The sequence below is a fragment of the Heterocephalus glaber genome, unplaced genomic scaffold (genome assembly GCF_053883595.1).
Source record: "Heterocephalus glaber isolate CG9 unplaced genomic scaffold, H.glaber_assembly_v1.0 deba00000470, whole genome shotgun sequence".
In the NCBI taxonomy this organism is placed as follows: Eukaryota; Metazoa; Chordata; class Mammalia; order Rodentia; family Bathyergidae; genus Heterocephalus; species Heterocephalus glaber.
Window position 1 is genome coordinate 27,138,162 of NW_028258145.1, and position 144,179 is coordinate 27,282,340.

Sequence of the window (144,179 nt, forward strand, 5' to 3'; positions counted from 1 at the left end):
AAAGAGGGATCTTTAGGAAGTGATTGTGTTCTAAAGGTTCTATTCTCATGAATGCATTAACCTATTCATGAATTAATGGATTATCACAAAAGTGGCTTTGTTTAAAAGCCCCATTTTGTTGTGTTTCTCCATACAATGCCCTTCTCCTTTGCATGCCCAGTAGGAAGTCCCTCACTAGGTGCTGAGGAGATGCCAGTCCCATACTCTGGGCCATTCCAGATTCCAGAACTGTGAGATAAACATGCTATTACTTATAAATTACCCAGTCTGGAATTTAGTGACTATAAGAGAAAATGGAAAAGGCAGAAAGTGCTCCTAAAGTGGAGCATTTCAATAAAGATCCCTGACAACACAGAAGTAGCTTCAATGGGCAGAGGTTGGAAGAGAAAAAAAAATCAAGGTGTGACCCAGAGATCATTTGCTAAAGAGCTTGGCTGGGATAAAAAGTGGTCAGGGAAAGGGGACCCCAGGGCATCCCACAGATCTTTGGAGCAGTCTTTCTCAATAAAACAGGTAGGGACCATTGCAGTAGAACAGTAGGAGGATAGAAGGCTGGCCAGACAGAATAAACTCCTGGGCATAATAAAATATTATCAATCCCTCCCGCCGCTCCCGGCCCAGAGGTAGGGGCCTCTGAGCCGCCATCCCAGTGCTCCTGGTCCATAGGAAGGGGCTTCCCGGCAACCATCCCTCCCGCTGCTCCCAGCCCAGAGGAAAGGGCTTTTGGGCTGCCTTCTGTCCCGAAGCTCCCGGCCCTGAAGAAGGGGCTTCTGGGCCACCATCCCTACCACCGCTCTCGGCCCCTGTCCCACGACTCCCAGCTCAGAGGAGGTGAGCTGCGCAGGTGCCAACAGCACCCCTCCCCAGTCGAAATGAGAAAACATGTAAATAAGTCTCAAAACCAGACTTCCAGATCACCTACAGCAACCTCAAAGGGAAATGAGATGGAACACTCTGATACTCAACCACCTGGACCCACTGAACTGGCAACAAAAGGGGATCTGGGAAAAATGAAATCAGAAATAATTTCTCACACAACAGGAGAAATTGTGCTCCTAGTGCAAGACATGATTAATAAATCTAGAGAGGAGCTGAGGAACATGATGGAATACCAACATAGGAAAAAAATGGAATCCATAAAATAGATGGAAATAGATTTCCAGGAGATGAAAAACTCCGTTGAAAGTCTACACAGCAGAATGAGCCAGTGTGAGGACAGAATTTCAGATATAGAAGATAAGATTGCAATTACTGACCAGGAAAAGAAAAATTGCTTCAAAATTATAAGGGAACATGAGAAATCAATCCAGCAGCTGCTAGACGATGCAAAGGAGAATAACATAAGACTGACTGGAGTCAATGAAGAAACAGGAGAGAGTGCAGATGACATAAAAAAAACTCTTAGCAGAAATAATGGCAGAAAACTTCCCAAGCTGGGGGAAAGAAATTAACATACAGATAAGTGAGGCATATAGGATGCCAAATAGCCTTGATCAAAAAAACTACACTTAGGCATATAATTGCTAAGATTCCAGAAACTAAACAGAAGAACAAAGTTCTACAAGCAGTTAGAGAAAAGAAACAAATCACATACAAAGGAAAGCACATCAGAATCACAGCAGACTTCTCAACACAAACCATCAAGACAAGAACAGCTTGGAGTGACATATTCCAAGCCCTAAAAGAAGACAGCCTCCAACCCAGATTGATGTACCCTGCAAAACTATCTTTCAAAATGGATGGAGAAATAAGACACTTTCATGACACAGAGCACCTTAGGAACTTTGTGAATACCAAACCAGCACTCAAAAAAATTTTAGACAATATCCTAGGAACAGACATTGAGTACCAAAGCCCCAGGAAGCAAAGCAGAATGAACCCATCTGGCACAACAAAAAATTAAATGTAAAGGGGGAGAACCCAACAAAAAGAAAATGTCATGGCAATGATAAGTCAATACGTTTCAGTTATAAATATCAATGTTAATGGTCTCAATTCACCAATCAAAAGAAATAGACTGACAGAATGGGTCAAGAAGTAAAATTCAACAATATGCTGCATACAACAAACACACTTAATTCAAAATGAAACTCATAGACTGAAAGTTAAAGGGTGGAAAACAATACTCCATGTGATGGGAACCCAAAAAAAAGCAGGAGTAGCTATCCTCTTTGCAGATCAAGTAGATTTCCAACCAACACTGATTAAGAGAGATGAAGAAGGACACTAGATCCTTGTAAAGGGAAGAATCCAAGAGGAAGAGATGACAATCATAAATATCTATGCACCAAACACTGGTGTGCCCAACTATATAAAACAAATACTAAAGGACATGAAAAGTCATATATGCACTAATACAATTGTAGTGGGGGACCTCAACACCTCACTGTCACAAAGAGATCAACTAGACAAAATATAAGTAATGAAATACTAGAACTCAATCGAACTCTTGAACAAATGAACTTAACAGATGTTTACAGAGTCTTCCATGTCACAAAATCAGAATACACATTCTTCTCAGCTGCACATGGGTCATTCTCCAAAATAGACCACATACTCACACATAGAACATGTTTAAGTAAGTGCAAAGGAATTGAAGTTATCCCCTGTATATTATCAGACCATAGTGCGATGAAATTGGAGATCCATAGCAAAAGAAACTCAAAAAATTTCATAAACATGTGGAAATTGAACAACACACTTCTGAATAACCAAAGAGTCACAGAGGAAATTAAAGAAGAAATCAGACAGTTCCTTCAATTAAATGACAATGACAATACAACATATCGGAATCTATGGAACACAATGAAAGTAGTCTTATGAGGGAAATTCATAGCAGTGAATACACATATTAGGAAAACAGAATGAGCCCAATTAAACAGCCTGATGCTGAACCTCAACCTTCTAGAAAAAGAAGAGCAGGAAAAATGCAAAACTCATACAAGGGAGGAAATTATAAAGATCAGAGCAGAAATCAATGCAATGGAGACTAAGAGAATGATACAAAAAAATCAATGAAGCCAAGAGTTGGTTCTTCGAAAGAATCAACAAAATTAACAAACCCTTAGCCAACCTTATCAGAAAAAGCAAAGAAAAGGCCCAAATCCATGCAATTAGGAATGAAAAGGTGAAATTACAACAGACCAGCAGAAATCCAGAGGACCATCAATGCCTACTTTCAGAACCTATATGCCAATAAGATGGACAACACAGAAGAAATGGACAGATTCCTAGATACATATGAATTACCAAAATTGAACAAAGAAGACCTAAAAATTCTGAACAACCCAGTATCAACCAATGAAATTGAAAACCTAATTAGAAACTTATCAACTAAGAAAAGCCTGTGCCCTGATGGCTTCACTGCTGAATTCTACAAGACATTTAGAGAGAAACTGCTGCCACTACTGTTTAAACTCTTCAGTGAAATTGAAAGGGAAGCAATACTCCCAAATTCATTCCTGGAAGCAAGCATCACCTTGATCTCCAAAGCAGAGATAGGCCAATTTCACTAATGAACATAGATGCAAAAATCGATAATGCAAAATAGGAAGAAAAAGTCCAAAGGGGTAGGAGTAGTGGGAGGGGCAGAGGAAAGGAAAGAAGGGAAAGGAAAAATGACGAGAAATGGAAAAAATGGAAATTCAGTCTTTGTAAGTACGGAAGGGTGGAGGGAGTGAAGGGAGGGTTAGGAATGGGGAAAAAATAAGAACCAAGATGCATCATGAAAAGGTACAAGTTCCCAATGAGAAATGTAATTGTGTTGTATACCTAAAATGTACCAATAAAAGAATTTAACAAAAAAAATATTATCACTTTAGGATGGCATGTTTCAACGCACCAGTTATGAGACCCTGACAATACCACAGAAGCAGAATGTTTGTATAAAATGAGAAATCATTACCAAAAAAAAAAAAAACTTAAATAAGCCTTCTAACCTCACTCTCTCTTAGGCAATTTAGAAATCAGTAATTGTGGCTGTCACGCAACTGGGCAATACATTATTTGTTCCCACTCGCTTGGCTGGAGATAGTACCTCTGATGTGTGGGTTACAGTAACATTTCCTGGATTACTTCAAAGGGACCTGAAGGCCACTTTTGCTGAGAACATTGACTCCTGAACTCACAGATATCTGACAGATGACTAAAATGGGTTAAAAGGCTTGATATCTCTGTCTGCATACTATGTCTGTCCCTTTTGCTGGCTTAACCCTTGTGTCAGATTCTACTCAGTGCTGCATGTAGACATCCTGGTCAATTAAGAAATGTTTTATCTAACCGCATGGTACTGGCAAAGAAACAGACTTGAGGACCAGTGGAACAGATTAGAAGATGCAGAAACAACTCCGGAGACACTCAGCCACCTCATCTTGACAAAGCAGACAAACACCCTCACTGGAGGAAAGATAGCCTCTTTAATAAATTGTGCTGGAAAAATTGGGTTTCAACTTGCCAAACACTAAAACTAGACCTATATGTCTCACCATGCACTAAACTAAAATCTAAATGGATTAAAGATCTAAATATTAAAACAGAAACACTAAACTGTCTGGAATAGAGTTTAGGAAGAACTCTTGAAGACACTGATGTAGGAAAAGATTTTATGAACAAAACCTCAGTTGCCCATGAACTAGCACAAACAATCAACAAGTTGGATCTCTCCCTACTAAAAAGTTTTTGCACAGCAAGAGAAACCACTAACAATGTGAACAGATGACCCACAATGTGGGAAAAAATTTTCACCAGCTGTCCCTCAGACAAAGGTCTACTCTCTAGAATCTATAATGAACTTGAAAAAATCAGACCTCCCAAATTTAAAGACCCAATCTGAAAATGGGCATCTGAGGCATCTGAAATGAACACACATTTCCCAGACAAAGAAGTAGAAATAGCAAATAAACATATGAAAAAATGTTCAGCATCACTGGTCATTCGAGAGATGCAAATGAAAACAATGCTGAGATTCCACCTCATCCCAGAAAGAATGGCTGCTATCAAGAAATCAATCAATAACAAGTGCTGGTGGGGCTGTGGGGAAAGAGGAACCCTGCTCCACTGCTGGTGGGAGTGTAGACTGGTGCAGCCACTGTGGAGATACCTCAAAGAACTAGGACTGGAAGTCCCATTTGACCCAGCTATTTCCCTGCTGAGTATCTTCCCCAAAGAATTAAAAGAATCAAACCACAGTGATATATGTGCGCCCATGTTCATAACAGCGCAGTTTGTAATAGCTAAAACTTGGAAACAGCCCAAATGCCCATCAACTGGAGACTGGATAAAGAAAATGTGTTTATTTTTATAAAATGGTGTACTACTTAGCCATAAAAAATGAGAAATTAGAGACATTTATAGCTAAATGGATTCACATTGAGGAGATCCTTTTAAGTGAAATAAATAGGACACCCATGTGTAAATACTGAATAGTTTCCCTAGTGTGAGAAACTGAAAGTATAAATAAGAACTGGAAGGTATAACAGATAATGTGAAATAGGAAGGGGTAAAAGGGGAAGTGGTAGAGGAAAGGAAAGAAGGGAATGGAATTAATATGAGAAAATGAAAAAAATGGAAACAAAGTCTTTGTAAATAGGGAGGGATGGAGGGGTTGAAGGGAGGGCAGGGGAAGGGGGAAAAAATAAGAACCAAGAGAGATTATGTAAAGAGGCAAATTTCCAATGATGAATGTCATTATATTATATACCTAAAATGTACCAATAAAATAAAATTTTTTAAAAAAGAAATGTTTTATCCAAATGTTTTGGCCTATTCCCTGTTGGAGCTGATACGTGTTTCTTCTACCCCACCCTTGTGCTTTTTTAGCAACTCAAGCACTAACAGTCCTTCAGCCCTATCATAAAACCAGGATGTTTATGCAGAATGTGGACACCAGCTATAAGGGTAACTCAGCAGTTCCTGAGGCAAAGTGACTGCTTTTCAACCCACCAAGTACAAGGCTGAAATGTTTGTCCCAAGATGATGGTACTAGATACACAAAGTTTGATCATTGTCTTCTAAAACAGATTGACCATGACCACCCAGTGATCCAAGTCTGTCATAAGAAGAAATATATTTTAGAACCATAACCCTGGCCAAAGGAACTTACTAGGCTTTAGCCTACCCAGCAAATCAATAAAAACCTTCTGCTTTTTTTGTTTTGTGAGCAGCAGCTTGGTCACTCCCTGAACCTACTGCTCACTCCCCAATTTGCTGAAGATCTTTTTTCTCTCTCCCTAATAAAGCTTTGCTGCGCATGGTGTATTGTCTTGAGATATTCGGCCCCAGCTTATTTCTTCCATTTCTGGAAGAAATAGGTTCAGAATATTAGGATTATTGTGTGTGTGTGTGTGTGTGTGTGTGTGTGTGTGTGTGTGGTACTTGGGATTGTACCATGACACATTCAGAATGTTAGGATTTTTTTTGTGTGTGATACTTGGGATCAAACCCAGGAGCACTATTCCTCTGAGCTACACAGTTAGCCCTATAAAAACTTTATTTATTTATGGCAGTACAGTAATAAAGATTGCACATAGGCCTTTTGCACTGAGCTACATCTCCAACCCTTTCTTTAACTTTTTATTTTGAGGCAGAGTCTGGTTAAGTTGCCCAGACTTGTGACTCTCCTGCTTCAGCCTCCCAGAGTGTGGAAATTACAGGTGTGTGCCACCACACCCAGATTTCTTTAAAAATAATTGTTTTATACTAAGGCAATGTCTTGCTAAGTTGCCCATGCTGGCCTTTAGATCCTCCTGTTTTAGCCTCCCTTCCAAGTGGCTAGGATTATGAGCATATATCACGATGCCCAGCTAGAACATCAGGGTCTTGAGGGTAGAAAGGTCTCACTTCCCTAATCTGCCTTGAATATCTGCTTCCCAAATTCAGTAGAGGCTGAAGTGGGGCCTTGTGCAGCTCAATCCACTGCTCTGGAAAGTACATGCTATAAACTTGGGCAATACTACACCAAGACCCACATAAGTCCAGATGTGGCTTATGACTCTCCTCCGCAGGACATAAGCAGTAGCCTCAACAGTGTCCACATGCTACCAATTCTGCAAGCATGCAGAATGGTTGGACTATGGGGTCCCGGAAGCTTCCACTGAGATTTCAAAGTTGTACTGAGCAACCTAGGAGCTACAGAAGCAAAGCCACTACAGCCACCCTCTACTAGGGCAAAGCCAAGTAGAAAAGTGTGGCCCAAGTTGCTACAGGGAGTCCCCAGCTGGGCAGTGCGTAGTGGAGCCCCAAGAGTAGGACAATCACTGAGACTCCATAACTGTAGAGCTAAGTACCAGCTGGGAGAGGTGCAGTCATGAGACTCCAAACCAACAGAGCTGAAATGTGGGCTGAGCCCAACAAAGCCATGTGGTGGGGCTGCCCAAGGCTGTGGCGACCGAACCCACTTACCACTGTGCCCAAGAAGTGAAACATACAGTCAAGGAAGATTATTCTGGAGCTTTAAGGTTAACGTGGCTTTTGCTGTTGGGTTTTGAATATATGTGCAGACTATCACTTCTTTCTTTTTGCTTATTTCTTCTTTCTGGAACAGAAGGGTTTATCAAATAAAATTTAGAAGTAAATAACTTGTTTGATTTCACAGTCTCATTGGTTGGAGTAAATTTACCACAGGCATTCTGTATTTCTCACCCAAATCTAATTCAGATGAGACTCTGAACTTTGGAGTTGGTGCTGGAACATGTTAAGACTTTGAGGCTACTGACATACAGTAGAATGAATATATTTTGCAGGTCAGAAGGACACGAAATTCATGGGCCAGGAATAGAATGCTATCATTTCAATATGTTCCCCAAATTCAGGGATTAGAAACTTAATCCTCAAAAGCAAATGTTGTTGGTATTTTGAAGAGGGATCTCTGGAAGTGATTGGGTTATTCCAGCTCTGCCTTTATGCCTGAAGCAATTCATTAATGAACTAATAAGTTAATGAGTTTTCTGGAAAAGGCTTTTTTTACAAAAGACACTGTGGCTCTGTCTTGCTCTGTGATGCCCTTCACCATGCCCTGGCTGTTCTTTATAAATTATCTGGTCTGGTATGAAGTTACAGCAACAGAAAGTGGACTAAGACACTGGCACAGTATCACTTCTACTACATTATTCTTGTCACAAAGTCTCTGAGCAAGCCCAGATTCAAGAATAGAAGCACATTCTACCTCCCAATGAGAGGAATGACAAAGAATTTTGCCAAGATCTTTAACTCATCCAGTTTTCTAACTTCCTTTCCAGAAATGGCCCAAAGTCCCCTAAGGGGATCCTATGAAACCTAGATAAGTCTCTTGACTTTGCCAAAATATGCCTAACTGTAGCTTGCCTCATTGTCCAGAACAAGTCCAATCCTTTCCATAAAGCTTTTTCCTTAGCACTCCGCTCTGGGAGATCCCTAGAACTGACTGTCAGGAGTGGCAATTGGTCACTGTCTCATATGCAGTTTTATGGCATCATGTGTGCTTATTATTTGACTCTCTTCCAGGCTTGAATCTTCATTTTGAATGTTGTTTGCCATTAGGTAGATTTTATACTTCTTGGATTCCTATGTAAGCCCAGTACAAGTTTTTCCATTAATCAGTGTCCAGTATTTTCTGATTTGAATAATATGCTGTGGGAAACAGTGGTGGAGGGGAATTAACATTTACTGAACACTTAGGGTCAAGCATAATGCTGTGTTTATATTTCCATCATCTCATATATTCCTTATGACTGTCCTATAAATCAGCATCATTGTTCCCAGGTGGCAGTTGAGGAAGTCAAGTACTTCACTTGCCTTACTCAGAACAACTAGTAAGTTGGAGAACCAAGATTGAATGCAAGTCTGATGCCAAGACCCTTATATTTTTCCTAGTCATTGCCTGCTTACAACTCTCTTGAAATGAAGCTCTCTGGGAAAGGAATAGGAAACTTTGTAACTGGGGCCTGTGGTTTCCAGAGCACTTGAACCATAAACTTCCCCTGGTGAGAGCATGCTCTCCTTAGCCTTGCTGTGTGCAGGGATGTGCTCCGCCTGAGACCAAAGCTAAACATTAACCTACTCGAGCTTTGCCTTTTCTTTCTCATTTTCTAACTCCCATGACTCCCGATGGCTTTGGTCAAATAGACCCTATCCATTATTATTCTCTTTTAAACAGCTTCTGGGCACCATGACAGCATGTTTGGAAACACTGTGGCATGTCTGTGGTGATTAAAATTCACTGAAACATCTGGATTCCCAGCTTCCACAGGCCTGGTGGCTCCAGCCCCACCAGCCCCCACTTCTGCCTTCATGTGAGAAATCTACAGCGAGTGCTTGTGGCTCCTTTTCCCCAGCTTCAGAGAGGAGGAAAATCGCTGGTCAGGCATTTCCAGAGGGTTTCGAGGGGATCAAAGAGAGAAGAGCAAACAGTGAGGAAAAATGTGCTATTTATTCTTGGAACAAAGTTCCATTGGCAGCGTTCTCCTCTCCAGTAATACTTGTTTTCCTGAAAGGATTACCCTCGAGTTTGCTTCCTCCCACAGGATTTAACTGCCACTCAACTGATGACCTGTAACTTCTATCTCCCGCCTTCCCAACCATGCTTTCAGTTTTCTTATAGGCTGGGGAAAAATTAAATAGATTAAAATCATCCATGAGAGAAAGTGGGTTAGTGCAGCTGCTGCAAATGCCCTGCGTCAGCAACCCAAGTCAGCAGCTCACATAAACTCAGCCATGTGAGCAGTGTTCCTGGGCCACAGACTGATGACCCCAGGAGCTTCAGGCCTCTCTTTTTTGGAGAAAGAATGAGAAAGAGGACTGGGCTGAGAAAGGAAGGCTAACGGGTGGAGGTGTCTTTCTGTGGGAGAGCAGTTCCAGGCATGTATTTCAGGGACTTTTCTGCTCTTAAGCAACTAAACAAATTCATGGATGGTTATACAGCGGAATAGTTTATTGAGATAGTCACTTGTGTCTTGTTCTCTTGCCTGCAGTTTTTCTGTTTCAAGAAGATAGCCGGAACTTTGGGTGCCCTTGCTTTTGAGAGCTTTTTCAGTGCAGGGCTGAACACTTTCCAGGAGAAGAAGCCTTTTCCTATTTTGGGTTCAGCTGTCCACTGAGCTCAGTGCTGGGGCAGGAGTGGCGGCCTTGCATTTCTAAGGACCCACAGCCTGATTGGAAGCTAGGGGCATCCCTGAAAGTGAGTGGGGTGTTCATGAAGTGTGACCCCCTTGGACTCTGCTTTCCCACGACACTAATCACAGGGAGTCAGAGGGAGAGGAGAAATCAGAGTGGGGTAGAAATGCCTAAAGGGCTGTGTCCTCAAGAACCCACAGGGAAAAATTATCCAGTCTCAATCCTCAGGTGAAACTCCTTCCGGGTCCACCTTGTGGTGCAGGCTTGGACAATAAGCTGGACGTGATGACCATGTAGATAGGATCCAGAGAGTCCTCTTTGCATGTTCTGTATCCTACAGATCACCAGGGCTCTCCACCTGACCCTGGGGAGGGGACATGGCCCAGTAATAACTGAAACTACATTTCCCCATGGAATGAATTGAGAGCTCAGGGCTAATTAAAAACTCAGTTTATTGAAATAGAATTGTGACATTTCTTGCACCCTACTCATGTAGTAAGTTTTGTGCCAAACTCTGGCAACAGAAAGACGAACAAGTGCTTATTGCTCTCAGAGAGCTTGGATGAGGGGGACATGCACAGAGCAGAGCTGTACAATGAAGATATGTCACAGATGCCAGGGACCCAGGAGGGATCACTGCCTCTATTTGAGGGCAGAAAAACCTTTTCAGAATTGTTTGCCTTTGTTCTGAGTCTTAAAAGGCAAGCTGGAATTCCTCAGAGGAAGACGGGGGTGGAGTCAAGAACATTCTGTACAAAGGTACAGAGAGTGACATGTTTGGGAAGCTGTAAAGAGGTTGACAGGACTGAAGCCTGAGACAGGCTTGTTACTGGGTAGGTGAGAGAGGCAGGTAGGGGCCAACCCTGAAGGGCTTTCCATCCTGCACTAAGCAGTCTCATCTTGACTCTGGCATTATTTTCGTGTTATGAACAGATGCATTTGTTCTGAAGCAAAGCCAGTGCAGGAAGGTTGCAGAGAAGGAATCATGACAAAGGTAGGAGGGAGTCTCAGAAGTGAGGAAGTGTCGAAGCAAAGAAGGAAAGTGTGAAGGAAGATGTAGGCCATGACAGTGGCCAATACTGCAAAGAGATGAATACTTAAGCACAGAAGAGCCACTGGTGATGTTGATGGGGTAGTTCCAGTGGGACAGGAAGTGGACTACTGTGAGCTGAGGACTGAGTGAGGATTAAGAAAGTGAAGACAGTGAAGACATCCATGTGTCTGAGAACTATGATTATGAAAAAGAAGATGATAGAAAAATATCTAGAAATAGATTCAGAACATGGAAAGGCTAATAAAGGTTTATTAACATAATTTAATTTGTTTATTTTTAATTTTATTATAAATTGACAATTTATAATTATACATACAGGATATTTATGGGATACAAACAGATGTCATGGCTTATGTTATGAACATAATATGGTATAATTAAATCAAACTAACACATTCACACTTCAAATACCATCCTTTTGGTGGTAAAAACATTTTAAATTTACTCTTTTAGAAATTTTAAAGGAATAATACTTTATTAACCATATTCACTCTACTGTGCAACAGAAGAGAAAAATGAATGTCCAATATTCTTCCTACCTGAGATTTCTGTACTTTTTGACCATCATCTCAGCATTCTCCCCTCCTCACAGACTTTGTAACAACCATTCTACTATTTGCCTTTGTGAGCTTGATTGTTTTAGATTCCACATGTAAATAAGAACATGCACTGTTTGTCTTCATGTGCCTGGGTTATTTCACTTAGCATAATATTACCTAATTCCATCCATATTGTTGGTGATAATAGAATTTCATTTTTGAGGTTGACTAGTACTCTGTTGTATATGTATAGCCCTTTTTCTGTATCCATCCATTTGTTGGTAGAGACTTAGGTCAATTCCATGACTTGACTTTTGTGAATAGTACTGTAATGAACATAGGAGTGCAGACATTTTTTGACAAACTGATTTTAAATCTTTTGGGTAAATACCCAGAAGGGGGATTGCTGGATCATGGTAATTTTATTTTTAGTTCTCTAAGGAACTTCCATACAGTTTTCCGTAATGGTTGTAATGTGTTTTAAATGATGGTGATGGTCCAGGCATGTTCAAAGCTGAAGGGAAAGAGACAGAGAAATGATTAAAGACAGAGAAGGGGAAGTGAAACTGAGGAAGAAAGGTCTGGCAAGCAGGGACTTGAAGCACAGTGAAGACCCCCTCCTCCCAGCCAAATCCCCATGTGCCCAGGGGCTTTGAAGTCACTCGTCTGTGTAGAAACTGTTACCCTGCATGTCTCATTACAAGTAAACCTTATGCTTCTGGGAAACAGAGCAAACCATTACAAATAAATCAAGTTGTTCCTTGTATAACATATTACAAATATATTAATCAAACTTGCTAATTTAAAGGATGCTAGCCTGTAGTCTTTGGAGAAGCAAGTAAATTAGCCTTATTTTTTTTTTTTTTATCTTGTCTTCTCTTAGGATCAAAATCTTAGTCTTTGTTCATGTCTATAGTAGATCCTGATCCCAGACTTAAGGGTACACAAGAGGAGGCTGACCAGTTTCTGGCTGCAGATGCCAGCTTAGGAATGCAAATCACCCTAATTTGGGCTCTCCAGGTCATAAACACACTTCTATCCAGTTAGTCTGATTAGATCTAGCACACCTGTACATAAGAGCACTGTGTTCTAAACTGGCTACTGTGAAATTTATGAATGAGAAAGCTGATTAAATGTATGCACAGTGGGGATTTGTTTGGGGCCCCTCAGTCATCTATTTTGGTTAGCACACACTCGATCATTTGTTTGCCCATTTATCTTTCAGACCAAATTACTCTATTAATTTCTCAAGCTCACACCTTTCACAGAGTTACAGGAAACAAGACTTTGAGGAATTTGGAAGAGCAGCAGTCTGTCTTGTAATGGAATGCTGTCATAGGCTCAGTGTTCAGTTCAGTTATGCTGTTAAGTTGAAAGAGCTCCTTTACATCAAATTTAAACTTCAATTCAAACTCCAGGGTTTCCTTTTGTCGCCTAAATGCATAGTTTTCTACATGAAACTATGAAGGGTGCTTTTAATAGGTCATGGAACTAAAGTGTACAATAATAGGACTCTCGTTTCGTAATGAGAGTCAGTGATATTTTCAAATAGACATAGATATTTTTCCTACTGACAACTGTATGAGGCCATGTATATTATAGCTAGGGATATAATTTACATTTTATTAAAGAACAAGTATTAGCTTTTCCTCAAGGCATGTTTGATAGTTCCATTGTCTCATTTTATATAATTGAAACCTCTTAGTTTTATAGTGGCTTTTTGCTGGTTAGAAGGAGACTGCTTTATATGGATGACTTATTAAAGTTCTGTTTATGCTTATTTAACCTTGCTAGGCAAAATGAAAAGCATAGAGGAAGTGTTAGTCTGGACAGGAGAATTTCCCTATAGAAAACATGGAGAGAAAAGAGAAGAAAAATTTATATTAAGCTATGTTTATGGTTTAACTGTTGATATGTTTTGATTTAAAACCTATTATTAATCATAAGTAATGTATTGGGTGGCAGCAACTGGCTAGAGAAATATTTTGATTTCTACTCTATTACTCAAAGCAAGATGAAGTGGTTGAACCAAGAGTATTCAGATCTCTACCTTTTTGACTGGAAAATAACTCAATAAGATAAGCTTGCACTCTGAAATAGAACAGATAAAGAAGATGCTTAATTGATGCTTTTTCCTCACTATTTCAGTCTTGAGGGTACATTACTTTTAAAGAAAGGCATGAGATATGATTAGAACATTGTGGGGACTTAGGTGATTTATAGTTCCCAGAGTTTTTAGTTCTACTAAATGTTCTTTTAGACAACTGGGTGGTGTTCCTGACATTCCTTCATATTCCTTTGTGTGGGTAAAACTTCATTTCCTGGAAAGAAATGCAAAGCCTGGAGAAAATGAATTTTTTGTTTTGTTTTGTGTTTTTTTGAGACAGGCTCATTCCATAGTTCAGAATGGCCTTCAACTCTTGAACTCACTATGTAGCCCAGGCTGGCCTGGAACTCACTATGATCTTCCTGTTTCAGCCTCACAAGCCTGAGACTGCAGGTGTTATTCCCAATCACACTTGGCAAGAGTATGAATTTTTGTAATTTGGCTACGTCTGGAAACTAGAACCGGAGCATGTGTAACTGTCAATGTTGATTTATCTGGTGACTTCCTTAGACCTTATGAGTAAAGTCGGTGGAAGGTTGGACTGTAAATAAGTGGTGTTATATTTTTCAACCTTTCCTGTAAAGGAGGTGTTAGTAACTAAGAGTATAAAATACCTAGCTTTATTTCAGGGGGCTGTCATCAAATAAATGAATTTAAACGTCACCTGGTTAATGACTAGCCATCTATGGGCCCTCACAGAAATCCCAGTACTTTGCTGTGGGTGGAATGTGATGACAAAATGAGACAGTGGGTTAAAAAATGAATGGGGGGGAGGTCCTTCTTTCCCCAAAGTACCATTTTAAACAAGTGTACATTTTCCTTTCAAGCTCACTTTTGCAAAGATGAGTAGATACAATATGACTGTATTTTAATGGAAAAGCATTAAAAAATTCTAGGCCTCCTGGTTTTCCTGAAGTGACATCATTAATGGTGACACATTGGTGTCTCTGTCTGCACATCCATTAGCCTCTCACTGGGCCATGAGGCAATTTCCTTTGTCTTTCATTTTTCAGTTTACATGACTGCCTTGCTCCAGCACTCCTGGAGATCATTTAGTACTTCTGGAATTAATAAGAGCTGGAAGTTTGAAGACTTCTTGTAAATAGCAGTGCCATAGTAGAAGCAGGCACAAATTCTGGTTTCAATCAGTTGTACTTTCTCAGAACAGAACCAGATTCCCTACCCTTGACTGTATGGATATGGCTTCATCCAGTCAAAGCAGATGTAAATTCAAGGGTTTTTGTTCATTTAGCATTGTCTTAATATGCCTTGGAGAGGAGAATAATTTTGATGTTTTTCTTTTTTTGACAACTTTTTGAGATCATTCACAACTATACTGAGTTCCTTTCATACTGTTTTGTAAATTTCTAATCTGTGAGGACCTAGATTATATCTTTGTATTTCCTAGAAAAGTGGTTTTAAACCCTGACTGCTTGTATTAATTACCTGCAAGGTTTTTTTTTAAGCAAATTTCTATCAATGGAGATACTGAGTCCACTGGTCTTGTCTGGTGCTCACCTTGCAATATGAAAGCATTCTCCTGGTAAAAGCTGAGTGTACTATGAAGCAAGGTTGCCTACAGTGCCTAGGATAATTTTCTGTGAAGGGCAGGCAGTACCCAGGAAATGCTAGAGAAGTTGAACTACATTAATGAAAGGAGTCAGGTGATTTTGAGTGAGAACATTTCTGAACATATCTCACTCAGGCATCTCGAAGTCCCTTCAGCACATCATGATTTTGGGTAAACCATTTTGATCTAAAGTCTCACTCTAGTTCTGCTATTAGTTCAGCTTTGCTTTGTTGTCCATGTTTAGGTTTTATGTCATAAGTTACTCATCAGTAAAAGGAGCATAATCAAAGTCTGAAGTTGTATTTTTGTTTGAGGCAAAAACTGTTAAAAAAAAAACTTGGCACAATGATCTTTGTATAAAATCCTCAAACTGCTGCCATGTAAGCATAGATGGAATTGTGGAGGCAGAAGCAGCAAAAATGCAGCTCAAGTTTGTCTAACAATATAGTTGGTCAGTGGGGCTCAGCAATGACATGGACATAGCAATCATCTATCAGATCTTGTTACATGACATCTGTTCCACTGAGGGAATGCCACAGCTTCTACTCATTGAATATTAAGCCGTCATGTCTCCTCTCTACTAACTAAAGGCGGTCAGGCATCTCAGTTTGCTCACTGAATTGGATATGCTGTTGGCCAGGACCTTGGTGTGAGGAATGATGGTTCCCTGTTGTGACTGTGAGAACCTTGGGAGCCCTATGAACTCTGCAGGAAAGCCTTGTCTCCTGGCATCACCTGCCTACATCAGAAAGGCTGCTCACACTGAAAGCCCTAAGCCTGGATCCAGGCATGGAATGACTACTGCAGATCTTGAGCTGTAGATCCTGATTTCCTGGGTTGAACACTTTTCTTCTTCTAATTCCCACCTCTAGTTAGAACTAGAACCATACACTATGTACATGGACTCCCTTCTCCTCTGGCCTGTCTGCCTCATTCTGTGTAGATTAACCCCATCTTGTGTTCCCTATCTTCAATCTTTTTTTTTTTTGTCTATCTTCAATCTTAAGGGCAGCCCATGTTATGATTTGTGTCTAGATGTCTCCCCAAAGCCTCATACAGTCATAGGTCGGGCTTTTCAGAGGCAGCTGAATCTAGAGTGTGTGATTGATTCATGATGCAACTGCTAAGATTAGGAGGGCTAAGATTAAGGGTGAGTGATTACTAAATCAGGCCACTGATTGATTTGGCACCACCCTAATCCCAGTAGCCTAGATAGAATATAAAAGGAACAGAAAAAAAGATGTTAAGCTCCATTGCTTCCTTTTCTTCTTCTGCATGACATGAACCATTTCTCCTCTGAGATGCCTATCTGCCATGCCACCCTGCCTTGGAGCCAGCTGATTATGGACTGACACCTCTACAAACTTTGAGCTAAATAAACCTTTCCTTCTTTAACTTTGGGTATCAGGCATTTTGTCTCAACAATGAGGAAAATAACTAAGTCCAGAAGAGCCTACATAGCCAGGCTGAGCAGCATTCTGAAGTAGCCACTGAGTGAGTGTCTGCCCTTGTATAGCACAGGCATTTACTGGCCCTTCCTTACATCAGATCTGAAGTCTAATTGGTACTTCATGCTGTACTTTAATACTATACCTCTACAGAGGTATAATAGTGGTTCTATTCTATTATTGCAGACCTTCTCTTCTTGGGATAAATCATCCCAGTGTTTTCAGTTTTTTCCTAACAGTCTGAGGGTTATCTCCCCTCCTGTGCTTCCATGCTATGGAGCATCAAGCCACAGAGCCACCATGGAACCTTAATAAAAGGGCAATCCAGGGCTACTTATTTTTGCAGGTGAGAAAAAGAGGCACAGAGAATTCCAATGACTTGTAACTATAACAAGAGAGGGGAACTTGAATGAGAATTCTCCTTCCATGGCAGGAGGTTGGCAGGGATGGTGGAACACAAGGACAATGGTAGCAACAGAGAGAATGATATAGGAAACTTGGCCTTCAGGATCAAACAGATCTTTAGTTTTCTTATTTATAAAATGAGAGAACTCTTGTTATTGATGGTTATTTAATCCATCAAGATGTTGTAAGGACTAAAAGAAATATATGTGAAAAGGACAGTGTATTAGTCACTTTCTTGTCACTGGGATGACATGAAACTTAAAGAAGAGGTTTATTTGGCTCACAGTTTCTAGTGGATTCAGTCTAAAACCAACTGGCTCCAAGGCAGAAATTCCATGGAGGAAGTGGCTGCCAGAGGACAACTACTCATCAAATGGCAGGGAGGAAGTAGAGAGATAAAGGAAGAACCAGGAATAAGAATATACCCTTCCAGGTCATGCCCCCAGTGACCCACCTCCAACCAGGCCCCACCTCCAAAGAGCACATTCAGCCACTGAACTCATCAATGGAAGAATCCACTGATGAGTATAGCACCCCTGTATTCCAATCATTTTCAATACATATGAGACTTTTGGGGACATTTTAAATTTAAACATAAATAGACTGATACAAATAGACTGCTCCTTAATAGGCTCTCCTTAATGGCAAGTCAAACATGCACAGGGTTATGATGCATAATGAGAGGCAGAGGTTACCTTAGATGGCAATTCTAGTCCCTCCATATCTGTTCTCGTGGTTTAGATCTAAAATGGTCCCAAAGCCTCATGTGTTTGGAAGGTGTTATGGCTTGTATGCAGTTGTCCTCCCCAAAGCCTCATGTGCTCATAGGTGGGATTTCTCAGAGATGGCTGTATCCAGGGTGTAAATATAGATTAAGGGTGTGTGACAATTAAATTAGTCCACTGATTGTTTTAGCATATTTCTGGGTGTAGATAATGGGAAGGCCCATCCTGGGTTTGGGTGGCACCAGGCAATAGGCTTGTAGCCTGAATTAAGTAAGAGTAAAAGGGAGGCTCACTATCTTGCTGCTGCCTGCCTTGCCATAGGCTGTTTCTGTTCTGCAATGCCCCTCAGTCATGCCACCCGGTCTTCGAACCAGCTAAGTATTGACTGAAACCTCTACTGAGTGTGAGCTAAAATAAACCTTTCCTCTTAACTTGTGGGTGTTGGATATTTTGATCCAGCAACAAGGAAGTAGCTAAGGAAGTAGTGATTGGATTATGGGGGCACTACAGTGTGGGAGACATCCCTGCCCAGTACTGGGGGGCTAAGAGTGGCACGTACTTCTTGCCTTCTCTAATTCAGCTATATTGTTTTATATCAGGAGTCAGACTGAAGCCCTGCGTGACTCAAACAGGCATGTCAGCTAGCAGAGTTGGGCTACTATTGCTCCTTTGCTAACGGCTGTCACCGAGGCCTAAGTCCTGGTCAGTGAAGTGGTAGGGCCCTGCCAAGTTATGTGCAGCTAAGGTCAGCATGACCCCAATTAAAATCTTTTCCCCTGCATTATTGCTTCTCACTGACCTTGTGGGTTGGTTGCTAATTGTACCTGGTCCCAGTACCAGTTTCTTCTATCCTAGCAAGATGAGAAGTGCCTACTCCCTGACAGCCCTGCCTGGTGCCATTATGCCAGGAGTTTGGCAATAATTCACTAGACGACTTCAAAGCTCCCTGGCTCCCTATTCCTTCTCATGATTGTATTTAATAAATACTGGATATGCTTGGGGGCTTTTGTCTTTGTTGCCTAGAGGAGCGTTGATCAGGACCCAAGACTCAGATTCACTATAAGTTTTGTTTCTATTTAACCTTTTGCCCATGCTGTGGTGGCTCACAGAAGGCTGGGACCTACTGTTGGGGTTTCCAGTGACGTCCACTTCCCCTGACCCTTACACTATAGCTCAGTTGCTGTTAGGAGTGGGGCATAGTCAGAAGAGGTGGGTCACTGAGGGAGTGACTTGTAAGAGTGTATCTCCCTTTCTGGTTCCTCTTTTAACTCTCTCTGCTTTCTGAATGCTATGAGATAGGCAGTTTTTCCTCTGCCATAACCCTCTGCCATGCTGCCCTGCCTTGAAGCCAGACAACTATGGACTAAAACATGAACCAAAATAAACCTCTCCACCTTTAAGTTGTGGGTGTCAGATATTGTGTCTTAGTAACAGGAAAGTGACTCAGACAGGTTTTGGCCCCAGAGAAGTGGGGCTGTCACTGTGAATTTACTTGATCATGTGGTTTAGATACTTTTTTAACTGGTTTGTGGGAGGAGTTTGGAAATGTTTGGAGATGAAGTAGCCCTAGAATGCTGTCAGCCAAGTTTGGTGGGAGATTATGGTCAGATCTCAAAAGATCAGAATGTTGATTGAAATTCAGACTATAAAGACCAGGCTCAAGAAATTTCACTTGTAAACAAGGACTCTATTTGCAGCTGTGGCAGAAAATTTGTTTACATTTTGCTTATATCCTGAGACTTTGTGAGAGAATGAGATTAAGGGCAGTGGATTAATCCCATAGAAGAAATTATAAGGCAGCCCAATGTTGAGACTGTGGTATGAATACTGTTGGGGATTTTTAGCCAGGTTTAAACTGAAAATCAAGAGCAAAAAGTCCATTAAAAAAGTTTCCAGTTTAGTCAGAAAGGAAATACCTGTGAAGTAGAAGCTTAGTTGCTGAAAAAATTAGCATTAAAAGGAAGCCAAGTTAAAATAAATAAATAAATAAATAAATAAATAAAAGGAAGCCAAGTACTTTGGAATAGGACAATAAGAAAAATGGCTTGAGGGCATGACAGCAACAAGCAAGGCTCCACCTTTTGCAGGCTCAAAGTTGCAAAAGTCAGGCTTTCCTTTGAGAAGGCAGCCTCACGGTACTGTGCTTCAGAAAGGTTGCCTAAAGGAAATGTCTGAGGAAAACCTTAAGAAGTGAGCAAACCTGGCTCAATAGAAAAGTCATGTGGGCTACAACCACCAGCAATGACAAAGGAGCAGGGCTGTACAAGCCTTTGGGAGTTTACATCTCCTCACAGCTTGCTCTGGGTGCTGGGCATGGACCCCCAAGATTTAATGTTTGCCCTGTAGGATTTGGATCTTGCTTTGATCCCACTCCTTTCTAATCTGTATTTCCTTTTGGAATAGAAATATTTATACTGTGTCCTTGCACTTTGGAAATGTTTAAGTTTGTTTTTTTTTTCTTCACTTTTACAGGTCTCATAGCTAAGAGTTAGCTTTAAGTTGTCAGAGGAGATTTTGGACTTGAACTTTTCAGCAATGCTGGAATTGTTAAGACTTTGGAGACTCTTGGAAATGCTCATGAGTCTTTTGGTGATTTAGGGAGAAGGATGCTATGGTTTAGATCTAAAATGACCCCCAATGGTCATATATCAGAAGGTGATTGGATTATGGGGGTACTATGGCTGACATGCTGTTAGGAGGTGGGGTCTGGTCAGAAGAGTTAAGTCACTGAGGGAGTGACCTAAAAGGGTCCTTTCCTATCTCCTCCCTTGATTCTCTCTGGTTCCTGGCTGCCATGAGGTAAGCAGTTTTTCCTCCACCACACCTCTCTGCCATGCCATCCTGTCTTGAGCCAGCCGACTATGGGCTAAAACATGAGTCAAAATAAACCTCTCCTCCTTTAAATTGTGGGTATCAGGTATTACATTTTAGAGATGGGAAAGTGACTGAGACACCTGTGATTCCTAAAAGCTGTTAAAATCAGAGGGCCCACCGTATCTGCTCATTTTAATGAAACAAGGCACTGTTTATAAGTAAAAGACTTAGCTTAATGATTGGTGGGTGCTAAGTATTCAGCATATATCAGCAGTTGGTAGAAATCATCATAGTGTTATATCCAAAGCTAGGTCAGAGTGCTTCATGTCTTCATTTCTCTAGTCTGGGGGTGGTAGGGTTGGGTGGGAGATGAATAGTCACTAGGAAGTATTCTAGAGCCAAATGGTTTCATACAAGTCTATGCTTACCTATTGGCAGCTACACTATTCATTCATTCACTTACTCATCATCCAACATACACTTATTCAGCACCAGTGGCCCTGTGCTCAGCACGCAAACCTCTGATATCTGGAATTCATGCATGCTGTGTCCTGGGCTGGCATACAGAGCATTACATCAGGAAATCTGCTTCCCAATACACCTCTCCATCTGCCTGCTGGTGGAGTTGGTGAGTTAGAGGGAGCTTGGATGATGGCATCTTGCATGCCAGAGTGTGGAATTTGAAATCTAGTGTGTATTTTTTTCAGATAAGGAATCTGAAATCTGAGAGAGGAGTATTTACTCAAGTTTAGAAAGTAATTCAGTGACTGAGGCTACAACCTGGTTGATTAATTTGGGAAACAAAGGCTCTTTCCATTAGATCAATTCCTTCAGAGCAGAGTGAGTGTGTTTTCATCTACACATGGGTGTTGCTTTCCTTTATGAAGAGCTGCATTTCAAGGTTAAATGAAGTAGCACTTGAATAAGTGTAGGACAGTGGTTCTCAATTCTGGTTGTATTATTAGGTCATCTGGAGAGCATTTTAAAAATTCTGATGTGGGGGCCCCACCCCAGACCAATTAAGTCAGTATATATGAGGGTGGAACAGGAGCCTCCTACAGGTTTTTAAAGCTCCCCAGGTGTTTTTAATAGCCAGTCAGAGCTCTGCAGTCTCATATATAGTCGTCTAACCTACAGTTGGTGGGCTAGAGAGCAACACTTCCAAATGTAATGCGCATTTGAATCATCTAGGGATTTTGTTAGAATGCAAATTCTAAACCAGCAGGTCAAGGTGACCCTGAGCATCTCCATTTCTAATAAGTTGCCACATGCAGTTAATACCAACAGACCTGGACCACACTTTCAGCAGTAGCTCCAGGAGGTGCTCTGGGATTCTGGTCACCTACTTGGCCACTGGATGCTCCAGTCAGAGCTTGGGAGTTACCTCTCTTCTTCAACCTCTCTTCACCTCCATACTTTGCACACTAGGCCATCAGATCTTGTCTATTCCCTGCAGCTCCTATCCTTCCTTGATGCATTGGCACAGCATTCTCCTTCCTGTGCCCCACCAGCACTGGCCTGACTCTGTGCTTTGCTAGAGTGTCTCCTGACGGAGCTTTCTCTTTCCCTCTTGTCACTGCCAGGTCTGTCTTCACTCTGTAGAAGTAGAAAGCTCTTCCTTGACACAGGTCTTAAGAGAGCACGGCATTCCCGGGCCTCTTCTCTCCCTAATCACCTGTGAATGTCTAGGAACTGGATGTCCTTCTGCTCCCAGTATTTCCAGCACTCAGCTCAGCGCCCATCAGACTGTCAATAAATACTTATTGAATTTAACAAACAAAACCTGAAACTCCAGTAAGCAAGGCCAAACAAAAGCTTTGGCTGTTCTCTTTCCGATAAAAAATGAACATTCCTTTGAGATTATGCATCAGGCTTTAAACTCTCCACGGGGCAGGAGGGGGGCGCAAATTTAACAAAAGTAAGTGGTTATTTCCTGTCTGGGTTGTGTGTTTTAATACAGGCTCAAAGCAGGCGACGGGGCAGGAACTAGAGATGGATGCCGGCAGAGACTTGGAGGTCTGCTTTCAAATTTGGGCTCCTCGCTGCAAGGAGAAAGGCTGGAGGTTTGGGCCAGGGTGGAGCCAGAGAGTCCCCGCCGGCGCGGGGAGGCGGGCAGGAGTCTAAAGCGTGAATTAACTTGGCGCGGAGGAGGCGCCGCGAGCCGCAGCGTACGGGTTTCCCGTCTTGCCAGAGCCCACAGGGGCCGCTGGCCTGGGGAAGGGGGAGGGAGAGAGGGAGGGCAGGTCCCGAGCAGAAAGGGTGGAGGAGGGGGGAAAGTGAAGGAAATGAGACAACCTTTTCCTCCCACTTACTCGGGCTTCTCCAGCGTTTGCGGGGCTAGGCTCGGCAACTCGTGAGCGCGGAGGCCAGGACCCCGCGTCCCCAGCTCAGCCCAGACTCCGACGGGCAGCCAGATTTCTCTCCGAGGCGCGGGTGGCAGCCCAAGCCCGGAGCAGTACTTTGTCGCGTTCTCCCCTCACTGATCGGCTCTGGGTCTCACCGCTCTGCTCCGGAGCTCCCGGAGCGCAGTCCCCGGAAGTGCGCGCCGGCGGTCCCGGCGAAGGTAAGCGGCACCCCAGAGCGCTCCTAGGGTGCAGGGGCGCCGGGCATTCCCACGGGCCCTGGCTTCTCCCCAGAGGCCCCTCTTCGCCAACACCTCGAGCTCTTCTGACCTGAAGCCTTTGCTTTGTTCCCCAACCCCTGCCCAGGTGCTGCAGGCTGGGTGCCCCAGGGAACTCTTGCTTCCCGGCGCTTTCTTTTTTTTTGTCTCCTCTTCCTCCTATCTCCCTGTCGCTTTCCCCGCTCCATACTTTTCCTTTTCTGGATCTAACAACTCTCAGCTTTCCGTCTCTGCAGTCTGGCTTTGGAGAACAGGTCCTTTCCAAATCTGGGCGCCTCTCTCCTCCTCCGCCTCCGGGAGCTGGGCTGAGCGGGTTGACCCGCGGCGGTAACTGGGTGTGATCTAGGCCTGCCGGGGGCTGACCTGCTTGAGATTTTCGTGGCTTAGGCTGAACTATTTACCTGGCTCGTTTCGGAGACACTCAGTTCCCCGCGCGCTTTTAGCGACCCTCAGGATCCCGAAGTCAGAGTGGATGGCGTAACGAAAAGGCTGGGGGCGCCCCCTAAAACCTTAGTGGGACGTTCTGCTGGTCGAGAGAGGCTCAGTCTGCCCCAAGCCCTCACCTGAGGGGGTCCCTATGACTGGGTGGAGTGCACTCAATTGGAGCCCACGGGATTTCGAAGTAATGAGAAGTTTAGGCAGAAGAGGAGGACAGACCACATTGAGCACTAGGTTGCGGTTTCGCTCTTAGTAACTGCCTGAGCTCACGTGCGTATCAAGTCTGTGAGTAGTGACTCTTATCTCCATTTTACAGAGGAGCAAAATGAAATGCGGAGAGATTAAATAACAGCCTAGGGGGCCACACCAATTAGAAAGGGTCCAGCCAGGATTTGGATCTCGGATGTCTATACCACACATCCCAAGTCCAGCCCTACAATGTTCTCCTCCCTTCAGTCAAAGCAAAAACCTACCATCACCTCCTTGCTCATGCTACAGGGAACCAAGCTTTTTCCTTTCTGAGCAAATATATCTTGATTCTATTCAAACCCAAAGTATTTATTTAGTACTTAGTATCTTTGCATCTCAATGGCAAGTACGGAGCTGTCACTTTGTTTTTTGGTGGGTTTTTTTTTTTTCCGGAGACAAGGTCTTGCTAAGTCTCTGAGTTGCCCAGGTTAGGCTCGAACTTAAAATCCTCCTTCCTTAGCCTCCCAGAGGGATGGGATTCCAGGCTGTGCTACCACATTGCCCAAGTGTTTCACCTTTGAACCTCAGTCTTTCATCCCTACCTGTCATCCTGTCTGCCACCAAATACACAGTTCTGCCTCAGAAGGCTGGATTAATCTCTCCTCTTTGAAAGGCAGTTAAGTACAATGGCTAGGATTAGTCTCTCTTCCCTGAAAGGCAGTTAAGTACAATGGCTAGGAGGCCAAGCCCTACAGCCAGACCACCAAAGTTTGAGTCCTGGCTGAAGCCTTTCCGTACCCTTCTATGGCTGGATTTCCTCATCTGTAAAGTAGGGATGGTAGAATTTAAAGTGATGGTTCTCAACTGTGGTTTGACTTTGCCTCCAAGAGACATCTGGAGTTGTTTTTGGCTGTTCCCATGTGAGTGGGGGAGGATGCTATTCATCAGGTGGTGGAAGCTAGGGATGCTGCTAAATATCCAGTGTTGCACAGGACAGCCCTTCCTCCAATGCAGAATTAACTAGGCCAAAGTGTTAATAGTACTGAGGTTGAGAAACCCTGGCTTAGTGTATCTGTACATAAAAGTCACCATTATTTCTAACTCTCATCCTTATCTGCTGCTATTTGGCTGATTATACCAGCCTCTGTCCTCATGTCTTTATTCATTCCAATGCCAGTATTATGTTGCTAAATCCACAGTAGGACTTATTATGATACTGCATCATACCTTTGTTGGTCCTCCTTTGCTAACAGAAGGGACAGGGATCTGCAGATGTTTTACATCCATTAAAGGTAACTCTTCTATGTGTTTAAGTTTGAGAATCATTGGATATACGGAATAAAATCTAATCTTGCACACATAACAAGTGGCCCCAACTTACCTTCACAGACTCACCTTATGCCACCTTCTCTGTGCTCCTGCCATCCCTCTCAGCTCCCTCTTCTTTTGGTGTTCTGAGTCCTGACTTTTTGGAATGTCCTCCTCCTCCTTTGATTGGCAAGTTCCTCACCATCCTTTGAGACTCATCTCTAGTGCACTTCTGGATAAAGCATTCTTTACTTCCTGAGACCTGTTGCTTCCTGCTGCCCCAGTGCATTGCCCTTTTTGTTCTTTCAGTATCTCTCTTACAGTATGTACCTCACCATGTAGTGATCCCTGGGAATCTCTCCACTGTTCTTTGCCTACCCAGAACCTGACACAGTGTCATCGTGTTCACAGTGGTGGCTGAGCTTTTCCAGGCTTTGAGGTTCTGCTGCCTGTGTTCATATCCCAGCTCTGTCACCTGTTAATTCTATGACCTTTGACAAGGAGACTCAGTCTCTCAAAGCCTTATTGGTAAAAAAATGAAGAGTCTCCACCTTCCCTGCAAACTAGTGTGACTGAGTGCCTACTCTGTGCCAGGATATGGTTCAAATTTGGTGTTTTAAAGAGTTTTTACTCACTTAACCCTTGTAATGTCTCCTTAAAGTTAGTATTGGTGTTGTCCTATGTTCCTAACAAAGAAATGGAGGCACAAGGAGGCTAAGCACTTTGTCCGGCATTATACTCACTAGAGGTGGGGTTATGATTCACACAGACATCTGGATTACAGAGCATATACTCTTCATACTGTGTAAATTTAAGCTGAGTTTAGTTCAGTGCATGAATGAAATCCTGTGAGAGCCTCTGGGTTCTTCACCTGCACCATACTTGTGATCTAAAACTATGCCACAATTTTAAAATTCCTGTGCTTCCCTCCTTGCCTTGCTGCAGTCACAGAGGAGCAGGACTTTGGAGTAGTCTTCTGTTACAGCATCAGTCTGGTACCACTAGCTCAGATGCTGAATGGAGCCTATGTGTGCCCACTCAGGGATAGAGCTCTTTGGGGATGTGAGTGGAGTTCACACTCTTGCCTGGACAAGAGAGATACAGACGTAAGGTCAGGAGCTTCACGACTCCAGCTTTGTCTTTAGTAAGCATGTGCCCTTTTGCAGTGAGCATCTAAAAATAGTGTTGCAACCAATCAATGAATGGGTAGGGGTAAATGTCACCAACTGGTTCTCCTCCCTCTTTATACCCAGTCAAATGCAGAATATGCCTTCTCTCCAAGTATTATGAGGAATATCTACGTATTAAAGGTAAAACTTGTTAAGGGAAATTAATGACCCATATGGAGTATTGGATAACCAGATTTGGAAGCAGTTGATGTCGTCTGTGTGAGTCATGTATGATATAGGATACTAGGTTACAGCTGATCACTTTACCATCATGGAATCTTACTTCTTCAAAAGCAGCATTGGCTTTGAAGTTGAGCCCCCTCCTTGTTGGTCCTTAGGCCACTTGTTCTGTGGGCCAGACTGTCTCGCACAAATACCTGCCCATTTGTGGACTCTGGCTTCCTCCACAGCTGTCCTGCACAGCTGTAAGCCCCCTGCATTTGCCTGTTTTGGCAGATTATCCCCCAGAGTGTAGTAGGATGAGGCCACTTGGCCTGTGCAAGTGCTTGCCATTTGTTGAGGGGCTGCAGAAACACTCCAGTAAGGGCTGCTTTTGAGAGTAGAGCATCACAGAGGTCAACAGAATGTGGAGCAGGGCAAGAACATGCCTGTCCACGGACATATCTCAGACGCTGCAGATGCCCTGTAGCACTGCCTTTCCCTGTAGGCCCCAGACTTTAGCCATTTCTTGGCATTGTACCCTTTCTTGGGATACCAGGCGCTGATCTGAGAAACACTTTCCTCCAGGATGTCAGTGACTGGAGTAAAAGACCTAGAACCTTTGGGCATTATTTGTATTTACACTGAGGCTTTAATCGCCTGTCCTGGAAGAACAACTAGTCATGGTGGTGGGTAGAGTGGGGATGTCAGATTTGGTGCCCCATCTTCAGGTCTCTGATGTCACACTTTATTGGCCCCATCTTTGGGGAAGCTCCTTTTAACTGACAGGCAAGTACATTTCTAATGAAGCTGGCTCTTAGTTCTAGGGAGGCACACTTTGCCCCGTTGAGGTTTTGGGCTGTGAAATGTACTCTGCTGTTTGACTCTATGTGAAATCCTGTTTAAGAACCATTTGGGTCTGGAACTGGAGGGGCATCTTGAGATGTTATCATGGACTTGGAGTGCAGGTGTGATGAGTAGTTCAGTGCTGGCTGCCAGAGACAGGGAGGTGAACAAGACATGGGCCGTATCATCCAGGTCACAGTCCATGACATAAAGTGGAGATGTGAAGAGGTCATCAGAATGTGTTCAGGAGAATAAGGGACACCTGAGTAGAGAACTATAGGAAATCAAAGAAACCAGCCACCATTTGGCTAGAGTCAGGAAAAGCATCTGAGGAGGATGTTTGAGCTGGGCCTTAACACACAAGTGGGAGTCTCCTAGGTTTTTGAGGGGAGTGGAGCTGGTGATCAAAGGGCATTATTATTAGGAAACAGTATGCATAAGGTAGAAAGGCAAGAAAAGGGCTGGCAGATGCATAGGTATAGGGTGGAGACTAGAGGCCTAGAAATGGCTGACTTTTTAACAGTCCAGTCCCTGTACTGTTGGGAGACAACGGAGTGTCTCAGGTGTGCCAAGCTCTCTCTCCTGCCCCTCCTGCCCTTCTCTCTCTGAATGATGGCTCTCCTTCCTGCCTCTGCTGGCATTGTTTCCTCTTGGGGCAGTGGGAACAGAGCCCAGGGGTCAGGCAGGGACACCGTCTCCACTAAGCAAAGAAACACAGTCAAAACAAAGCTGAGCTTGGTGCTTCTGGGTGGTTTGGTTTTGTTTTGCTTTTCAAAGCCATGGCTGATAAACTGTAAGGATGGCTCCTCCATAGTCTGGGCTTTGAGAAAATATTACAGCATGCAAAAGTTTCTATGATTTCCTAATTGCTATGTTTCTCCAGACTTAGGGTGAAAAAGACAGAAGGGAAAGGGAAAGAAATAGACAAAGAGGGAGAGGTTTAAGGTCCTCAGACTTCCTTTACTCTTTATTCACCACTTAATGACCCCTGGACAGAGAGGAGGCACTTAGTGATAGATGAGTAAATGCTCTAACATAGAAGTCACATACTCCACTTTCAAGATACTCACAGCCTGAATGGAGAGATAGATAAGAAAACAGCACAGCACAGTGGACTGGTACCATGAAGACAACATGCCAGTGGGTGCAGAGGAAGACCCAGGCCAGCTAGGGATCAGGGAATGGACACAGGGAGAAGGATGCTGTCTTCTGGGGTCTGTCCATTCTCTAGAGAAAGTAGCCCCATGAGTTGTTACAAGTGGTCAATTATAATAGCACTTGAAGTGAAGTCCAGGTCTGTGCTATGGGATTTAGAAGCCTCTGTCTCACTGATCCTCACAAATCCCCTAAAGTTGGTATTACAGGAGAAAATGGGGCTACACTCATACCTAAAAGGCAGACCTGTGACCAGATCTAGGCCACTGACTGAGCTCTGTACCTCGAGATGATCTCAGGGTACACCATGATCATCAAAGATGCTTTTAGCAAATCTGTTTTCAGAAAAGAAAGTACAAGAGTTTAGGCTGCTTGATTGGGGCAGGAATGACCATTTCCTCCCTTTCTGTCACTTTGTCTCACCCTGCCTAATGCTGAAGCTGAACCTGGGTGGTTAGAGGCTCACTGCTCTGGAGTTGAGTGATGCTGTTCCTCATGTTACCACTCTTTGATCACAAAGGCAGCCTGTACTTTGTCCTTCACAGGGACAGGAGGTAGAGAAGGCACCATAAACTTTCGAGGAAAACAAGGCTTCCTGCAGAACACCTGCTCTATGTGAAGCCTCTCCCCTTTGCCCTAGACCCTTCTGCCTGTCACTCAGAAGGGCAGTAGCTTTGGGCAACAGACTCCAGAAGATCTTGTTCCTGCTTGGGACTGGGAGATTACAAGGGCTGCCTAATCTCCATCCCCAACTCACCCCAGGCATCTACACAAATAGCTTTCTATCCTTTTGCTGACTCATCCTGTCCAGACAAGACAGGCCAACCCATGGGAAGGGTCAGGTAGGGTCTTTTATTGGAAAACACGCATTACTTTCCTGAGACCCTCTGCCCTTTGTGCACCTTGGTTGAGTGACCTTGGACAGCAGCTCCTTTGTTGCTCTGAGATGCCAGGGTGAACAGGAGGGTGGGTGGAAGTAGGGAGTAAGTGCTGCTTTTTGCCCGTGAGAACTTGGCCCGTTTATCCCTCAGTGAGTCTGTCTCATGGGGCAGGATGGTTAGCTTGAACATTCTGCAGCGTTATATCCTGAGAATGCTGTTGACATTCAGAGAACAATGACTTGACATTTAGTCTGGAAAAGACCCAAGAAAGTGAGAAGTGTCCCAGGAGGGGGACCTTTGTGCTCACAAAGATAGCTTGGTAGCCTTGATGTGTCTGCTCAGCTCAACCTATCATTATTCACGGACACCTTCATGTACCACATGTAGTTCCAGGCTCTGGGGACACAGAGATGAACAAGATACTGCTTTTTTTTTTTTTTTTTTTTGTACCAGGGATTGAACTCGGGTCCTTGCGCTTGTGCAGCAGGCAGTGAAACCACTGAGCTAAATCCCCGGCCCCCAAGATACTGCTTTTGTCCAGGGAGCCCAGCAATCCAGTGCAGAGACAGAGAAGGGAATCTGAGATGATACTGTAATGTTTGCCGATCATCTCTCTCATTAAGATAACTTCTCTAGAAGCAGGACATACACCTTGTTGATTCCAAGGGCCCAATGCAAACTCTGGCATACAGTAGGTACTCAATAAATGTTGCCTTAGTCCATTTTCTGTTGCTATAGCAGAGTGCTAAAGATTTGGTATTTTATAAAGAAAAGAGGTTTATTTAGTCCATGGTGTGGAAATCTTGCTTGGCACCTGATGGTGATCTTGCCACTGGCTCATGCCTTGGTGAAGGGCATCATATGGCCAGACAGAGTAAGGGTGCTAGGACAGGTCTCTGCTTCTTCTTATAAAACCATTAATGCAATTATCAGAGTCCTACCCCCATGAGCTCATCTATTCCTAATTATCTCCCAAAAGACCCACATGCAAATACCATTAGTGTATGACCTTGGGGATTAAGTTTACAACCCAGGAATTATGGATGACACACCCAAACCTTGAAGTTGTACTGCCCTAGAGGCAATCCCAAATGCTACTGAAGAGGACAGCTCAACTCAGCTCCACAGCAGGTAGGTCCAAGAGCATATGCATTGAGAAGGCTGAAACAGTGACATCCAGAGTTAAGGGGGGTGGGGTGGGGGAGAGGGGATAGAGATTGAGAACATAGGTAGAGGGGCTGGCGAGAAATGTAGGCCAGGTGAGCAGACCTACCTGCAAGAAGGTGTGGCTGGAGAGCAGGGAGGTGAATTTGTAAAGGAGTGAAATAGCCACATCAGGAAGGACCTGGCTAATGAATCTGGGTTTTACTTTGAAGGTACTGGAGAGCTACTGTGAGATTCATATGAAGGAAAAATAGGATCAGAGTAATGATAGACCTCTCTGGCAGCAGAAGAGACATTGATGAAAAACAGGAAGACCAATAAGGATGCCATTGCAGTTCAGGGGGGTAGAAAACTGCTGGGTGGGGTCAAGAGTCAGAAACATCTCAGTGTACTTTCCAGCCTTGCAACATCTCCGTGTAGCTTGCTATATAGTAATTGTCTCTGAGCCTCTGTCTTCTCTGGAAATAGGGACCCTAGTTTCTTCCATATGGGTGGTATGGCATTTGGCATATGGGGTTGTGCATGATGAATTACGTGAAATGTCTACTACAGTGATCTATCCATAATTGCCATATGATAATATTGGCCAGTATTATTTAAAATACTGTTATTTATATTCATCCAAGTGAGAAATAATGAGGTTCTAACTAAGACACTGGCAATCAGGGTGGAGAATTGGTCATGGAGTCAAGAAGTATTTTAGCAGAAAAGTCAACACAATTTGGTGACTGATTGGTTGGAGGAGTAAGGGAGGGGCAGGAGTCTAAGATGACTGGGACATTTTGGCCAGAGCAACCAACAGGGAAGATAGTGGGGCTATTCATAGGAGAGGTGATGGAGGAGGAGGAAGAGGGAGCAGTGTTTGCAGGAGAGCACAATGAGCTCAGTTTCAAACATGCTGACTTTGAAGCAGCAAGCAGCCAGAGAGATGTCTGTAGGCAGATGTTTTTGTAGGTTTGACCTTCAGGAGAGAGATCTTAGAGAAGATTCATGAGCAAATTTAACAAGAAATAATGAAGTCATGGTGAGGATCAACTGGTCACAGAGAGTTGTGGAATGTGGGAAGAAAATTTATGATGGCTAAATCTTATTGAATATGTGTGGGGTGTTCTAAACTCTATGTGTAGTTCCTTTCAACAACCACTGCCAGGGGAGAGGACATACAGAGAAGCAGAAAGAAATGTTAGATTGGAGTGTGGAAGAGGAGAGTTTTCAAGAGCGAGGGATAGGGATCAGCAGCATCAGATCACATAGAAGTCCACATGAACTGAAATGTCCACAGATTTGGGAACTAGGAAACTATTCATGATGTAGTGAGGGGAGTCTGAGAGATGAGCAGGTTGTTGAATAAATGTAAAGAAAGGAAGTGGAAATATTAAGCACAGGCAATTACTTCCAGAGCTTGGCTACAGAAGCTGGAATTGAAAGGACGATAGCTACAGGTATTAGGCAGAGGCACTGCTTTAGAGAAGAAAACCACACATGGAGAGAGATGAGCCCAAGGGGGCCCTGCCAAGCAGCCACAAATGCATTGTGCACACTGGAAAACTATCTCTGTGTTCACTGTCTGTTTCCACAAAAATCTTTACTATTTCTACCTGTACTCTGGCTGGCATCCATGTTGTCAGTTGAGCATCATTACGAAGTCCTGGAGAGATGTTTCAGGTCTTCAGCCTTTAATAAGTAGAGCAGAGGGCCGGGGATTTAGTTCAGTGGTTTCACCGCCTGCTGCACAAGCGCAAGGACTGAAGTTTGATCCCCGGTACCAAGAAAACCCCTAAAAAACAAAATAAGTAGAGCAGAAAAACTTTCTTTCTCAGTGCCCGGTGGTGAGTCATCACTCATTGAATCCAGACACTCAGATTTATGTACAGTATATGAATTTGCCTGTAAATTCTATGAAATGGCATAAAATGCTAGGCACCACATCTTCACATGGGGAATCAGTGTCTGCTCTGTAAAGACTGGGGAGGTGAAAATGCAGGTGGCATGAGGTGCTGAGCAAGAAGGAAGGAGATGTAGATCATGGTCAGGCCGTGGGAAAGGAACAACAGGTTTGGACTGGACAGAAGACACTTGATCTTCTGAGCAAATATGTGAAAGGAACAGAGGGAGCCTCGTGCCTTATAGGAAATGGAGACACAAAGATATTTACTGGGGTTACAGTTGTCTGCTTGGAATGACCTTGGATGATTTGTCTACTGCCTGTTAAGTTCTTAGTAATGGAAAAGACTAACTGGGCATGGTGGCACATCCCTGCAATCCCAGCACTTTGGGAAGTGAGGCAGGAAGGTCACAGGTTCAAGCCCAGCCTTTAGAACTTAGTGACTTAAGGAGGCCCTGTCTCAGAATAAAATGTTTTAAAAGGGCTGAAGTTGTAGCTCAGTGTGAAAGCCCTGGCTTCAGACCCCAGTACACACGCGCATACACACAAACCTCCTCCCACACACACACACACTCACACACTCACACAAGAAAAAGACTGACATTTCCCAGCCTTAGAGAACAAGGGTCCTCCAGACTCTGAGATGATGTATTTTTCTAGGGGCAAAGGCAATCTTTGTGTTTTAATACCTAGAATTATTTTATTCAGGCCACAGGCAGGTGCCACAGAGGCATAAAACCTTGACTTAAACTAGAAATTCAGCTTTGCCTTGGTTCATGGCACTGACATCCCTGAGGCTCAGGGATAGATTTGGCTGCCAACTTCATAAATTTGCCTTGGATGAAATGGCATCTTTGCTCTCTTTGGAAACATCTCAATGAAGTGTACACACCTTCACAGAGGGCCTTTATGGATGGGGCTTCCCCAGAGAAATACTTTCCTGAATCAGAAAGGCCACACAGGAAATTGCCTCAGGATATTTTTGTGGGTTTATTTTTCCACATGAAGCAAACAACTCACAAAAATTATTTGCTTGACCTTAAGCCTTTGGGTATCAGGAAAAGTGAAGAGGGCATCTTTCAAGAATCACATTCAAGCTCGGATGTTCCTTTGGTCCCAGAGGACACTGAGAAGCAAAGAAGGACACTTCACCTTAGTCCCCTGGACACTCCTGTCCTGGCCAGGTTGTTTCTCACTTGGATTTACTCTTGCCTTTGGCGAGTTGTGGGTTGATGCACAGACAAGCACCTCTTCCTAGCAACAGAGGTAAGGAGCTGTAGGTGTCTTGCTTCACCTTTCTTCAGTAGCCAAGGAATGGAGGACATCCTTCTCCAGGAAGGTGTGGCTGGAGTATCCTGGCTTTACTACAGTTCTCTTGGTTATCAGTTTACTGTCTTGTGGAAGACATATGCACATGCTCCCCCACTGATTCTAAGAATAAGTGCAAAGGGCTGTATACATCATCCAGGCTCTCAGTGGTGCTCATTCCAATTGCCAACTGTGGGATGTCAGAAGGGTCTAGGAGGGAGTATCTGGTGTGCTCAGATAATAAATGCTTAGATTCTTTCACTTGCATTTGACTCATTAGAAAAAGTTTTATTTACATTGAGCCAGTCATTTATTCATTCAACAGTGTGTACAACTGCTATGAGGCTAGTTCCAGCTGCGTGATATTAAAATGGTGGTGATTCCCATAGCCTTAGTTCTTGCTTCCTTGGAGATCACAGTTGTTAAGGGATGGAACTTAGAGAAATAAATACACAGATAAATATAGGATAAAAAGATACTACGGTGAATGCTGTGTCAGAAAAAGAATTGGGTGACCTAGGAGGGAATGAGAAAGAAGTCGGTCTAGATTGGAGGGGTCTAGGGAAGAAGATACATAGATTCCTATGTAGAAAGATATGTAGACTCTATACACCATGCTATTTATTGGAAAGATAGAAAGTAGATGGTGCTAAGACAGCTCCAAGGAGGAGGTGCCTGACCTTTGGATAAGACTAAGAGAGGAGTTCTGGAAGCTTCAACAGGAAGGGATATTTAAGAAGAATCTTGAACAATAGTTCAGAGCTTCTAGATGAAAAGGGAACAGTGGTTCTTATTGGAGGGAAGATGGTGTGTTTGAGAGGAGTCTTATCCAGTAAGGACAGAGTTTATGCCACACATCAGGGAATGGCAAGAGATGAGCCAGGCCAGCTAACATGGTTAATAGTTTTCGGATGCAAGTCACCGGAGGGAGTGACAAGCTACCAACAAAACTTTTTCTGTAAAGGAAATTTTGTGGGCTGCACAGTTTTTGTCACACCTGTTCAGCTCTGTCACTATAGTGCATAATTAGCTGAAGACAGTATGTAAATGAATGAATCTGGCTTTGTTACAGTAAAACTTTATGTATAAAAATGGGCACGGGACTGGATTTACTCATGAGCTGTCATTGGCTACCACCTGCTCTAGAATGATAATTCTGGTAGCTTGGTAAAAGTTGGTTAGAAGACAAAGAGGGAATGGAGGCAGGGAGGCCAGAAGAACTTGAGCTTTAATTCAGAGCACCTTATGAAGGAACAATGGGGAAAAATGATTTGTGACATGTTCCAAGGTAAAAATGCCAAGATTCCATGACCAGTTTGATGAGAACATGTCTATTTGTTTCTTTAATGCTCAATGGACTGATTCTCCCAGTGGAGAAAAAAAAATAACCACAGGCCTTTTGGGCATGTGACTCAGAATCACACACACACACATCCTAGAGATCACCTGCTGGTCAGCAGACATTGTGCTTAGTGCATTGGATAGACTACTGCATTGTTTAGGCATAATTCCTGAGAATTCTTAAGACTATTCAGTACTGTTTTCTTTTTCCAAGCTGTAGTATAGAACTGATAAATTGTGGAAAGTCACATAACTGGTACATGGTGGAACTGAGATCTAACCCGAACCTTATAACAAAGCCTAGACCATTCTTGTGAGTCAGGTTCTTTTTCCTCCATGGTGTAGCATGGAGCCCCATCTATAAGCTTATGAAACTCTTTCCTCTCCCTTCTTCCTTTAGTCCTTTTTAAGATCTGTCCAGCCTTTAAGGTTCTTAGCCTCTGGTGGTTTTATTTGCAAAATTGCAGGTGAGAGGTTTTTCTTCCGTTTGTAAGGACAGACAGCAAAACTCAGGCCCAGACTCACATTTCTAACCTCATAATGTGTGCATATTACCATATGCATATGGAGAAGAGAGGTTGGTAATAAGTTATAGGCTATGGAATCACTGCTTTAAGTTCCATCTTCAAAGACTCTGCCTCCACGCAAGGTCACATATGGAGGTCCTGGGGATGATAACTTTACCATAACTGTTTTTGAGGGGGAGATAAAATTCCACCCACCACATAACCCTTTCCTAAAAATTCAGGAGCTTCTTCAGATCAAGGTGCCTGAGTGAGTCTCAGGCTAGTTCCTACACCAAGGTATCTTCATATGTGATCATTTTTCTGTCCCCTGCTATATGTGCTGCTTGGGATATGGAGATTCTGTCTGAGCTCATAGTTTCATTCTTACTTTTCAGAGAGTTTCCTGCCCTACCTTCTCAGCCTTTGCAATCACTGGTATGCTGCAGGCCACACTCACTACATCTGCTTCCCAGCTTCTCCTTTCCCTTCTTGCACTTTGACCATTCATTTAGTAGTTTATACCACAATAGCTTTTGAGTTCCTTTTACATTCCAGGCATTATGCTAAGCTTCAAAGATATAAAAGTGAAATTTTTAAAAGTTCCTGTTCTTGCAGAGTTCTCATGGATGACCACAGGAGCAAACAGTGTGAAGAAACTAAATAGGGAAGTGTGTGCTTGCAGGTGCTTATTGTGCTACTCTCAGCTTAGCATCCTTGGTGGCTTGCTGAGTCCAATATCCCTGGAAGAGCTCAACAAGGCTCCTGTGACTTGGCCCCAACCCCTCAAAGGTGTTTTCTTTTCTTTTTTTTCCCTCTTTTCTTTTCTCTTTACTCATTTGATCTATGTACTTGATGTTCCCCTACTATACATTTCTCTCTCAGACAGAGAGAATCTTTTTGGTCCTCATGAATGCTCTCTCAACTGGGACGTATTGCCCTGGCCATGCCCTTAACTATTGACTTGATGAACACAGCCTTTCTTCTCTGAGACTTATCACTGGTGCCACCATTTCCAGGAAGCCAACCATGGCCCCTCTCCCTTGCCTTCCTCTCAGCTCCCTGTGCTCCCCTTATGTAACAAGCTCACCTCCTGCAGGGACACTGATGGAGGCTCATTGTCATTGTTGCCCCAGACCTAGTGTGATGTCTGTACCATCAGTGCCTCCTGGATGAATGCATGGGCGAATGAGTCCTACGCTTCTGGCTCTGCCTCTGCTCTCCAGGCTGAACTTTTCCTTGAATCTCCTTCCCCCACAATCTCATGTCTGGTCACCACTTTTTCTTGGCCCCCAGTCCAGAGACCTTGCTGCTCATGACATTCTTTGTATTGCTGATGCCACAGCTATGCTGGCCCCAATGGTCAGTCCTCACATTGTCTATCCTTGACTATCATCTCTTTGATCTGCTTGCTTGTCTATAGGAATATGGTTCTCCAGGGAAGACATAACTTCCTTCATGGTCTTCCTTATTTCTTTGTTTCCAAAGTTTCTCTGTCTGCCAACTCCAGGAACAAAGGGTACACAATTTCTGCTTCACTGATGAATTCAATAAGCATCATTTTGAGTTTTGAGTTTATACCTGGGGCTTTGTTAAAAGCACACTAACTCTTATCTGGTTTCCGCCATCTTACCCAAAAAGATCTGTTTCTCTTATCTTTTCCTGCTTAATATATTTGGCTTCTCCCAGGTACTAAATGATACCATGATTTTCAGAAAGTTTTAGCATATATTGTATCAGTGAATAGATCCAAAGAAAGCAATATTTTGTTATACAAATATTATTTACTTGATAATTCTAGTTTATTATAGTTCATTAATGAGAACAATGAGAGTGCTAAGATGAAGATGAAAATTTGAAATTGAGGGTCTGGGGTGACAGTTGCAACTTCATTTTATGCTCACTATCAGATGTGTCCCTGTATTTAGTGTTGACTCTTTAGCTGGGCGGGTGGTGGGGAGGCTGTGACAACTAGATGTTGGGAGTGATAGCACTTTAAGCCGGCTACCTTGTAGATTTAGGCTATTCTGATGAAAACGATCTTGAAACTTGAAAGAGGAATATAGGGAAGGTTGGTTTTAATCTAGATTCACTAACACTGTAACAATGTTTGCATTCCTTATTTTTAAAAGATAAAACTGAAAGGAATAGTCGAACAGGTTCTTTCAACAATTTGTCTTTGTCAGAAAATACTACCCCAAGTTATATTGTGTCATTATGAAGTGTTAATTATGTTATTATATTTTTCCCCAGAAACTTCAATGCTTTATCTCTTTTGTAATCACTTAAAGTCTTTAATAGAGCATAAAATGCTTAATTTGGCATATTGAGCCCAAACTTCAGTTGTCAGTTCCATCACAGGAGACCTGATAGAGTGGGCCTGTCTTGCCGATTTGGTCTTGTTCAGATCTATAAAGTCTGCCAAACTGTGTAAGACTGAAACAAGCACTAAAGCTACCAATCTTACTTACAATGGTGCAGCATACTATACAGTCACTTATCATACAGTTTGCTGTTATATCTTGATAAGAGCATTATTACAGTGTGCATTCAGTGGAAGTCACTGAGCGGTGCCTAGCATTTTAATTGAACCTGATACACGGAATCCAGAGTGGTGATACTGTACTTGCTTGTACAGATTTACAGCATGAAAAGACTTGCAAGGATCTGAATTGTTGAAAGACCTTTTTGGAACTACGGGTTTCTTAATTAATAACACATCTGTGTTCAAACATATTCATGGTTTTGGCAGGAGAACCCTTACTCTTAAGTGGGTGTGAGTATATTAACGTGTGGCCTGTAAACCAATGAGGTTTGTGATTGTTCCTTTATTTATTCTTTTTCCAGTGTTAGGGATTGAAAAAGGCGTTGTGCATGCTAAGCACACAACTCAATCACTGAGCTACACTTCTAGCCCTTAATTGTTTATATTTGGTGTAACATACTTGAGTGTACATGTTTACAGTTAAAAGAATTTTTTAAAATGTAATTTGAATCAAATATTTGTAGAGCCTTTGAAAGAAATAGGTTGACTTTTATTGCATTGGAGTAAGACAATTGTGGTCTCACATGGGACTTTTAGCAGGGCTCATTTGGAAGGGCCTCCCTGTTGTGATCAGATAAATGTGTGCCCAGTTCAGGACTTTTCACCTTCCAGGTGTTCAGCAGGGTGTACTGAACTGAAGTGAATTGGCACAGAGCTGATCTTGCGTGACTGGGCTGTAGGATGAGCTCCCCCTGGTGAGAAATGATCGGGAAGGTCTCAGATCCAAGCTGTCCACCTTCCCAAAACCCACATAGCCAGCCTCCGCCTAGAACTTCCTTTCATCCAGCCCCCTGTGGGGCTGCCTGAGCTTCCAGACTTCCTGTAGTCAGGTTTTTTCAACCTCTTGTTGACTTCAGGATCTCTGTGTTTCTGCTCTGGTTCTAATCATTGAAATATCCTTATAAATTACTTCCCATTACTGTCAGCCCAACACAGAAAAGGTAACTAGGAATGTTCTTTGTTTCCATCTGCATGTTCTTGTCAAGCAGTTTTTCCAGAAGTTCTCTACAACTCCAAGATCATCAGGCATGCTGGGCTGGGGAGGCCAGGGGAGAAGATTGAAGACTTTGCTTGAGGTTAGGAATAAAATGGTGGCTTGAGGACCTCTTTTTTAATGTCTTGACTTAAGGATCCACATATCTGCCAGCATGTCCTACTCGAAATTCTAGAAGCAAAAAGCATGTAGAGTGTGGTTAGGATCATGCAGGCACATGTTGGTGTGGCTGAAATTCTTTTTATTTCCTATATGGTATGGATGTTGTGATTGTCTTCCATTCTGTACAATGATCTCCTGCCAGTCTCCACGATGGTCGCATTGTTCTCCAGCTGACACTTGCAGGCTGGTGTTTCTAAGGTCCTAGCTTTGTTTTTTGTTTTCCTTCACATTTGATATTCCTTCTTAGGTTACTTCATCTGGTCCATATCTTTGCTGATAAGTCCCAAATGCCTTTAACCATCACTCTGGGGTCACAATAAGATTCCAGTCTACTTTCCCAAAGTTATCCCCCAACTTCTTATATTTCTTACAAACTGACCAAGCTCAATGCTCTTGGGTCTCCCTGTACCTCCCTCATGCAGGAAAATTGGATGTCAGAACCAAAGAACTTCTAACCCAATGGAAACATTAAAAAGAATATAGTATATAGTTTCACTCAATGCCAAAGACCTGTCTTAGTTACTTTTCTTGTTGCTGAGACAAAATACCCAATACCCAATGTTAAAGGACTAAAGGTTTATTGTGGCTCAGTTTGTAGAGGTTTCAGTCCATAGTCAACTTGCTCCAAGGCAGACTGGCATGGTAGAGGGGCATTTCAGAGGAGAAATAGTCCATGGCCAGGCAGGCAGGAGACAATCATGCAAGCAGCAAGCAGCAAAACAGCAAAAGCAGCAACTGCAAGCCTGTCCCTCTTTTTATATTCCATCCTGGCTACACACCTTTTGAGTGGTGCACCCATACCCAGGGTGGGGCACCCTTAATCCTAGCATCACACTCTTAATCCATATTCACGCATCCTGATCCAGCCACCTTTGAAAATCCCCACCTATGACTGTATGAAGCCTTGAGGGACATCTAGAAACAAGCCATAATACACCATAAAAGCACAGACCTTTTTGCCTTTTGAAGTCCAAAAGAAGGTACAATTATGCATGCTGGGGAAGATCTGAGAATGTTCTTACCAAAGGTAATGTGAGATAGATCTTTACAACTCAGAAGTACTTTGATGCAGAGGAGTATGTTCCAAGCAAAGCAAAACCCAAAGTTAGAACATTCTTTTGGATTCTCATCCCTCTGTCCCTATGCTGGTTGTAGGGTTGTTGGTGGGAAGTGTACAGAGAAAAGTGGTCCCATCTGTCTGGACATTGGACTCTGTTGAAAAGGTAGATTAAAGAGAATTTATGAAGAGCTTTGATTTACAATATCATATTTGTATTTTACTTTAGGTGGTATAGATCCATTGATAGGTTTAGAACATAAGAGCAGCATTATTAGAACATCATTTTCTAAAGCTCAGATTGGCACCACTATATGAGATGGAGATGGGGAAGGGTAAGTAAAGGACAAATTCCTGAGATAGGGGAGTGATAGTGGGAATGGAGAGTTTAAAATGATATGAAGTTGGATTTTCTGGGAGAATAAGGGTCCATGATGATCTTCAGGTTTGGAGCTGGGTGTTTGGGACAGAGAGGATATTCAGAATACTGTCTAGAAAAGAAGAATGAAATGGGCAACACAAATGAACTTAGGACATGTTAAGCTGTAAAGATCTCTGAGAAATACAGGTGGATACTCCCACCCCCACCCTTCAGTGTTCTGGACTCCCTTTTAAGGTCAACAGAGTCCTTACTCTTCTTCTACTCCCCAGCTAAGACAGTCCCCCCTGGTGGCCAGACTTAACTGACTGGAGGCAGTAACTACGTGAGCTGGTCCAAGTAGTAGGCATAGATATTAGGGCACAAATCCTGGTGGGGTAACCTACAGCTGAAGATGTCTACCTATGTCTGACTTGTGTGCTGTAACTCACAGGACTAGCTTTTGATTGTTTCTGACAATTCTTGTCCCCCTTCTGAGATTCTGTTTGGTATAAGCATTCCTGAACAGAAACCTCTGCCGGGGCCGGGGATTTATCTCAGTGGTTCTGCCACCTGCCCTGCAAGCACAAGGGCCTGAGTTTGATCCCTGGTACCAAAAGAAAAAAAAAAGTTATTGAGACAATAGAAACCCCTGCCTCCATGTTGGTGCCAGGGCTCTGATACCCATGGACAGAATCTAGAGGCTGAAAGCATGTCCTTAAAGATAATTACCTGGGTTTTCATTTGTCTCATTAGCCTTGGAGACATCATGTAACTTTGGTTATTGATAATGTTTAAGTCCTATGAGGTTGGCTTACTCTTCTGTCTGCAAAGCTTAGTGCCCCGTGCTTATACTGCCCTCAGGGACAAGCTCTGGCCCTCTCCTCACTCCCAAGTGCTACTTAAACTTCCACCCACTCCTTTCTGGTGACTCTGGGAAGTGTGAAGAGTTCAGCAGTTGCACAACACACTCCACACCTTACATTCACATGGGGTCTTTGATAAAGCATCTTGCTTTCCTATACATATCCCTCTTATGTCTTTCTCTTGCCTGACTGTTCTGGCTTATGTTTCAAGTACCATATTGAACAGGAGTAGTAATAGTGGACATTCTTGTCTTGTTCTTGATTTTAGAGGGAAAGCTTTCAGTTTTCCCCCATTTAATATGATGTTGGCAGTAGGTTTTTCATAAATGGCTTTTATCAGGTTGATATTTGCAGATGACATGATTTTCTACATAGATGACCCCAAAGATTCTATGAAAAGACTCCTAGAATTAGTAATAAAATTCAGAAATGTAGCCGGATTCAAAATCAACACACAAAAAATCAATACCTTTCCTATAGACCAATAATGAACTCACAAAGGAAGAAATTAGGAAAACCATACCATTCAAAAGAGTACCAAGAAAAATTAAATACTGTGAACTAACCTAACCAAGGAAGTAAAAAACTTCTACGAAAAAAACTACAGTTCTCTGAGAAAGGAGATTGAAGAGGACACCAGAAAATGGAAAAATCGCCCCTGTTCCTGGACAAGCAGAATGAGTATAGTCAAAATGACCACACTTCCAAAACCTGCACACAGATTCAATGCAGTCTCAATCAAAATAGTAACAACATTTCTTACAGAACTAGAGAAAGCAACCCTAAAATTCATATAGAATAAGAAGAGACCCACAATAGCAAAAACTATCCTGGTCAAAAAGAACAAAGCAGAAGGCATCATAGTCTTAAACTTCAAGTTATATTACAAAGCTGTAGTGATTAAAGGAAAAACACAGCATGGTACTAGCACAAAAATAGTCATACAGATCAATGGAATGGAATAGAGAATGCAGAAACAAGTCCACACATAATGAGCTATCTGATCTTTGACAAAAATATACACTGGATAAAAAAATAGCTTGTTTAATAAATGGTTCTGGGAAAACCAGCTGTCCACATGCAGCAGATCAAGTCTAGATCCATATATGTCACCATGTACTAAACTAAGATCAAAATGGATTAAAGATCTAAATGTTGAAACAGAGACAATCTACTGGAAAGTAAAATGGATAAAACTCTTAAAGACATAGGTATAGATAAGAACTTTCTGAACAGAACCCCAGTAACAAGAAATAGGTCATAGAACCAACAAATGGGATCATATCAAATTATAAAGCTTCTGCACAACAAAGGATAAACAGAGTGAAGAGACAACCTACAGAATAGGAAAAAAATTGCCAGCTATTCCTTGGACAGAGGACTAATATCTAGACTATATAAAGAGCTCAAAAAATTAGAACTTCCCCAAAATAAAAGACCCAATCAAGAAATAGGAAACAAATAAATAGACACCTCTCAGAAGAAGTACAAATGGCCAATAAATATAGGAAAAATGTTAAATACTTCCAGCTATTAAAGAAATGCAAGTTAAGACAACTTCAAGATTCCATCTTATTCCAGAAAGTATAGTTAGCTATCACCAAAAAATCAAATAATAAGACTGTGGCGAGACTGTGGGGGAAAAGGAACCCTTCTGCATTATTAGTGGGAATGTAAACTAGTACAACCATTATGGAAATCGGTATGGAGATTCCTCAAAAAACTAAAAGTAGTCACCAGAGATTTAGTGGTTCCGCCGCCTCTGGCCTCACAAGTGCAAGGACCCGAGTTCTATCCCTGGTACCAAAAAACAAAACAAAACAAAACTAAAGGTAGAAATTCCTTTTGACTCAGCTATTTCTCTTCTAGGTATATTTCCAAAACAGTGAAAGACATTGTATATTGATACATGCATACTCATGTTTATAGCAGCACAATTCATAATAGCTAAATGTTGAAGTGGCCTATATGTCCATCAACAGATGAATGGATAAAGAAAATGTGGTATTTATGCACAGTGGATCTGCCATAAAGGATAAATTTGAGTCATTTGTAAGAAAATGGTTGTGCCTTGAGACCATATTGTGTGAAATAAATCAGACACATGAGTTTAAATAGCACAAGATTTCTCTAATATGAGAAACAAAATATAAATAAAGAACAAAATAAAAGATAGATTATAGGACAAAGAGAGAGCAAAAGAGAAGGGGACCAAGAGATTGATGGAGGGAAGAAGGGGAGGGGACGGGGATGAAAGAAAATTTTTTTTTGAGACAGGGTCTCGCTACGTAGATAAGACTGTCCTTGAACTCACTATGTAGCCCAGGCTAGCCTCGAACTCACAGTGATACTCCTGGTTCAGCCCCTGAGTGCTGAGATCAGATGCATGCACCACCATGTCTGGAAAAAAGAGAATTGAGATATTTTATGTACATATACCAACTCCCCACAAGGAATGTAATCATTATGTGCTGCAGACATGAAGTAATAAAAAAAAAAACTTTCATCCACCCTTTCAGGATTTGAATATTCCTATGGATTCTCACCTTTCTGTCCTTACCCTGGTTGACTGGACATTTGACCTCCATGCCACCCTGGAGGTCTTTGGGCTGCTGGCACTGGTGTGTCCTACCTTGGTTGCTTTTGCTGCTGGCTGCATCTTAGTTCCGACAGTGCCATCATTCAGTTCCATGTGAGCTTCCTTTGTGTTTATGATTCGGGAACTGCAGAAATAAACTCAAACTGGAGAGGGCTGGGAGCATCCAGAGCTTGTAGGACTGATTTAGTTAAACATCTTCAATCACTTCATTCTCATTCTGAAGTCTTCACATAATAAAAACCATTCCCAACCACACTAAATAAATTTTGCACATGCTGCTTGAATTACTGTGCAATCTTATCCCAATGTGGCTTTCTCAGAGATTAATATTTCACTAAACTATTCCTCTGGGTAGGCTGAAGCCAGCAGCTGTGGAAACTCAACATTTGCTTTGTACAGTGAAACACTAGGAGAGGGTTGCTTTTCACATATTTTGGACATGTTACTCATTTGGTCAAAGTAAGCACTCTTGGCAAGGTCCATGTGGCACAAGCCAGAGCTTGTGTTTTTATCTGTTCAGATACAAAATAATGAGAAAACGTGGTTCTAAATGGTATCATATACCATTGGCACATAGAAATTATAATTATTATTTATTGAGGACTGTTATAGTTTGGCTAAAATTTTTCCCCAAAGGTTTATGTATGGAGGCTTGGTCTCTAGTGTGGCTATGTGGGAGGCAATGGGGCAAAGTTTAGGGGAAGTGCCTTCGGCCATTAGGGACTGTCCTTGGAAGGGATTAAGGTGGTTCTCATGGTGGGGTGGGGGCAGGGGACGGACTAATTACTTCTCAGTCCCTCTTTGGCTTCCTGTCTGTCCAGCTGATTGCCCTCTCTTGCATGCATTTCCACCTTGCAGTGTCATCCTCCAGGAAGTGAAGGATTTAGAGATCCTCTGCAGAATCTATGGTACACTGTTTGGACTCCAGTCTCCAAAACTGAGCATCAATCAACGTGATTTTTCCTTTTTAGCCTCCTAATATAGCAGATTACATCATTAGTTTCTGAATATTGTATAAGCCTAATATCCTTGGAATAAGCTCCACAGAGGCATATCATAAAAAAATCATGAGAAAAATATCATTTTTGTAGATTACTGAATTCTATTTGTGGAGATTATGTTAAGAATTCTTTATGTCTTTGTCCTTGAGGATTTTGAGTTTTCTGGATTTTGTTTTTGTGATGGTATGGGTTGAACTCAGGGCCTTGTGCATGCTAGCAAGTGCTCTACCACTGATTTACAATTTCAGCTTAAGTTTTATGTTTTTGTTCTGTTTTTGTCCAGAATTGGTATCAGGGTCATGCTAGTTTCATGACATAAACTGGGAAGTATTCTCTCCCCTTTGCTTTTCTAAAAGAGATTGTGTAGAATGTATGGTAATTCTTCTTTAAACTCTTGATAAGATTTTTTAGTGAAACATTCTGGCTCTACAGACTTTGGGGGATGTTAGATTATGAAATGAACTTCTTAATAGCTATAGTGTTATTTAATTATCTCTCTCATGTTGGGTGAGTTCTGATACTTTGTGCTCTTCAAGGAATCAGTCCATTTTGTCTAAATTATAAAGTGTATGTGTGGTGTTGTTGCTAATATCCCTATATTATCCTTTTGTTTATAAGTGACATCTTCTGTTTTATTCCTGATATTGATAATTTGTGTCTTTTTACTTTTGTTAGTCTTGCTAGAGGTTTATGAATTACAAAGATTTTTTTCAAAAAATCTCTTGACCATTTTGTTGGCTTTGAAGTCTATTTTATCTGGTTGATATATTCTCTTTAAAAAAATTTTCCATGATATTAAATTTTATCCTCTTTCATTAAACTTGTTCATATTGTTATATTTGAAGTTAGCTTTATATAGACGTGTATTTGGGTTGTGTTTTAAAATTTATTTTTCCAATAGGTATTGGGATATTTTGATCATGTACATTTAATATAATTATCAATATATTCGGGCTTAAATCTGCCATTTTTGTTTTAGTCTTCTTTTTAATTTTAATGTGTTCTCTCTGTTTTCTATTTCTTGCCTTTCTTGGGCTACTTAAACATCTTTTACAAATCCATTTTTGATTTGTACATAATGTGTTTTTTATTTTTGTTGTTTTGTTTTGTGATACTGGGGATTAAACCCAGGGCCTTGCACAAGCTAGGCAAGTACTCTATCACTGAGCTACATCCTCAGCTCTTTTTATTTTTTATTTTGAGACAGGGTCTTGCTAAGTTTTCTAGATGGCATTGAACCTATGATCCTTGTGCTTTAGCCTCCTGGATAGCATGTGCCACCTGGCCCAACTGTTTGTAGTGGAGTTTTTGTTTTGCTTTTTGTTTTTGGGGGAGACAGTCTCACTATGTAGTTCAGGCTGGCCTTGAGCTCACTATTGTAGCTCAGACTAGCCTCGAACTCTCTGCAATCCTCCTGCCTCAGCCTCCTGAGTGCTGAGATTACAGCACTCAAAGTGTAACGTTTTTCAAAGTGTGTTTCAAAGTGTGCACTGTAGTGTTTTTTGTTTGTTTGTTTTGTTTTTGGTACCAGGGATCAAACTCAAGACCTTGTGCTTGCAAGGCAGGCGCGGTGCCACTAAGCTAAATCCTCGATCCCATGTAGTGTTTTTGAGTGTATCTCTTTGTTTAGTTTTCTTGGTGGTGGATCTGGTATTACGTTTTATATATATATGTGACTTAGCACAGTCTACTGGTGTCATTTCACCAGCCTGCATGAAATACAAGAAACCTTAACCTTACCCTGTTTGTGTCCCCTTTGGCCTCTTCTATTTATAATTATCTTAGGTATTTCCTTTGTATATATTTAGAACCATATCAAGAATTGTTAAAATGTTGCATCATCTGTGAAATAAAATTTAGGAAACTCATGAGGAAAAGGAAAAATTATTACATTTACTCATATTTTTGCTTTCTTCCTTCCTGATATTCCAGACTTGTTTTATCTTTTTCTTTCTGTTTAGAAGATTTCCTTAAGTCACTAGGACACATCCACTGGTGACATTTTCCTTAATTTGAGAAAGTCTTGATTTCAGTATCATTTCTGAAAGTTTTTTCCCCCGCTGGGTATGGATTTTACGTTGACAACTCTTTTCTTTCAGCACCTGAAATGTATTACCATTTAGTGCATTTGGTCTCTCTCGTGTATATATACTAAGAAATCGTCTGTCATTTGAATTGGCTTTTCCCTATAACTAAGAAGTCATTTTTCTCGGGCAACTTTTAAGATTTTTTTTGTCTTTAATTTTTAAAAGTTTAATGAAGATTTGTCTGGTATTGACTGGAGGTGGTGGTTTACCCTATTTGAGGTTCACTCAGATACCTATAGGCTTATGTTTCTTTCCTAATTTGTAAATTTTTAAGTGGTTACTGATTACTTTTTCAGCTCCTTCTGCTTTCTTATCTTTTTCTGGAGCTCTTATGACACACATTTAGAGCTTTTGTCCTAGTTTTATGTGTCACTAAGACTTCTTTTTTCAGTCTGTTTTCTTTCTGCTGCTGAATGAGTAATTTTTGTTATTCTATCTTCCAGATTACTGATTGTATCTTCTGTACCCTCCATTCTGATATTGAATTCATCTACTGGGGGTTTTATTTTTCTTATTTTATTTTGTAATTCTGTAATTTTTTTCTTTTTGACATCTTTATTGAGACTTTTCTTTTTGCTGAGACATTCAAGTTTCAACCATCTTCATAATAGCTTATTGAAGCATTTTTACCATGGATGATTAAAAATCTCTCTCAGATAATTCTGCCTTCTCTGTCCCCTTAGTGCTGGCGTACATTACCTGGCTCCTCCTTATTGTTGGATGAGAATGGAAGTCCTGAATCCCATGTGGTCTCCTCTGACATTGGGCCTGTAACCATTGGTAGCGATGAGAGTCCTGACTCTTCACAAGACCTCCTCTGATAGCCTAGCAGGGATGGGGAGAGGCACATAGGTAATTTTGGGTAGGGGTGTCCTGTGTTTGAGTGTATCCTCCAAAGTTCATGTGTTAGAAACTCCATCCCCAATGTGGCAGTATTGAAAGGAGGGGCCTAGTGAGATCACAAGGCTCTCCCTCACAAATTGGATTAATGTTGCTATTACAGGAGTGGGTGAGTTATTTGTTTTAAAAACAAGTTGACCCTACTTTTGTTCTTTTGTTTTCACCATGTTTTGCCCTTCTACCTTCTGCCATGGAATGACGCAGCACAAAGGCCCTCACCAGATGCTGGGACCTTGATATTGGACTTTCTAGCCTCAAAAACTATGAAATAAATAAATTTCTGTTCATTATAAATTACTCAGGCTGTGGTATTGTGTTATAGCACACAAAATGGACTTAACTCCCTGATATTGCCCGGGAATGTAGCTCATTACCAGCTGTCTGGGATGAAAGGCTCATGTCCTCTCTTGGCCTTCTTTGATATCAGTCTGACATGAACATTGAGGCTTCTTATTCTGCATCCTTGAAGGTGGAAGTTTCGGCTCTTGACTTAAGCTCTCCTGGTGTGGGTGTGGGTGAGGCCACCATTTTTTTTTTACTAGTGTAGAGTGGTTGTTTAAGAGTTTCGTACCTTGACCAAGAGATGAAGGGAGGGAGTAGACGGGGAAGTGAAAAGAATTAAAGTGTTAGGCACATGTACCGATTCCCCATGGTGAATGTAGTCATTATGTAATGCAAATGTGTACTAATTGAAAAAAGGAACAAAGACATCAAGAAAGAGAAAATGTCAATATCCAAAGTCTGGTCTAGATCTGTTTATTTTCTTTTTTCTATTTGACACCTGTTTTATAGTTCTATCTCATCAATGAGACCATTATGAAATGTAAAGAGAAGACAGAAGAATAAAGAATAAAAGGGTGTGGGAGTTTCCTGCCTTGCTAGATGCCTCTTTCCTGGTATTTTGACGGGAGAGAGCAGGCTTTTGTTGGGCTTCTGTGTTTCTTTGACTGCACCTGTGTTTCTAGGCTAATTTCTCTAGCCACTTCATCCCCTTAGTGTTTCATGCTTGTGATTCTATAGGACTACTTAGCCCCTAATGAACCTTGCAGACAATCTCTGGTTTCTTCAACCCATTCTCTATACTTCTGCAAGGGTTTTCTTTCTAGAAAGCAGAACTGGCCATGTTACTGTCCTACCGATATTATTTATTACCCATAAAAATCAAGTTCAGGCTCCATAAGGCAGTATAGATCCTCCAATTCCAATTTTGCAATTCCATCAGCAACTTTTGTTGAGTCCCTTTTTCTACTCCTTTGCTTCAGATATGCCATATGCTTTAGCTCATGTTCTTCCTTCTATCTTCAGTGTCTTTCTTTACTCTTGGAAAGAATAGTTTAGAAGTTAAGTCACTGGAGATGGGAGGCCTACACTTAAATTCCAGCTTCAACGTTTTCTAGCTGGGTGATCTTGGGAAGCTTTACCTCTCCACACCATGGTCTTCTCATCTTAAAAATGACAGTAGTATCACCTGCCTTACAGGATAGTCATGAGGCTTAAATTAAATATTCTTCATAAATCTTTCAGCAAATTTCATGGTTTTAAAGGAAGGTTTCAGTAAATGTGAGCTGTTGGTATAATTAGTAATTAATTAATACTGTGTAGTTCAGCATTCAGTTTGAATGTTACCCTCTATGAAGTCTTTATGGGTTCTCCCCATTGCTGCCCTGTTATTGAATTAATTACTTATTTCCAAATGGCCCTACACCACTTAATTTACATTGTCTTTATTTTGTTTGTATGTAACTAGGTTGCAGATCTCTTTCACTGTTCACATTTATTCTTTCCTAGATTCATTCATTCAAAGGAAGCACTTTCTGTGAGTCAAGCATTGGACGCAGAGGTGACTCAGTCATGGACTTTTCTTTAGGGCATTCTTGGCTAGCAGCAGAATGCTTTACTAAATAAATGGCTCTAGTGGGATTTACTAAATATTTGTCAGCTTAGGAAGATGAGCAGGCCCTACCTTGGGATGGAAAGGCAGCCTGACTCCAGGCTGGAAAAATACTACAAATTTAGAATCTTTTGGTAAACTATTCCTAATACTGACCTCTATCTAATTCTATATGAGGGCCCTAGTTTTGTGCTGTAACAGCACTGGGATGCCCATGATCTGTGGCATGATGTGAGTCTTGTCTGGAGCTACACCATGTGCAATCCACAGTTTTTAAATCAGCTTTTACATTCAAACCAAGGCAAAGCTCTTGTCAGTGTCTCTGGAGCTACATAAACACCACTGATGATTGATTCTGTTTTAAACCCTGTATCTGGCATTCTTAGCCCCGCAAACTTTAACTACCACCTTATGATGGTATTTGGTTCAAAGCAGTTATGTACCAGATGGGAGAGAATGGGACATGAGATCCCCAACAACCAGCTCATAGTCTCTATCTTGTAGTAGTCATTGGAAGCATAGACTTGATTGTTTCACCACAGCCACCTTACCAGCAATTAAAGGCGCTCACAAAAGAGGACTTCCAGGACTGCTTCAGAGGGTGACAAGAATGATGGGGTAAATGTATTTGAAGTGAGGGTGTGTATTTTGAGGGAGATTTATGACAACATGTTTTATACTACAATACGTTTTCTTTTTTTTTGTTTGTTGGTACCGGGGATCGAAGTCAGGTCCTTGTGCTTGTGAGGCAGGCAGCAGAACCACTGAGCTAAATCCCCAGCCCTACAATACATTTTCAAATAGAATTAAAGCATTCTCTGTATTTTTTGATCACACCTCCTATGGGGAGATGAGGAGAAAGGTAGAGACTGAAAGAAAGTTTGAGAGAAATATATATATGAAATTTCTATTTGTCCATCCATCTATTCATCTATTGACATTTTTATGGAGATAGAGATCAGTTTAAGAAGGGAAAGTGAGAGAAGGATGAATTATTGATAAACCATGTCCTTTAGGAAGAAGGAGAGAATTATTTGATCAAAGATACAGGTAATAGCTCCTTAAAAGCAAGAGGAAGGAAGGTCGGATGAGATGGAAAGGTGGCAATCTAGAGTTCATGAAAGATAACCTTTTTCTCAGGGAAGTTAAGAAGATGGAGCGGCGAGGATGGAGAAACAGGCTTAAAAAAAAGAGGTAGTGTGGTTTGGTATCTTCTCTCTAGGGAATAATGAAATAAGTAATTGGGATGCCAGGGATACATATAGGGTCTCCTAGCAATATTGATGGCCTTAATTGGTTGAGTTTGTAAATCAGATGTTTGCAGTTATGTAAATATAGCATGTTGTTGTGCAGCTATAGTAGCCAGGTTGCATGGAGGAAAGGTGAATCTTGGATAGGAGTGTTAAACTAGACCACTTGTAAAGAGGATGAAAAGTCTGAGAGGTTGGGGAGTACAATGACTTTGATTCCAGATGTAGTAGCAGTGGGATAGAAAGTTCTGATTGAAGAGTGGGACTTCTCAGACTGAGCATTGTCTCTCTGCATTTATTGTGGGAGGCTCTGTGAACAAAGAAGAATTATGATTTAGTCCCTCCTATTAAGGGGTTCAGAGCCTGGACCTCAGAGATGATCATATCACCTTTGTAAGTAATGGCATGGTCTCTGGGTATAATTTGCTGCAGTGAGTTGGAGGAATGATTGTTGGAGAAAGAAATGATTGTTGAAAGAAAGCCAGTGGCTCACAGACTGTCACACTGGATGTGTTGTCCACAGGTACTTACCAGTCCTGTGGAGAAAATCAGGAGTCCTCTCTGCTCAGTCATTTCTCTGCCACATGTGTGCTCTCCCCACCAGTGTGTTAGAGCTGCTTCTCCAGTGGATCCTGTGTCTCTCAGGCTCCAAGTGGGTGTTCTGTAGATTGGTAGACCAGTGAGTCTCTAAACCTGCTCCTGCACATAGGAACATGAGTCTGTAACAAACTACCAATTTCATGCTTCAAGTTTCCTTTTTCTTTTGCCCTTAATTTCTTGACTAGTGAAAAGGACGTAGAAGCATGCTGCAAACCCTTTGTTGAGCAGAAGCAGCTGAGATGATTATCTATAAAGCTGTAAACAGGCAGGAGTCAGATGCTGCTGGAGCTGGCAGAATGCCATTAGGACAGATGAATGAGTGTGTATGCATGTGGTGGGGCTGCTCCAGGAGCTCCATAACTGATCTCATTCTTCCTCCACACTTAAAATGAAGCTGCTGACAGCAAGAAGCTTTCTGAGCTGGATTGAGCAGAGGCCTTCCATATAGAGGAACAGGCTGGGGGAATACACATATCAGAATTTATGGGTTTTTAGTGCCTGCACACAGCTGCATGAGACTTCATTTCATGGTCCATCTGGACGCTGCTATTTGAGAACTGAATTCCCTCCCTTCCTGGTCCAGAGGGGATGGTCTGCAGACTGCAGTGATGAAGGAGGGGCCAGACCACTATAGTTGGTTAGTGGGTTTTGGCTGATGAAAAGGAAGAGGAAGTATGTGTCTTTGATTTTTTTCAGCTCTTGCTTCCTTTCTGCAGAGACCTGGGAGGTTGGTTTCCGTAATACATTTCAGATTAAACTCTGGGGACAAGTTTTGTCATCTGAGGGGAGGCTGTCTGTCTCTCCAAGGATCCAGACACGTACCATCATAGCTTTTCTGTTGGGTCATGACAACACCAGATCCAAGGGATGTATGATCTCCTGGGTTGTGATTTTTTTGTGTTGTTTCTTTTTTCTTTCAGAAGCCATCTGGGAAGCCAACTGGGGCCAACCAAGTTTAGAAGCTTTACTGGCTGAAATCAACATCATCAGGGATGACCTCTTCTTACCAGCTAATTCTCTGCTTCTGACAGCACACCAGACTCCAGGTACCTAAAGCAATGAGATTACCAATCCCTAAGCACTATGTAATGAGATAGTCACTTGCACAAGGGTTTGTATGCCAGAGGATGCTCACCACTGCTGGTGAAATACAAGATGAAATGTATTATCATTCGATACTTTCACTTTAACCTTGCCATTCACTGAATACACACAGTATAAATGAGTGGACTTAACACTGCAGGGAATATAAATTTGCAACAGTGGTAATGAGATTACCCCTAAAACAAAAGCCAGTAAAAATAACATACCATGCATCCAATTAGCCATTCAATCTAAGAGAGTTCACAAGACAGAGTTTATTGTTATCTTCATCAAGAGAACAGCATGTGGTCAAGAAGGCAACAGTCTGGGACAGAAGTGATAGAAAGAAGCAGTTTCTTTCCATTGTATAGCCATTTGTCCATAATTAGATAAAAGAAGTTTGAGCCATAGATGAAAGAAAGCTGTTGTAGAGTAAGATAAGAATTGGTAGGTGCTGTGATGCTGTTTGACTGGTCTTAGAGTGTTCTCTAGAAATGATTTTTCCTTAAAGAGGTGTGGGCTTCATCCAATGGGTTCTCACTGGCAGAAAGCCATGGCAGCTCCTTAGTTGTAATTCTGTCCTAACCAACATGATTCCCAGCATCATCATGTATAGAGGAGGCCCTAATCTAGATCTTGTGCCGGGTGGCTATCCAGATAGAAGTTAATAAACTAGTGTTGGTTGATGGTGTATGCTTTTGAGGACTTTGTTACTGTGACTCATTCTCCTAGAGTCCAGTCACTTTTGGTCACAGGGAACATTGAGCTGTTGGGCTGGGGTTTGGTCCTGTGCTACCCTGATCGAGGCCCTAGGGGCTGCCAAGCATACCTCTTTGACATCTTTCTATTTTGGTGATGCTTGTGAGACTCATAAATTCTGAGAATTGTTCAGGCTGGTCAATAAAGAAGTAATGTTTGTTCCAGAATAGGTTTCTCAATTTATAATCACATTGGACCATGTAGTTCTTTGAGGAAGGGGCCTGTACTATGTACTGTAGGATGTTCAGCAGCATCCCAAGCTCCTACACTCTAGATAGCAGTATCACCACCTCCTCAATACATAGAGTAGCTGTGACAACCGAAAATGTCCCAAGACATTGTCAAATGTCCTCTGAGGGGAAAAATTGTCCTGGGATTAAGAACCACCATTATTCTAGGAGCTCACCAGAGATGCGGGGCTTCCTGGAGGTACAGAAGATAACGCACTTGGGAGATGAGTGCTTCATGCTCCTTACCTTTGTTTTGGGAGGAGATGCAGACATATTTTAATTGTAGGGCACACTGTCAGTGGAAAGTGTGCAGAGCCACCTGGAGCTGGTGCATCCCTGCAAAGGGAAGGCTCAGAAGGAAAGATTTGAGAGTAGAGCTCTGCTGTGGGTTCATCACATCTCTGATGTCACAAACCTCTCTCACTGGCAGCTTCCCTGAATAAACTCTCTGCTGAGTCCTGTGTTCTGGACAAGTGACCCCACTCAGGCACTGTGTAATCACTTAGAAAATGGAGCTATATGGCAGAGTCAGTGAAAAAGAGCCCATCCAGACTTGATCAGATTTATGAAGAAGGCACTCAGTGAAACTTGCCTGGTTTTCTGCTCTTGTGTACTATGACAGGGCTCAGAGTGAAGGGGTATCTCAAAGGTCACATAGAGCAGCACTTGTCAAATTCATCAGGTATCTTAATTTTTTTTTTTTTTTGGTACCAGGGGTCAAACTCAGGTCCTTGCACTTATCATCAGGTATCTTATAAAATGAGATTTTGGTTCTATAGGTCTGATATGGCTTTCAAGCTTATGCAGATCCAACAGCTACCAAGTAGTGTCACTGCTGCTGTCTTGGGTCATACCTTGGCAAGTAAGGACCTAGGCCACGTGTCTGCAAACTATGGCCCATGGGCCAAACTGAGACTATTGCCTATTTTGCACATAAAGCTTTTTATTTTAGTACAGTCACACTCTTCCATTGACACATCTGTGGTTGCTTTTGTACTATGGGACAAAGTTGAATAGCTGTGAGAAAGACTGACTCTCAAAGCCTGAAATATTTGCTTTCAGTCCTTTCTGGAAAAGGTGTGCCAACTTGTGTTCTCTGGTGACTTGTACCATATGGACCATGGAGGCTGTTCCACAGAGGTTGTCCTCTCACCTGGGCCATTCCAAGGTTGTCTGTTTTCAGCCTTGGCCTACCTTCATTGTCCCTCTTCCTCTTGCTTGGGGCACCTGCAATCCTGTCTGTTGACTTGGGACCACGGTAGCCCTGCAGGAAAAGCCTGCACCACAGTAAGGCTCGAGCTTGCATGTGCTCCCCTAAGAGCCCCGAGAACATGCTGTGGCACCCACGCAGAGCCATAGTCAGCCTGGTATCTTTTTAGTCTCCAGGGTGGCTCCACCTCAGCCCTGTCAGAAATGCCTTCTGAGGCTTAGGAATATAGGCCTCATGCCTGATTGCTCTTTTCATCCAGCCAGCCAGCCTCTCGAGACCTTCCTTTCATTGAGCAGCATACGAGGTGCTTGGGGAACGAGGATTTGTAAGATGCTTCTATGGTTTGGGAGACAAATGTGTTAACTGCATATTGTAATTGCAGTATTATAGGTACAATATTAGAAGATGATTTGGATATTTGTTAGCTAAAGAAAGACATCTGCAGGGTTCAGAGGGAGAACTTTGCTTTAGTAGCTTTTTTGTTTTCTAATTATGGAGACTCTTTATATACTCAGCTCTGTTCTGCTGTTTTTCTTTCATACAAATGTTAAAGCAACTCCACGACTTATGAAGCCTCCCCAATTTTCACCAGAACAAATTATCTCAGTAAATTCATTAAGTTGTATGATATCACTTATCAAATTAAAAATACATTAAAAATGACTTAAAGGAATTCTCTGAGACAGAATAAGTGGAGTTATACTAATTAAAAATTGACTTAATATGTTCACTGAGAAATTAGAGTTTCAAATTAACTTCTGAATACCATTAGATATTATAAAAATTATTTTAAAAATCCCCAAACAGAACATTTAAACAAAATTTTGTCAAGTAAGCCATACTAGTTCTTTCACAAGTTACAGGCAAATAAAACAGCATTCTGAATAAATGAGTTCAGTGTAAACATAGGTTTTTCATAATATATTCGTTTTCTGGTTTTGTATCAAAATATCGACTGTTTGGAATAATCTTTTGTATTAGTACTTCCTTTTTCAATAGACAAAGAAACATACAAATTCACACCAACAGTGAGTATTTCTATAGTTCTCTTATGTGTAAAGTTTATCATTAGATTGTAATGTTTGTATATTTCAGTTAATGCAAATGAATACCAAAGTTTCTCTATGCTTTGTAGGCTGTGGAAAATAATTAGAAGGTAAAGTTTTATAAACTGTAATTCAGGTTCAAAAATCTAGGGCTTACCATAATACTCCTTTAATCATTACAATTTCCTAGTAATTACAAAAGTATGAGAAATAAATAAAAATATAATTTACAAGAATAAGCCCAGCTTGGTGACACACACCTATTATCCCAATACATTGGGAGGCTGAGGTAGGAGGACCAAAATTCCAGCCTTGGCAACTTAGTAATTTAGTGAAATCCTGCCTAAAAATAACAACACAAAAGCCCTGGGTTCAATCCCCAGTACCAGAAATAAATAAATAAGCTCAAGAAAGTATTTAAAAAACCTACTGTATATTCTTTGAAAAAAACTTTAAAACTTGTCAGGAAGCAATCTTATTCCGCTGATACAGTGATCTATTTGAGAGTTGTTCTTCAGTTTTCAAAAGTGAAGCTATTTAAAAAACATGGATCCATTTTAATTTATATCCTTTCAAGGAGGCATTACCTATGTTATTTTCTGACAATGATGAGAATTGATTTCTTTTGACCACATCAATTAATGATGTCTAGCACATTTTGAGCAAGTTAGATTATGCCACATTTCCTGTATTTGTAAGGTTTCTCTCATATATTATAATCATACATACATTAAAAGTTTTGCTGATTTCTGTAGATTTATAAAAGTTTTATCCAATTAAAATATTTTTAGGTTCTGAGTTCTACAATTTAAACTGTATTATTTTGAATAAGGACTAAACTTCCACTAAAGGCTTTACCACATTCTTTAAATTTCTAGGGTTCTCTCCAGTTAACTCTCTGATGTAAGGTGGTAGCTTATTTTTAATCATGAATTTTTATTACATTTTACACAAATATACTTTCCATCTATTGATGAATGTTTTTCTATTAGTATATAAATGTGTTATATTTTATACTTATTTATTATCCAAAGTTTCAATAGAAGATAACATCTTAGAATTAAACGTTTATGTGATAGGGTTTAGAATTTTACTAACTTCAATTTTAAATTTTTTTTTTTTTTTTTTGAGACAGGGTCTTGGTATGTATTCCAGGCTGGCCTTGAACTCACAATGTGGCCCGGGCTGGCCTCAAACTCAAGGCAGTCTTCCTGCCTCAGCTTTCCAAGTGCTGGGATTATAGGCATGCCAGGCTACCTAATACCACTAAAAGATAGCTCTGCTACCATTCCCATTAACTAAAAACTAAAATTTGATTGCAGGATTCTCTAAATGAAGTAATCTTCAAAATTTACTACTGTACCTCACCAATACTTTATTACTGTTATTAATTTTTAAAATTGTGATAAGATATACATGAAATTATTTACCATCTTAGCTTATTTTTAAGTGTACAATTCAATGGTATTAAATACACATACACTGTTGTGCAGTCATCACCACCATTCATCTCGATTTTGTAAAATGGAAACTTTGGACCCTGTGCCCATTAAACAGTAACTTGCCCTACCCCACTTCCCCCAACCCTTGACAACCACTGCTCTACTTTCTGTAGAACAGGTGCTTTACACATGTGGAATCAGACAGTCTTTGTCCTTTTGTGGCAGGATCATTTCTCTTAGTATAATATGTGTCAGAATTTCCTTCATTTTTAAGGCTGTCCCTTATGAGTGTGCCACATTTTGTTTGTCTATCTGTTGATGAACACTAGGATTGCTAACACCTTTGGCAGATATCACCAAAAAATGTATACACTCTTCAGGAAAAGAAAAACATGTATAAATATTTTAATACTAAATTTTTTTGAGATATCATGAAATTAATACAAATTACCTTTAGCCTCTGTAATTACAAGAGGTGCTGAAAGTGGTGACCACTAGCTTCCAGATATTTATTAGTAGAGTGAATGGCTACTTGGGTAACCTTGGTCATTGAGACTGCTGCACGTGCATTTTCAGTTTTTTCTCTAAGGGCCTGCAGTGTAGTGGGCTTTATGTGATATATGACATCCTGTAGGGTCCTTCATGCAAGGGTAACACTATCTGTTGAAAAAACATCATATTATTTTTCTTTTCCTGAAGTGTGTATACATTTTTTGGTGGAGTCTGTATATATCCAGAAATAGAATTGCCAGGTCATGATGATAATTGTATTTTAAATTTTTTGAGAAACTACTATACTATTTTCCCTAACAGTTACACAGTGCAACAACAGTGCATCAACAGTGCAAAGTATTCCATTTTCTCTATATCCTCTCCATTATTTGTTATTTTCTGGTTTTTTTGGGGGGGAGGGGGTACCGGGGATTGAACTCAGGTCCTTGTGCTTGCGAGGCAGGCACTGGAGCTAAATCCCTGGCCCCCCTTTTCTTTTTTTTTTTGGTTTTGATAGAAGCCATCCTAAAGGTGATATCTGATTACAGTTTTGATTTGGGTCTCTTTCTTAGTGATGCTGTGTATTTTTTCATGTAACTATTTCTGTATCTTTGGAGAAATGTCTGTTCAAGCCCTTTGGCCATTTTTGGTTTGGTTTGTTTGGTTTTGGTTGTTGCTGAGTCATAGGAGTTCTTTAGATAGTCTGGATATTAAGCCCCTATCAAATATATAATTTACAAATATTTTCTCCTATTTGGTGGATTGCCTTTTCATTCTGTTTTGTTGTTTGATGGACAGAAGTTTTAAATATTAATAGAGTCCATTTTGTCTACTTTTACCTTGTTGCCTGTGCTTTTGGTGTTGTTTCCAAGAAACCAGTTTTGAATTCAATGTCATAAAGCTCTTCCTTGTTTTCTTCTAAGAGTTTTTATAAGAATTTTAAGTTCTGTATTTAGGTCATTGATCCAGTTTTAGTTAATGTTTTATGCAGTGCAAGGTTAAGGGTCCAACTTTATTCTTTCCATACAGACATCCAGTTTTCCTAGTGCTGTCTATTGAAAAGATAACTTCTCCATTGTGTGGTCTTGGCACCGTTGTTGAAAATTATTTGAACATATATGTAATGGTTTATTTTTGGACCTCTATTTCATTGTTTTATGGCAGCCACACACTGTTTTGATTATTGTAGCATTGTAAAAATTTTGAAATAAAAAACAAGACTTCAAACTTTATTATTTTTTTCCAAGAATTTCATGATGGTTTTGGCTATTTGAGATCTCTTGAGATTACATATAAATGTTAGCATGCATTTTTCTATTTCTGTGAAAAAATACTGGGATTTTGACATTTTCTTAGAACTTTTACCAAACAGATAGGGAAGAGGTACATTTTAGGTAAAAGAAAGAGCATAGCCAAATACATGAAAAGATAAAAGAGCGTAGGGCACTTGGAGGGCTAAAAGTAATGTGACATTATTGGAGCATTATGCAAATTTGTATCTCTGTGTCCATATGTGAGTGAGTTGGGCAGCTTATAAATTAAGAGCTAAAGCAAGGGTCAGATATTATGGAAGTGAATGTATGTTGTGTTAAGAAATTAAATGGAGATTATTTGAAAGGTTGGGCTGTACAGTGAAGTGAGCAGAGTTGTACTTGTAGAAAGATGACCCTGTTGGTAACAGCGGGTGTTAAACTGAGCAGAAAGAAGGCGTCAGCAAAAGGAGAAATAGGAGAGTGTGGTAAGACTCCCAGAAAAGCAGTGAGAACACATGCACTGTGGCAGCACTGGTAGGGATAGGTAGGAGGGAATGAGTCTGAGATAGCCAGACATATACCAGTGGTTTCATTCTCTTTTTGGGTCCTAGAGTCCTCAGACCTGCTGAACACTCAGGGCGGTAGCCCTAACTATTCACCTGTGTCATCCAACTATCACTTGTTAGGAATTCAAATGGCTGTTGAAGGAGACCTTGTGTGTTGGCTCAGAGGCTCAGGGAACCCTCAACAACAGCTAAAACCTTCTCAGAGCCCCCAAAGCTTCCATTCTCTTCCTGCCACTCTCAGGGCCTCTGATTGCTCCACGAATCTTGTGGTTATTTCTGTCTCACTTGTGAGTTGGTCTGTTTTTCCTTGTTTTGGTCTTTCCTGAAGCCTGCTGAAATTTTCTAGAATGAGAATTGTCTTTTCTTTTATAACCCATTCCTTCTGGCTTGTGGGATTACAGGTCTCCAGGCCCTCTAAATATGACCCACATTACTACTGTCTGTGATCCATTAGAGGCCCAAGTGTCCTGCCCAAGCATTGGAGCCTTCTGTTCTAGTCACCCTGTGGCTCAGTTCCCCGCCCTCAGCTCATGGGCAGCAGTGAATGTGAGTTATCGAGGTCTTGGCCACTTCTCTTGCTCCATCCTTACAAGCTCTCTGTGAAGCCTCTGCTAAGAGAACTGTGTATGATGATGCTGGGTCTGAGGAAACTACTAGTAAAGGAAAGCACTGCTCTAGCTAGAGGCCACACATCTGGACACTGAGGTCCCCATCCCTGTTCTGACCCTGGAGGGGCAGCTCTGTCCGTGGGTGGTCTGCGCAGGGTAGAGAGGAGACCGGCCAATCACAGTTACAGGTGGAATCACAGAGCTTAGAGCACAAAGCAGGCTGAGGTCTCAAATTTGAATAGGTATTTTAGAACTCAACCACTTTTGCAGTTTGTGGATAGCCAGCCCTGACCTATTGCCAAGGGAGCAAATTTTTGACCTGGACAATGAGGCAAACCGGTCAAGGTATATGAGTGTTGGCAGTGCAGGCTCCAGGGAAATCAGAACAGGAGAGCAGTGAACTGTGGGTTGGGGTTAAAGAGCATTGATTGAGGAGATGATGATCGGAACCCGATGGACTGTCCCTCAGAGGTGAACCAGGGAGAATGCAAAAAAGAGTACCAGGGAAGGTGAGGGAGAGTGTGAAAATGTGAAGATGGAAGGAGATTGGGTAAAGAAAGGAGAAGGGACAGGCAAAACAGGTGTAAGGAATTGCTGCTTCTTTCAAAACAAGATCACTGGAAGAAAGAGAACAAGCCCCCAGATCTTTATGGCTCTCTGGCTAAGAAAGGTGCTAATACTTAAGAGACAGGGGATATTGCTCAGGAATAGAGCACTTCATGTCTCTTGGATCTTGAGCCTACAAGGCTTCAGGAAAGCAGAATGTGTCTCATCATTCACTTTATGTTTCCAAACAGAAGAGGGAGAGTGCCACATCGATTCAGCTGAGCGTCTCCCAGGAGTCCTCCTCTGGATGCCACATGAAGCTGCCCCTCAGCCTCAGCACAGACCCAGTGATCGTGGAGCACGCAGAGGCAGAGATGAATTTCCTCACCAGCATCCTTGCCACCTATTCCTTTGTCTCTAGTAGGTGCCTGGGCTTGTCTGGGTCAGGGCTGAGACCTGAGGGCAAATCTGTAGTCTTGAACTGGGAGACAAACACTGTGTAATCCTACCAAGGGTTCTGCTCTGTGGAGCTTTGGAATGAAAGGTCTTCTGAGAAGGAGTTAAGGTTGGCATTCTCTAATTTGGTAGATAAAGAGTTTCAAGAGCTTTACCATGCTTGAAATTTTGGGTTTCCTTCCAGCACCAATGAGTGAGTGAAGTAACTGGGGGTACTGTTGGTTTCTGTCACGATACATTTATTCTGAGGAGGGAAGGGACTGACGGAGAACCTCAGCCTGGCTACTTCTGCACTGTTCTCAACTCCACATAGAGAGAGAGAGAGAGAGAGAGAGAGAGTGTGTGTGTGTGTGTGTGTGTGTGTGTGTGTATACTCATGTTCTGTGTTTAGGGGCTGTCTGAGGTGTTTGGGAGAAAGAGAGACAAAAAGCATGAGAGTCTGAGAGAGTTTGATGTTTGCCCCTTCCTTGGTTCAAAGTTGTGCACTTTAGGAAGTTGGCTGACTTTCTCCTCAAGATCATTTTTGAAGACAGACATGATTTATATAAAAAGAGGCATTTAAAAATATATGGAAATGCTCCATGGTTTGAATTACCAGACTGCTTCTGTGATACTTGATTGAATTTTTAATGTTTTGGTAGTTTGCTTTTGTTTTGCCTGATGTTTCTGGATGTCATATGTAAAGGAAGGCACTGAGTTCTGATTAGATTTTCTTCAGGCAAGGACTGTCTTTACTTTCTGATACTTTTGGCAGGGTTCATATGTGGGTGACATATGAAAAAAATGTAACATTTTTATCAATACAGTGGCAAATCTGAGCCAACAATGAGGGGAAAGAAAGCTCGTGCTTTCTCTTTTTGAGAGGATCTTGGATGACTGCAGCCTCACTGCAGAAAGGGGAACCTCCCTCAGGTTCACATGTACCTCACCCAGCATTCTGCCTTCTTCACTCAGTGAAGCCCAGGCTACTGGCCAGCCCATCCACTAAAATAAGTCCAGTACCTGGTGCCTCCTTCCCTGGGGAGCCACACATCACAGGTGTGTTTCATTTTTGCTCTTTCTGTGAGGCTGTATTGGGGAGAAAGGACACAGAAGCAGGAATAGAGATATTTGAAACTCTGGCATCATGTTTTCATAAACAATTTGATGATACTGTCCCACAGTGAACGCATCACAAAATGAAGTAGAGGACAGAGAGGGTCTGGAGTTTCCAAGGTTCCTAAGGACACCTGAAATTCAAGTGTTGCAAGAATATGTCTCTGGTAACATCAAACAGAGTACTGGACTTTGGAGCTCTACTGTGCACAGGTACCTGGCAGTTTTCCACTTAGGGTATCATGACCCTGAATTGTGACCACTGAATGTGGTAACTCATTGAATGGTTTGGTGTTTATCATCTTGTGACCTTGTCAAGTCTGAAAGTGTACAGCGCGCTATTTCACTGTCCCCCCAGCTTTCCTTCTTTCGACCCCACACTCTGGAACTAAATACTGCATGGGATCCAGGAAGCAATGCTTCTTTGAAGTAGGTATGGGCTAAGAATAAAGGATAATGCAAGGAAGTGGAAAGTAGAGTGGCTAAAATAAGATTTGTCAGTAAATAGACTTGATGGAAAATTGATTCTGAGATGAGGAATGCTCCTGAAAAAAAAGAAAATGCATAAAGAAATTTTAAAATATGAAAGTGAACATAATAGATGCAAATAATCATTTTTTAAAGAAGAAAATACAATAAATGGAGTGGAAACAATGATGGAAATATGATAGGAGAAAATTGTGGAAAATACCCCAATCTTTAGCTCCCTCATGTTCTCTTAGTGCTGTATGGTCTTTTTCATTAGTCAGAGGCCTCTGTCCCCTCCTATTCTGCTCCCCCCTCCAGTGTGCCTGTTATATGATGGTTAATCTTGAGTGCCAACTTGACTGGATTGAGAGATGCCTGGAAAACTGGTAAGAGCACACTTCTGGGTATGCCCATAAACAGTTGACATGTGGGTCAGTGAACTAAATGGGGAAAGATCTTCCCTGAAGGTGGGCAGCATCATCCCATAGACAGAGAGCAAAGAGAAGGAAAAGAAAGGTGGAAGAAGAGGTAAGCTTGTGCACGGGCACACTCCATTCTCCTTGAACAGGTGCTTTTCTCACTGCTGCCACTGCCCATGGACATCAGACTGTAGATTCTTCAGCCTTTGTATATAGACTTGCAGCAACTCTATAGGGGGCTTCCACACTATCAGCTTTGCACCAGTACTACATCGTTATCAGTCCATCTGTCCCTCTTGTTCTGAGGCTTCCAGATTCTTGCACTGAGCATATATACTGGTTTCCACTGTTCTCCAGGATGCACATGGTAATTCAGACTCTGATTGTGTAATAATAAATGTATTTAATAAATTGTTTCATAATTATATACATAATGTGTATGATTATATATACCAAATTTACTAATACATACATCTGCCTTATTCCTCTGTCCAGCTTCTGATTAAGTCAATAGATGAAACCCTAACTCTGAGTAAATCTTACTTATTTTGTGTGTGTGTGTTTGTGTGTGTGTGTGTATATGTGTACACATGTGCATACATAGGTGTATTCTGTGTTTGGGAGCTATGTGAGATGTTTGGGAGAGAGGGAGAAAGAAAACATGGGAGTCTAGGAGAGTCTGATGTTGGCCCTTCCTTGTTTCATAGCTGTACTCTTTAGGAAGATGGCTGGCTTTCTCTTCAAGGTCATTTCGGGAGACCAGGTGCTATTTATAGGAAAGCAACGATTTAAAAGGCAAAAGATTTATGCGATCTGAAGAGAAACCAGAGTATAAGGAACCATTTAAAAACACATTGAAATGCTCCATATTTTGAATGACTGAACTGCTTCTGTGTTTCTTGAGTGAGTTTTAAAATTTTTATAGTTTGCTTTTGTTTCATTTGCCCGATGTTTTTGGATGTAGTATGAAAAGAAAGGGACTGAGGTTTTGATTAGATTTCATTTTGACAAGGGCTGGTTTTACTTTCTAATTCTCTAGACAAGGTTGATACGTGGTGACCTAAGTGGTGACCCATTCTACCTCTTGGTAACCAAGTTACCAAGTGCTGGGGCAATTTGCAAATTGAAGCCAATAGAAATCAAGGTCTCTAATCTCATGCTTTTGTTTTTCTGTTTGTCTTTAGGTACATCTTGTTTCTATTCTTCATAATAGCTTCAAACCTCAACTATTCCAATAATGTTAAAAAAAAAATCTACTTAACAAAATGCTCACTAAAAATAAATGACAAGTGATAAACTTTTTTTATTTTTAAGAAACAATTACAAAATTAATGATTATTAGTGTTTGTAACATATAAAGAGCTCTTACAAATCAGTAAGTGACCCAAAGGAAAAAATGACAAAGGGTAAGAAGTAGCAGTTTGCAAAAGGAAAAATACAAATTGCCAATAAAACATTTAACAGTTTTAATTCCACCAAATAAATCCAAACTGGAAACAACAGTGAAATTCACATTTTTATTTTGTAAAACTCTTAAAGATCTGAGTGATTAGGTATATAAGTAACCTCAGTTTTGGAGAAATGTGGAAATTTGAGTACTTGCACACAATGCTGATTGAATTGTAAATTGCTGTAACCACTCTAAAGAATGATTTGGCAATATCTATCAAAAGCCTTGAAAGGACTGAGATGTGCTAGGTACATGTACCAACTCCCCACAAGGAATGTAATTATTATGTAATGCAAACATGTAGTAATAAAAATAAAAACTGACAAAAAAAGATATCATTTATTTAGTCAGTAGTACCATGGCTAGGAATTTCTTCTAAGAAAATAATTAAAGATCTGAGCACAAATACTGCTATGAGGACAATTAACCTCAGAATTGTTTATATAATGAAAAATAAAAAGTAAATATTAATTGAAATAGATGAGTATGATGTGCTATTAAATGAATAAAACCAATTACCACAGAACACCTGCAGTATAATCCCATTATTTGTGTATATTCATATATAAAGTAACCATATTTTATTGTGATTTTTATCTGAGTGCTGATTATATGGGTTTGTATCTGTGTATTTTTTGTTTCCTTTTGCTTAGCTGTATTTTAAATATTCTATAACTCATCAGTGTTACTTTGTAATAACAAATGCTATTTTATTAGAATATTAATTTTCGTTTAAATCATACATGAGACAGTTGCCATTCCTTTACATTTTATGGCTCCCTGATCTGTGTAAGTATCCTGAAAATAAACCATTTGGATGTACTATAGCATTCCAAATTCAACCTGCCCTAGAATGGATTATTGTCTTCTTTAAATATGCTCTTTGTTTTATGTGCCTTTCTAGAGCATCACGTAATCCAGAAGATGATTTTTAACCCTCGATTCATGGTTAGATATATGGTTAGAAGTCAGTCCACTTCCCTTGTGGTTCCTCAGTTGCATTCCTTCTTTGTTCCCACCTCCACTGACTTGGTTCAAATCCTACATGCTTTTGTCTGCTTGTCCTAATGGCACACATGCCTCATGACTCCAGTCTTGGTTTATAGTTTGTATTTTGTAGCAAAATGTTCTTTCCACACTAAAGGTGTGATGATGCAATCCTTTTCACTTTTTAGAATCCCTCAGTGGATCCTCACGATCTCTGGGATAAAATCCAAGCACTTTTGTATGGCTTAATTGCTAAGATTATTTTCAGCTACAAATAATAGAAAAACTTCAACTCAGTGCCCTAAACACATAGGATTTATCTCACCCACCCATATTCTTCCCATATGTGTTTCTTCTGTCTTAGCATTTGGATTGGAGAAATTAATGTTTCTTGTTTTAACTATTTGCAAGCAACCCATTGGAATTAGAATATAATACTTTATAATGAAGGCAGTAATCTTACTAATAATTACCTTATTAATAACTTTTAATAGAGTTGTTAGAAAGGGTAAATGGAAGAATTTCTCATTTTAGTTTAATATTTGAATATTTAAGTGCTTGCTTCAGCAGGACATATACTAAAATTGAATATTTAAGATGTTTGTGTGGTTCACTCTTCTATTTCCTTTAGGTTTTTCTTTTAAAATATCATCTTCAGTAAGTTTTATGTTGGTGTTTCTATCTACCATCACTCTCCAACAAACATTTGATAATTCACATCCACCCTTTTATTTCTCCTATCTTCTTATTGTCATTTTATCATCATCTACTATACTATATATTTTGTTTATTGTTTATTTCCTCTAATATAGTATAAACAAACTCTCAGGACCAGAGAAGTTATTGTTTCTTTGGTAACTGCTATATCCTTAACATGTAGAATGGTGCTTGCAAGCTATCAGATGCTCAGTAAATCAGGAAATGAACATAGTTCAATAATCAAACAATATAAAAAGACATATAGCAAGTAGTCTAATCCTAGAGCTGCCCCCTCCATCTAGACCCTAATCTTGAGCTATTACTGGGATTCAGTGAATCCATCCAGAGTTCTTTATGCTGACATAGGAAAATATGAGCATCCAGTCACTTTCTACCCTATTTTGTACACAGGTAGTGTGTCAAACATTGCTTTCTTGGGTTGCTTTTTTTTTTTTTACTGAACAGTACATCATGGAGACAGATGAGTATACAGAGACCTTCATTCTTTTAGACAGCAACATATTGTTCCCTTGTACAAATGGACCATCTATAGTTTAGCCAGCACACTACTGATGGCCAGTAGTTCAAATCTGCTAAAATAGAGCAACATACAGAGCAGCAATAAATAACTATGACATACAAGTTCAAGTACTTTTGCAAAATATATTTCCAAAAGTAGAATTGCTGGAATAAAATAAATGTAAATTATTACAAAAATCATTGCCAAATTGCCATTTAAAGAGTTTTACCAATTTACTCTTCAAAAGATGTATAAGAAGCCCCTCTATCTGTGTTTTCAAACTTTTAGAATTTTGGTAATATGATAGATAAAAAATACTATCTCACTGTGATTTAATTTATGTTTCTGTTGGTCAGGAGTCAGCAAACTTTTTCTATAAAAACCTGGAAAATAAATATTTTCAGATTTACAGGCCAGTCTCTGCTATAACAATTCAGCTCAGTGTTTTATCACAAAAGCAGACATAGGCAATATGTAGGACATGGCTATGTTTGCATAAAACTTTTTTATGGAAAGGGAACTTGCCAGATTTGGCTTGTGAACCATAGTGTACTAATGCCTGTTAAAACTCCTAAAGGTGAGTATGTTTTCATATCTCAAAGAGCTCTTTTTATTTCTTTTCCTGTGAACTGTTCATATCTTTTATCTATTTTCTTTATTGGTTGTCAGTTTTTTTCTTGATGGTCTTTCTGAGTGTTCTTTATATATTGGCCCATTGTGCCTATTAGTACAAATATTTTTTATATGTCTTTTAATTTTGCTTACAGTAATTTTTTCAATGCAGAAGTTTTGGGTGTATATTATATATATATATATATATATATATATATATATTTATTTATATATACTTTTTTTCATTTAACCAATATTCCTTGAATGTGTAACTGCAAGTACTATAATCTGTGCTGACTACTGCTATATAGTAATTGGCTGGAGTTTAAATCACTTCTCCTTTGAGCTTAGTATGAAGTCTGTGTTCTTTCAGCAGTGAGGAGACAGCCCTCCATAACTCAATTGATTCTAGTCATAAACTAGGACATTTGAGAAAATATTGCAGTTTCTAGTTTTTGTTATTCCCCTTTATACTGTAAATCCTGTGGGCACTGAGGACCATTGTGTCCATCACTCCTAAGATTGCCCAAGGCATTATAAACTCACAGTAAGATTCACGGAATAAAGTAACCTTTTATTGAACTACAATTTGTGAAAAATTCTTAATGGTTGGAATATTTCCTGCTAGAAACAGTTTGATGAAAGAGAATTAGATGAAAGTACTACTGTCATACATGGCTAATGGAAAGAAAATCAACGTACCACTATTGAAAGACCTCCTGGCAATGAGTGTTAAGAGTTATAATGTGGCAGAGATTCCTTTATGAGAAGACATTGTAAGGCAGTAAACAACAAACAAGCAAAAAAGAAAGTAGCATTAAACACGAAAATATTCCTTCCTAGCTCCCAGGAGTCCCAGAGTGTGTTAGTGAGCTTTCCATTACTGTTGCAAAATACCTGACATAATAAACTTAAAGGGTAGAAAGGTTGATTTTGGCTCACAGTTTCAAAGTTTCAGTGTATGGTTGCCTGTTGTTTTGGACTTATGGCAGCATAGTATAAAATGGCTGGAGAACATGACAAATGCCTGTTCACTTCACGGTGGCCTCGAAGCAAAAAAGAGAGGAAGGGCCTGAGATTCCAGCGACCCCTTCAAGGGCATGTACTCATTGACCTAACTTTCTTCCACTAGGCTCCACCTCTTAAACATTCCACCAGCTCCCAAAAGGCCCACAGACTGGAGCCTTTGGGGAACATTCATACAAACCACGCCACAGGAGAAGTATAAAACTACAGGAACTTCCCAGTGTAGGGGGGAAAAGTGAATGAGTGGAGTAGGGTGAGGACTAGGAAAATGGAAGCTTCCCTGTGCAGTGCTTATTGCTTAGGAGGTGGAGAGGAGAAGATGAAAGGGGGGAATAGAGCTGGCCTGGTGGGAACAGACATTCTCTAATTCTTCCTGCGGAAGGACAAGTCAGGATGGAAGAAGGAGGGAAGCTTCCTCCAGCATTTCAGAGAGTATAGAAGTGTTATTGGGAGTTTTCCAGTTCCCATGGAGTGGGGCATTAACCCTTATGAATTCAGAGAAGGCATTATGCTGAGCACTCTGATTCTGCACAAGCCCCACTGTTGTCTTAAAAGCCCATTTAAAGACTTTATCCCTTCCACTCAATGGATTGTAAGCTTTGAGGCTTCCAAGAGAGCCCAAGCAGAGAAAATGTTACCTTTGCATGGAGATCTGCTGACCTCAGCTGGGCTGGTTGGTGCCATCTTCTCCTGAAAAGCCTACTGAGCATGATCTGACCTCCAGGGGTACAAATGAAATTAGCCCCAGGACCTCCACATAAGGCCTCTTCCTGCCCATGAAAACAATGACCCTGCAGGAAACAAGATATAGCAATACATTTATTTTTATTTATTAAGTGAAAACAAATGACAATAGCCCTCCCTGCTCTGCTTCCTGGGTAATTAACAGCTGTCTGGATCTGGTCAAGACCAGGGTTGATCACTGGCCACGAGGAAGTGACCTTAAGTGGGAAGTATTAAAGGAGAGAAAAAACAACCACAGGGGAGCTGCAGTTCTGTTTTCTTCATGATGAAGAAGAAAAAATGATGATGAAGCTTGATACAAATGATATTATCTATGAAAATCTGCCCTGAGGCTCCAGCTTGGGATCCAGTAAAGCCCAGTAAACTCCCTTTCCCTGTCTGCTTTTCTTACTAGACTTCTCCGAAATTATGTCTTGGATGGCTAGGTAAGAGAGGACATGTTCTGATCTGGAATCCAGGATGGAATAAACTAGTTAGAATAGGATGAGAATAACAGTTTCCAAAACAGAGTTCAGAAACTGTCTTCAAAGTTAGGCCTATGTAAAAAGTGAGGTGAGGCTGGGATGCAAACATTAGGATGATTTGTTTTACTACCTTTAGTGTCAAGTATAGTTTTCTGTCTTTGTGAAAACATGGACATATCTCAGCTCTATCATTTAAACAAGAATAACAGTTTTTACCTCCTCTCCTGAATTGTGGTAATAGTTAAAAGTATTTGACTAGCACAGAGTGTTATCTTGGATCTATCTATCTGTCTATCTATCTATCTATCTATCTACATTCTTAGGTCTCAGTGTTGAGGAATGTGGGTGGGCATGAAGACATTCCACTTGTTATGGCTTGTTATGGGCTTAGTAAGTGTCTTAGTTACTTTGCCCATTGCTAAGACAAAATACCCGACACCCAAAGTTAAATTGAGGAAAGGTGCACTTAGCTTACACTTTGTAGAGGTTTTGGTTCATAGTTGACTGGCTCCAAGGCAGGGTGGCATGGCAGACAGGCATTGCAGAGAAAACACAGTTCATGGTGGGCAGAAGGTGGCAAAGTGAGCAAGAGACCTTAGCAGCTTCTTTCTCCCCCTTTTACATTCTATCTACTAATCAGTGGACTGATTTAGTAACCACACACCCTCAATCCCAGGATCACACACTCTAGATCCAGCCACCTCTGAAAAAGCCCCACCCGTGACTGCCTGAGGCTTTTGGGGGATATCTAGTCATAAGCCATAACAGTAAGTAAAGGAATTGCTCAGACTTCTGCAATGTCAGATCAGGATTTATAGGTTTTCTTTTACTTCATTGGACTATGTGGCCAATGGACTAATGCTGAAAACTATCCTGTTCCAAAAACCCTTGAAGGGAATGTAATCAAGTCTCCAAGAAATGGGTATGAAATTTTGGCACTCCAGACTCATGTTCCAGCAGAAATAAAGCCTTGTTTGATATCTTAGTGGATATTTGGGCTCTCAAGTCTTAAAAGGCAGCCTATCCCAAGTTTATTTCTAACTTATCAATGTGGGTTGGTTGAATGAAGTTTCTTAATGTTAAGCACTTATAGAAGAGAGGTTGGTTTATTGGGTAAGTTGGACAATATAGTGTAACTGATTGCTTTGATCCTTTTTCTTCCACTATAGGATCCAAGTAATTAACTCTTGGTTGGGGAATTTAATTCCTTGTGTTAAGGGACTGACAGCAGACAAAATATGATGTCTCCTCAGCCATGGTAGGAGAGCTGAAGGGCAAGAATTGGATCATCCACAGGAAATGTACATAGAATGCCAGTCATAGTAGCTCTGCCTGTTAATCCACACTCCTTCCTCTTGGAGAATACCTTCTGCTCTCCATGTCCAGCTTTCTGTTGGTGTTTCTCCTTCAAGGGTGTTGTATCAGAAGTGGGCCTATCTCTCTCTTGGGTGCATTTCATTCTAACTTAGAAAAGCTGTAGCTTCATTATTATTGACCAATTTTTTTAATTTGATGAAGGAAGCAAAGCCTACCCAATGCCAGTGATCCAATTTTTTGGGGGGTAGGGCAGGGCCTGCTGAGCAGCACAAAATTATCTATAGTTTATATACTCAAAAACATACCTCCTAAATCAAAGCACATTTAGGATGATCTTAAATAACTTTTTTCCTATGGCAGAATTTTCACAATAACTTTCTGTAGAGATTTTTGTGATAGTTATAATGAAATGGTCCTTGATAGAAGTCTAAGAAGACTTGTTTTGATTGTTTCATACAGTTAAAAGGGAGAATTAAATGTTTGTGAAGTTCAACACATGTCACTTTAAGCAGCATTGTGTTAACATAAGAGAAGATGGCTCAATTTTATCAAAGGTCAATTATCCGCTGGAAAAAATCCAGAGGCTTTGCTGGCAGTTCCAGCAAAAGACTCAGGTACAAATATAAGGAGGAAATGTTTGTTAATTGAGAATGGATAGGTCTTTAGCCTGTCTGGAGTAAAGGCTCTTGTGAAGGAGTTTGGGGTATGATTAAAGAAGGAGATTAGAACCGGATTTTTGAGGGCCTTGAAATTCCTCTTTTAAAAAAAAACATGTCTAATAATAGAAGTCACAATTTAAATGTTGTATTGATATCCATGTGAAAAATCCAGTGGAAGTAGAAGAACCTGGAATCCAATTGCCAAGGTAGGAAGCTGCAAGGATTCTCCAGGTATGGGGAAATGACAGTGAGACCAGAGTGGGAGATACAGAAGAATGAGTGACATTAGTTAATTCAGGAGATGGAGCAAAGATGACCCTGGGCCTAGGGCTTAGAGGACTGGTAGATTGAAGGGATGCCTCAGACAGAAAAGCAATTGTTGAAGGAGGAGGAAAAGGAGAGGGGAAAGGAAAGAGGGAACAGTAGAGTAGGGGGCGGGAACTAGAAGGACTGGGGTAAAAGATGTGTTCACTGTGATACATATTCTACATGAGGTTGGAGGTTACAAGGGAGTTTTTAAACATAAAATATTAAAATGTATAGGAAATGTGTCTCTTAAAGAGATGGATGACCCCTCCCATTAGTTTATGCATTACTGGGTAAATATTGTTTCCTATAAGAATGAGGCATGATTCAGTGAAAATCCTATTTCTAGTTTTCAGTTTTCATAGATGTAATTGTTGAGTAAGTTTGTGCACTTAAATACATAGACAAGAACAAAAGGAGCTTTGTTATAATGAGGTCGCTCAAGTCTTTGAGTTAAATTTGTGGTCTATGCCAAAAATAGAGTGATCTGTCATCCAAAATTATTTATCAGATGACAACATGATTAGGCCTTTCTTCTGTTTTGTTGGAAACCAAGAATTAGAAACAGAGTTGGAAAAGGATATATTGCCCAGTCATTAGAGGCAAAATTTGCCTCCTAACATTGACATTAATATTTTGAGTTATTTTGCTTGTGACCAGTTTTGCCTCCAGGGGCAGAACACTGAGATAGAATTCAGGATGTGGAAGGGAGTCAGCCTTTTGTGGAATGAGGGACGGGAACCTGTGGGGAGGGTAGAATAGAGGAAGAGCCACAGCTAAGGTGTGAGCCAGGTGAGCATGTCACTCCACCATGGAGCCTCCTCAGATAGGTCCAATGTAAGAAAGAACAAAGAAAATGCCCACTGAAGGTCTGGAAACTGATTTTTTTTAAACCACCTGTACCTGTTTGCCTGCTAGGCATGTATTCCCACTGTGAAGACTGCTTATTTAGGGGAAAGCACAAAGCAGTGAGGCATCACTAAGGCCTTTTTCAGACCCACAGAGGTTTAGGCAAGAATCAGTGGCCTAAAACAATGGGTGTGTGGACAGAGGGAGGAGCTTAACCCCCTGTCACCTCAAGTACAATGACCTTATTCCTGCAGTTGGTGGCAGAAAATCAACTCTGTTAGCAATTAGGGGTGGACTTTTTTTTTTAGGGGTGGATATTTGAAGCAAAGTCAAGCCTGTTTTAGAGCAAAAGAGCTCCTAGAGAACTATGACTAAAGCAGACAAGCCAAGATATAGCCTGACCAATAGCAGAAACTATTTTTCTAGCAAATGCATTTTCATTTTGTTTTATATCAGTGAATTTTACTTTTAAATTATCACTGAAACTAGGGTTTAATAAAGCCCACCCTGGACTGAACCTTTCATTCCCTTTTGGTTCTCCATCCCCTGGCTTCTGAGCCGTCCGGTGCTCTCTGAGCCTTCCCAGTGGTGTCTCCATTATTTCACACATCTATTACTTCACTCAGAGGCACTTGGCTCTGATTATGTTTGTCTTGTGCCTATTTTCCTTTTCCAACCTGGAAGGTCAATGAGGTTGTAATTGGCCTTAGGTCACTTGACTAAGAAAGGAGAGAGCCCTCCTTCTACTTCATAAAAGAAAGACCTTTTTCTTAACCAAATTGTGAGAGGCCATATCCAGGGCTTTATTTATCCCCTCACGTGTGCTGTATCTGAAAGCTAAAGAGTATTCTGAGTTTTCTGTAAAATCTAGATGAGATTCAGGCTCATTCTGACCTGTCATCAAATAGCAGGTTGTTATACACTTTGTGCATATTAATTGCAGTCAGGGAGGTATAAGCTAATCATAGATTAATACAAATTGGTGCCAAGCTCATGAGATGTCCAGATGCTGCCTTCCCCTGGCACCTGGCAGAGGGGTATGCCAATGGCTAAGTAAATGATTCCTGAGAATACCACTTATAATTTATTCAGAAATGAATGTTTACCAACCACTTCCACATGCATTGCCTACGTTGATCCTCCCAACAGCCTCAGGTGATAGGCAGTACCCCAACATTGACACTGATTCCATAGAAACACCAGGAAATAAAGAGAAGGGATTAGATTTCAAAAGTAGGGCAATTTGAGTTTGTTTGCTTGGTCCTTTCTAATTGCCATATGATCTCAGGAAATTATAACTGCTCTTCTTGTCCCTGGCTTTTATTTCATTAAAGACAACCAAAAAGGAAGAAAGGAGGAAGTAGAGGAAGGCAGGAAGGAGGAGAGGAAAAAGAAAAAGATTATTTTGCAGCTTGGTACTGATGATATAAAGGATTTAGGGAAACAATTATATGCTATCAATAAACAAATGATTGAATAAACTTCAGTAGGCCTATCCCATAATAGTACTATGCAATATTTCTTTTAAAAACTGTGTATACTATGCAATAATAGAAAAATGTTGTGGACCTAAATATACACATCTGGAAATTTCTCTAAGAAATATATATTTTTTAAGTTGAATCGTTTCTTTCCCAGTTTTTACTTCTTACAAGTATATGCTTGCAGTGCGTACCAGTAATCATTGCAGTTCTTATGGGGAGTTGGTACAAGTACATAACAAATCTTAATTCTTTTTTTTAATCCCTTTCCCTTTCCTCCTTCTCCTCTCCCTCCAACTCTTGGTCCCCTTCCCTTTTACAGAAGATTTATCTCCTTTTGTCCTAATAGCTTTCTTTTATTTTACTCCTTATTTATATTTTGGATTTCTCATATAAAGGAAACCATGTGATATTTAAGCCAGTGTGTCTGATTTATTTCACTTAACAGCATGATCTTAAGGTTCATAAATTTTCCCATAAATTACTCAAATTTAGCCTTCTTTATGGCAGAGTAGTACTCCTTTGCATATAAACACCACATTTTCTTTATGTGTTCATCTGTTGATGGACATATATGCCACTTCCAAGATTTAGCTATTATGAATTCTGCTGCTGTGAACATGGGTGTGCATGTATTATTGTAATATGTTGTCTTTAACTCTTTTGGGAAGATACTTAGAAAGGGAATAGCTGGGTCAAATGGAATTTCTATTATTAGTCCTTTGAAGACTCTCCTTTCTGATTTCCATAGTGGTTCTACTAGTTTATATTCCCACAAGAAATGTAGAAGGGTTCCTTTATCCCCCACAGTTTTGCCAGCATTTGTTATTATTTGATTTCTTGATAACAGTTATCCGCTCTTTTTCTGGAGTAAGGTAGAATCCAAATGTTATTTTAATCTTCATTTCTCTAATGACCAGAGATGTTAAACATTTTTTCATATATTTATTGGCCATATATACTACTTCTTCTGAGAAATTTCTAAGAAATATTCTCATATTTAAAAAGCAAATGTGTATCATCCATGATCCTACCTGTATTATGTAAAGCTGGAAAACAATATACATTTTTTTTTGGTACCGGGCATTGAACTTGGGACCTTGTGCTTGTGAGGCAGGCGGCAGCACCACTGACCTAAATCTCTGGCCCATATACATTTTTATTCATACTTATAAGTGAACATAGAATATGGAAAGTGAATTTGCTTATGTCTGTCCTGAACCTGTGAGCTTGCCCATGGCCCATGACCCAGGTCAGGCATGCTCTCTATTCTCACATGTTCCTAGGAAGGGACAGACAGCAGCTCACCCCAAGGCTCTCATTCTATGGAGCACATCTTACAGGGCTCACCACTGGGCTCACTAAGCATATCGCTCATCACCAGAGTAATTATATTCTTCTTTCCCGAGGAAGAGCTCAAATTCTCCCTCCTGTTTTATTTAACTTGATGAGCTCATTCCTAAATGTCTACACTGGCTATAGATGTTTGATTGGATGTGGAAGTTATCTTTGCTATGTACAAGCTACCCCAGAACTTAGTAGTTTTGTTATCTGTTGCTATGTACAAAATACCCCAGAACTTAGTAGTTTAAACACAACATGCGCTTACCTCTCAGCTCCTGTGATTCAGAAACCTGAGTGCAGCTTAGCTGCATCCTCTGGTTCAAGGTCTCCCACCAGGCTGCTGCAAGGCCAGGGACCAAGGGATGATTCACTTCCAAGCTCATACACATGGCTGTTGGCGTCACTCAGGTCTTTGAAGGCCATTGGCTGGAGGTCACCCTTAGAACCTTGATACATGGGCCTCCTTGTATGCCAGTTCTCAAGGCAGTTGGCTGAATCAGAGTTAACAAGTAAGAATATCAGAGAGACAGAAAGAGAGAGCATGAGCAAGATGAAATCACAACCTTATGCAGCCTCATCTTAGAATCACCCATTGCTTTTACCACATTCTGTTTCTTTTAGAAGTAAGTTAAGTGCCTGGGTCCACTCCTTACTGGAAGAGGACATTAGTTGCTCAAGGGTGTGGACTCCAGGAGATGGTATCATCCCAGAAACTGCCTGTCACAGTGATTACAAGGAAATTTAAGGGGTTGCTTGAGTAAATTCACAAACAAAAAACTTTTGGTACACATGAAGAGTATTCAGACTCTTGTACTATAACTTTTAAACAAAAATGACACCTAGGCACAAATGCTTTGCATTTGTCAGTGCTAAATAATTACAAGTTTTCTTTCTTTTAACTTTTCATTTGAAAATAATTTCTAAGTTAAAATTGAAAGGAAAATACTCTCATATACCCTTTCCGCTGCAAATTCACTTTTTGTCAATAATGATATTTTGAAATTTGTCACACAGGAGAGCAACACTGGTACACATCAAATTTGGTTTCTGGTAAGAGGTGCGGAGAGGAGTCCTTCCCATTTGGTCTGCAAAGGAAGTTTTCACCTCTCAAATGATTTTTTCTTCCTCCTCCTCCTGCAGAAAACCCTGAGCGAGCAGCTCTGTACTTTGTCTCGGGTGTGTGCATCGGGCTGGTCGTGACCCTAGCTGCCCTGGTGATGAAGATCTCTTGCCACACAGACTGTCGGCGAGGTCCCCGCAGGAAGTTCCCGCAGGACGGTGAGAACAGTAGCAGCGACAGCAGCGACAGTGAGGAGGACACCTCGGACACCACATCCGACAGGTCAGTGCGGAGACACCGCCGCTTTGAGAGGACTTTGAACAAGAATGTGTTCACGTCTGCGGAGGAGCTGGAGCGTGCCCAGCGGCTGGAGGAGCGCGAACGCATCATCAGAGAGATCTGGATGAATGGCCAGCCTGAGGTGCCCGGCACCCGGAGCCTGAACCGCTACTACTAGAGGAGCAGCAGGAACCCCCGGGTCCCCTGGAATCTGCCTGGAAAGGGGAGAGTCTGCAGGGGCGGTGGCCACAAGGAGCTGAGCCCAGCTGCTCTAATGTGGTGGCACAGAAAACCAGGACCTGCTAGTTCTCTAGCGAGAACTGGTTTCTCCTTTTGACTGTATCTGTGGAGTAGAAGAGAAACCAAGTTGGTTCATCAACCTTTCCAGGTCTTGGAATGGTGCTGAAACCCCATCTCCAACACTGTAGATGGAGATTTGAGAAACGGGACTATGATTTCTCAATTTCTGAGGATCTCAGAAGTTTCTTCAGACTTCATAGCTATGTGTTATTCCTTTTCAAAAGGAAAGATTCTCATAGTATGAGAGCTGGGGATATCAGGGTGACCTTGACCCAGGAAATGCAATTTTCTAAATGACTCCATGCTGTGGAGGAGTTTCCGATCTAGATAGCATGATCCATGCTTATTATTTAAAGCTAATTTTTTTTTTTTTAAATTTTGTGTTGCAAAGGCAACCTCTCCATTTTAACTGGCACCTCAGGGATTAAAATCCTATTTTTTAATATAGTCCCACCTTATTCATGAAAATGAATAGAATTATTGTATTATGGGAGATGTGTCAGTGGACCAGAAAATGTCAATAATCTCAGAGGATGAAGGGTTTTTATTTTAAATAGTTTATGAAATATATATATGTGGACATGCATATTTGAAAATGCTGCATAAGAATAAAAGTTGTGTATACTCCCCCTTTGGAAAGAAGAAAAGTTTATGATTCCAAATAATCATGATTTTAAACATTTTGTTTTTTAAAAAATTGGATTTCCAAGAAACAAATGGATAATGGGAGGTGAGAGTTAAAGCCAAAATTAAGATGGGATAAAAAAATAAATGTTACATGAAATGTTTTTTGTTTGCTTGTTTGTTTCATGTCTGTCTCTTTGCTTACACTTAGCTTAAATGACAGCCCTTATATATAAGTGACTATAGGCTTTTGCCAGGCCCCTCAAGGATTAAACTGGAGAAATGCTTCCTGTGTGATCATGGACTTCTCATTTTTTGTTGATTATATGTTGAGTCTCAGTATAGTTGAACTATTGTTAGGCAGACAGAGGAATGGAAGACTCACCTAATGCTAGAGATAAGATGATGGTTCCCACATGGAGAGAGGAAACTGGTAGAGAAGGAAGTTGGTAGAGAAGTCAAGACTGTGCCATATTAGAAGTGAGTTGAAGAAGAGGAAGCAACATCCTCTAGACAGGTAAACAGGAGCCATGAGATACTGACTCCCTTCTCTTGCCATAGGGTAGATTCCCTAGTCTATCTGGATGAACTAAAGCATTCCTATTGGGAGACTTTCTCTTGCCCATTGATTTTGTCACTATACCTAAGATGATGGTGAAAAGACTTCTTCCAATGGGGCCTCTACTCCTTAGGAAATCACTCTCAGTTATAGGGGTTTGGAGGGCTATCTTAACAATCAAGCAGTCATGGGCCAGGGATTTAGCTCAGTGGTTCCAGCACCTGCCTCGCAAGTGCAAGATCCCAAGTTCGATCCCTGGTACAAAAAAAAAAAAAAGAGAATCAAGCAGTCATAATCTCTGGTTGATAAGGCGGACTAAACCCTTGGTGGCTGACCTCAGTGGGTGGCTTCATTTTGGCCAATAACAAGTGTCAAAATCTTGTTCCATCAGTCCCTCTAAATTGCAATTCTCACCAGTGTAATTTTAGTCCTGTAGCAATAACAGCAGGAATCATCCCATTTTCCTGGGCTTTAGACTAACATCATTTGTCTTGTTCTCTGCCTCTTAGAAAAGTGGTACAATTTGGAGCTACTTTGATCTCCAGGATGTATCCAAAGCTGTTTAGAAGGAGGGATTATGACCTTTGCTAAGTGGTGGTTGCAGTACAGGAGGTGCATGAGTGGGCTCTAGGGCAAATAGCTTTTCCAGTCCTCACTGCACTATCCTGATACTACTGTTCTACTGAGTCCATGTTGATCTCATTATTAGAGTGGTGGAGGTATTTATCTAAGGCACTACATATACTAAGTAATAATTTAACCAGCTGCTTTACTTCATATAATGAGAATTCTAGCTTTGCAACCTTCCCTACCATGACTCACCCAGTCTCACATTTCAGGTTTATCACTCTACTCCTGGTTCTGTTTCTTTATAGGACATTTGCATCTGTGAGAGAAAGAGTCTCAAAACTTGAAGGACAGATTTAGATCTGACTTCAGGGATGATTGGGTTCAGGGGCTCAAATGCTGTCAACAGTTGGTCTTTCTCAGGTCTCAGCTCTGCCTTTTCCATCCTGCTGTTCTTAATTTCTTCTGCTGCAGGTGAAACTACCACACTTACACCACTATAGTATATTGAGTTACTGAGACACAATACCCAATACCCACAACTTAAAGGAGGAAAGGTTTATTTTGGTTCACAGTTTGAAGAAGTTTCAGTTTATTGTCAGTTGGCTCCAAGGCAAGATGGCATGGCACAGAGCCATGGCAAAGGAATAGCTGCTCCCTTCATGGTGCCCAAAAGCACAGAGTAAAGGAAAGAGCTGGAGAAGGAGATGTACCCTTCCAGGCCATGCTCCCAGTTACCATCTCTTCTGGCCATCTCCGAACATCACATTTAGCTATAACACTCCCATAATACAATCACCTTTCAAAATCCCCACCTTTGAGCCCATGAGGCTTTCCGGGGGGGATATCAAGGTAACTACTAACCAAGATCCCACACAGCTCACAGCTTATGTCTGTTCATAGCAGACACAGTTTTGCAGCTTATCTAGCTCAGAAGTCAGCAGAAGACAGACATCTTGAAAGGGATGCTTTTGGTACAGTTTTCTTGGTCTTCCATAATTCTACAGAGAAACACAAGATGATAAGTCTGAGAAAATTTTGGGAAGTATAAGGTGTTTTAGGAGTTCCAGAAATCCTCTTTAGGTATGAGGAAGGCCCCACCAACTTCCCTTAGGAACCAGTTCCTGAGCTGCCAGCCTTGGGTGATCTTTATCAACTCATGGCACATCTAAACCCACTCAGGAGACTATTTCCATGTTGCAGGCAGCACTATAGGCATCTGTGGATTTACGTCTCCCTAATAGGAGGACAAAAGAGCAACATAACACCTTACTCCATGCTTCAGAATAAAAAATCACAAGGAAGGATGGTGTGGTTGATTTGGATAATGTGTTCACCCACGAGTTGTGGCCAAAATGTAGGCCTGCCAGACATGAAAGTAGACGTAGGATACTGAACAGACACTTGCAGTAGTTGCAAGTAGTTGCATTCTATCCTTTTTGTCTTGCTTCTCATATCCCATTAGCTCCCTAAGAAAGTCAACTGAGAGGAGGAAAGATTTATTTTGCCTCATAGTTTCAGTGGCTTCAGCCTGTGGTCAGCTGATTCCATTATTTTTAGGACTGTAACGAGGCAGAAACACCATGGCAGAAGGGCATGGCAGAGGAAGTTTTTCACTTCATGGAAGCCAGGAAGGAGGGAGAGAAGAAAAAAGGAGGGAAAGAGAAAAAGAGAGAGAATGAGCTAACAGGCTTTCTCCTTCTATTTTACTCCATTCAGGTCCCCACCCTATTGGATGATGCTTTCTACATTTACAGTAGGTCTCTTCCCACACTTCACTGTTCCACATGCCAATTATCTCTAGACATACACTAATGGACACGTCCAAAGTGTGTTTTACTAATTTCCTACGTGTTTCTCAATCTAACAGGTTGACAATCAAGATTAAACATCACACCTGACATTTCTTTTGATATTTTTGCTTTTTTCTTAATGTCCTCTACTCTCTTCCTTACTCTCTTGAATCTTGAGCCACTGATCCTGCTCCATGCATCCTGAGGCACCTTATATAATGATTTCCACCCCCCACCCCCGACTCTTGTAAACTTTCAGACTTATCCATCGCCAACTGGCCCTCAACCTCAGGATAAGTTCTCCATAGAGGTGTTTGGCAGTTTTAGGAAGATGTTCTGGTTGTCACTGCTGTGTGTGTGGGTTGCTCTTACATCTAGGGGCTAGAGGCTAGAGATGCTACTAAACATTCTGTAGTGCTAGACCTCATTTTCCAGCCACCATCACCTATGCCCCAATAATGAGAGAAGAAATCTCCTAGTAATTCCAGTCCCCAGTCACCTTACTCCTCCCAATTAAAGTCCCAGACATCATAGAATACAGTCCCTTCCAACTTCTTAGTTAAGGGCCAGGGATTTAGCTCAGTGGTTCCGCCGCCTGCCTTGCAAGCGCAAGGTCCTGAGTTTGATCCCCGGTACCACACACACACACAAAAAATCCAACTTCTTAGTTAACAAGATACAGGAGCAAATAAATTGTAAGCGGTTTTATATCACTTAAGTGTTAAGGCGATTTGTTAGACAACCAGATAACTCTCTGCTGTAGTTTCAATGTCCCTCCCCAAATTAGGGTGAAATTTAACTGCAATACTATGTAAAATGGGGGCTTTAAGAGGTGATTTAATCATGAATGCTCTGTCCTCATGAATAGATTAACACCCTTACTGTGGTGAGTTCCTGATAGAATAAGCTCGGTCCAGTTTCTCTTTCTTGTGAATACTTAGCCTTCTGCAATGTTGTGACTAAACAAGAAAGCCCTCACTAGATGTGGCCTATCCATGTTGGGTTTCCCAGACTCAAGAACTATGAGTCCATTAAGTTCTATTGTTTATACTTTACTCATTCAATCTGTGGTATTCTGTTATAGCAGCAGAAAAGACTAAGACAATTCCTATACCATACTTTCTTTTTCTGGAACCAACTACTCTACCCATATTCCCCGTCAGTTAATGACAAGGCCAACATGGTTATCCAAGTCAGAAAGCAGAGACCTTTTAAGACTTCTTCATATGTAACCAATTACCAAATTTTCCCAATCTTTACTTCATGCATTGTGATGGTTAATCTTGTTTGTCAACTTGACTGAATTGAGACACCTAGAAACTTGGTTATGGCTTTTTCTGTGAGGGTATTTCCAGAGATAATTAGATGTGGGTCACCAAACTGAGTGGCAAAGACCTGATCTGAACATGAATAGCACTGTCCAATAGGTTGAGATCTCAAGTAGAACAAAAAATGGAGAAGGGGGTAGCTCATTCACAGGCATATATATATATATATATATATATATATATATATATATATATATTTCAGTAGTGAATTTTTTGCTGCTGCCATCACTCACAGGCATCAGCCTCTAGATTCTTCAGCCTTTGAGTACAGACATGGACCACCAACTCTTCAGGGGCTTCCAGGCCTCAGCCTCAGACTGGGGTTGCATCTTTGGTTCCTCTGTCTTCCTTGGACTGAGCAGCTACTGGTTCCCCAGCTCTCTGGGCTTTAGATAGCCATTGTGGGGCTATTCAGCCTCTGATCATGTAAGCTAATCTAATAAATCCCCTCTTAGAATTATATACACAGACACACATGCCCCTACACATCCATCAAAGCCATCCTGAAAACAGCTACTCAAAAGATCTGGATTCAACACACAGCTGCCTATGTAACAGTCTCTTTTTTAAACCCCTCAATTTCTCATATTGTTGTGGCAAAGCAGAACAGCTCAGTGCTATGGCCAAATGTTACAGCTCACTGTCACAGCCAAGTGCCACAGCTCTGAGACACAGCTGAGTGTTAAGCTCTGGGTCGAGGCTATCTCAATTTGAAGACTCAAGAATCCTATGGTCACTCAAAGATGTAGAGAAAAACCTTTGTTATGTCAGCAGGCTCAGAAGAATTTGTACTCAAAGTCTGAGCACTGCACCAGAAATGAGAGCCTCCTTATATAGGGATCTACAGGTTAGGTGAGCATGCTCACTAAAGCAAAGGGGTGGAGTTATAGAACATTCTCTCAAGGGGATGGAGCATAACAGAACATTTCTGAAAGGGGTGGAGCTTAACAGAACCTTCTTATGAAGGGGCAGAGCTTACCAGAACATTTTTATTAGGGGACAGAGCTTAACAGAGCATGCCTGAAAGGTCACACAGTTCAAACAGTCACAAAACATTTTGATATACTGGGCAGGAGCACTGCCCAGCAGTGCAAACTGCTACATTTCTGGAACAAAACATTTTGTGGAAGGAAACAAATGGAGGCAAGACAAGGGGAAAGCAAGAGGCTATCTTATTGTGTATTATTGTTCTATCAATATTGCTTATTGAAAATGTTTAAAAGCCTCTAGATTGTGTGCCATGCTCCCCATGAATGGCCCATGCTGGTCTTCTGCCTCTCCTTGCCCATCCCTTTACTTCTAATCATATCAATTGCTACAGTTCCCTGTCACACTCTTTATTCTGATTGGGTTTTTTTTGCCTAAAATACTTATCTTTCTTTCTGTTTCACCCTTCTACCCATCATTAAGTCCCAAGACATGTATTTTCACTACCAGAAAGCCTTCCAGGATTTATCCAGGTTGTGCTATAGGGAGTCCTTAAAGTTTCACATATCCTGTGATTGCTGTGCTCAATACTCCCACCATAGTGTTGTGAAATATTTATCTGTGCCTTGAAGGCAGAACATCTGTCTCACTGTCTTTCCCAAGCTGATTATGGATTCATAATTCTGCTTCACTCAGACTCCCAAGTAACAGGGATAACAGGTACTTGCCACTATGCCAGGTCATACTTTTAAGTTCTTATACTTTGGTTCAAATTAGTTTATGTTCATAAAAGATTTGTGTCCACCTCTCTTTGTAATAATGCAGATTTGATTCAAAATCAGTTTGTTCATTGCCTTTCCTTCCTGTACTAAATGTTTATTTTACTTATGTTACTCATGAAACTCCATTTTACTCTACTATTCATGTACATGTATGCATATTTTGAATTCTGCTTGAAGTACAGTGTGTCAGGCAATACCTTCCCCATCATCGTAGCTGTCACAAAAGCTTCAGCATCACTTTACCAGAGTGGCAGATTTGAAGAGCTAAACTTGCTCTCCTTAATCTGCTTTGGGCAGAGAAAAATTAGCCTCATGTCTTATGTCTTTCCTCCTCTTCTCAATCTATATTGTGACTGCACAAATTGAAAAGTGGACTCCTTTCAAAAATTGTGACCAGATGAAGGGGGTTGACCTTCTCATTGTTTGGCAGCTCAAATAAGTCTTTTTATACATTAGGATATATTATTTCTTTGGTCTAAATTTTGGATTTAACACTAAATACAGCCTTGTAGGTGATAGATGGTCTTACAAGGTTTTCTTGAAAATCTGCATCATGACCTTGCTTTATCAAACCTAAATGCAGATTTGAAAATTTATGACTTTTTTAAAGTTTAAAAGTCATGAATTGCTTTTTTACTACAGGTTTCTTTATTCAGATACAGTCAAATGCTTCCATTGTGTTCCTAGCATTTCTTGTACGCTCCTGCTACATGTCATTTTTCTGCAGCTGACTTTGTGTCATAGAGTCTGAGTCTCTGACAGGTGTCCTATATTTTATTTACTTCTATATTTTCAGCAAGCATGGAAGACCTGTCTATATCACGGTAGTATCTCCTTAAATCTTTTTTTTTTCTGTCTTTCTGGCTGTCTTTGTTTTTTGAGACAGAGTTTCACGGTTGCCCAGGTTGGCTTTGAACTCCTGGGCTCAAATGATCCTCCTGCCTCAACCTCTTTATGAGCTCAGACTACACATATGTACTTCTGCATCCAACTAAATGTTTTTTACTTAATAAAGTAATGAATAAATCTTCAGAGAATGCAATAGAGTCTATTGCATTGTGTTGTACCACAGAGTGCCAACTGTTGATATTTTTATGACAAGGATGAATTCTCAAGCTTATGAATATTTATCTGCTTTTATTTATTTTTCCCTTACCATTAACCATTTTCCTGTCTCAGCTTTAGAGTCTTTCCTACCTTCTTCTACTTTAACTGAACTGTGAACATGTGGTACACCTTTTGATTAATTTTCTAATTTCAGTTCAGCATGGTGAGTTTTAAAAAATTTCTTACAGCTTAGAAGCCATGGGTGTTTCTTCTTGAACTATAATAGCTATTCTTAACTTTACTGATGACCAGTTTTCTAGTCCTTCAAGGGTTGAACAAATAAAAGGGAAATTCTAAAACTTAATTCCTGGGAGTGCTTCTGTGTCTCCAGAATAGCCACATAGTATATCCCTTATTACTCCTGCTTTCAAGACTCATTCATCTGGTCTGAGACACTTGACCTTTAGATACATTTTATCTCCTTTTTATAGAAAAAAACCATCATTCAGTCCCTGAGAGAAGAAACAACTATACGAAAGTCTCTTTTTATAGCCATCTGTTCCCATTTGGTTTTCTTTTTTTCAGTAGTAGAGAGAGATTTGGGCTTTACTCCTGGCAACAGTGAAGTTAAAAATGACCTTCACTTCCAGCTATCATTTGAAAAACACAAGGAATCTCTGAGGCTCTAAGAAGAAAGATTTCTCTGGGCCGAAGGCCAGGACACATTCAGACTCAGAATGGTAAATCCAGTTTCATATAGTTTAAAATAAGTGATTAAAAATTCCATTTCTAAGTCTTAAAAATTTGTGTCTGTAGTTACAGTCTCTAGCCTTTTTATGGAGAGTACCTGATGCCATATACCTTGTTATAACATCAAATGTGGCAAATGTTTGAAAAGGCTACTCAGAACAGTATCTTGATATTCCCAGGTGAATTTATTAATGAGAGTAGTACATTCCTGAATCAGGAATTTTGGTAGAAAGGAGATGCATAGATAGAAACATATTTTCTCTTTAATATGTTATTATCACTTTGTGTGTTAGCATTTTGTCTATCCAGAACCCAAGAGGATTTTTCTGCCTTTTGGTATACTTCTTCCAGTGGTGATTCCTCCTTAATATGTGTGGAAGAGTAACCAGGATAGCCCTAAGTGACAAAAGCAAAATACAGCCAAAGAGGCTTAGCTGAATAACACGAAGTTCTAAAGAAGTATTTTATAGGTAATAGAAGAGCAAACTTCAGCAAATTACAATTCATAGGCCAAATCCAACTACCACCTCTTTATGTACTGTTTACCAGCTAAAAATGGCTTTTACATTTTTAAATAGTTACATTGTAAATGGTTATCAAAGCACCTACATCATTTTAAATGATCATATAATCACCTATCTTTGATTTTTACCTTTTGGCCTATGAAGTCTAAAATATTTACTCTAACAAACACTTAGAGAGAAAGTTTGCTGATGCCTATTGTAGAGTAATGGTCTGGGGATATCAATAGGAAACAAGACCGAGGCAAAACTTTATCTCCCCTTTCCCCACCTGTGACTAAGGAATAATGATGCCTCCCTCCTCCCAAAATCTTCACATTTGAATCCCTGGAATCTGAGTATACTGTCTTCTATGGCAAAAGAGACTTTGTGTGTGTAATTAAGCTAAGGATCTTGAAGGGGAGATGATTGGGTTACCTGGATAGGTCCTTACATGTAGGTGGCAGGACGGTCAAGGTCAGAGAGGGTAATGTGGCATCAGAAGCAGAGGTTGGAGTGATGTAACTATGAGCCAAGGAATGCAAGCAGCCTTTAGAAGGTGGAATAGGCAAAACAAAACAAAACAATCCCTTGCCCCCCCCAAAAAACAGATTCTCTTCTAGTGTCTCAAGAAGTAATGCAAGCAGTGGACATCTTTATTTTCATCCCATAAGACTCATTTCAGACCCTGTAAGAAAATAATTTTTAGCTGCCAAACTTACGGTGATTTGTTACAGCAGTGTAGGGTCAGAAGGGACCCCTGGGGAAGATGGAAAGACCCAAGCCTTTTTTAGAGAGTAGAAAATGCAGGCTCTGTGTGACTATGAATAACAAGCATATGTTAAGCAACTTCATGGTTTAGAGCAGACAGTCTATGGTTCTGACACCTGCCTCTGCAGGCAACACTGCCCCTCCTAGTGCAGGTTGTCATGCCTACCCCAATTCCCTATTAACCCACAATACCAAACCCCTAGCAAGAAGCCCAATATCCAATCAACCAAGTGTCAATGCTCAAGGGAGTAGAGATAAGACCCCTAACTATTCTCCATCCTATGGCAGTAAGATGATTGAGTCAGAGGGGGGACTATAGGGACAATAAGAAGGGGAGATAGGCAGAGATATAGAGCATGGTTAACGTGGCAGACAGCTGTAGAAATGATCACCTGGTGGTTACTAGAAATTCCCCTTTGTGAAACTTTTACAGGTGTAGAACAGGTATTCTTAGAGACTAGCTTTCCTACATTGGAAACCTCCTAAAACACCATAAACACTAACCCATCCTAGCAACAAGCTCACTCCAGCAACAAAAGATAAGAATTTGATTGGCTTAAAACCCCTATAAAAACAGCCAGAGCAAGGACATCATCCCAAGGAGCTCACTTTGAGCTCTCCCTGCTGAGCAAACTTGTTACTCAACAGCTTTGTCCCTGCCTTCACAATATTATAAGTAAACCTCTGCTTCACACTACTTTCCTTCTCTGAGTTCCTTATTCTGTATCAGAGTCAGCCTGGTTCCAGTCATGCATTCCTCACCAGAGTGAGAGCAAGAACGTGAGAAATGGGGAATCTCGCCACGGGAGACCCCAAGGCCGCCAGACCCCAGTTGTGATGTTACAGCGGCATTAGGAAACTAATACTTTTATGAGCGCTATGTTCCTATGTGGAAGAAGAATCATTGGCTCCACCACAGTCTCCAAAAATACAGTGAGTTCTTTTCATAGACAAGCTGGGTAAGAGGGGGAGGTAAAACTGTAACAGGAAGTTCAGAGTGTAGAGCATACAGCTAATCACAGAATGGTGGTTATAGAAAGAATGTGGAAGAAAGTACATCCATGGAAGAATTCACTTGTAAGGTCAAATGCATAGAGAAAAACCACATAGTGCAGTGTGGCTGAAAGGCAGGGGAGGTGGCTGACTGGAGTACCTGGGAGGTGAGAGTTGCATCACGGGTGCCAACTTGCCTTCAACCAGGTATCTAGCTGAAACCTAATGGTATCCTCATTGGCAGAAGAACAAGGAAGAAAAAGCCCTTCAATGTATAAGGGTATGTTTTATGTGAGCCACATAAACTGTAAGACTTCCTTTACAATCAGAATATTTTTCTCCACCTTCCTCTTAAATTCAGCTGAATTTTCTTCCCTCCAACCAAGAATCCATCAGCTCATAATTTTTTCTGTAATTTTCACATTGTGGTATCCTTGTCAACCAGTTATTTTCCATAGATACAACATTTAGAATTTAAAATCTTGTCCCTTTCCAGAAGTTATTTACAAAATGGACCAATAGTTCTTAAGACATTTCTCCAGATCACCAGTTATCACCCATTGGAAGTAAAGATCCATAGAACAAAGTTTGGGAAATGTCTTACAAAAACATTTTGAGTGCAGAGTACAGATTAAAACAGAAATTTGGGATGGGGATTTAGCTCAGTGGTGCCATGCCTGCCTGGCAAGCACAGAGTCCTGAGTTTGATTCCTGGTACTGAAAACAAACAAACAAACAAAACCCTGAAATCTGGAATGAGTTCTTAATTTGCATAATAGGTCTTGAAAGAGATTAAAGCACACAGGATTCTTTAAGGCTTTCTTAGAAATGTTAGTGTATGATAGTAAACACCTTTGAATTATTAATAAATGGTAAAGCTATAAAAAGCATGAAAATCCAAGGCTACTTTCAGAAATTCTCTCCAAATCTTTGAATAGGTTTTGAACTTTAAGATCCAGCTTACATGGGACTACAATGAACCATAATGCCCCTTCTCCCAAGCCACCATAGCCAGGTCCTTTAGGTGATGGGGACCATAGGCCTGACTTCTTTAGAGATCAGGAAAACAGTAGGAGTCACTAAATGCTTTCTTAATATGCAAGATGCCCAGTTCTCCCCTCTTGCCTAACTACATTGTGAAGGTCTGTGAAAATACTGGTTTTCCTTGGTTATGTATGAAACAGAGACTTGAAATTCAATTTAGCCCATTTATTGTTTAACAAAGCCTTCTATGGGTAACCTCATAAATGAGTGGTTTTTTGCTACTGGTAATTAAACTAAGGGCTTCACGTGTTAGGCTTCAGGTGTTCTACCACCGAGCTACATTCCTGGCTCTTTTTAAATTTTATTTTGAGACAAGGTTTTATTTGGTTGTGCAGGCTAGCCTTGAACTTGTGATCCTCCTGCTTCAGCCTGCTAAGTAGATGGGATTACAGGCCTGCATCACCACATCTGGAAACAGAATCTTTTAAGACAGAAATGTACCCTCCCAGGTTAGTAGAAAATATCTGTCTGATATAGACTTTCAGTTCATTTGGATAAATTTTAAATGACTACACAATGGTCCCTTAATGAAATATCTACAAGAGGTACTGGAATTGAGTCCAAAGAATGGCAAGAACACTAGCAGAGAAGCAAGCAGTGATCCATCCATCTAGGAAGCAGCCGTAGAAAGCTTCAGAGGTGGAGTGATTCCGGGGCAGAGAGTAGTTCCTACTGGCTAGAGACATGAGGCACATTTGGAGGAGTGGTGGGGAGTAAACCCAGAAAGGTGGATTGGAGCTAGTTCCTGGAGGGTTGAACTTTGAGAACTGGCTAATAAGAGTAGCCAATTGTTCTTTGGCATGGAGCACATGGAAGTTTTACGAACCAGAGTCTAATGAGAATTGTGCTTCAAAGTAAGTTCATCTGGATTGAAAAGTGTGGAGTCTGGTGGAAAGGGATTTAGGCAAAAGACTTTTACAATCTGTGATGGTTGATTGTGTCAACCTGAAAAGTTTGGTTAAGAGAAGCTTAGCTAAATTGGATCAGCAATTCCACAGCATAGGGCAGCTGGTCACCTGGATGTTATAAAGGGGAAATGAGGAAGGATGCTGCTGCTTCTGTTCCTTTGGAGGAGCTCCAGTCTTCACCTTGGACATCATCTTCTCCCTTCCAGCACAGACTCTTCAGCTTCTGGAATGGATTCTTCAGCCTTCTGATGTAGACTCTTCAGCCTTCCATCACAGACCCCCTTGGCCTGCAGATACAGACTCACACAAGACACTACAGTGAGCTCTAAACCCTCAACTAAATTCTTTGGCATCCAGTGTGCAGACAGACCCTCTGGACTCTTTCTCATCTGACTTTGAGAGTGGCTATTGTAAACCAATCTTGTAAATTCATATATATTTGTATATTGTGTATTATATCTGTTTCTCTAGTAAATATTGACTGGTACACAATCTGACCACTGATTAAATATTGATAAGGAGCAAGAAACAGAAGGCTCCCACCAAAGACAACTATGAAGGTTGAAGCCTGAATTATTTACGTTTGTAATATCATTAAAATTATAGTACTAAAATCAATAAGATCAATGGGGTCAGTTTTGAGAAGGTGGATTTTAGTTGATATCTGTTAATTTTACCTATTCAGCTTACTTTTCCCTTTTACTCAGTTTTTCTACAGAGGGCTAAGCTTCCCTGTTCTTAGTTCATGTAATTGAAACTTATCCATAGCTTCCAAGAATTTAGATTTCAATGATAAGCACTTACGCATTTTTTCACGTCAGTTGCATGATAAGTCACAGAATGATTAATATCCCAGGTGAGCACAGTTAAATTCAATTGTGGGATTTTGATGGTACCACTGAAAAAGACAATTTCTCTCTTTCCTCTGTGCTTACTAAGCCAGTGAAGGCAAGTCTGGCGCTTATGCATGCTACAACATAGAGTCACTGACCTAGAAAACCAACACACACATACACACACACACACACACACACACACACACACACATACAGATGAGAAAAAGACACAGAGGCAAAGATGGAAAGAGAGAGAGAAAGAAAGTTCTAGGTCTTGAGAGGTTGAAGCAAGAGGATTGTGAGTTTTAGGCCAGCCTGGGTAATATAGTAAGATCTTGTCTCAATACAAAATAAAATAAACAAAACAAAAAAAAAAGAAAAGAAAATTGAGGATATACACTGAGTTTTTATTTATGAAAATGGATTCTATCCAAGAAAACCTGAAATTTGAGTGTGCATATGTGATATAACAACACCCACCATTTAAAGCTCATAGTTAGAACTGACAAGCCTAGATAGCTGCAGAGATCTATTACTGTAAGTGAACCATAAACCATTCAAAAGATGAGTTACAGGTCGTGCGGAAGATGCCGAATCACCCTGCTGCAGACAGGCAGGTCTGCCCACACCCTACCGAGGTCCCCAGACGTGCGGAACACATGCCAAATCAGCCCGCTGCAGACAGGCAGGTCTGTGCATGCCCTACCGAGGTCCTGAGTCGCACGGAAGACACCGAATAACCCTGCTGCAGACAGGCAGCCACCTGATTCCACACTACAAAGACCACCAGACCAAGGTACTGAGTCCCACTGTTCTCGGCCCAGAGGTAGGGGCTTCTGAGCCGTCATCCCACTGCTCCTGGTCCAGAGGAAGGGGCTTTCCGGTCACCATCACTCCCGCTGCTCCCAGCCCAGAGGAAAGGGCTTTTGGGCCACCTTCTGTCCCGCTGCTCCTGGCCCAGAGGGAGGGGCTTCTGAGCCACCATCCCACTGCTCCTGGTCCAGAGGAAGGGGTTTCCCAGCCACCATCCCTCCGGCTGCTCCCAGCCCACAGGAAAGGGCTTTTGGGTCACCATCTCTACCGCTGCTCCTGGCCCCTGTCCCACCTCACCCAGCTCAGAGGAGGTAATGCATGCAGGCGCTAACAGCCCCCAGCCCCAGTTGAAATGAAAAAACATGTAAATAAGTCTCAAAACCAGACTTCCAGATCACCTACAGCAACCCCAAAGGGAAATGAGATGGAACACTCTGATACTCAACCACCTGGACCCACTGAACTGGCAACAAAAGGGGATCAGGAAAAAATGAAATCAGAAATAATTTCTCAGATAACAGGAGAAATTGTGCCTCTAGTGCAAGACATGATTAATAAATCTAGAGAGGAGCTCAGGAACATGATGGAATCCCAACAGAAGAAACAAATGGAATCCATAAAACAGATGCAAATAGATTTCCAGGACATGAAAAACTCCATTGAAAGTCTACACAGCAGAATGAGCCAATGTGAGGACAGAATTTCAGATATAGAAGATAAGATTGCAATTAGTGACCAGGAAAAGAAAAATTGCCTCAAAATTATAAGGGAACACAAGAAATCAATCCAGCAGCTGCTAGATGATGCAAAAAAGAATAACATAAGACTGATTGGGCTCAATGAAGAAACAGGAGAGAGTGCAGATGACATAAAAAATCTCTTCACAGAAATAATGGCAGAAAACTTCCCAAGCAGGGGAAAAGAGCTTGACATACAGATAAGTGAGGCATATAGGACTCCAAATAGCCTTGATCAAAAAAAAATCTACGCATCGTCATATAATTGTTAAGATTCCAGAAGCACAACAGAAGAACAAAGTTCTCCAAGCAGTCAGAGAAAAGAAAGAAATCACATACAAAGGAAAGCCCATCAGAATCACAGCAGACTTCTCAACACAAACCATCAAGGCAAGAAGACCTTGGAGTGACATATTCCAAACCCTAAAAGAAAACAGCCTCCAACCCAGATTGATATACCCTGCAAAACTATCTTTCAAAATGGATGGAGAAATAAGATACTTTCATGACAAAGAGCACCTTAGGAACTTTGTGAATACCAAACCGGAACGCCAAAGAATTTTACACAATATCCTAGGAACAGACATTGAGGATGACAACCCCAGGAAGCAAAGCAGAATGAACCCATCTGGCATGACAAGAAATTAAATGTAAAGGGGGAGAACCCAACAAAAAGAAAAAGTCATGGCAATGACAAGTCAATACATTTCAGTTATAACCATCAATGTTAATGGTCTCAATTCACCAATCAAAAGAAATAGACTGACAGAATGGGTCAAGAAGCAAAATCCAACAATATGCTGCATACAAGAAACACACTTAATTCAAAAGGAAACTCATAGACTGAAAGTTAAAGGGTGGAAAACAATACTCCATGTGATGGGAACCCCAAAAAAAGCAGGAGTAGCTATTCTCTTTGCAGATCAAGTAGATTTCAAACCAACACTAATTAAGAGAGATGAAGAAGGACACTACATCCTTGTAAAGGGAAGAATCCAAGAGGAAGAGATGACAATCATAAATATCTATGCACCAAACACTGGTGTGCCCAACTATATAAAACAAATACTAACAGACATGAAAAGTCATATATGCACTAACACAATTGTAATGGGGGACCTCAACACCCCCCTGTCATAAATAGATGGATCAACTAAACTAAAAATAAGTACTGAAATACTAGAACTCAATCAAACTCTTGAACAAATTAACTTAACAGATGTTTACAGAGTCTTCCACCCCACAAAATCACAATGCACATTCTTCTCAGGTGCACATGGGTCATTCTCCAAAACAGACCACATACTCACACATAGAACATGTTTAAGTAAGTGCAAAGGAATTGAAGTTATCCCCTGTATATTATCAGACCATAGTGGGATGAAATTGGAGATCCATAGCAAAAGAAACTCAAAAAGTTTCATAAACATATGGAAATTGAACAACACACTTCTGAATAAGCAATGCATCACAGAGGAAATTAAAGAAGAAATCAATTCCTTCAATTAAATGACAATGACAATACAACATATCAGAATCTGTGGGACACAATGAAAGCAGTCTTACGAGGGAAATTCATAGCAGTGAATACTCATATTAGGAAAACAGAATGAGCCCAATTAAACAACCTGATGCTGAACCTCAAGCTTCTAGAAAAAGAAGAGCAGGACAACTTCAAAGCTCATACAAGGGAGGAAATTATAAAGATCAGAGGAGAAATCAATGCAATGGAGACTAAGAGAACGATACAAAAAATCAATGAAGCCAAGAGTTGGTTCTTTGAAAGAATCAACAAAATGGATAAACCTTTAGTCAACCTTGTCAGAAAAAGGAAAGAAAAGGCCCAAATGCATGCAATTAGGAATGAAAAGGGTGAAACTACAACAGACCCAGCAGAAATCCAGAGGATCATCAATACCTACTTCCAGCACCTATACACCAACAAGATGGACAACACAGAAGAAATGGACAGATTCCTAGATACATATGAATTACCAAAGTTGAATGAAGAAGACCTAAAAACTCTGAACAACCAAATATCAACCAATGAAATTGAAAATGTAATTAAAAACTTATCAACTAAGAAAAGCCCAGGCCCTGATGGCTTCACTGCTGAATTCTACAAGGCATTTAGAGAGGAATTGCTGCCACTACTGTTTAAACTCTTCAATGAAATTGAAAGGGAAGCAATACTCCCAAATTCATTCCTGGAAGCAAGCATCACCTTGATCCCCAAAGCAGAGAAAGACCCAACTGAAAAAGAGAACTATAGGCCAATCTCACTAATGAACATAGATGCAAAAATCCTTAATAAGATAATGGCAAACAGAATGCAGAAGATCATCAAGAAGATCATACACCCTGATCAAGTGGGATTCATCCCAGGGATGCTGGGATGGTTCAATATACGAAAATCAATCAATGTAATACACTATATCAATAGAGCCAAGGACAAAAACCATATGATTATCTCCATAGATGCAGAAAAAGCATTTGACAAAATCCAGCATGCATTTATGATAAAAACCCCACAAAAAATTGGAATAGATGGTCTCTACCTCAAACTGATAGAAGCCATCTATGAAAAACCAACAGCCAATATCATACTAAATGGTCAAAAACTGAAATCCTTCACACTAAAATCAGGAACAAGACAAGGATGTCCACTATCACCACTCTTGTTCAATATAGTTCTGGAAACATTAGCCACGGCAATCAGAGAAGAGAAAGAAATAAAAGGAATAAAGATAGGAAATGAAGAAATCAAATTGTCATTATTTGCAGATGACATGACACTCTATATAGAAGACCCCAAGAACTCCACCAAAAGTCTTCTAGACTTAATAACCAAATTCAGTCAAGTAGCTGGTTACAAGGTCAACACACAAAAATCAATAGCTTTCCTCTACACAAATGACAGTCTCACTGAAAGAGAAATAGGGCAAATAATCCCTTTTACAATACCATCCAAAAAACTGAAATACCTAGGAATCAACCTAATGAAAGAAATCAAAGACCTCTTCTCTGAAAACTATGACACTCTGAAAAGAGAGATTGAAGATGATATCAGAAAATGGACAGACATCCCCTGCTCCTGGGTAGGAAGGATTAATGTAGTGAAAATGGCCATACTTCCAAAACTGCTATATAGATTTAATGCAATTCCAATTGAGATCCCAGCAGCATAGTTCATAGACCTCGAGAAAACAATCCAAAAATTCATTTGGAGCAAGAAGAGACCCAAAATAGCAAAAGCAATTCTAGGTAACAGAGACATGGCAGGGAGTATCACAATCCCCAACCTGCAACTCTACTACAAAGCTACTGTGATAAAAACAGCATGGTACTGGCAAAGAAACAGACTTGAGGACCAGTGGAACAGATTAGAAGATGCAGAAACAACGCCAGACACACTCAGCCATCTCATCTTCGACAAAGGAGCCAAACACCCTCACTAGAGGAAAGATAGCCTCTTTAATAAATGGTGCTGGAAAAATTGGGCTTCAACTTGCCAAAGATTAAAACTAGACCTATATCTCTCACCATGCACTAAACTAAAATCAAAATGGATTAAAGATCTAAATATTAAAATAGAAATGCTGAACCAGTTGGAACAGAGGTTAGGTAGAACCCTTGAAGACATCGGTGTAGGAAAATATTTTATGAACAAAACCTCAGTTGCCCGTGAACTAGCACAAACAATCAACAAATGGGATCTCTTCTTATTAAAAGGCTTCTGCACAGCAAGAGAAACCACCAGCAGTGTGAAGAGACAACCCACAATGTGGGAAAAAATCTTCACCTGCTCTTCCTCATACAGAGGTCTACTATCTTGAATCTATAAAGAATTTTAAAAGATCAGACCTTCCAAATTTAAAGACCCAATCCAAAAATGGGCATCTGAAATGAACAGACATTTCTCACACAAAGAAGTAGAAATAGCAAATAAATACATGAAAAAATGTTCAACATCACTGGTCATTCGAGAGATGCAAATGAAAACAACGCTGAGATTCTACTTCACTCCAGAAAGAATGGCTGCTGTCATGAAATCCACCAATAACAAATGCTGGCAGGGCTGTGGGGAAAGAGGAACCCTGCTCCACTGGTGGTGGCAGTGTAGACTGGTGCAACCACTGTGGAAATCAGGATGGAGATACCTCAAAGAACTAGGACTGGAAGTCCCATTTGACCCCTCTATTCCACTGCTGGGGATCTTCCCCAAAGAATTAAAAGAATCATACCACAGTGATATATGTGCACCCATGTTCATAGCAGCAGTTTGTAATATCTAAAACTTGGAAACAGTCCAAATGCCCATCAACTGGAGACTGGATAAAGAAAATGTGGTTTTTTGATAAAATGGAGTACTACTTAGCCATAAAAAATGAGAAATTAGAGACATTTATAGCTAAGTGGATGCACATTGAGGCAATACTCTTAAGTGAAATAAATAGGACACACGTGTAAATACCGAATAGTTTCTCTGGTGTGAGAAACTGAAAGTGTAAATAAGGACTAAATGTATAATAGGTAATGTGAAATAGGAAGAAGAGGGGCAAAGAGGAAGGATGTGGGAGGGGTAGGGGAAAGGATAGAAGGGAATGGGATTAATATGAGAAAATGGAAAAATAGGAACAAAATCTTTGTAAATAGGGAGGACTGGAGGGGTTGAAGGGAGGGCTGGGCAAGGGTGAAAAATAAGAACCAAGAGAGACTATGTAAAGGTGCAAATTTCCAATGCTGAATGTCATTATATTGTATACCTAAAATGTACCATTGATTAGAATGAATGATCGATAATGTAAAATAAGAAGAAAAGGTCCAAAGGGGTAGGGGTAGTGGGAGGGACAGGGGAAAGGAAAGAAGGGAAAGGAAAAGATGATGAGAAATGGAAAAATGGAAATAAAGTCTTTGTTAATAGGGAAGGGTGGAAGGCATGAAGGGAGGGCTAGGAATGGGGAAAAAATAAGAACCAAGATGCATTATATAAAGGTACAATTCCCAATGAGAAATGTAATTGTATTGTACACCTACAATGTACTAATTAAAGAATTTAATACAAAAAAAATTTTTAAAAAAAGATGAGTTATAAACTCACACAAGGTAAGTATCACAAAGAGATAGAAAGATCACGTATTTGAGACAAGAGAAGACAATTGATTCTATATCACTAGACTCTTAAATAATGTGTAAAAGCTGTTCCCTACATTCATCCTATGTTTTACGTTTTCCTCTTTGCTGCAGAAAACATATATATTTTTGGAGCAGGATGGAAAGTGGACTTAATTGTTGTGCATGTTAACACTACCCAAATGTCAGTGATGGCCTGGAGTTCTGAGTGGAGGATTGTTAACAGCTTTGTAGAAAAGAATCAATGTCTTGGGCAAAGGAAGGGAAAAGGATCTCTCATTTCATTTAGGTCTCTGCTCAAATAATACTCTTCAGGAGGGCCTTTCTTGGTTATTTTACCCCAAATTATCTTCTTGTTTTTCTTCATAACACACACATAGTATGGTCAAATATTATATCATTTAAAGAAGTTTTATTATCCATTTCCTCTGCACTATAATATAAGCTCCACAAGGAGCTCATTGCAGTATTCTTAGCTCCAAGACAGAACCTCTTCAACAAACATTTGTTAAATAAATGAGTGGTTTTCTTGCTCTGTATAGCTGAACTGGGCTAAGCTAAAGGTCATCTTTGAGACTGGAGAACTCAGAGATATTACAGCATACAGCCAGGTACATGCCATTTAAAGGTTCTTTCTCACTGTCTTTTAGTAAAAGGAAAGCAGAATCCTTTTAATTCTGTGCAGAAATACTGACATTCATTGAAAATTAAGTTTTAGGAGGAGACAAACAAGCCTGATTCTCCTTCCTTTCCTTTCTCAGAGATTGTATTTGGAACAAAAATGATGGGACCACCCACAGGGCAGGAGACTTGGGACAACATATGTGTGTGTTCTACACTGGCTCGTCTACCTTAATGGAAGAGCTGTTTAAAAGAAATAACCACAATCTTGAGAGAGAGAGTTAGAGCAATGAATCATGACATTGTAGTGACACTAATTTAAGATTCAAAGGGTTTGGGAGGCACAACTGTCAAATGCAGGATGAGCAATGCTGGTCTTAGAAGCCTGCGGTTATGAATGAGCGTGCATGCATTTACCAAGCAATGGGACAGAAATACACAAAGGAAGACCTTGGTTGAGTTTATTTCATTGCTCAAAGGGATTGGGGTCAGGATGTAAGAATCTCTAAGACAGGTTCCATTTAATTCCCCACCTAACTGAATGCTTGACTTTCCTGGGGGGATCTGTTTTGGAAAGAGAGGTGACCCCAATTCCACTCAAGTGGCATGTGTCTTGTAGTGGCCGAGATCTGGCAGAGAGCAGAGGCTTCAGCCCTAGGGAAGAGAAATGAACATTAATCTTTAGGGGTCAGGGGAGGGATGGGAGCCTCAGGCCAGGCTGGAAGTAGAAATCAAGGAGAATTGAAGAGGACAGAGGCTCCACAGATATGTGAGTGTCTGTGGTGAATAGCAACAATAACTATCACGGAGATTGGGAAAAGGTAATGGGACGAGGCAACTCCGTGACAATGTGACTGCACTGAGGAAGAATTAAAGGCTTAGTGGGCAGGAGAAAATAGACACATGTGTTTTATGTCAGCATAATTTATATCTGCATAAAACATCCTCCAAAGTTATGGCAGCTCTCAAGAATAGAAACAATTGCACTGCAGCTGTTAAAATAGAAATATTTTTTTAAATGAGAAGAAACAGGAAACAATGTGACTCAGTTCCTAGGGAGATCTTTAACTAGACTTTGACTTTAGCTCTGAATTTCCTAGTAGTCCAGGGGGAAAAAAGAGGAGAATTTCGATATCCTGTAATCCAAGAAAAGAAAGCAGCAGAATGAAATGTAACTTTTCTTTTGCAATATGAAGAGAACTAAATCTGTCTGACGGAAGAGGTGAAGAGCCAGCATGTGGGAGCAAAGGGAAAAGTGGAGAGTGGAAAAGTGCCCAGGCCACAAGACTCTGTTGCTGGACCTCACTCTGATCCTGAACTTGACTCACCACACACTCATTTCTGGCTATGCAAGGCTCAACTTCTGGTCTGTGTTTTTTCCATTGGTCTGGCTGCCGGTTGCACTGTGGCCTATAAACCTCTGTGTATCCCCCTTTCGGCCATGCTTTATATAAGCCCACCCTCTTTTTTATTTTCTAGTTTTTACTGTATTTATGTTGGGTGAGGCCACAAATCCTGGGAAAGCTTTGTATCTCCTGCTGAGACTCAAACACAAATCATCCCAGACTTCCATCCTCATGTCCCTGTTTTGTGGGTGTTATCCTCCTTTTTTGTACACAGCTTATCCCTCTTGTTCCCCGGGGTGGATCTCAGCCTGCCTTTCACCTTTCCCATCCTCTGTGAGACTGTGTGGTTTCCTGTACCTGAGCAGTAAAGATGGGTTGTCACTCTTCCCCCTCTCTTCAGTGGCTTCCGGGCTGCAATCTACATACCCTGATATTATTCTTACCACACTTTCTTGTAATATGCATTGCACTTTATTAAAATTGTGTATGTAGTCTGGCAACCTGTTTGTTGTTCCCCTCAGCTCCCAAGTACCAGAAGCCATATGCTGAGAGGCCACCTGTGCCTGATTGGTTTGCTGCATCCACAGCTCTTGACCCACAGGCTGCCACAGAGTAAGCACTCAAAAGCATTTCATTTATTTAACCAGTATTTATTAAGCAACCATCAGGTGAGTGGCACTGTGGTAAGAATTTGGGGCACATCAGTGAACAGAGCTTACTTTCTCAAGGGTTTTGGTAAGTGAATGACTGAAGGTCAGGGAGGCAATAAAGAACAATCAATTAAGAAACAATGAGAGGCAATGGGACAGGGCATTCTTGTCTTTCATTTCAAACTGGAATGTGACTGGGAGCATTTCAGGGAGTTTGAAAATCATGAGGCACCAGACAAAGCCTCCTTCCTGTGGGTGGTCCTCAGATCACACTTGGAGAAACTGCCCTCCAACAAACCATGCTTGGTTCCTGCTGGGGCAGGCTTGGGAAGAGAATATTGATGGACAGGATCAGGTTTCACATTCAGGTCAAAAATAACGTGACCTAGAGAGCACTGGATTGTGACACAGTTAAAAAATAAATGAAACAAAAGCAGGTAAACCCGTCTTCTATCACAAGTAGAAAGGCTCTGGCTGTCTTTTGCCTTAAACCACCACCAACTCCTGCTTTGAGGAATTAGCCAGCACGTGGACCACACTGCCAGTCCCTGCTGACATAAACACCTGTATATCAGACAACTAACTCTCTGAGAGGCCCATGAAAAAGGCCTGTTCTGTTCTTTTTGGAGAGGCTCCCTGGTCCACACCAGTTTCTGGTTCAAATCTTCTGCTTCCTACCTTTACATACATAGCAGTGGAGAGAGGACTTGTCTTTTTTCTTTGGAACATTCTTTGGAACTTGAGGCATATGGGTGAGTGGCCCAAAGGCATCATTTTCCCCCTGGCTCTGTCTGCTGCATACAATTTCCCCAACTCATCCTCTACCCCCCAATTAATTTTTTGAGAGAATACACCATGGATATTAGGGAGAGACCACTCCCCTTAGCCCCAGCCAGGTCCTGCCTGGGCATTTCAACAGTGACTGTTAGCATCCCCGGGATAAAGCTATCCAATAAGCTATACCTATGCCCAGTCCCACAGGGACCTGTAGGGTGAATATCCCCACCCCACCCCATTCGTCTAATGTCCATAACATAAGTGCCTTGGTGGTCTACCTGCTCCTGGTGGCTCAACCCCATGTACCCCTTGCTTCTTGCCGCCCTTCTTCCAAGGTGCTATGGTTTGAATGTAGCCCTTCCAAAAAGTTCAAATGTGCCTTCCAGTGATAGTGGCTAGGCCTTGATGGATCCTCTTTCAAAGGTGGAATTAAGGCTTTTATAATAAGGCACCCAGTGCTCTTCTGTAATGTTTATTACATAATATTATTATATAATATTTATTAGATGAGGGTACAGCATTAGCACACACACACCCATCCAGATGATGCTGCCCTCCCTAGACAATGGGACTTGCTGGTATTTCAATCCTGGATGGTGAGAAAATGTTTCTTCTTTTTTATAAATTATCCTGTCCAGGTATTCTGTTATAGCAGCGCAAACAGAAAAAGACACAAGGCTTTCTACTGAACTCCATGGAAGCATCATTTTAAGGTAAAAACCAATTATTTACCTCTTGCCCGAGAATTTTCTCCAAATCCTTTAGTAATAGAAACGTGACTTCTTGCTGAGATTGGGGGGTGAGGTGGTCACTTCTTTCTGTAGCCTGCTGGAGGTGGCTCCTTTACCCAAATTACACAAAGTTCAGGACCAGGTGGGGTCTGTATTCTCCCAGCCCTCTTTGATACTTCTAAAGCATTCTCCATCCTTGCATTAAGAATCCCATCTTTGTTAAAGTGTACCATCTGGCTCCGTGCTGGTCTAGAGGAAGCCAGCTTCCTCTTTGTTCCACAATATGGGTCATTGAATAAAACCAAAAATTACCCAAGTATGCAGATTGGTCCTTCTAAAACCCCTTGGTCTCTAGTGCTGCTTCATAATATTTTTAATCGGTACTGACTAGGTCTCCTTCTATCGACCTCTCTTTCCCTCTGTCCCTCTTTCAGGTCTGCCCCAGCCCGCATTCTCATTATTTCAAGCAGTGACCAGATTGATGAACCTTCCTGGCTCCACTCTCAATAGATGAGTTTGTGCTCTACAGCTGAGATGGAGGTAGGGCCCCCAAATCTAGCAAGAGCCAGCAGAACTGAGAAATCAGAGGCTACCTGAGTCTTGGGCTTTTCTACTTCTTGACTGTGTAGCTCTGGGAAATTTTTTACTCTGTGCTTTAGCTTCCTTCTGTAAAATGAGGTGATAATACTTATATGGCGTGGCCACTACGAGAGTCAAATAAGTTAGTACACTAGAAAGTAACGACAGAGCCTCACATATGACACCAACTCAAGAAATACTAGGTTTTTTTGGTCCCACACCCCTTCCAATAAATGTAATTATTATGGCTGCAAACATGTACTAATAAAAAAAATGAAAAAGAAATATTGTTTATCCTCTTAATCAGTATTTTCAGGACTTCTCCTCTCCTCAGGAGTGTGAACTCCCCAAAACAGACCCTTCAAAATAGAGGGCAGAGATGAGTCACATTTTCAGGATGCCAGGAAGATTTATCAATGTCTGCATTTATCATGGAGACAGGCAATATGACATCTCAAGGCCAACTTGAGGGAAATTTACATGAAAGTTCATGTAGGTTATAACCTCACTCCTCATTGAATAATGGTCTCCTAGTTTAATCTATTCCCATGATTCTAACAACTCTTATCCCTTAGTAAGTGGAAGAGACATTTTTAGGAAAAATGCAAGTATGTCTACAGGTGCATGCTTTGCTTTGATTTGGAATCTTTTACCCTCATCATAATTTTAGCACTTTGCAGCATATAGAACCTCCTAAGAAACACTGGAAATTCCACCAGATGAATGTAACATCTCTAACATCTCTGTACCAGGGAGATCCCTTTTCCAATGCCTAGGAAATCCCCATATTAGGAAAATAGACCCAAACCAGAGAGACTGTGAGCATAACAGACCATCACAAAGGCTCCATTCTAAAGGGCTGAGAGAGTTGTATGTTACAGTATTTACCATATAAACTGTGCCTCTGGTTTTGGAACCTAGTCTTGCTCACCTTCACCCCAAGTCTGTTGCATTTTATATAAATCTACCTAACACTGATAGACTTAACAATCTGGCTTCCTCTTCTATCCCCCCAGATGACCTTTTCTTTCATGTTCTAAACAGTTCAGCATGGCTTCAGGGAAGACTAAAGTGGTTTGAAGTGAGGCAAAAATCATGGAACCCAAGTGTGTGACAGTTCTGGGTCCATATGCACATACTGATGTTCCAACTGGCTGCTTCATACGGGACACTAGAAGATAAAACATCTGAAAGAAAACAAAAGGCAACTCTCCCAAAATGAGGAATGCAAAGTACCCAATACTTCAGAGTCTTGATGTCTTCATAAAAAGCTATGAGAAAAACATGAATAAGAAAAACTAATAGTGAGAGTGCTATTTTCAAAATCCCTCCTTACCACTTTTCCTTTCACAAACTTTTCATCTCAAGTGTTTGCAGTTGTTCTCCCTCTGGTCATGGGCAGAATAGATACATTGAATTTTTTCCATCTTCTTAGGTTTATTCGCCTAACACCTTGCATGCATCTTTTTGTTAGACTGCAGTCATTGGCATTAGGATATTCAAGGAAAGTGTTCTCTCTTCTACTCACAGCAGTTCTGAATTACATTAGTGAGACCCACCGAAAGATCTATGTAGTAGGTACAGGATTTTCAGGGTGAGGTAAGACAGGGAGGAGGAGCCATCAGGCAACTGTCCTGAGGGGAACCTTGCCCACTGAGGGTGGCCATGATTTGTTCAGGACATCCCCGGCTTTAGTGCCGAAACCCCTCAGCCCCAGTCATATTGAATGGTTAGGCGCCTTACACCGGGGATCTCTATAAAGACATTGAAATTTTCACATCCAGAAGCCCTCTAGAGACATTGTGTTTTTATTGTTCTGGATAGCGACTGGACATTACTGCCATTTAAAAGTTCTCCCAGGTAGTTCTGATCCTCAGCAAACGTTAAAAGCTACCCTGTATGAGATAATTATCTTGAATCAGGGCTGAGACAGAAAAAAAAAATTCTATTAGGGTATGACAAAAAATATATTTCTGCTCGATTTTTTACCCTAATCCCAATTTCTCAGAAGCCTTTAGAAAATGAAGGCACTCATGGTTTAATACTCTTACAACCATTAAAAAAGAGGCAGAAAAGGAAATACAAAGATCTAATTAGATCAAATATCTGGAATTATCACAGAGATACACTAACATTGTACTTAGACAATTCCCCAGAAAATTAGATATAAACAATATCTTGCAGCCCATGGACCTTACCCAGTATTACCTTATTCCTTAAGATTCTAATGCCAGTGGGTTAATTCAGCCAGACTCAGCTGTGACCAATGATGTTCATCTTTATTGCTGGCTGAAGCACACTCAGCCTTGTATTCACATTTCCATTGTAGTCAGACTGCTCTAAGTACATGGCAAAGTAAATCCAGCAACTCTTGGCCAAACTGTTTTTCAAGTAGAAAAATTGAACTAAATATGAAACAAAAGGACAAAAATCAACCAAACAAAAATATTTGAAGAGGAGAAAATACAAAAAAAAAATCCTTTAGTATTTCTCAGTAACTTTTTACTTATTGGGGTGATTTTCTCTAATTTTCCAGCCTATTCTCTTAGAAAGAAACCCATTAAGAACCAACAGGGAGCCTCAGGAAAAGACATATACTTTGATATGTCCCATTCAGAAAGTGGGAAGCTTCTGGCATCCTGTTAGCCAGTATTCTTATAGGTTTATTGTTAAATTTCTCTCTAAAATATTTATATCAGCTTACATTATGAACATCTGCAGAGAAGAGCTTGATTGTATCAACTATTTTAATCTTGTCATTCTGCTATATGAAATGGCGCCTTGTTATTTTAAATTGTATTTCCCACATTACTAGTGATTTCAGGGATTTCCCATATTTGTTAGCAATCTAGGGCTCTTCTGGTAGTTACACATTCATATTCTTTGCCCTTTTTTCCTACTGAGTTGTTTTGTTCTGGTTGATTTGACTGATTTATGGTACAATGGACCCCTGACATATGAACTCAATTCATTCATGAGAGCTGGTTGTAACTCAAGATGGTCAGACTCCTCTACACAGCCTTCAAAGTCTCTCTTCTCTATACAGGGAGATCTCAGTGTCCTTAGAGAGATATTGGCCCAGGATTTCTCAAGTAACTCCACTCAGGAAAGGATGTTGTAATGTTCCTTCCAGAATTCTTTAAGGGTTAAATCTGTATCTGAGATCATCTAGAAGAACAAGTAGCCAGCATTCAGGTCATAACTCAAGACTTTGCTCATAAATTAAAACTAAAATTCTGGTTGTAACCCCAGTTGTTCATATGTCAGGCCAGTCGTGACTGGAGGGTCCACTGTAGTTGTTTACAAATTCTGGATCCAATCTTTTGTTGGTTATATGCTTTGTAAATCTCCTGGCCCATTGCCTGAATTGCAATTTCATTCATGATGTGTCTTGTTGAACACAGTTGTTTGTGTTTTTGTTTAATGAAGTGAGATTTATTAGTTTTTTCCTTTATTGTAGTCTATACTTTCTTGTGTCTTGTTGAAGGACTCCTACCCAATCTAGAAATCAAAGTATTATCCTATATATCTTCTAAATGTTTAAAACTTTTGCTTTCCATACTTGACTTATGTTAGAATTGATTTTCATTGATGAATGAGTAAGAGCCTAATTTCACTTTTTAAAAAAAATTCTTTTATTGGTACATTTTAGGTATACAACACAATTACATTTCTCATTGGGAACTTGTACCTTTACATGATGCATCTTGGTTCTTATTTTTTCCCCATTCCTAGCCCTCCCTTCACCCCCTCCACCCTTCCCTATTTACAAAGACTTTATTTCCATTTTTTCCATTTCTCATCATTTTTCCTTTCCCTTCTTTCCTTTCCCCTGCCCCTCCCACTATCCCTACCCCTTTGGACCTTTTCTTCCTATTTTGTGTTATCAATTATTCATTCTAATCATTGGTACATTTTAGGTATACAATATAATGACATTCATCTTTGGAACCCTAACCCTAACCCTAAGAAGGGAATGGAATTAATATGAGAAAATGGAAAAATAGGAACAAAATCTTTGTAAATAGGGAGGAATGGAGGGGTTGAAGGGAGGGCTGGGGAAGGGTGAAAAATAAGAACCAAGAGAAATTATGTAAAGGTGCAAATTTCCAATGATAATTTCACTTTTTTCCTAGGGAGAATCAGTTGTTCCATAATCATTTATTGAATATTCTATCCATTCTCCCACCCCTCTTCAGGGTCATCTGTGTTATTTATCTGGTACACCTTACAATTTTAATTCATTACATTGCCATATTTGTCTCTCCTTGCACCATTAGAATAATCTTAATTAACATAACTTTATAAGGATTTCTGTAATATGGTAGATACATGTCTTTTCTTCTTCAAAATTGTCTCAGCACTTCTTGGCACTGGTCTCTTCTTTATGCAGCTCATTAAGAATAAATGTATGGGAGAAGTTACCTCTATCTGGTCCCCTATGGTGTAAAATATTCACTCTTTACTCAGGAAACTTCAAATATTGCTTTTAACACGTGACCAGAAACACATCAGCCAAATAGGGGAGTCTGTATCAACTCATACATAAATAGATATAAAGCTTCATTTTCTCCTCCTCCTCCTACTCCTGCTCTTCCTCTGCTTTCTCCTCCTCCTATCTCTTCTCAGTGCTGGGAATTAAACCTGATAAGTGCTCTACCACTGCCACCCCAATAATTCTGTTTTGTTTTTTGTTGTTGTTTACTTTTCTTTTTGGGGGGGGTAAAATAGTATAGAAAGCAGCTCTACGATTTTCATCCTAAACCTAGTGAACTAACTTATCCTTCCCCAGAGGGCAGCCCCACATTTTGATGACACCTTGCCCACATACATGGATTACTCTTAAGATAATATACTCCTTGACTAATTATGTGACCAAATCACAACTTCTGGCCATACAGACTGCTATTTTAAATTTTATTCAGTACCCTAGGTATTTCTGCCACACTTCCAGGTTTAAGATCCACAGTACTGGATAGTTTAGCCCACCGAAACATTTCCTTGTGGTAGAGTGACGGTAGATGTTCTGGCCCTGGGTGATGCTAGCCTCTCCCCTCCATCGCATCACCACAACTTTCCTGACTTCCAAGGAAGATGGGGCTAGGCACACTGTGACCCTAAGCCAAATCCTGCCTGCCTGTCTTTGTATTCTCTCTGAATTGAGATTGGTTGTGTAATTTGAAGTGGTTGAAACAAATCAAAAGAAGAATAATAGTTTTAAACATATGAAAATTATATTCAATTCTTATTTCAGTATTCATGAAGTTTTATATCCATTCATTTATGTATTAGCTGTGGATGCTTTAGTACTACAATGGCAGAGTTGAGTAGTTGAAATAGAGCACAAATGATTTGAAAACGTAAAATATTTACAACCTTTTTAGTCACAGTTTGCAAACCCTTTATCTAGAGTAGGCTATAAGGAAGTTATTGTGCCCAGAGCAAGATATGGTACTTTCAGGAGGGTTCCGTGTGAGCAGTGAGTTCTCTCCTATGATTCTCTGGCACCTCTTGCTCTCCAGTAAACTCCTTCGGGGTCAGAAGATCTGAGGTCAGAGCTACATAGATCTTTGCAGGCCTTGACCCCTCCAACTTTACTATATTCAACTTTATTGAAATGTATCACATCCCTAATAAATGTGATTTGTATGCAACCATAAGAGTTTAATGACAGTGCAGTTTCCTACCTGACAAAATGTTACATTTCATAGATATTGAAGTCAATGATGCACTATTTGATATAGGGGAAAAATGTAATTCCCAACCTGCTAGATGTCAGATATGCCAAACTCATATTCCCCAAAATTGAAGAATGAATTCTAAGGAACAATGGAGGTTTAAGAGTAGGAAACTTTATTGAGAGAGATAGCTCCTGAGAGACAAGAGGGGACCTGAAAGTGGGTTGCCAATGAACCCACTTCTCAGAGGAAATTTTATAAAGCAAAATCATGAGGTGGGCATAACTTGGTTCAAAACGATGATCAATCAATAAGATTACAAATATAGCCACTTAGGTAATATTAATCCAATGGGGAAGCAGGTCACATAGCAAGGGTACATGGAAAGAACAAAGCCATTTTTAGGAAGGTTTGGATCGGGAGATCCTGGCCATCCACTTGTGTGATTGATGTCTATCTAGACTTTATTGGACCAGGAGATATCAATTATAATATAGTATATCTTTAAATAATCACTTATCCTTTGGGGAGGCATATAGGCCTGGTCATTTCATCTTTATCTTGAGGCCTAGCCTTGGACAGATGCAGCTCCTGCCACAGTTGTAATGTGTTATCTTCTCTACTGGCTCCTTTGAGGGCCCATCCCTGTCTGCCTATAATATTTCTACCTAACTTAGTTGTCTATAATATATTTAGAGAGGCATCCTGGCTTACAGACCCAGAATTAAGATGTCAGGAAGCAGACACTTGGGTTTATGTCCTGGTCTTACCATTTACTAGCAGAATTATTAACTACTGTGTGCTTCAGTCACTCACCTGTAATATAGAGATAGAAATAACAGTACGAGAGAGATGCTGAAGAGCAAATGAGTCAGAAGCTCTCAACATAGAGTCTAGGTTATGGCAAGTGTTACATACGTATTTTTCTTTGCCCATTTTAAAGCCTATATAATATTTTATTTGTCCTTAAACTTAAACATTTTTTCACAAAGTAAAGACTATGAGGCTTCAGGCACTATATGTGCAGCTGCTAATGGCTTAGACAAACTCTGCTCCCCTTTTAGAAGGCAATAATCTCTGTACTCTTCTGAAAGTATATTTCCTTTGCTCACTTTCTTTTTTTTTTCTTACCTGTATTTACCATCAGAAAAGCAAGACCAAGAATGCTGAAATTGGGGTTTAAACCCTTTGGATAAAGGATTGAGAAAGCCACCACCTTGTTTTTGTTCTAAACCTTGGTTTGGACTAACCTGATGTTAGCTTAATTTATCAGGAGACCCTGTTAAAGAAGTCTTATCGAGATAGAAAAGAGCCTACATTTCTTGGCCCCTTATTCTTTCAGGATGTTTTGTTCTGTAGTTTCTGTACTTTCAGAATCTCAAACTCTGATTGAGATGTTATCACTCAAAATGTTTGTCCACAGGATATATTCTACTGCAAAATAATGGGATTGACTATTACCACACTGCAGACAGAAATCCTCTAAATCCTCTAACCTAGCTTGAACCGCTTAGGATTGAGACCTGGGTCTTTCATGATACTTTCTACCCTCAGACTCAGCTATGTGTTTGATACTGCTGGACTGAAGAGAACATTTCAAGTAAGTGTTTGGTGCTATTTTCCTTTTATGTTTGTTATCTTAGATTTCAAACCACTAATAACCCTAGCTGGTATGATTTTACATAAAACCATTAATCTTTATTATTATTTTTATTATTTTTTCCTCTACAAATCTCATCAGTACTAGATATTAATATTTTTTTTGTAAGCAGGTGAGAGGCCTCCCTCTGCTGGGCAGACCTACAACTACTGCCTCCACTTAGGTTGAAAAAAACTAGTTTTTATATTTTATATTGAAGAAGAAAATGTTTACATCTTTGGCTAAAAAAAGCCTTTACAATACAGTTTATACACTTTCCCTTTCCCTAGGATAAATTGTCACCAAAGCTCTGCCCTTTTCTGCTTCACTTTATTCTTTGCCAAAGTGGTCGGCTACATGTTTACATGACCCATCATGGTAGTGACCATTCAGTGCTAGGATATTGTCAGCTTTCTTCTTGCACTGATGTGAAAAATAGATGAAGAGCCATCAGGCAGGGCTACAGTGCCCTTAACTTGCTTTGTTAATGGAGAAATTTATTCTAACACCAATTCAGTGGTAGATTCAGGTTATGCCCAGTTTCAGCACAGATGTGTGCTGATTTCTATGGCTTCTAATGCCTTGTTAGACAAGAAATTCTGTAGTCTTTTTTCAGCTTTTTCTCTCTCCCCCATGACTCTTAATAAACCATTGGCCAGAGAGTGAAACAGTGTGTTCATGGGTTGAGAGGTAGGAACGAATGGGTATATTGTGACCATTTTCCATGAACTCAGAGTAACTAGAGTATGGGGATGAAAAACAAATGATGCTGGAGAAGTCAGCTGAGCACAAGTTGAATAGGTGTTGTACACTGAGTCTAGACTTTATTTTGACATAATGAATCATAATCTTAAAAGCATACAGAAGACAAGTAGATATATAAACGATTGAAACAGCTGAGTGGGGACAGGAAAGAATTTGGCCCATTGAAAGAGAGCATCTACAATTTTACTTAGCCATATATGAGTGCTTTGTTTCAAGTAAATCTGTACTTCCACATTTTGGCAATTAATTTTTAAAATTTCTAAGCTCAGACCACCTTTTTTTTAGTATAAAAATGTTTGAAAATATTTAATAAAATATTTCCAAGAAACTGTTACAGAACTGTTGTTTGAGGGGGGAATACATAGTTGTAATTATAGAATAAAACAAGACTGAAAATAAATGGAATGATTACATATACCTCTGAGGAATAGGAAACACTCAGAATCTTCTTGACCTAAGGAAATTACTTCCTATAAGATGGAAGAGTGGGGTCAGAGCAGACAAGCTGCCATTTGTTTTGTTTGTTTGTTGTTTGTTCATTTGCTTGTTCATTCATTTCAGGACTGAGCAATGAACACAGATCCTCACCCCTACTGGGTCAGGGCTGCACCATTCAGCTACATCCCAGACCTCATCCAGTTCTTTTTGATCCTATTCCTGCAGTTATCATGCAACCAGGAACACAGTGACTACCACTGAAGATACAGGTGTTCACGTACAAGTCAGACCTTATATAAATCCAAACTACAGAGGAGAGGACTCAGAGAATCAGAGAATGTTCCCGACCATGACAATCTAAATTATCGTGGCTCACACGCTACCATTTTTGTGAAAATCTTAAGGCTATTTCATGTAGAGTAGACGCAGAAATGTGTGGAAACCCACACCTCTAAGATAGGGGAGACAATTGGTTTTGAGGACACTCTAAGAAGCAGAGCATATGGCAGCCAGCAGACATCCATTCACACAACCCCTGTACTTCTATCTCCATGCAAAATGTTAGACTGCCTTTTTGAGACACGTTAGCAAGCTATTGAAACACACATGTGATGGGGTCATGGGATAAGATTTGGTTGATAAAAATTTACCCATCTCTGCTGGAGTCATCCAGCAGATCAGCCCTCTTGGAGGCAAATTTTCACATTTTTGAGAGTTGAGTTCCTAGCCTGACCAAGACTGTTCAGCCTGTCTGCAAAGTGCCATGCCTAATATTTAGAAGTACGTCTAGTGTTTTTGACCAAACTATTTTTGATGTGACTGTGGACATAGTACATGCTAAATTAATTAATGCAAGACTGTTTCACTTGCTTTCACAGAAATAGTCTTTTTGATTAAAAGAAACTGTATGCCCTATAATACTGATGACAGATGGTTTTATTATAGAGCAATAAAATAAAAACAAGTTAGCTCATGGCTGATCTGATTATATGCCACGAGGGGATGTTGAAACCAATCATTTTTATGTGGGAGGAAGGAGTGAATCCTGAGAACTTCCAGGATATGATACCTCTGCAAGACTTTGGGAACAGTCTTAGCCTTAGAGTGCTAAAGTTCAGAGTAGTACTAAAAGTGCAAAAGAAATCAAGGGTACTAGGGAAGGTGAGCAGATTGTTCTTTGTAAAAGGAGGTTCCAATAACACAGAGTGACAGACACCATGGGTGGGAAGGTTCAGGATGTTTTGGAAACTGTTAGAAGGGCTTCTAAACTAACATGGTGGGATGGGGATCCCTGAGGTGTTTTCGTGAAAGCAATGCCTATGCTAATAATTATAGGGTGAGTTGTAGTTCAGAGTAAATAAAATGGCATGGGCATGGTGTTGTTCCAAGAAGGAAGAATATACTCAGAACCAGAAGGCAGGAGTGAACTTAATGTGTCCCCAGAAGGGAAAGAAGTTTATTCTGGCTGCAGTTTAGAGTACAGAAAAAAGTGATAATATCCGAAGCTGGAGCCATAATTAGAAAAGAGATCCTACAGGGCCTTGTAAATGACGTTAAGGAGTTTAGATATTGTAACAAAATAAAGAGAAACCATAGAATTTTAATCAAAAAATTCATCAAGGAAAGGTAATTTTGTGGTAAGAATGATTGAATTGGAACAAACATGAAGCAAGGGATCAATTAGGAGTGTGTTGCAGTAATCCAGGACAGCCTTGACAGCTGGAATGGAAGAGTGGCTGTGTGGGTAGCGAGAACTATGCAGATGTGAAGGGTTCTGAAAAGATTAAGAGTCCACACTGTCACATACACACCCACCAGCTCAGGAACTGGTTCCGTGAAGTGGCAGCAGGAGGAAAAATTCGGAGTGAAGTCTCCACGTGGGCTTCATTGGCCCCTTGAAGATGCAGGCTCTAGGTTGGAGTGGGAGATGAACATGGTTTGGGATGTTGGGTTTAGGTAGGTTGTTTTTTCTACATCCAAATGGAAATAAGCAGCCTGACTTTAAATTAATGAATCAATCTGTCTGAGAAATACAGATTTGGGAGATATCAATGTTTTCATAACTGAAGCTATGTAAGTGAACTGGCAAAGTATCAGAGAAGGTGCTCTCATCTGCTGTCACAGGGAGCAGAAGGTGGACAGGCAATTGAAATGTTGGTTAAAGTGAAAGGAAAAAGTGCACATTTTCATGTAAAATGATGAAACATTTTTGTGTTAACTTAAAACATAAATATATCCCCATGAGGTTAGGTCCACAGATTGAAGTTCTGCATGATTTTTATTGCTTAGATAACATTTAGAAGGTGTTATCTGTGATTTTCCATTTTTGTTTCCATGAAGTAGAATGAGAAACAAGAGACACTTGCAAAATTATGAATATGGTATATATTTCTTCAAAATGTTTTATTTTTGGTCATTTATAGTTGTCTCACTCAATTTATTATTTCAAGTAATTTGACTTTCTAAAAATTCAATGCTTTCTTTTTGCAATAACATTTTATTTTCATCAGATTATGGAATGTTCAAATACAGTTCTTTGTTTTTGTTTTTGTTTTTGTTTTGTTTTTGTTTTTGGTACCGGGGATTGAACTCGGGTCCTTGCGCTTGCACAGCAGGTGGTGAAACCACTGAGCTAAATCCCCAGCCCTCAAATACAGTTCTTATAACACCTTGGATGAGAAACAATATTATTGATAAGTACTGAATTCAAGTGGTGGATACAAAGGGCTGAGCATTCACAGAGTAACCAAATAGCCAGATCAGGAAGAATATTGGTTTATCAACTGATTAACTAAATTGTTTGAGAACTTATATAATGTAAATTTTGTTAGTACAAATATAAAAATACTTCATTTTAAATTCAAAATTCTGTCTTACAAAATCAGTCTTTAAAATAAAACATGTTTAATTCTCAGTCTATAAGAATTGATGTTCTTGCCTTTTTTAAATCATTATAGGAAGAGTAAGGCATGCATGAGCCTATCTTAGTTTTAAAACACACAATAAAACTCCATTACTAAAATGGTGTTCTTAATGTTACATCAAGTCTTGGTGACTCAGAAGATCTCATATTCAGAGGAACTTTGCCTTTTTTTTTTGGTACCTGGAATCAAACTCGGAAACTACCACTTAGCCTTTCTTATTGCTCTAAATTTTTTTGGAACTTTCCCCAAACTTAATATGGACAAATGATGTTGTAGTTTCTATCTAAAATGTTCACCCAAATTCTAATGTGTGTGGAAGGTGATCGAATCACTGGGGCACTATACAGTACTTGTCCATGGATGAGTTCAGTAGCTGAATGTGCTGTTGGGAGGTGGATCACAGAGGGCGTACCTGCAAAGGTATCTTTTGTCCCAGGCTCTTCCTTCCTGTCTCGCTTCCTGGCTCCCATGGGTTGAGCACAATTTTCTCCATCATGCTCCTCTGCCATCCTGGTTCTGTCTTGGAGTCAGCCAACCTCGGTCTAAAATTGAGCCAAAATAAACTTCTCCTCCTTTAAATTGCAGGTATTTTGTTCCAGCAAGGAAAAAGTGATTAAGACAAGTGGGGATTAGACTGCTGAACTTTTACTTTAATCCATTCAATGAGCCTCTTTTGGTAGTGTTCACTCACCTTGTGGGCCACTCAGCATCCATGTGGTTTCAACCCTCTATTCTACACTAGCTGTGAGTGTTTCAGATGAGAAGGCCTTATTTCTTGGTCTGCTAAACATTTCCCATTTATCAGACAGGCCTTTCTAGCTTTCTTTGCTACTTTTACATAAATTAGGAGACAGAAAACCAGAAAAATGAGGGCATTGCCATGTTGACAAAGTAACATTTTTGCTCCAGTGATGGGCCTCCATGATGATTTGTTTTCTTCATAGAAGAAAGAAACAACTTCCCTTTTGAATTCAGTATTTCTCTTATTCCCATTCTGTATTGCTCCTTCTATCTTCCATCTCATTCCTTCATAACATTATTTTACTATGTGACTGTGATACCAAATTACAGACGTGAGCAGCATCTTGGTCTCTTTCTTCTTTTAACTCCATACTCAATTCCTTTGCACATATAATCAGTTTTCCCTTCTAAATTTAATCTTTTCAACTTCTCCTTGCTATTTCCTTCTCTCACCAGGATTAGAGTTTTGGGCTCCTGATTTGCTTCTTTTCCCATTAGGTTCTATCTATCTGTAGTCAGTCAGCTTCATTGCCACTTGTGTGCTATTTCTGACATGTGAATTTGTGTATGTCATTTGTCCATTTAAAACTCTGCCAGTTGCTTATCCCCTTCAGAACAAAGTCCAAGCAATAGCTTACCTTGTTTCTGTTTGCCTCTACAGCCCCCTGAGCACAGTGCTACACTCCTTTGAATTCCCAAATCCACTGCTAGGCTTAATTTTCCATTGCATTGTGTGTGTGCCCTCAGTCTAGCACACTTTTCCTTCATTGAAAGAATGATAACTTCTCATCCTTTAAAACCCATGTGTCACTTTTTCTCCAACTAGCTACTTTATACCACCTCCATCATTCTTCACTTCTTACTTGATGTCATTTCTGAATATTGATCTGCCTCCAGTGTATAAGTGTTAGAAAATCTGTTTTCTTATGTGGTTGTGAGCTCCTTGACCACTCTTTCACTCATCTTGGTTTCCTAGAAAATACTGTCTACACTGACAGAAATAAGAATTTATTAATTGTTATTATATAAATTAATGAATATGTGAGTGAATGTCCCTAGCATAGCTCCTTCTTTTATCCCTTGCACCATTAAGGTAGAGTGCAGTCATGAGATGGTCTCAACATTTGGCCCTACACAAGATAAATCTCCATGAAGATTTTTGATGTCCTAGATATTTATAAGTTTCAGGGGAAATGCTCAGCCTCCCTAATCATTAGGAAAATGCAAATTAAAACCACAGTGAGATATCAAGGTACAACTGTTAGCAAAGATATTCAGAAAAGAGAACTCTTGTGCATCATTGGTTGGAGTACACCTTTAAAAACAACAAGAAGCCCAAAGTTCCTTATGACCATGAGAATGTACATTGTACAGCCCTTATAAAAAATAGCTTGAAGCTTTGTCAAAAACTAAAAATAAGACCACTACATGATTTGATAATCTCACTTCTGAATATGCAAAGGAACCAAAATCAGTATATCAAAGGGATATCTGTAATGCCATATTCATTAGAGTCTTATTCACAATAGCCAAGAAATGGAATCAACCAAAATGTCCATCAACAAAAGAATGGATAAAGAAAATGTGCATATAGAATATATGCAATAGAATTATATTCAGCCTTACAAAATAAGGGAATCCTGTCTTCTGAAGGATATTATGCTAAGAGAAATAAAATGGACACCAAAAGACAAATATTGCATGCTGTCATAATGTATAATCCAAAAATATTGAACATAGAAGTAGAGAATAGAATGGTGGGGATCAAGGCTAGGAAAGTGAGAAGGGAGGAAAGGGGCAGTAGTTGATCAAAGAGTATGAAGTTTCATATGGACAGGAGGAGTAGCTTTTGAGCTTTATTGCACAGTGGATTGGATATAGTCAACAATAATGTATTACATGTGACAAAATAGCTAAGTGAATTTCAAATGTTTTGACATAAAAATAGGTGAGTGAGGTGATGGATATCTTAATTAACTTAATTTAATAATCCTTCCTTGCAAACATATATCAAAACCTCACATAGCACCCCATAAATATATACCAATGTGATTTGTCAAACACATAATAATTTTTTTAAAAAAGAAGAGCAGAAAGACCAGGTCTCTATAGTATATCTTCCTCATCCCCACCTTACCCTAGAAGGAAACTTTCTTGCAAGAGAGCAACATGGAACTTTTCCTGGCATGCTCCATGGAAACTACCCCATAAAGTCAGCAAAACTGTGTATAACAATAAATGTCATTTAAATTTTCTTAGATTTAATGAGTATTCACAGTATTGTGCGGCAATTGTAGGGAGAAAGACTTCTTGGCAGTGGTTATGACTTAGTGAATTAGCAGTTTGGAATGTAGGTTTTAGCAGCCATATGGTAAAACCTATAAACACTGAAGCGGCATTATCTGTAAAGAAACTCCATTCACTATTGTGCTATAAAGAGAAAGATTACCTCCCTGCTCTAGAATAACTAATGCATACTTAAACCAGCCATTCTTTATTACATTATCAGGATTCTGGATTACCAGTGAAACAGCTCAACTTAACTCTATTTTAACACAAAAGTGAAGTTGTTATGAGAATGTAAGATTGTCTCAAAATCCAAGAATGATATCATGGCTCTCCTTGGAATAATGACCCAGTAGGACTCTGATTATTTCCTCATATCTTCTCACCTCTGCAGTTGTTTTTTTGTATTAAATTCTTTTATTGGTACATTGTAGGTATACAACACAATTACATTTCTCATTGGGAATTGTACCTTTACATAATGCATCTTGGTTCTTATTTTTTCCCCATTCCTAGCCCTCTATTCACCCCCTCCACCCTTCCCTATTTACAAAGACCTTATTTCCATTTTTTCCATTTCTCATCATTTTTCCTTTCCCTTCTTTCCTTTCCCCTGCCCCTCCCACTACCCCTACCCCTTTGGACCTTTTCTTCCTATTTTACACTATCGATTATTCATTCTAATAATTGGTACATTTTAGGTATACAATATAATGACATTCATTATTGGAAATTTGCACCTTTACATAGTCTCTCTTGGTTCTTATTTTTCACCCTTGCCCAGCCCTCCCTTCAACCCCTCCAGTCCTCCCTACTTGCAAAGATTTTGTTCCTATTTTTGCATTTTCTCATATTAATCCCATTCCCTTCTATCCTTTCCCCTAGCCCTCCCACTTCCTTCCCCTTTGCCCCTTTTCTTCCTATTTCACATTACCTATTATACATTTAGTCCTTATTTACACTTTCAGTTTCTCACACCAGAGAGAAACTATTCGGAATTTAAACATGTGTTTCCTATTTATTTCACTTAAGAGTATGGCCTCAAAGTGCATCCACGTAGCTATAAATGTCTCTAATTTCTCATTTTTTATGGCTGAGTAGTACTCCATTTTATAAAAAAAACACATTTTCTTTATCCAGTTTCCAGGTGATGGGCATTTAGCCTGTTTCCAAGTTTTAGTTACTGCAAACTGTGCTGCTATGAACATGGGTGCACATATATCTCTGTGGTATGATTCTTTTAATTCTTTGGGGAAGATCCCCAGCAGTGGAATAGAGGGGTCAAATGGGACTTCCAGTCCTAGTTCTTTGAGGCATCTCCATACTGATTTCCACAGTGGTTGCAACAGTCTACACTCCCACCACCAGTGGAGCAGGGTTCCTCTTTCCCCACAGCCCTGCCAGCATTTGTTATTGGTGGATTTCATGACAGCAGCCATTCTTTCTGGAGTGAAGTGGTATCTCAGCATTGTTTTCATTTGCATCTCTCAAATGACCAGTGATGTTGAACATTTTTTCATGTATTTATTTGCTATTTCTACTTCTTTGTGTGAGAAATGTCTGTTCATTTCAGATGCCCATTTTTGGATTGGGTCTTTAAATTTGGGAGGTCTGATCTTTTTAAGTTCTTTATAGATTCAAGATAGTAGACCTCTGTATGAGGAAGAGCAGGTGAAGATTTTTTCCCACATTGTGGGTTGTCTCTTCACACTGCTGGTGGTTTCTCTTGCTGTGCAGAAGCCTTTTAATAAGAAGAGATCCCATTTGTTGATTGTTTGTGCTAGTTTACGGGCAACTGAGGTTTCGTTCATAAAATCTTTTCCTACACCAATGTCTTCAAGGGTTCTACCTAACCTCTGTTCCAAATGGTCCAGAGTTTTTATTTTAATATTTAGATCTTTAATCCATTTTGATTTTAGTTTAGTGCATGGCAAGAGATACAGGTCTAGTTTTAATCTTTGGCAAGTTGAAGCCCAATTTTTCCAGCACCATTTATTAAAGAGGCTATCTTTCCTCCAGTGAGGGTGTTTGGCTCCTTTATTGAAGATGAGATGGCTGAGTGTGTCTGGCATTGTTTCTGCATCTTCTAATCTGTTCCACTGGTCCTCAAGTCTGTTTCTTTGCCAGTACCATGCTGTTTTTAACACAGTAGCTTTGTAGTAGAGTTGCAGGTTGGGGATTGTGATACTCCCTGCCATGTCTCTGTTACCTAGAATTGCTTTTGCTATTTTGGGTCTCTTCTTGCTCCAAATGAATTTTTGGATTGTTTTCTCGAGGTCTATGAACTATGCTGCTGGGATCTCAATTGGAATTGCATTAAATCTATATAGCAGTTTTGGAAGTATGGCCATTTTCACTCTATTAATCCTTCCTACCCAGGAGCAGGGGATGTCTGTCCATTTTCTGATATTATCTTCAATCTCTCTTTTCAGAGTGCCATAGTTTTCAGAGAAGATCACCTCTGCAGTTTTAATCTTTTTCACTTTATCTCTTTGGTAGATCAGCCTCCTCTGCTTTGTCTTTGGGGGTGAGAAAAAGTATCTTTTTAAAATAGTTTAAAATTGATATGTTAAAAGTATGTAAAATTAAATTGATCTTTGTATTTTTAAAATATAAGTTTTGAGAATTTAAAAATAGGTATTGATTTTTTAACTGCCACTATGATTAGGATGCAGAACAGTTTCATAGCCCTTAAAATTGCTTCATTCCCCTCTATAACTGCACTACATTCCCACCATATGCCTTAGCTACCTCTGGTATCTCCTCTGTCTATAGCCTGTCGTTTCCAGAATCATACATATGTAGCATTTTGATACTGGCCTCTTTCCACCACCATAGTGTCTTTGAGATTAATGCAAGTTTGTGTGTACATTAATGGTGTCTTTCTTTTTAAAGCTATGTCATGTTCCATTGCACAGCTATAGCAGGTGTGTATACCCATTCATCTACTGAAAGAGGAGATGGAGTTTTAATGTTTACTTATTAAATTTTAGGAAAAGATTCATTTATATTCACAGTTTCAAATCCACAAACCTTAGTGAGCTACTCAGAGGCCCAACAAGTATGAGTTAGATTGCTATCCTTGGAGAAATCAGCTAAGATTGTGGGGATAAGGCATTAGGATTGTTCCTACTTGGGAATGTGCTCAGCCTTGTGCATCATCTGTAGCCAAGGGTATACAATCATGTGAGAACAGAGCAGCTACCATGGCGATGGGACAGATAGAGAGACAAAAGTGTAAGGAGGAGAATGATCAGTAATCTGCCCCTCAACATACCTCTTCCCAGACAGCCAGCTTAAAAGGCACATTCCCTACTGTAATTCATATACTTTTAGAGCTGTGCTGCAAACTGAATTTGGTAGGAGCAATTACATTCCTTCCTTGTCTGAATGGTAACAGACAAGGGGTAGTAATTGCCAGGGCCATAGGACACTCTCAGCCCTGTGACTTGCTGAGGTATCTTTAGCAATGACCTAGATTCATACAGGAGAATAAACAGTTTTAGTTCAAGCCCATTCTGTGCATTTTACTTGCAAGACATGTTCTCATCTATCATTCGTCTTTTCTTCCCTTGAAAGAGAAACCATTTTTTTCTTGTTTTTTCTCACCTGATATTTTGCTTCCCCATCTATGTAAGCCATCTTTCCAATCAGTGCAGTGCTGCTGTGCTGCCCTCACAAAACATTTTTCTAGCCAGTGCACAATAATGGCTGTGGCTGTGACTGATGAAAGATTGAAGCCAGGCTCCACTCAGCTTTGGCTGTCACTGACACATTACATTCATCAAACAGAACTGTCTTTGCTGAAATCCCTAAAGCTAAGAAAACAGAAAAGGAAAAAGGAAAACCATTGTTGAGCTCCCCTACAGGGGTGCCTTGGACTTTATTCTTTGGGAAGGGGGGATTTAAGGAGGGAGTGACCTTAGGCATTAAGTGGAACAGGTGTGGTTCAGGTCTCCTATCTCTTCCCCCAGAGCGATGCCCCTTTGATCTCTACTATACACATTCCCTCTGTGTAGATTTTGTTTGAAGAAAGGATTCCAGTGTTGGGAAAAAAAATCTCACAAACACTGCCCTAGCCAAACAGAGATATGCAAAAATTCCAACCTTTTTATACATGTCAGTAGCCTGTCTTACTCCTCTTCCATCTGTTTTGCTTTTCTTTTGAGAACTTTTCTTATTTGTAAGCTATTTCTTCAGGATCCATCCCATACATAACCTAGATTATTGTCTCTTTTTTGGTGGTGCATTGAGGAAATTTTTATTGTTGTTGTTAGTATCTAAGTTTAATAAATATTGCATTAATGTTCACTGTATAAAACTTCTGAAAGAAAAAAACATAGCTTCTCTTGGTATACAACCCAACACTGAATTCTATAATCAAAATTTATGGGAAATTCATCTACTTACTTCCATTTTTACTTCCACTATCATGGACCAATGGACCAAGTTTCTTTCTTTTTCTCTTCTTGTTTTTTGTATTTTTTGTTTTTTTTAATTTTAGGTACTGAGGATTGAACCCAGATCAGATGCACTGATCTGGATCTTTCTCTCCTATTTTTAAATTTTTTTTTGAGGTACAGCCTTATTAAGTCACTAAGTTCCCAGGATGCTTAAGTTACCAGGATGGGTTCAAACTTGCTACTCTCTTACCTCAGCCTCCCACAGCGCTGCACCACCTTCCTGGAAGGTCCAAGCCTTTTAACTGGTCTCTCTTTTATACTGTTGCTCCTCTCTGGTCTATTTTCCTTATAGCAGTAAGATTATTCTGTGAAAAATTGAAACCCATTAGATCCTTTCCCTGGCTGAAACCTTCCAGTGGTTTCAATAGACAAGTAAAACACACATCCCATGAACCTTAGGGGCTACATGCTCTGGTCTGACAATGTTTTTAGCCATGTCTTTACCTTCTATGTTCACAAAGCAATCAATGCTTCTTTCTGCATATTATGTCAAAGAAATTCCTCCAAGTGGCTGGCATGTATTGTCATCCACCCTTGAATTCCAGTGTTAATACAAATGATTTCCTCGGGTTATTTCAGTGACAATGTGAGAAAGTAGAGATTAGGTACATGGACTCATGTTACAATCTTTCTTTCTCCACTCAGTGATCAGCTGTGCGCTTTTGTGTAGTATCAGCTGCATCACTAAAGCATGATGATGAAGGCCACAATAAACAGACTTGGTGCTTAAATCTCAGAAACATCTGCTTCTAATACTAGCAAATCAATATTATCACTCTCCATGGCTCCCTCCTGGTCACCAGTCACATCAGTAAAGTCCTATTGTACCTCCTCACAAAGAAAAAAAATGTTAAATTAAGTGAACTGAAACAATAATAATGACAACAAAAGCAAAAGAATAACAACTGCTGGGTGAAATAGCACATGCTTGTGGGAGGCTGAGGCAGGAGGATTACAAATTCAAGCCCAGGCCAAGCAACTTTAGTGAGATTCTGTCTCAAAAAAAAAAAAAAGTGGGGGGTGGGCTGGGGATATAGCTCAGTTCAAAAGCCTTGAACACTCTAGGGCAAGTAGAGGCCTCATTAAATATCCCTTCAGGTCAACATGCCCCTCTCACTTCTGAATCAGATGGAAATAAAACTTGCTCACCAGGGAGACACAAATACGAGTAGGCACATCCATTGTCTCAAGTATGGTTTCTCATGCACTTGGTGTGAGGCATAACAGTGAGAACTGGGGGGTGACACCCGAAGAAGCTGTCTCTGCAAATCATGTCCATCTTTGAGTTCTAAACACTTTAGATAAAAGGAGATTCCCCAAACAAGTGCCATAATGGGCACACAGAACCCTCTCTGTCTGCATGCAAGCCAAGTTATCAGCATGCATGCAACAGCAAAGATCATATTGATTGTGCAAAAGCATGCCAAATGCAAACTTTACCTTTTAATAAAAAGCTATGTGTATCATTGAAAGCTCTGTTATTGTGCTTCCCTTTTAAGACAAAAGATAACGTATGAGGCTTTTTTTTTTAACTAAAATCTCAGTATTCAGGTTTAGTTGCAATGTTGGCACTTTGTGATAAATAAGTGGGTTTGGGGTTGCAGTTTGGGTACTCGTTCTCCAAAAGGTTTGCAATCATTGCTCTAAAAGTTTCTTTTAAACTTTTTTCTCTTTCTCCTTCACCTCTCTCTCTCTCATAAACTAAAGAACATAAGCTCAATCTGCCTAATGCCATGGCTTTCCACTCGGGGTGATTGAGACCATATATCAAGCCATATAGATTCAAGTAGTCATTTAGGTAATAGTTGACTCCAACCAAGAAGGAGTTCATTGGCTTTCTTTTTTATTTTCTTTTCCTTTCTCTTCCCTAAAAACTTATTCCCTTCTTGTCCTTTCTCCTATCCCACACAGGCTTTCATCTGTCAGGAAACTCAAATCACTTAACTTTTTATGATATTATTAATGGGGAGAGTTGGGGAGCTAGAGGATGGATAAGTGGGAGGTCGAGTTTTCTCAGGGTTGCAGGGGACAGTTATTCTTCTGCCTGGCTGGGGAATCGAGGCATCCTCCCTGCCTGTGTGTCACTGCTGATTGCAGAAGAAAGTAAATTTAGTCCAAACCTTTGGATTGACAAAGGCCCAAATCCTGCCAGTCTCCCCTCCTCTCTGGCTAGCAACACCACTCTGTGGAGTGGGGAGGATGCCACCATTCCCCAATTAAACTTTGTCTGGGCCCAAGATGTGCACAAACTACCACTGCCCCCACACCAGTGGCTGCAAAAGCAGTACATCAGCCATGTGATTTTTCCTGGGTCCCACCTATAAGACAGTCCCCCTAGGGATCCTTGCTATGGCACAGCTCCCACTCAGCCATAGAAAGTGCCACTCAAATGTCCCAACTGTAATGTTGGTTCTGCCTGGGCAGCAAAATGTGTATTCCTGGGGGTTTCACCAATGTGTTGGGAAAGAAGGTGAATCGCACCAAGTCACTGAGTCACCATCCACAGCCCCAGCCAACCAGGGCTAGAGGGCTCCCCTCCTTCTCTCCCCAGCCAGCAGCTCCAAGCTGTGCTGAGGAAGGAGGAGTCAAACATTCCCCAGACTGGGCTTGCACTTAAAGATGTGTGCCCTCAGGGCATTATCCACCAGGTCCCAGCACTTCTGGAAAGGGCTGTGGCTGTCTCAGACACATCCATCTGCCATGGCATGGTTTTCCTGGGTCCCAGAGCCACCTGTTCCAACCCCACAGACTCCCACAGTACTCTTCTGGGTCTCACTGGATTAGCTTCTTTCCTTTATTTTGTTTCTGTTTGTTTGTTTTTGTTTTGGGTTTTGGGTTTGTTCTTTTTTTAAAGGATAACCTCAGTTTCAAGTTTATCTTCCTTATCTAAAACATGTATGTGCTTTTTAGTTACCATAGACAGAGGCATCTTCAGACATTTTAAAAATCCTTCATAAGTTCTTTACATATGCTACAGATCCCTAGATACAAAGAAATTTGGGATAACTTTTTGAGTAGAACCTATATGTATGACTTTGCTGATTTGTTGTGAAAGATTCAAATAGGTTTTTGCATACTTTCAGAGAGTCAGTTGTTGGAAGGATTGTAACTGTAGGCCAGGGCCAGAATGTCTGTTTTTCTCTGGTTATAACAGCAATGGGACTGGCCAGTTTTGCCTGATTCTGGGACAGTTTTCTGTGTGCCTGCCACGGATGCCTGGACTAATCATGGCAAAAAATTGGGACAAGCTGCTGCTTGGGCATTTTAACACTGGGAAAAATTGGAATGGGCTATTTATGTAGTCTGACCTTGAGAGAAAATTTGGAGCTAGGTACTAGTTTGAACATGGATGGAGGACCTAAAAAGATTCTGTTTTCTTCCTTTATATCTTCTCAAAAGTACACAAGGAAGATCTTAAAAGATGAACACATATTAAAAAATTATGAATTGCTCAGTGTCTATTCCCAAAATAGACATATAACACCTCCAGGTTATATTTCACAAAATTGGGACAGTTTTAAAGTGGAGAATTTTAAAAGATTTGTTTTTATTTATATATCTCTAAATGTAAGTTAAAGAATAAAATGATAAAGTTTTAAACTTGGTAGGAAATAGACAAATATCTTATCTAGCAATCTGTAGCTCTTCTCTCTCTTTCCTTCTTCCAACTTGTCACTGGTTTAACTCTATGATGTTAGAGTAACCAGAATATCTAAAAGGCCTACTATAATTTACATTAAAATCAAAAGCATTAAGTAATATTCCCTAGGGAAATTAAATAAACAATTTTTCCTGGGGAAAATTTTGATTATAGTTATAAACCTAAAACAAAAATGGGTATTATACTTTAATACAGCCAGTACACTTAAAGTGCACTGATTGAATGTAACTATTTTGTGCCATACATGTCTCTTTTTTTGTGTCTATCTACTAGTCTATGTTTTTAATAATTAGCTAAACTGAAGCTACTCCATTAAAAAGTTTTTTGAACTCATATCATTTTGAAATTTTTTTTTTCTCTTACGGACTTCTGGCTATTAAGACTTTCAAAACAACAACAAGAGCAAGACAAACAAACAAACAAAATTTCATAGTTAAATAGATATTCAAGAGGTATCAAACTTGTTTACATAAAATTTGAAAATTAGAACCTTAAAGTTTGATAAACAAAGTTTTAAGATTTAAGCTAATATGTAGGTTCCTGTTTGTTAACTTGTGGGTTTATGTTATCCTCCAAAAGCTTTATTTAAATTGTTGTATAGATAAGTGGCCACTCAAGTAATTAGCCCATGTGTCTTTGTTTATATGATCTAATAAATTGTTTGATAAATGAAAGTAAAATTGTCTTTAAAATTGCTAACATATATTTTGCTGAGGTTTTTAGCCAACCAAGATAATTATCTTCATTTAAGTGTTCAGGTACAAAAACTATAACATAAGTCAACAGCTACTAAATTAAAATATTCTTGACTTCTTAAAGTTTGTAAAAGGATAATATGTTCTGGACTATCAAATGTTTTTTTTCATAAATTGTTAATGTACAAAAGAGAAAAGGATTACTATTCCTTTCTTCATAGAGCTGCTAAGAGTTAAAATTTTAATGTGTAATTGATATATTTTTAAAAAGAGAGAAAAAATGTCCCTGAGGGGCCCTGGGTGCCCTTGGGACTTCAGGAAAAACTCTCTCTGTGTCTAAAAAGGCGGCCATGTGAACCAATTTGCTTCAGTTTTCCCCAAAATAGGTGGCTCCTCTGGTCCCCCCCCTCACAGGATCCAATTGTGCCCCACATAAGGAAATGATATTTTTAAAATTATTGTATGTAACTATGTTGGATAGAATTTAAAAGTTACTTAAAGAGTTTTCTATGTCTAAAGCATTCATATTTTCTTAAGATATTAAAATACTTGGTTAAACATACAAAAACTAGACTAGGAAACAAAAGTTTTATGTTATATCCAGGTAATTTCTCATGTTTTCTTGTTAAGATGTTGAATACAGTAATTAAGAAATTGAGTTTTAATGTTAAGATTTATTTAAATGTTGGCTTATAAAATGTTTTCAATAATGAGTTTATAACTGGCTAGACAAATAATTATTAAGTTATAATACAAGTTATATATATCTGGAACTAAAGATGTATATACATCTATATATTATGTCTGAGTTTTGTCAAATGTACAAAGTTTATAAATTTATGTAAACAATACATAAAGACAATATGTAAGTGTTCTCTTTTGTACAATAGACAATGTATCTGGAGCTTAAGTATATTGATGTTATTATTGATAAGTTATTTTACACTAAAATGGAAATTTAAATGCATTTTACAAAGATAATAAAAAGAACTTAATAGTTCTGATTTAATAATGGAATCATAATTGTTATCCAAAGATGTTATGCTTGCTATTGTTAACTCTTACATTTTCCTTGTAAAACTTCTTAACTCTTAACTGTTTTCTGTTAACCTTCTGCAGGAATATGACTTCTAAGAGATACCCTAAAATGTATGTTGAGATGGTAGGCTATCACCTGCAGGACAGATAGAATATGACAGTGCCTCCTAATACTAATGCTGACCCCAATTAATGAAAGAGGTAGCTGTTCTCTGGTCATACTTTATTTCAAAGTGCCCCAAATCCCAAAAGGGACTGTAATAGTTAGGAAAAAGATCTTTTTCTCCCACTTCAAGATTGGTGTAATTGACCTTCTGCATGTTCAACAACTATGCCTTAGAGACCAAAGTTAAGGAAAATAAAAAGGCTGAGAGGACAGCCAATATTTTTGGTCTTTGCCCTCCAAGGTCAGCCAGGACTCTGGACATGACAGGATCACTCTGAAAAGACCCTGTACCTTTAGTCGGTCATCCAGCCTCCTGAGTAGAGGGGCTTGTTGGACCCTAGAAGACAGGAGTCAAGAAATATGTATTTTTCATGAAGAAGGATCACTAAAGAGGGGAATGTCCTTGTGTTTTCAAGGAAAGCCACGTGGTAAAGGAAGACTGTGACCATCTTGGTAAAAGACACAAATGTAGATGGAAAAAGTAAAAGAGGCTCTTCACATGGCCCCCAAAGTTACCCTTGATAGACAGATAGATGGATGGATAGATAGATAGACAGGCAGACAGACTGACCTTGACAAATATATATGGATAAATAAATTTTGATTAATGTGGATCTTACTTTGACTTGGTCTTAAAAATGCAGCAGGACCCCCAGGCCAGGTGCCTGCCCAGAGAGGTGCTGCACAGGCATATGGGCTCCCACTGGAGGCCTGCCATTCCATCGGTGAGTGCTTGCAGATCCCAAGGAGTATCTGGGTGGCCCAAACCAGCATGACTGAGGGCAGATCCCAGCCAGGGCTTGGCCCCAACCCCAGAGGCTCAGGCACACCTGCCCAAGCCAAAGGGCTGCCCAGAAAGGGGCTGCACGAGCACAAGAGCTTCAGCCAGAGGGCTCACCATACCATCCACCACAGACAGGGACACGCCTGGAGAAGAGCTATACAGGCACACAAGCAATACCCAGAGGCTTTCCCAATACTATTGATAAGTGTGAGGAGACCCTAGCCAAAGCTTATGCAGAAAACAGAAACTGGGATGCACAGCCCCCAAACAAAGGCCCTCCCAGACAATAGCTACATAGGGGCCCCAGCGAGAGGCACACCTAGATACCATCCCAAGTGTGCTCAGGTTCCAGCCAGAAGCCCACCCAGACAACAGGTCAGCTCAAGGATCTAGAAGGCCACCATTCTGAACCCAGAAATTGGTGTACTGGTGAGCAGCAGAGTAAAGGCTGGTCTGTGGCTTTCTGAGAATTCGAGAACACTGGGTGAGTCACCTCAACAAAGACACAGCAGGCTGCATCTGTTGAAATGAGAAGACATGTAAATAAGTCCCCAAACCAGACTTCCAGATCACCAAAGGGAACCCCAAAGGGCAATGAGATGGAACAATCTGGTACTCAACAAACTGGACTCCCTGAACTGGCAAAGAAAGGGGACCTGGAAAAAATGAAATCAGAAATAATTTCTCAGATAACAGCAGAGATTGTGCCCATAGTACAAGACATGATTAATAAATCTAGAGTGGACACAGATAAAAAATAGAGGAGCTGAGGAACATTAGGGAATCCCAACATAGGAAAAAAAATGGAATCCATAAAACAGAAGCAAAGACATTTCCAGGAGATTAAAAACTCCATTGAAAGTTTATGCAGGAGAATGAGCCAATGTGAGGATAGAATTTCAGCTATAGAAGGTAGGATTGCAATTAGTGACCAAGAAAAGAAAAATTTCTTAAAAATACTAAGGGACCACGAGAAATTAATCCAGCAGCTACTAGACAATGCAAAGAAGAATAACATCAGACTGATTGGAATAAAGGAAGAAACAGGAGAGAGTGCAGATGACATAAAAAAAAAAAAACAGTTCACAGAAGTGATGGCAGAAAACTTCCCAAATAGGGGAACAGAACTTGACATAGAGATAAGTGAAGCATAGAGGACTCCAACTAGCTGTGATAAAAAAAAATCTACACATAGGCATATTATAGTTAAGATTCCAGAAACCCAACAGAAGAACAAAACTCTACAATCACTTAGAGAAAAGAAACAAATCACATACAAAGGAAAGCCCAACAGAATCACAGAAGACTTCTCAACACAAACTCTCAAGGCAAGAAGAGCATAGAGCAACATATTTTGAGCCCAAAAGGAAAACAAACTCTAACCCAGACTGATGCACACTGCAAAACTATCTTTCAAAATTGATGGAGAAATAAGATACTTTTATGAAAAAGAGCACCTTAGAAACATCATGAATACCAAACCAGCATTCCAAAAAATTTTAAACAATATCCTAGGAAAAGGCAATGAGGATCACAACCCCAGGAAGCCCTGCAAAATGAATCCATCAGGCATGACAAGAAATTAAACACAAAGGGAGAGAATCCAACAAAAAGAAAAAGTCATGACAAGGATAAGTCAATATATATCAATTATAACCATCAATGTTAATGGTCTCAATTCACCAATCCAAAAGAAATAGACTGGCAGAATGGGTCAAGAACCAAGATCCAACAATACGCTGGATACAAGAAACATACTTAATTCAAAAAGAAACTCACAGACTGAAAGGTAAAGGGTGGAAAACAATACTCCATGTGACAGGAACACGAAAAAAAGCAAGAGTAGCTATCGTCTTTGCAGATCAAGTGGATTTCAAACCAACATTTTGATAAAGAGAGACAAAGAAGGACACTACATCCTTGTAAAGGGAACAATCCAAGAGGAAGAGATGACAATCATAAATATCTATGCACCAAACACTAGTGCACACAACTAAACAAAACAAATACTAATGGACAGGAAAAATCATATAAGCATTAATACAGTAGCAGTGGGGGACCTGAATACCCCACTCCCAGAAATACATAGATCAACTAGACAAAAAATAAACAATGAAATACTAGAACTCAATTGAACTCTTGAACAAATGAACTTAACAGATGTTTAGAGAGAGTTCCACCACACAAAATCAGAATAAACATACTTTTCAGCTGCACATGGGTCGTTCTCCAAAATAGACCACATACTCGCTCATAAAACATGTTTAAGTAAGTGCAAAGAAATTGAAGTTATCCTCTGTATATTGTCAGATCATAGTGCGATGAAATTGGAGATCCATAGCAAAAGAAATTGCAAAAATTTCATAAACATATGGAAATTGAACAACACACTTCTGAATAACCAATGGGTCACAGAGGAAATTAAAGAAGAAATCAGACAGTTCCCACAATTAAATGACAATGACAATACAACATATCAGAATCTATGGGACACAATGAAAGCAGTCTTAGGAGGGAAATTCATAGCATTGATTACTCCCATTAGGAAAACAGCACTCAATTCAAAAAACCTGATGCTGAACCCCAAGCTTCTAGAAAAAGAAGAGCAGGACACATCCAAAGTCCATAGAAGGGAGGAAATTATAAAGATAGGGGCAGAAATCAATTCAGTGAAGACTAAGAGAAGAATATAAAAAAATCAGTGAAGGCAATAGTTGGTTCTTCAAAAGAATAAACAAATTTGACAAACCCTTAGCCAAACAACCTTACGAAAAAAAAAGAAAAGGAAAGAAGAGGCCCAAATCCATGCAATTAGAAATGAAAATGGTGAAATTACAATGGACCCTGCAGAAATCCAGAAGATCGTCAATACCGACTTTGAGAACCTATATGTCTATAAGTTGAAAAATACAGAAGAAATGGACAGATTCCTAGATATGTGTGAATTACCAAAGTTGAATGAAGATAACCTGAAAATTCTCAATGACCCAATATCAATCAATAAAATTGAAAATGTACTTAAAAATTTACCAACTAAGAAAAGCCTGGGTCCTGATGCCTCCCTGCTGAATTCTACAAGACATTTACAGAGGAACTACTGCCAATACTGTTTAAACTCTTCAATGAAATTGAAAGGGAAGCAATACTCCCAAATTCATTCCTGGAAGCAAGCATCACCTTGATCCCCAAAGCAGAGAAAGACCCAATTGAAAAAGAGAACTATAGGCCAATCTCACTAATGAACATAGATGCAAAAATCCTTACTAAGATACTGGCAAACAGAATGCAGGAGATCATCAAGAAGATCATACACGCTGACCAAGTGGGATTCATCCTAGGGATGCAGGGATGGTTCAACATACACAAATCAATAAATGTAATACACTATATCAATAGAGCCAAGGGCAAAAACCATTTGATCATCTCAGTAGATGCAGAAAAAGCATTTGACAAAAATCCAACACACATTTATGATAAAAACTCTACAAAAAATTGGAATAGAAGGTCTCTACCTCAATCTGATAAAAGCCATCTATGAAAAACCAACAGCCAATATCATGCTAAATGGTCAAAAACTGAAATCTTTCACACTAAAATCAGGAACCAGACAAGGATGTCCATTACTGCCACTCCTGTTCAATATAGTTTTGGAAACATTAGCCACAGAAAAGAGACAAGAGAAATAAAAAAGGAGTAAAGATAGGAAATAAAGAAGTCAATTTGTCATTATTTGCAGATGACATGATACTCTATATAGAAGACCCCAAGAACTCCACCAAAAGTCTTCTAGACTTAATAACCAAATTCAGTAAAGTAGCTCGATACAAGGTCAACACACAAAAATCAATAGCTTTTCTGTACATATAAAGCAGACTCACTAAGAGAGAAATGGAGCAAATAATTCCTTTCACAATAACATCCAAAAAATTGAAATACCTAGAAATCAACCTAACAAAAGAAATCAAACACCTCTACTCTGAAAACTATAGCACTCTAAAGAAAGAGATTGAAGAGGATATCAGAAAATGGAAAGACATTCCTTGCTCCTGGATAGGAAGAATCAACATAGTGAAAATGGCCATACTTCCCAAACTGCTACATAGGTTCAATGCAATCCCAATTGAAATCCCAGCAGCATACTTCACAGACCTTGAGAATACAATCCAAAAATTCATTTGGAACAAGAAAAGATCTAGAATAGCAAAAGCAATTTTAGGCAGCAGAGACATGGCAGGGGGTATCACAATCCCCAATTTAAAACTATACTACAAAGCTACTGTGATAAAAACAGTACTGGTACTGGTAAAGAAACAGACCTGAGGACCAGTGGATTAGGAGATGCAGAAACAATTCCAGACACACTCAGCCACCTCATCTTCAAAAAAGGAGCCAAACACCCTCACTGGAGGAAAGACAGCATCTTTAATAAATGGAGCTGGAAAAATTGGGTTTCAACTTGTCAAAGACTAAAACTAGACCTATATCTCTCACCATGCACTAAACTAAAAGCAAAATGGATTAGAGTTTTAAATATTAAAACAGAAACACTAAACCGGCTGGAAGAGCGGTTAGGTAGAACTCTTGAAGGCATTGGTGTAGGAAAAGATTTCATGAACAAAACCTCAGTTGTCCATAAACTATCACAAACAATCAACAAGCGGGATCTCTTATTAAAAAGCTTCTGCACAGCAAGAGAAACCACCAACAGTGTGAAGAGACAATCTACAATGTGGGAAAAAAAATTTCACCAGCTATCCCTTAGACAAAGGTCTACTATCTAGAATCTAAAAAGAACTTTAAAAAATCAGACCTCTCAAATTTAAAGACACAATCTGAAAATGAGCATCTGAAATCAACAGATATTTCTCAAAGAAGTAGAAATACCAGATAAACATATAAAAAATGTCCAACATCACTGGTCATTAGAGAGTTGCAAATTAAAACAATATTCAGATTTCTCCCCACCCCAAAAAGAATGTCTGACATCATGAAATCAACCAATAACAAATGCTGGTGGGGCTGTGGGGAAAGAGGAACCCTATTCCTCTGCTGGTGGCAGTGTAGACTGGTGCAACCACTGTGGGAATCAGTATGGAGATACTTCAAAGAACTAGGACTGGAAGTCCCATTTGACTCCACTATTCTACTGCTGAGGATCTTCCCCAAAGAATTAAAAGAATCATACCACAGCAATATATATGCAACCATGTTCATTTGGGTTGAAAACAGCCCAATTGCCCATCAACTGGAGACTGTATTAAAAAAATGTGTTTTTAAAAAATAAAATGGAGTATTACTCAGCCATAAAGAATGAGAAACTAGAGACACTTATAGCTAAATGGATGCATATTGAGGTGAAACTCTTAAGTGAAATAAATAGTACACCCATGTGTAAATACCAAATAGTTTCTCTAGTGTGAGAAACTCAAAGTGTAAATAAGAACTAAAAGGTATAATAGATAATGTGATATAGGAAGAAAAGGTGCAAAGGGGAAGGGGAAATGGGAAGTGTAGGGGAAAAGAAAGAAGGGAATGGAATTAATATGATAAAAAGAAAAAATGGAAACAAAGTCTGTAGATGAGGGGTGGAGGGTTTGAAGGGAGGGCAGGGGAATAGGGAACAAATAAGAACCAAGATGAATAATATAAAAGTGCAAATTTCCAATGATGAATGTCATTATATTGTATACCTTAAATGTACCAATATAATTAATTTTTAAAAACCCAGCAGGAAAGTATAACAATAATAGGAGTGATTAAAAACAGAGAAATGTTGACTAGATGTAAAAGTGTTTCAAACCCTGCACCAGCCCATATTGGCAGTCTCCAGCTGTACCTATTACAACTTAATCTACAGCCATAACAGGTCATGATTCCAAGTCCCGCTAGCACTTCCATAAATGCCTTCAGCTTGTCTTAAGTATATTGCCATTATGTTATGATAGCATACTTTCAAGTATCCCTCAGGTAAAGATATGGCTTCTCTTGCATAAGTCTGTTTATAGAATAAAAATCCCAATATAAATATACTATCTACTAAATTTTGTTATTTTTGTGGTATAAACTAGCTTTCAGCTATTTACTTCACATCTAATACTATGTTAATATTATTTGAAGCTGGTCACTACAAGAGGTCTTCAGATCTACAACATTGAGGGCAAATCCTAGGTTCTTAACCCTGTAATAAAAATTTTAATGGCCCAGTGATCACACAGATGCATATATATCTTTCTTTAATGTGTTCCTTAACCATTTTATAATTAAAATAGGAGAAAATTGGATTTCTCATTGACAAAATAGGAAGAAGTTTATATACTCAAACTCTTCCTGTTGTACTGGGTTAAACACCTCAAAACAAATAGAGGTTCATATTAAAGATAAAAGGATTATGCCAAATGTCACCCAATTTTATCTGACATATTACATTTTGCAGTCACTGTTCACCAATACTCTGCTTTTCATTTTATCTTAGTTTAGATGATAAAGGGGAGAACTATGACCTTAAGATAGAGAAACAGATTCAAAGGTTTCAAAGAATGTTTTTGGAGAAAATAGATCATTCATCTTAAAAAGATACAGAGGACTGGGCCCACATCTTTCTTCTGCTCAGTGGGCCAAACTTTCATCTATAAAAGGAGATCCTATCTTCCTATCTTGTGGGTGAGCTCCCACTTTTCTCCTGTACAAAATCAAGCCCAATGTTTCTACAGATTTACAAATTCCACAGATTTCTACCACCAAGAACAAACTTTCCCAGTCCCAGATTATTATGTGCTTCCCTCCCATTTGTGAGCCCATATTTTACTTTGAGTGTGTACTTTTAAAATTCTGCCTAATAAATCCCTTTATGCCTCTAAAAAGGTTATGATTATTTTATGAGAGTCTTCTTCTTAGACTAGTGATTCTTAACTAAGACAACATAATAAAATTCCTAAGAACCTCAGATTCATTGAATCAGAATCTCTGGAATGGAGCCTAAGGATATTCCTAAGAACCTTGGTCGCAATAATTTTCAATCCTTTACTTATACTACAGGTCCTTAAATCACAAAATGTATTTTCCTCAGCAGTGTATCTTAAGCCTAGATGGTGTTGGTCTACAGGAGGCATTCAATACATGTTTATTGATCAAAACCAAATTGATTGTACTCTCCTCTCTGCTTCTCTTAAATTCTTGAGAGCTTGTTTGGAGGTTCTAGCAGGGGATCGAAGCTACTGGGGTGGTCATCCTCTTTGACCCAGCACACAGCTTTGGGAGGGATACACATGAAGCCGTAAGGGAGGAAAGGAACACCCACCTAGCCAACCAGATCAGCCAAATCAACCCTGGCAATCAATGAAGTGACAGATGTCACAGCCAGATCATGCTCGCATCTGCTCTTACATTCTTGAAGTTAAGTGAGGAAAACTTAGTTTGTAAAGCAGAAAACTCTACTAATGGAATTTCCAGCAATAGTTCTGGAGATATTTGAGGGCAGAGAAGATTACAAAAAGGAGGAAATCTCTTTCTTCCAAAGTTACTAAAAGCTCACATCTCATCTGATTACAAATTGAAAGCATTGACTAGGCGAATTGTATCAATTATGTACACTCACATAAGCTTCCTGTCATCCATTTGTGCTAATTATCAGGATATAGAATCTCACTATGTGTTAAACTGTTTAACAGAGGAAGTGATAGTGAGGCAAGAGTAGCTAAGAGATGACCAGAGAAAGAAAGAGGGGTTTGCCTTGGAGCCCACTTTCTGGGCTAGACTCACCTTTTGAGTGAAACATTAACCCAAATTCAAAACACCCAGGACTAAATACGAAAAGAGAAATTAACCAGGTAATAAGGTCCACAACCAGTAAGTCCCTGGACATTTGCCCAGTGATCTTCAGCAACCCTTTGCTGACCCCACCCCTAATTACCATGTCATTAATTATGCAGTTTTGGGACCCCCTCCTCAGGCTTTAGGCACCATGATATTTCCTGTGAAAGCCAGAAAAAGATATGAAAACCTACCACTCAATGGAGGGGCAGAGTTAAGCTTCTCATTGGCAAGAGCAAAATCTCAGACCAACTCCTCAATCCTTCCTTAAACCCGATGCTTAAAATCCTCAGCACCAAGCCTCTTTAGAGCTGTGAGCTATTCTCACTTGCCGGCTCCCACAGGGAGTATACTTTCACTCTTAATAAGTCTTTGATCTTGCTGCTCCTTTCTTGCCCAATTCTTTGTTCAGGATACTAAGACCTTGATCTGGTAACAGTCAGGTTATAAAAGGCATTACTGCACTCAGAATATCAGCTTATTTTTATAGACTACAAATAACTGTCAGATCTTCATTGTAAAGAGGGCAAAATGCCTTGGCTTGTTAGCATATATTAAAGGGTCAATAAAAAAAATTTTGTAGTCATAAACCTTTTATATTGACTAACACACATTCACAACTATATTCAACACATACCAATGAAAACACCCATATAGACAAGCATGTGTGTGTGTGTGCATGCACACACACAAACACACACACACACGTTTTCTAACTTAGAAGATATAGAGTTCTTCTACCATACTTCTCATACTTCTCTTCCCCTGTCTTTTTCATTCTATTGTCCAAAACCTGACTTTTTGGGAAAAGGCAGATCTCACATCCAGTACTAATTAGTTAATTTGAACATTATATGGTCAGAAGAATTTTGATAGGAATTCCAGGAACTGGGATGAAAGTGAAGTCAGGCTTACTGGCTTACAAATTAAAAGGAGAGATTGGACAGAGCAGGCAAAAATGGAATGAAATAGAGGCAGGAATTAGCAGGCCCAGGAGCTAATCTTGAGATCCTAGATTACAAGAGGTGCATCTCTTAACTGAAATAGTCTGAATATTTCCTGCTCCTTGACTCTCATATCCATACACTCTCTCTTAATGTTCCTACCACAGTATTTTAAATAATGCTCTGAAGTTATATATTTAGCTATTTCTCTGCTTTTTTTTTTTTTGGTACTAGGGATCAAACTCTGGACCTTATACTTGTGAGGCAGGCGGCAGAACCACTGAGCTAAATCCCCAGCCCTATTTCTCTGGTTTTGTCTCATTTGTTTTTGAGTCTGTTTTATGGCTTATCTCTAGATGTCCCCCCAAAACCCCATGCACTCATAGGTGGGGCTTTTCAGAGCTGTCTGGATGTAGGGTGTGTGATACTGGGATTGAGGGTGTGTGGTACTAAATTAGTCCATTGATTGGATTAGCATGGTTTTGGGTCACCATCCAAAAGGCTGGTAGCCTGTTTGGAATAAAAAGGAAAGGTAGGCTTGCTGCTGCTGCTTGCTGCCTTCTGCCTGCCATACCATGAACTATTTCTCTCCTCTATGATGCCCCTCTGCCATGGCACCCTTCCTTGGAGACAGCTGACCATGGGATAAAATCTCTACAAACTGTGAGCTGAAATAAACCTTTCCTCCTTTAACTTGTTGTCTCAGCAACTAGAAAAATAACTAAGACAGTCTGCAAGGCCTAGAATAATGTCTTAAATGTGGTGAGAAAGCTAAAAGGAGTTGTTTGAATGAAAGACTAGATGAATAATGGTCAAGAAGGGTAAACAGCATAGAAGTGATGATAATCTAGATACATTAGGTGAGAGTAGATCAAATGTATCCTCTTACACAAAATTTCTTTTTATTGAGTTACTGGGATTTTTAGTGGTTAAAGAGAGTCTAGTTAGAGTCAAAATGTGATTGAAACTCCTCCCAACACTTGAGATAGGCACCAAAATAATTTTACTGAATCCTTGGTTTAGTAGAAATCTGAGGACAACAACTAGACGATATTGTATCTTATTTTTACCACTTAATCGCTACATGACTCTTGGCAAATCAGTTCCTGTCTGTAAGCCTCAATTTTCTCATTCAAAAACTGAGGTCATATAGCAGCCTACAATGCAGAGGTTGTGATGGGCTATAAATGGGTTAAGGCATGTAGTACTTACAATGGCATGGCATGTATTAAAGACTCCGTTATTATACCATTGCCTCACTCCCCTCCAACCATGTCCCTGGGGTTCACCATCCAAACTACACACCATTGCCATCTACATCTTTCAGTTCTACTTCACCCTCCCCCTATTGACCTGTCCAGTTCTTATAATCCCCCTTAAAACAATTTTTACTATGTTCTGTGTATTATTAAACTCAGCAAGCTCTTACTAAGTACTTAACTGTTTGAAACAGTCGAATGTTTTCTATAAGTTATTTCAGTCTTCCTTACAACTCTATGATTTAGGTGCCATCATCATCTCCAATTTTCAAATGAGGAAACAGAACCAGGGACTAGACAACAGGCTCAGAATCTAACAACTCTGATTGACAGAAACTTAAGTAAGCTCTAGCTGTCCTTGATCCACTTCATGATTTTCCAATTCCATATGGTAAAGACAATCCCTTCTCTACTGCATAGAATTCCCTGTCCTCCCACCAGGATCAAAGGAACACATTATAGTACTATGATTTGAATATATCCACCATCACTCATATTGAAATTTAATCCCCATTGTGAGATATTAAGAGAGAGGATACTTGTTCTAACTATGGCATTTGGAGGTGGGACCTTGGGGAAATATTTAAGATTAAGAAAGCCAAAAGGTGGAGCCATAATGATTGCATAAGAGTCTTTGTAAGAAAAGGAAGACCTAACAAGCTTGCTTTATCTTACAATATCATTCCTTTAACCATCTTATGACCCAGAAGAATGGTCCTCACTCACTGTCAAGAAGATGTGGAACCATGCTCTTGGATTTCCAGACCCAGGAGCAAAATAAACTTCTTTATAAATTATGCAATTTGTGATATCCAGTTATAGCAACAGAAAATGGACTAAGATAAATATCCATTTCAGAAGACTGTCATGATGGTTGAATGAGACAATGTGCATATAAAATGTTATGCCTAGCATTCAGTTAGTACTCAATAAATCAGAGCAACAGCTTTTGCAGCAGCATTGCCTGCCATGACCAGTACCACCTCCATTGCTCTGGGTGATAGGCAAGGCCATGCTGGACTCATAACTAACGTAAGCTGGCAGCCTGTATTGATGGCCAGATGGAGACTGCTCCCTGTCCCAGCATCTCTCACCTCAGGCTGTTTGTGGAACAGTGGCTCTTGATTCTGACTTCAATCCATGTTTAAGAATCAGGCAGAATTTTCAATTCCTCTAGCTTTCTAACTTGTGTTTTCAATATTAAACAGATTTCTTCAGAATATCTAGTAACCATGGAGCAGTGCTGTTATTCAATACAATGTTGATTATGCTGCAGCTGATTTGACATGGGTGGGATATTATCCCAATCAGATGCTATTGTCCCCTACAAATCCCCATTTAAATTGCAGAGGTGTGCTTCTCATAGGATGTGTTTCAAGGATGACAGACTTCAAAGCTCAGGCAGGTGCAGGTTGGGGCCCCTACGCCAGTCGGTGTGGAGATTTCACAGCCAGATACACAAAGAAGCATTTCTATGTGTGAAAGGAAGGTGCCACTCAAAAAACCAGTCTTTGTTGTGATCTGAGTACTGTGAATAGCTGAATGATTGCATTCTCCTGGAGGTTTCAAAGAGTCAGATGAGGAGGATGAGAACTATATGAGGAAAAGGAGGCAGAAAAGCTCAGTTCAGATTGGACCCCAGTAGCATACATCTTAGGGTGCTGTTGGGAAGGGACCGTACATCAGCTACTTCTGTGGTCCACATATGAAGTGACTTCGACCTGGTCAAGGTCAAATCATGATGAGACTGGACTCTGGGTGCCTTGAGTTTTTCAGCTTTCTTTGAGCTGAAAGGACATATGGCAAGGTTGGGGTTTGTTACCCATGCTGTAGGCCTTGGCAGCAAGTGGCTGAGTGGAGAGAAAGGAGGGTTCAGTGAGGGAGGCTGAGCAGTCACTCTTCTGAGTCTTGGGTGTGCATAAGAATAACAAGGAAGAAATGTTGCAATGAGATTCTTCCTCCCCACTTTCAATCTGCTGAATCAAAAATGTTTGTAGTGGGAGAATGGTGCCTTAAAATCTAAATTTTACATATAAATGTAATGCTGATGATTACACAAGCAGTCTGCCCTTATATAATCATTACTGTGTGACAAACATGGTGCTAAGCATTTAGAGTCATTGGTTCACTTAATAGTCACAGTGATCCTGAGGGTAGGGTATATTATTCTCATGCCCATTTATAGATGAGGAAACAGAGGTTATGTAATTGGCCCAAGTCACCTGGTTGATAAATGATCTAGCAGAACAAGGCTGGCCCTAGGGAGAGGTTCTTTGGGTATAATACATAAGGGAAGATTCATTCCCAGGGTTATGGGAGTGCCTCTTAGGGAGCAAATGTCTCTTTAAATTTGGAGCCCTGGAAGGCTGGAGATTTAGCTCAGTGACACCAACCCTGCCACGCAGGCACAAGGTCCTAAGTTCGATTCCCAGTACAAAAAAAAAATTGGAGCCCTGGAGGCCTCACTGGCCTTGCTTAAATTCTGACCTTGGAGGTGGGATTGGAACCTAAGGGATCTATCTCTACTGTTGTAGTAAATGCAAATCCTAGAGAATACAGAAACAATTTTCCCCTCCTCACCATGATCCTTCAGGACAACTTGCTCCAAGAAGTGTCATTTGGCAACGGCCCTCAAAGCTGCATTTCAGTATCTACTTTAGTGCTCATACTAAGGCCATACACTTGAAGGTCTGGGGGATTGTTTTGCAGGACCATTCCTGCCAACACTGGATTGAAATTCTTTTTTTTTTTTTTTTTTTTTTGTACCAGGAATCAAACTCCAGAACTTGCGCTTGCAAGGCAGGCACCAGCACCACTGAGCCAAATCCCCAGCTGAAGAATGAAATTTGCTGTGGGACTCCCCTCAGCCTGGCCACAGCGGTCTCAGAACTGCACTACAGTATGAAGCTCTTTCTGTCTAATCTACCTTCCTAGCCTCTTTATCCTTCCAGTTCTTTCCACCAATAAATCTTCTGCATGTCTAATTCTATCTTGGTGCCCGCTTCTTGGAGAATTCCATGACTACAATACAGGACACTTGTGATTTGGTAAATTAAGGTTATGATCCACAAATGTATTTATATTTAATGAAAACATATTTTTATGCATCCCTCCTGAATACTAGTTTCTTAACTATTCATTTGACATTTGTCAGGGCTTATCAGAAAGCAAAGGCAGATTTCTAAGATAAAGAAATATTTATGGATAAAAATTAAATTGGTGAAAGTCTATCTAATTTTTGATCAATTGAACAAAGGTTGATTTTTAAAAATTTTTTTAGCTCCAGATGTGCCATTTATCTCAAGGCGCATGTTTTGAGAGACAGTAAGTAATTCGTATACTGAACCTGTTCCTAGCCCATGTGGTCACACCTATAATTCTGCTCAAGCAGTTGAGCCTCCTCAGTGCTATTTGGATTGTTAATTCTATTGTGAGACATGTGTCCTACAGAAATCATCAAAGTTATAGAAAATGATTTATGTGCAAGATGGTCATCATGACATTGTAACAGTATACAAATTACCAGCAACCTAAATTGCCAACACTGGAAGTTCAATAAGCTATTATGTTTTCATAAGTACATAGGAGATATTCATGATGTGCTATTAGGGAATAAAGGCAGGTACTTGAACTGAGCATAAAATTTAATATCTTCAATGTAAAAGCATAAAGATCAGTCACAAATAACCAATATGTTAACAATGATACTATTTTCTAGAACAGTGGTTCTTAACTGAGTTGTTTTTGACCCCTCACTTCCAGCCCAGAGGACATTTGATAAAGTCTGGAGACAGTTTTTGGATGTCATAAGTGCAGTGGGGTGCTACTGGCATCTAGTGGGTAGAGGCCAGCGATGCTTCTTATCATCCTACAATTCATTGGAAGGACAGACTCCACAGGACAAGAAATCACCTAACTCAAAAATCAAGAAGCTCCTCTCTAGGGGCACATCCTATGTTAATTTTCTTCATCATATTTCATCTAAAGCATTCTCCAAAGGTTTATTTTTTAACAATAAGCACATATTTTTTATTATTAGAAGAATATATAGGAGTAATGTGTGATTAAAATCTATCTAAATAATAAGTAGTCTCAAAGAGCTCAGTTAATAAAAAGTAAAAATTCTAAGAAGTGAAGCACAGTTTCCCGGTTTAATGGCAATTCTTTTTTTCCTTCTGTATTTGTAATATATAAAAGTGAGTCTTCCAATTAATAGCATCTTAGATGAACGTAATACAACATTTTTCAGTTGGAGAAAGATTTCCTTCTGTGAACTCCTCCTGAATTCTGGAACTCTTGCCTTCAGATTTGGGGATAACGTGTTGTGTGTCATTTTCTTCTTTAGCATTCTTCTTACCTCTGTAACCAATGTTTTCCAAACTTCCTCCTGGGTTTTGGCTTGTGAAGCCTTGTGAACTGTGATGCTCCACAGTTCCCAGAGTTTATGCTCAGATTTACAGATGCTTATTTATTTTTCTTTTTTCTTTTTTTTCTTTGTACCGGGGATTGAACTCAGGACCTTGCACTTGTGAGGCAGGTACAGCGCCACTGAGGTAAATCCCAGCCCACAGATGCTTATTTCTGAAATGCAGGATCTGCTGGGTATGTCACCTCTCTCTGAGCTATCTTCCCTAAAGGCTGCAGAGCCCCTGCACAACTGTATGTCTTGCATATTATTCCATCTACATAGTTCTTGAATCCATTCTCTATTGACACTACCCCATCATGGCTGAAGCTTTCTTCATCATTCTCCCTTATTACTAGTTATTTTCTTTTTAAGATTTATTCATTTAATTTTTAAATTAAAGTTTTTACTTGGAGATGAGTAGATTTACATGCAGTTGTAAGGAATATATAGAGATATCATGTACCCTTTACCCAGTTTCCTCTAATTGTAACATCTTGATAGTACAACCAGAATATAGGCACTGATAAATCAAGATACAAAACATTCTCATCACCATAAAGATCCACTAATGGTGCCGTGTAACAGCCATACCATCTCCTTAACCCCTGACAAATCTGTTACCTATTTCTATAATTTTGCTTTGTTGTTCTATAATTTTATTGCTTCAAGAATATAAATGAAAATATAGTGTATACAATCTTTAGGGATTGGCATTTTTTTCACTTGACATAATTCTGTGGTGATTCATCAAGGTTATTGAGTATATCTGCAGTACATTTCCATGGTAATATTCCATGGTATCAGTGTACCATGGTTCATTTAACTATCCATTGATTGAAACAAATCTGAGTTGTTTCCAATTTGGAGCTATTCTGAATAAAGCTGCTATAAACATTTGTATACAGGTTTTTATTGTGTGTATCAACATGAGTTTTCAATTTTGGGGTAAATTCCATGGGGTCTAATTACCAGGCCATATCCTAGATGGATGTTTATTTTCTACAGAAACTGCAAACTTCTCGAGAGGACCACTGACAATATACCAATAACCCACTTTCTCCACATCCATGCCAGCATTTAGTGGCACTAATTTTAATTTTAACCGTTCTGATAGGTGTGTAGAAATATCTGATTATATATATATATATATATTTCCCTTTTTCTAATCATTAACAATGTAGAAAGTAGAATGTGTTTTCAGGTACTTATTTACTTTTTGTATATTGTGTGTGTGAAATGTCTTTTTCCTATTTTTCAATTCTTTTTTTTTGCTTTTTCACTGTTTTCAATTTCAAAAAATATTCTTAGTATTAGTCCTTTTGGAGAATATATGATTTGCAAATATTTTCTCCTATTCTATGGCTTATATCTGTATCCATTATTATAATTACTCTCTCCATTTTCTAATCTTTATCTCTAGCCTCTTTCCTTCACTGTTACTTCAGAAGAGCTTTAGTAGAAGACTCTACCTACCATGAAAATACTGTTTAGGATTCCAGTAGAAGTTGATAAATTTTACATAGAAATCTGGATCCCAGGTTTTCCAAAAGATTCAAATGGTTGGGTAATACTGGTTGCATTTATTTTGGTAATACTCAGAGCTAAATAATTGGCATTTGCTTTAGAAAGACTTTGAAGCCTCCAATTCTCTACTTTACTTTTCCCTTTTGTACAGTATTCAGACTGCTTCAAGTTACCTTCTTTTTGTCCCTGGCCAGCATTAAGGTTTCAGTTCTTGGTTGACATAATTACAGTTCAAGTTTCCTTGTGGGTATGGTTTTCTGAATGATGGATCCCACAAAGATGCCCATGTTCTAAAACCTGGGGTCTGTGAATATGTTACCCTACATAACATAAAGACTTTGTGTAGG

The 144,179-nt window shown here is 40.0% G+C and overlaps 1 protein-coding gene across 11 annotated transcripts; it reads left to right on the forward strand.

The window, feature by feature from the left end:
* Positions 1 to 22,625: 22,625 nt before the first annotated feature.
* Eva1a (eva-1 homolog A, regulator of programmed cell death) lies at positions 22,626 to 78,582 on the forward strand. 11 transcript variants are annotated; one of them, XR_015448551.1, is made up of 7 exons: positions 22,789 to 23,311; positions 52,945 to 53,070; positions 61,511 to 61,679; positions 62,879 to 63,023; positions 63,169 to 63,239; positions 63,597 to 63,664; positions 63,847 to 64,875. XR_015448551.1 is itself a non-coding variant. In XM_004844650.4 (4 exons), exons 3-4 carry the CDS (start codon positions 61,574 to 61,576, stop codon positions 77,670 to 77,672), a joined length of 483 nt encoding a protein of 160 aa, XP_004844707.1. In that variant the 5' UTR covers positions 22,943 to 23,311; positions 52,945 to 53,070; positions 61,511 to 61,573; the 3' UTR covers positions 77,673 to 78,582. The 11 variants fall into 11 exon arrangements, 4 of the variants coding, with proteins under 4 accessions (XP_004844707.1, XP_004844706.1, XP_004844705.1 ...); XR_015448550.1 differs by having other exon boundaries at positions 22,788 to 23,311; positions 63,169 to 63,664; XR_015448546.1 differs by having other exon boundaries at positions 22,791 to 23,311; positions 63,597 to 64,875.
* Positions 78,583 to 144,179: the final 65,597 nt, after the last annotated feature.

Excerpts from the sequence above, each read along its gene's own strand:
- Eva1a (XM_004844647.4), top strand. The coding sequence starts at position 61,249 with ATGGAAGGAGATTGGGTAAAGAAAGGAGAAGGGACAGGCAAAACAGGT. Across the intron at positions 61,384-61,510 it reads TGGCTCTCTGGCTAAGAAAG|AAGAGGGAGAGTGCCACATC; the intron begins GTGCTAATACTT and ends GTTTCCAAACAG. Across the intron at positions 61,680-77,295 it reads CACCTATTCCTTTGTCTCTA|AAAACCCTGAGCGAGCAGCT; the intron begins GTAGGTGCCTGG and ends CTCCTCCTGCAG.